The sequence below is a fragment of the Chiloscyllium punctatum genome, chromosome 2, assembly GCF_047496795.1.
Source record: "Chiloscyllium punctatum isolate Juve2018m chromosome 2, sChiPun1.3, whole genome shotgun sequence".
Taxonomy (NCBI): Eukaryota; Metazoa; Chordata; class Chondrichthyes; order Orectolobiformes; family Hemiscylliidae; genus Chiloscyllium; species Chiloscyllium punctatum.
Window position 1 is genome coordinate 156,085,800 of NC_092740.1, and position 104,896 is coordinate 156,190,695.

General features: G+C 43.2%; 1 protein-coding gene across 8 annotated transcripts; it reads left to right on the plus strand.

Annotated features, from left to right (window-relative positions):
- Positions 1-27,114: 27,114 nt before the first annotated feature.
- cbwd (COBW domain containing) lies at positions 27,115-89,046 on the plus strand. Of its 8 annotated transcripts, none has more exons than XM_072590952.1 (17): positions 27,115-27,262; positions 32,995-33,073; positions 35,648-35,801; positions 38,277-38,363; positions 39,207-39,303; positions 43,750-43,841; positions 53,297-53,356; positions 55,408-55,445; positions 64,769-64,815; positions 65,141-65,227; positions 68,080-68,124; positions 75,749-75,805; positions 79,869-79,920; positions 82,027-82,095; positions 83,123-83,188; positions 87,090-87,219; positions 88,744-89,046. In XM_072590952.1, exons 3-17 carry the CDS (start codon positions 35,684-35,686, stop codon positions 88,815-88,817), a joined length of 1,119 nt encoding a protein of 372 aa, XP_072447053.1. In that variant the 5' UTR covers positions 27,115-27,262; positions 32,995-33,073; positions 35,648-35,683; the 3' UTR covers positions 88,818-89,046. The 8 variants fall into 8 exon arrangements, with proteins under 8 accessions (XP_072447053.1, XP_072447064.1, XP_072447035.1 ...); XM_072590963.1 differs by having other exon boundaries at positions 32,998-33,073; XM_072590934.1 differs by lacking the exon at positions 27,115-27,262 and adding an exon at positions 27,301-27,452 and having other exon boundaries at positions 32,998-33,073.
- The last annotated feature ends 15,850 nt before the right edge of the window (positions 89,047-104,896 follow it).

The window sequence follows — 104,896 nt, forward strand, 5'->3', positions numbered from 1 at the left end:
TCAGAGGGTCTAGCAGCATCTGTGGAGAGAGAAGCAGAATTAACGTTTAGAGTCCAATATAACTTATTCAGAACCGAAACAGTTGTTCTGACGAGAGTTAAGAAAAAAAGTCTAACAAATGTGTGGGTGCAGAGTCCATGTGTATATTTAAGTCTGAGATGGATACATTCTCGATCAGAAGGGGAATCTAGGTTAATGGGGAGAGGGAAGGGATATTGTATTGTTAAAACGTGCCAATAAAGGGATATGTCTAAAAGGAGATGTGAGGTGATCCTATTGAATGGCAGAGCAAGCACGATGGCCGACACCTTTTCCTATTGCTAACAGTCTTGTGGCAAAATCATACCTTACAGCACCTGTCTTTGGATCCCCCATTCCCATTGCTTGACTCAATGTAAGAAATTATGGTAGAGTGGTTGGGAACCCCAGGAGGAGGTGGGCTGGGACACCTTAATATTGATTCGAGATACCATGAAGTTTCAGATTTGTTCTAATCAACCTCCTCAGAGATGTTATTACACACCACTGGATCAGGTGGGATGTGAACCCAGGGTTCCTGACTCAGAGGTGGGAGCAGTACCACTACAGCAGAGAATTGTTACACAGTCAGTGCAAAAATGAACCAGCTGATTACTATCTCTCAGACTCCCTCGGCAAATGAATCCATATATCTCCATTGTCACAATTAGTGATACAGGCCCCCAGATTTGCTTGGTTACAACATTGTGGTGCACTTTAGATCAGATTATCTACAGTCAACAAACAGGCCATTTGGCCCAATAAATCCACGCTGACCCTCCACAGAGTTACCCACCCAGACCCATTCCCCTGCCCTATATTTACCCCTGATTCATGCACCTAACACTATGGGCAATTTCGCATGGCCAATTCACCCAACCTGCGCATCTTTGGATTGTGGGAGGAAACCAGAACACCCAGAGGAAACCCAAGCAGACATGAGGAGAATGTGCAAACTCTACATGGTCACCCAAGGGTGGAATTGAACACAGGTCCCTGGTGCTGTGAGGCAGCATTGCTAACCACTGAGCCACCATGCCACCATTTTGTGTGAGTTATTAAGTTAAAGGTGCAAGATAAATTTGAAAAAACTATTGTTTTAGGAAGAAATACAAGAACAGGAAATGCATATAATATGCTTTGGTTAAAGACCTTCAAGATTCATCACCAGTTGTCACCACAAGACCATAAGGTATAGGAGCAGAATTAGGCCATTCGGCCCATCAAGTCTGCTCCCCATTCGATCATGTCTGATATCTTTCTTAACTCCATTCTCCTGCAGTCTCCCTGTATCCCTTGATTCTCTTCCTAATCAAGAACATATCTCGTTCCTTTATCCAGGTTGTTAATGCATCATATGAACATTTATGGTCCTAACATGGACCTGTGTGGAACTCCTCTAGTCACCAGCTGACATCCTGAAAAAGATGCCCCCACTTCCTGCCTTCTACCAGTCAGCCAATCCTCCATCCATGCCTAACATCATGTTTCCCCTAAGACCATTGGCTTGTATTTAGCAGCTTCCTGTGCGGCACCATATCAAAGGTCTTTTGGAAATCCAAATAGATCTTGTCCACTGACTCTCCTTTGTCTAACATGCTCGTTACCTCCTCAAAACATTCCAACAGATTTATCAGGCATAACCTCTCCTTTACCAAATTAACTCTGCCCTACTTTGTCATCTTTGGCAAAACTGGACATCTATGAGTTCAGATATATTTTCTAATCAACCTGTTTGGAGATGTTATTATACATCTCTGGAGAAGGTGAGACTTGAACCTAGTTTTCTTGAGTTAGAGGGCAGGATACTACTACTATGGCACAAGTAGCTCTTCTGATGAATATGGTTGTCAGACTGGGCTGTATAAGAGATAGTGTGTTAATCACATGAAGAAAAATCTAATGATCTTACCTTTGTCAATCTACTTGTCACAGATGCATCTATCCAAATCAATAATAATAAGACTGACCTAGAAGGGACTGCAACCTATCTTTACACTGAGGATACACTCTATCCAAGGACAGTGATAGTTGTGTCTGGGATATTCTCAGTCTCAAACAAGTTAGTTAAATAACAAATCCACACTTCCAAAACCTTTCCTTCCTATAGTTTCTGGGTTTAACCTTTAAACCCCCTTTTGAAGAAGGGTGTAATGTTTACAATTCTCCATTTGCCTGACACCACCTTTCTATCCAAGGATGATGGAATACTATTATCAGTACTTCTGCAATTTCAATTCTTAAATCCCTCAAAATCCTCAGTTTGATTTGGTTCATTGACTTAACAGCTTTCAATACTGACAAGCTTTCCAAAGCAGCACCCCCCCCCATCTGTTTTTCGCCCGTTCAGTGACTCAACTACTTCCTCTTTCACGATGACTTTGGCAGCGGCCCTTCTCTGGTAAAGACAGATGCAAAGCATTAACTGAGTATTTCAGTCATGCTTACTTCCTGACTCCCCAAAGCCTGTTCACCATGTACAAGAGACAAGTCAGGAATGCGATGGAAAACTCCCCATTTATCTGAGTGACTGCAGGTCTACCTACACTTAAGAAGTTTGACACCATGAGGGCAAAGCAACTGACTTGACTGGCACTCCAGTCACCATTTTCAGCATCTATTTCTTCACCACTAATGCAGATTGGCAGCAGAGTAGATGCACAGTAGCAATTCACTGCAGCTCATTGACAGCATGGTTCAAACCTGTGACCTCTACCAGAAGGACAATGAAAGCAGTTGCATGGGAGCAACATCATCTGCATGCTCCCCTCCAATCCACACATCATCCTCATATGGAATTGTATTACTGTTCCTTCAGTGTTGTTGGGTCAAAATCTGTAAAACCTTTCCTAATAGCTCTATGGGTGTGCCTGCACCCCTTAGGTTTCTGCAATTCAAGGCAACAATTCACCACCATCTTCTGAATGGCAATTATTGGCAGGTAATAAGTGTAGACTCATTTATAATGCTTGCATTCTGAGTGAATTAAAAAATCACCCTCCCCCCATACCTTTTTACTATCTATATGTTTGAAGAAAACTTTGACATTCAATTTTATGTTAGCTGCCAGTCTCTGCTTAAACTGTCTCTGCTTCTCTTACACTCCTGCTTTATTTTTTGTTCTGATCTTTCTATATTCAGCCTGGTTTTTGCTTGTATTAGTCACTTTATCTGCTTCAACTTATTCTTTATCTGTTTCACCATGCAAGGAGCACAGAGGCCTGTAATTTGTCATCAAGTCACCCTTTATTTACATGTACATAGGCTCTAACCAGCCAGCTCAGATCCAGCCTCTCGGAAGAAGAAACTGTCTGAATCTCCTGTTTGTATCTGTCAGCCAGGGCTCCCTGATTGGCTCAAGGTAATAATCCAAAACAGGTATTTCATAGTCAATGAGATCTGCCTGGTCCTTGTTCCAGTTACTATAAACTCTGTCTTATTTTGACCACCTTCCCCCAATGTGGGAATATTGCTCAATCCCACTTGAACTATCTCCCGTTTAATGGCAACCTATTACTTTGTTACAGGTTTTCCTGCCAGTGTTTGTTCACAATTAACCGGCCAAGATCCATTCCCCTCCCCTGATATTGACCCTCCCCCAGTGAATTACTTTTTTTATTCTGGATTGTTTTACCGATCATTACCACCAAGCCAGGGCATCAACATTGTTTCGATGAGGAATGTAGAGAGATAGATAACATTTATGGAAATGAGAGACAACAAAGGACTACACACTTGCTAAATTACAGATACAGTCTTTTATAGACTGAGTTAAGCAATCCCACAATCAGCAGATTCTAAATAAAAGTCATGGGACTTGAAACATAAAAACTGTTTCTTTTTCCAGATCTCTCCGGCATTTTCTGTTTTTATTTTGAGTTTTTAGTCAATTTAGTTTAAGCTCCCTGATGTGAAAAAATGTCTGAGTAGACTGGTGCAGGAAAGGCTGCAGGCCCTGAAAACATTCCGGTAGCAGTACTATCAAACTATTTGTGCTTAAGATAAATAACAAGAGCTTCTTTAAATGTAAACAAAAACAAAGACAGAGGCCAAAGTGAACATAAAGCACTTAGAGAATGAGCAATGGGAAATTATAATAGCCAGGCAGGAATTGGCAGAGGAGTTGAACAAATAATTTGTATCGGTCTTTTCAATAGAGGTATTAATACAATTCCAAAATTACTAAATAACCAAGGTACAAAATGGAGAGGAAGTAAATGCAATAACTGCCAGTAGAGAAAAAGTACTAAGAAAATTAAGGGGACTAAACACGGATACATTCCCTGGACCTGGGATGCATCCTAGGATATTAAAGGAAGTAGCTACAGATTTAGTGGATGCATTGGAAGCAATCTTCCAAGAATTTGATTCTGGAAGAGTCCCAGAGGATTAGAAAACAGAAAGCTGTCAATGTAACACCCTTATTTAAAAAGGAAAGGAAACAAAAAAAAACAGGTAACCACAGACATGTTCGGTTAACATCTGCTATTAGGAAAATGTTAAAGTTTGTTATAAACGAGATAATAGCAATGCATTTCAAAGCAGATAATATGATCAAGCAGAGTCCACATGGCTTTATAAAGGGGAAATCATGTCTGACAAGTTTATTAGAATTCTTTGAGGAGGTAACAAGCAGGACAGGTAAAAGGGAAGATGTGGATGTAATATATTTAGATTTCAGAAGGTGTTTAACAAGGAACCATACATTAAGCTATTTAATAAGATAAGAGCTCATGGTATTGAAGATAGGGTCATAGAGTCATAAAGATATACAGCATGGACGCAGACCCTTTGGTCCAACCTGTCCATGCCGACCAGCTATCCCAACTCAATCTAGTCCCACCTGCCAGCACCTGGCCCATATTCCTCCAAACCCTTCCTATACCCATATACCCATCCAAATGCCTCGTAAATGTTGCAATTGCACCAGCCTCCACCACATCTTCTGGCAGCTCATTCTATACATGTACCACCCTCTGCATGAAAAAGTTGCCCTGTAGGTCTCTTTTATATCTTTCCCCTCTCACCCTAAATCTAGGCTCTCTCGTTCTGGACTACCCCACCCCCAGGGAAAAGACTTTGCCTATTTACCCTATCCATGCCCCTCATAATTTTGTAAACCTCTATAAGGTCCAGGGAAAACAGCCCCAGACTGTTCAGCCTCTCCCAGTAGCTCAGATGCTCCAACCCTGGCAACATCCTTGTAAATCTTTTCTGAACCCTTTCAAGTTTCACAACATCTTTCAGATAGGAAGGAAACCAGAATTCCACACATTATTCCAACAGTGGCCTAACCAACGTCCTGTACAGCCACAACATGACCTGCCAACTCCTGTACTCAATACTCTGACCAATAAAGGAAAGCATACCAAACGCCTTCTTCACTATCCTATCTACCTGCGACTCCACTTTCAAGGAGCTATGAACCTGCACTTCAAGGTCTCTTAGTTCAGCAACACTCCCTAGGACCTTACCGTTAAGTGTATAAGTCCTGCTAAGATTTGCTTTCCCAAAATGCAGCACCTCACATTTATCTGAATTAAACTTCATCTGCCACTTCTCAGCCCGTTGGCCCATCTGGTCCAGATCCTGTTGTAATCTGAGGTAACCCACTTCGCTGTCCACTACACCTCCAATTTTGGTGTCATCTGTAAACTTACTAACTGTACCTCTTATGCTCACATCCAAATCATTTATGTAAATGACAAAAATTAGAGGGCTCAGCACCAATCCTTGTGGCACTCCACTGGTCACAGGCCTCCAGTCTGAAAAACAACCCCCCACCACCATCCTCTGTCTTCTACCTTTGATCCAGTTTCTGTATCCAAATGGCTAGTTCTCCCTGTATTCCATGAGATCTAACCTTGCTAATCAATTTCCCTTGGGGAACCTTGTCGAACGCCTTACTAAAGTCCATACAGATCACATTTACTGCTCTGCCATCATCAATCTTCTTTGTTACTTCTTCAAAAAACTCAATCAAGTTTGTGAGACATGATTTCCCATGCAATTTCCCCTCAGACGTGGTTGACGATGCTCTCTCCAACGCATCTCCTCCACATCCCGCTCCTTCACCCTTGAACCCCGCCCCTCCAATCGCCACCAGGACAGAACCCCACTCGACCTCACCTTCCACCCCACCAACTTCCAGCTACATCATATCATCCTTTGTCATTTCCGCCACCTCCAAACAGACCCCACCACCAAGGATATATTTCCCTCCCCTTCCCTATCAGCGTTCCGGAGAGACCACTCCCTCTGTGACTCCCTCGTCAGGTCCACACCCCCCACCAACCCAACCTCCACTCCCGGCACCTTCTCCTGCAACTGCAAGAAATGTAAAACTTGAGCCCACACCTCCCCCCTCACTTCCCTCCAAGGCCCCAAGGGATCCTTCCATATCCGTCACAAATTCACCTGCACCTCCACACACATCATTTACTGCATCCGCTGCATCCGATGTGGCCTCTTATACGTTGGGGAGTCAGGCCGCCTACTTGCAGAACGTTTCAGAGAACACTCTGGGACACCCACACCAACCAACCCAACCGCCCCGTGGCTGAACACTTCAACTCCCCCTCTCACTCCACCAAGGACATGCAGGTCCTTGGCCTCCTCCATCGCCAGACCATGGCAACACGATGCCTGGAGGAAGAGAGCCTCATCTTCCACCTAGGAACCCTCCAACCACACGGGATGAATGCAGATTTCTCCAGCTTCCTCATTTCCCCTCCTCCCACCTTATCTCAGTCCCAACCCTCAGACTCAGCACCGCCTTCTTGACCTGCAATCTTTTTCCCGACCTCTCCGCCCCACCCATCTCCAGTCTATCACCCTCACCTTAACCTCCTTCCCCCTATCGCATTCCCAACGCCCCTCCTCCCTACCTTTTATCTGAGCCGGCTTGGCACACCTTCCTCATTCCTGAAGAAGGGCTTATGCCCGAAACATTGATTCTCCTGCTTCTTGGATGATGCCTGACCTGCTGCGCTTTTCCAGCGACACATTTTTCAGCTATGAATTCCCACGCACAAAGCCATGTTGACCATCCACAATCAGTCCTTGCCTTTCCAAATACATGTACATCCTGTCCCTCAGGATTCCCTCCAACAACTTGCCCACAACCGAGGTCAGGCTCACCAGTCTATTGTTCCCTGGCTTGTCTTTACCATCCTTCTTAAACAGTGGCACCACGTTAGCCAACCTCCAGTCTTCTGGCACCTCACCTGTGACTATCGATGATACAAATATCTCAGCAAGAGGCCCAGCAATCACTTCTCTAGCTTCCCACAGAGTTCTCAGGTACACCTGATCAGGTCCTGGGGATTTATCCACTTTTAACCGTTTCAAGACATCCAGCACTTCCTCCTCTGTAATCTGGACATTTTGCAAGATGTCACCATCTATTTCCCTACATTCTATAGCTTCCATATCCTTTTCCACAGTAAATACTGATGCAAAATATTCATTTATTATCTCCCCCATTTTCTGTGGCTCCACACAAAGGCTGCCTTGCTGATCTTTGAGGGGCCCTATTCTCTCCCTAGTTACCCTTTTGTCCTTAATATATTTGTAAAAACCCTTTGGATTCTCTTTAATTCTATTTCCCAAAGCTATCTCATGTCCCCTTTTTGCCCTCCTGATTTCCCTCTTAAGTATACTCCTACTGCCTTTATACTCTTCTAAGGATTCACTCGATCTATCCTGTCTATACCTGACATATGCTTCCTTCTTTTTCTTAACCAAACCCTCAATTTCTTTAATCATCCAGCATTCCCTATAGTTACCAGCCTTCCCTTTCACCCTGACAGGAATATACTTTCTCTGGATTCTTGTTATCTCATTTCTGAAGGCTTCCCATTTTCCAGCCGTCCCTTTACTTGCGAACATCTGCCTCCAATCAGCTTTCAAAAGTTCTTGCCAAAACCGTCAAAATTGGCCTTTCTCCAATTTAGAACTTCAACTTTTAAATCTGGTCTATCCTTTTCCATCACTATTTTAAAATGAATAGAATTATGGTCGCTGGCCCCAAAGTGCTCCCCCACTGACACTTCAGTCACCTGCCCTGCCTTATTTCCCAAGAGTAGGTCAAGTTTTGCACCTTCTCTAGTAGGTATATCCACATACTGAATCAGAAAATTGTCTTGTACACACTTAAGAAATTCCTCTCCATCAAAACCTTTAACACTATGGCAGTCCCAGTCAATGTTTGGAAAGTTAAACTCCCTACCATAACTACCCTATTATTCTTACAGATAGCTGAGATCTCCTTACAAGTTTGTTTCTCAATTTCCCTCTGACTATTGGGGGGTCTATAATACAATCCCAATAAGGTGATCATCCCTTTCCTATTTCTCAGTTCCACCCAAATAACTTCCCTGGATGTATTTCTGGGAATATCCTCCCTCAGCACAGCTGTAATACTATCCCTTATCAAAAATGCTACTCCCCCTCCTCTCTTGCCTCCCTTTCTATCTTTCCTGTAGCATTTGTATCCTGGAACATTAAGCTGCCAGTCCTGCTCATCCCTGAGCCATGTTTCTGTAATTGCTATGATATCCCAGTTCCATGTTCCTAACCATGCCCTGAGTTCATCTGCCTTCCCTGTTCGGCCCCTTGCATTGAAATAAATGCAGTTTAATTTATTAGTCCAACCTTGTCCCTGCCTGCCCTGACTGTTTGACTCACTTCTGTTCTCAGCTGTACCCGTCTCAAATCGATCTCTTTCCTCACTATCTCCCTGGGTCCCAACTCCTCAGCCATGCATTCATCTGCTCTATCCTCCTATTCCTGCCCTCACTAGTTCGTAGCACTGGGAGTAATCCGGATATTACTACCCTTGAGGACCTCCTTTTTAAATTTCTGCCTAACTTTCTGTAACCTCCCTTCAGAATCTCAACCTTTTCTCTTCCTATATCGTTGGTTCCAATGTGGACAGTGACCTCTTGCTGGCCCCTCTCCCCTGTGAGAACATTCTGCCCCCTCTCTGAGACATCCTTGATCCTGGCACCAGGGAAACAACACACCATTCTTCTTTTTCTCTGCTGGCCACAGAAATGTCTGTACCTTGGACTACAGAATCCCCTAACACAATTGATCTCTTGGAAGCCGATGTACCCCTCATTGCATTAGAGCCAGTCTCAATACCAGAAACTTGGCTGTTTGTGCTACGTTCCCTTGAGAATCCATCACCCTCTACATTTTCCAAAACAGCCTACCAGTTTGAAATGGGTATATCCACAAAAGACTCCTGCCCTAGGTGCCGACCTCTCTCACCCTTCCTGGAGCTAACCCATCTATGTGACTGTAACTGAGACTTTCCCCCCTTCCTATAACTGTCATTCATCACATACTGTTGCTGTTGCAAATTCCTCAACGCTTCTATCTGTCTCTCCAACCGATCCACTCAATGTCATAAGATTCACATCCAACAGCATTTATGGCAGATATAATCCGCAGTAACCCTTAAACTCTCTTTAAACTCCCACATCTGACAAGAAGTACTTATCACTGCAAAGGCCATTTTTGCTCCTTCACAATCTACAGACCCAGAAAATAACACCGTCTTATTCCTCTACAAAACACTGCCCCAGGTTAAGTTAATTGCTGCGATAGGGTTAGGATCAGCATGGATAGAAACTTGGCTAAGTAGTAGAAGACAGAGAGTTGGGAGTAGAGGACATTTTCAGGATGGAAACTGATAACTAGTTGAGTGTCACAGATATCAGTGCTGGGGCCACAATTGTTTACAATATATATTAATGACTTGGATGAGGAAAGTAAATGTGCTAGCACCAAGTTTACAGACAACTCAAAAAGAAGTCCGAAGGCAAGTGGTGAGGGTGACGCAAAGAGTCTGTAAAAGGATATAGACTAGTCCCACCATCCCTTCCTGGCACCCTCCCTGCCACTGCAGGAATTGCAAAACTTGCACCCACATCTCCTCCCTCACCTCCATCCAAGGCCCCAAAGGAGCCTTCCACATCCATCAAAGTTTTACCTGCACATCCACCCATATCATTTATTGTATCCGTTGCTCCCGATGTGGTCTCCTCTACATTGGGGAGACTGGGCGCCTCCTAGCAGAGCGCTTTAGGGAACATCTCAGGGACACCTGCACTAATCAACCACACCGCCCTGTGGCCCAACATTTCAACTCCCCCTCCCACTCAGCCGAGGACATGGATGTCCTGGGCCTCCTTCACCGCCGCTCCCTCACCACTCGACGCCTGGAGGAAGAACGCCTCATCTTCCACCTCGGAACACTTCAACCCCAGGGCATCAATGTGGACTTCAACAGTTTCCTCATTTCCCCTTCCCCCACCTCACCCCAGCTCCAGCCTTCCAGCTCAGCACCACCCTCATGACCTGTCCTACCTGCCTATCTTCCTTTCCACCTATTCACTCCATCCTCCTCTCTGACCTATCACCTTCATCCCCACCCCCATTCACCTATTGTACTCTGTGCTACTTTCTCCCCACCCCCACCCCCCTCCATTTATCTCTCCACCCTGCAGGCTCCCTGCCTCCATTCCTGATGAAGGGCTTTTGCCCGAAATGTCGATTTTCCTGCTCCTCGGATGCTGCCTGACCTGCTGTGCTTTTCCAGCACCACTCTAATCTAGACTCTAGTTACGCTAGTGGGCATTAACATGACAGAGGAATATAATGTGGGAAAGTGTGAGGTTATACACATTGACAGGAAGAATTAAAAAACTGAATATTATTTAAATGGAGAAAGAGTGTGGAAATAAGTTGCATCGAGGGATATGAGGGTGCAGCTAGCACACACATTTATCAGGTAATGGGAAATGCAAATGGACTGGAATGGAATATACAATAAGGGGACATTTTTAAGGCTACACAAGAAACTGGTTGGACTACACCTGGAACAGTGTTCGTCTCTTTATCTAAAGCTAGATATAATGGCATTGGAGACAGATTAGATTACCTACAGTGAGGAAACAGACCATTCAGCCCAACAAGTCCACACCGACCCTCTGAAGAGTAACCCATCCAGCCCCATTCCCCTACCCTATATTTATCTCAGACTCGTGCACCTGATACCATGGCCACCTAAACTGCACCTCTTTGGATTGTGGGAGGAAACCCACGCAGGCATGGGGAGTATGTGCAAACCCACGCAGACAATGGGGAGTATGTGCAAATTCCACACAGACAGTCGCCCGAGGCAGGAACGGAACTTGAGTCCCTGGCGCTGTGAGGCAGCAGTTCTAACCACTGAGCCACTGTGCCATCACAGTCCAGAGATGGTTTGGTAGGTTGATCCTGGGTATGATGGAACTTTCTTATGAGGAGAGGTTGAGTAGGTTGAGCTTGTACTTATTGGAGTTTAGAAGAATGACAAGTAACCTTATTGAAATATACAAGATTCTTAAAGAACTTCAGAGGGTAGATGCAGAGAGGTTGTATCCCCTTAAGGGAGAGTCTGAGACCAAAAGGTATAATCTCAGAGTAGGGAGTGGTCTTTTTAAGACAGAGATGAGGAGGACAGTGGATCTGTGAAATTCTTTTACCACAGATCAACTATCAAGGCTGGGTCATTAAGTATATTCAAGGCTGAGATTTACAGATTTTCAATCAGTAAGTCTATCAAGAGCAATGGGGTGAAAGTAGGAAAGTGGAATTAAGACATCAGATCAGCCATGATCCTGTTGAATAGTGGAGCTGAATGGGCTGAATGGGCTGAATAGTTTACTTCTGTTTAGATGTCTTATGACCTGATGGTCTTCCCCTGTACTTTGGAAGCAATGGAAGCCATTTCCCCATTTCACAGAAAATCCTAGTGGATTTATTTTGCCTTCCTTTCCGTTGGCATAATGGTTACAACTTCAGTGATTATGAACACCAATGGTGCAGAGATTATCTGTGGCTTTATTTGAATGCCAGTAATGTTCCTTTGTATTTCCTCATTTACGAGGAGAAAGTGAGGACTGCAGATGCTGGAGATCAGAGCTGTAAATGTGTTGCTGGAAAAGCGCAGCAGGTCAGGCAGCATCCAAGGAACAGGAGAATCGACGTTTCGGGCATAAGCCCTGAAGAAGATTCCTGAAGAAGGGCGTATGCCCGAAACGTTGATTCTCCAGTTCCTTGGATGCTGCCTGACCTGCTGCGCTTTTCCAGCAACACATTTTCAGCTCGTTTCCTCATTTACCACAATTAAAATGGACAAGGGACAGTTCTGTAGTTCTTGTGAAAGGTTTTCCTGTTTTCTGATTCTACTTTTCTTTAGAATCTATTTCATCCTCTGGTCTCCCTCCTATCTTTGCCTCAATGATACAGACTATTTGATCCATGTCTACAAGGATGCTGCAGTCTGATAGTCCTCAGAATTGACGGCAGCTGTGCTGGCTGAGGTAACCCTTTACTGCCCAATGTGCATTTAATGTTATACAGGAGATATTTTTGAATTCCTATAACCATGTTAATTTCTTTATTCCCTAGTAGTACAGTATCGTTTTACTCATTCATCGGTCTAATGCAATCTCTTTCATTCTTTCGAATTGCAGATACTTTGCCGTGGATTTTTCACGTTAATGCCTAATTGCTGATGGTATGCATCTGGCACAAGTTCACAGGCGCTAAGCATTGCATCCTTAGTCTGTTTGTAAGCAGCAGTCACTGCAGGGTTGGGCATTTCCTGTGAACTGACCCAGGATCAGCAGTGTCCCACATCTCTTGGGCTAATTGAAGTTGAATCTGCATTTTTAAAGCAGAGAGGATGAATTCTACACTCCTCTCTTCGAATCTGAAAACAAATGTAGAGCTTTGGTGCCCATTTCAAGGTTATGAGCTGCTATCAGTGGAGCAAGATTTTCCCCATCAGTTTAAATTGCCTTCAGTCTCTGTACTTCTGTGCTTGCAGCTCCAATTCCTGTTTCTATGAATGGAATTTCCTTTTTATCTTCTTCTCTTAATTCTCTCTTTCTCTCTGTGCCTGAAATTCTAGCTCCTTTTCTCAAGCTTTAAACTCCAGTTCAGTTTCCAATTTTCGAGTTCTACTTGGAATAAAGTAACCCAGAGTGATACAGTTTCTGCTGTCAGTTATGACGATGAATTGAATATAAAATGTTTAGCCAGAATTCTCCAGAATTCCAGTCTCTTTGTTTTCGAGCAGATCCTATGAAATAACACCACAGAGGTCAGTATCTCGTCACCAAGTCCGTCTGTATTTACACGTGTAAAGTCCTTATCACTGATCCAGCTCCCTCAGAGCCAGCTCTCAAGAGTGAACACTCCTGTTCTTATCTGTCAGCCAGGGCTCCCTGATTGGACCAGGTTAACAGCCCCATCTAGGGAACTCATCTTCTATGAGATTGACCTGGCCAGCCTCATCACAGTCATTACATCTTAAGGCCACCTGATTAGAAATCATTTAAACATTCCATATTTGAGGATGTTAACTCCTGCTAATTTCAACCCTTCTGATCAATAAACTCTTGTGCAACAGAAGTTGCCATTTTAAGTCATTGTTAATATTTTTATCTCAAAGCTTGCTGCAATAACTTGTGATTTTGTTTCAGTTCGAACTGTCAGTTCCTTTCAACTTCCAAATTATTTGCAGTCCAAAATTTGGTTCTTTCCACAGTAGATACAGTTATGACTTTTAGTACAAGTTTGACTTTATTTTGCAATGGGTATGACCCCAGATGAGCCCTTAATTGTCACAATCAAAGGTATATTCCCTGAATAGTTTGTTGAAGTGTAAATTTTACAGCACATTTATAATTCCCTTATAATTACCAAGTGCTTGAATATACAAAAAAGCAATAAAGTTTAGTTTTAAACGAGACAAAGCTTAGTTTCTTGCAAAACTACAATGGTAGGTATTCAGGTACGTGGTAAGATTATTAGCTAAAAAGATTAAAAGTAGTTAAGGGTAAAAAAAACTTGCAAAGATGAAAGTAAGATCAAGCTGTAAGAATGTCGCAGGCCTGGCTCATTTGAAAGTATTTCCAAAGTGAAGGGGTTCAAAACTTGAGTATAATTCAGCTGCTGTGATGGATTCTGTACTGAGTATTGTTGTTTGTCTGGATTTAGCCAGTCAACAGGATTTGGGAGAGAGAGAGAGACAGACAGACAGACAGATATATATATATATATAGAGAGAGAGAGAGATGTTTTTATTCCTCCCTATATCTGCTGTTGTGACACTTGCTGATTGCCTGATGTCTTTTGGCAGAACAGCAATTGATTTCTGTACTGCCGTCTTCCTTATGTTTCCATTGGCTAGGAAGCCATTCTGTGATGGGGTCTCTCAGAGTTTCTCCTGGGAAGGTTCTGCACAAAATTGTTGCTCACAGCCTGTTTTATACTGATCAAAACTTTATGACGGCCACTATTTAAAAAAACAGACAAATGATGTTTTGATACTAAGCATTGGCTTTATCTTTATCTGAGAAATAGCTTTTTTTTGACATTGAGACAATTAACCTTTATAACTTCTTTTATTCATTGACAGGATGAGGACATTGCTGGCCAAGCCACTGTTTATTGCCTGTCCCTAATTGCCCAGAGGGCAGTTAAGAGTCGACTACATTGCTGTGAATCTGGAGTTGCATGGAGACCAGACCAGGTAAAGATGGTAGTTTCCTTCAATAAAGGACAGTAGTGAACCAGATGGGTTTTCCCCAATAATCGACAATGGATTCACAGTCATCATTAAACTCATACTCCCAGATTTTAACTGAGTTCAAACAACACCATCTGCTGTAATGGGATTCGAACTCTGGTCCCCAGGATATTACCTGGGTCTGTAGGTTAACTATCTAGTGATAAGGTAAAAACAATGACTGCAGATGCTGAAAATCAAATACTGGATTCGTGGTGCTGGAAGAGCACAGCAGTTCAGGCAGCATCCAACGAGCAGCGAAATCAACGTTTCGGGCAAAAGCCCTTCATCAGGAATAAAGGCAGTGAGCCTGAAGCATGGAGAGATAAGCTAGAGGAGGGTGGGGGTGGGGAGAGAGTAGCATAGAGTACAATGGGTGAGTGGGGGAGGAGATGAAGGTGATAGGTCAAGGAGGAGAGGGTGGAGTGGATAGGTGGAAAAGAAGATAGGCAGGTCGGACAAGTCAAGGAGACAGTAACTGAGCTGGAAGTTTGAAACTAGGATGAGGTGGGGGAAGGGGAAATGAGGAAGCTGTTGAAGTCCACATTGATGCCCTGGGGTTGAAGTGTTCCGAGGCGGAAGATGAGGCGTTCTTCCTCCAGGCGTCTGGTGGTGAGGGTGCGGTGGTGAAGGAGGCCCAGGGCCTCCATGTCCTTGGCAGAGTGGGAGGGGGAGTTGAAATGTTGGGCCACGGGGCGGTTTGGTTGATTGGTGCGGGTGTCTCGGAGATGTTCCCTAAAGCGCTCTGCTAGGAGGCGCCCAGTCTCCCCAATGTAGAGGAGGCCACATCAGGAGCAACGGATACAATAAATGATATTGGTGGATGTGCAGGTGAAACTTTGATGGATGTGGAAGGCTCCTTTAGGGCCTTGGATAGAGGTGAGGGAGGAGGTGTGGGCACAGGTTTTACAGTTCCTGTGGTGGCAGGGGAAAGTGCCAGAATGGGAGGGTGGGTCATAGGGGGGTGTGGACCTGACCAGGTAGTCACGGAGGGAACGGTCTTTGCGGAAGGCGGAAAGGGGTGGGGAGGGAAATATATCCCTGGTGGTGGGGTGTCTTTGCAGAAGGCGGAAAGGGGTGGGGAGGGAAATATATCCCTGGTGGTGGGGTGTCTTTGCGGAAGGCGGAAAGGGGTGGGTATTATCTAGTGATAATACCACTAGGCCATTGCCTCTCTGTCTCAACCTTTAGCTTGAGGGGCGCTCATTGTTGTGCTGTGGTGAGCTGGGAGAAGTTTTGTAAGATTCAATTTAAAAACAGATTACCTTTCTTGATAAAATACAGATTATAAGTACGTAACATCTTAGGGCTTTGCTGATTCTGTGAAATAAGAAGGAACTCTTAACAATTTACCACTGGGCACGCCACATGCACCATAGGAGACTGCAAGTCTATGAATGTTTGCATGAATGCATAAATGAATCCTGCACACTTTTCGCTGCATGATACTGGTTTTCTGAGGCAGATATAAGTGAATTGTATAGAGTTACCTCAATTAGATAATAATTTCCTTTTATGAGTAGCCCTGGTGCATTCTGAAATACAGCAGCTGAGGAAGGAAGTGAACTGGTCCTCTGAGATCAAGCTTCCTGTTTCTCCTTTGCTACCATCATGCATTTCTGCTTTGTATGCATTGTGGCTCACATGATGTTACTTCTCATTGGAGTAGGTACTGTACCCGAGTCTGTGATCAGCATCATGCAGTGTGCTGGGCAGTGTTGTTTCCCTATCTGTACCAGTGGTCATCTTAAATCTGGATGCAAGACATCCCAGTACACCACAATATACAGAGTATGAAGCATTTGTGCTTGAATAGTCTACACCAAAGAGAAAGATATGATACACTGTGATTATAAAGAAAACAGTAAAAATAATGTACCTTTCTCATGTTAACATCCATGGAGTTCAAGAAATTAATTTAAAATTTGACTTAAAATGTCCAAAATAATTTTGACACCAATTGGTAATCTAGTGAAAGGGTTCATGAATTGTATGAACCTAAAGTGAATTGTGAGTTTTTTATGTTGTTGTTTTCACAATGTTTGCAGTAACTGAATGGAGGTCTGATGTTGACTAGTTTCACATTGCTACTTCTGGCTTGATGGAGGTATTAAGTTCTGCCCTGTCTTTTTAATGTTTGATTGAAATGGGTGGGGGGTGTCATATCCTGCCCTGACAACAAGCCTGGCTTCGGCAAGAGAATGGAACACAGAAGCACGGGAACAGGAGTAGGCCATTCAGCCCCTCCCAGCCTGTTCCACCATTCAATGAGATTATGGCTGATTTGTGGCCAAATTCCAGATCCCTGCCTTTAGCCTTGCTTAACAAAAACTAATCTATCTCAGATTTAAAATTAACAACTGATCCAGCATCCACTGCTGTTTGTGGAAGAGAATTCCAAATTTCTCCCACCCTTTGTCTGTAGAAGGTGCTTCCTAACATCTCTCCTGAACAGTCTGGCCCTAATTCTCAGACTATACTCCCTAGGTGTAGAATCCCTAGCCAGTGGAAATAATTTATCTTTATCTACCCTGTTCTTTTTTGTTAATATCTTTGAGACTCCAATCAAATCATCCCTTACCTTCTAAATTCCAAAGAAAATAGCTCTAATTTCTACAATCTCTCCTGATAACTTCACCCCTGAAGTCCAGACATAATATGTGTAAATCTGTAGTGTACTCTCTCCAAAGCCAATCTATCCTTCCTAGGGAGTCATGTCTAGATCCACTCACAATACTCCAAGTGGCTGAGTAAAGTGTGAAGTTCTCACACCTGGAAACAAAAAGGGAACAGTCAGCAGTGTTACCAGTAAGTAGACTTGTAGGCTCTGAGCTGAAAAATGTGTTGCTGGAAAAGTGAAGTGCAGTAGGTCAGGCAGCATCCAAGGAGCAGGAGAATCGACATTTTGGGCATAAGCCCTTCTTCAGGAATGAGGAGGGTGTGCCAAGCAGGCTAAGATAAAAGGTAGGGAGGAGGGACTTGGGGGAGGGGCGTTGGGAATGCGATCGGTGGAAGGTGGTTAAGGTGAGGGTGATAGGCTGGAGAGGGGTTGGGGGCGGAGAGGTCGGGAAGAAGTTTGCAGGTTAGGAAGGTGGTGCTGAGTCCAAGGGTTGGGACTGAGATAAGGTGGGGGAAGGGGAAATGAGGAAGCTGGAGAAATCTGCATTCATCCCATGTGGTTGGAGGGTTCCTAGGTGGAAGATGAGGCGCTCTTCCTCCAGGCATCGTGTGGCCACGGTCTGGCGATAGAGGAGGCCAAGGACCTGCATGTCCTTGGCGAAGTGGGAGAGGGAGTTAAAATGTTCTGCCACAGGGTGGTTGGGTTGGTTGGTGCGGGTGTCCCAGAGGTGTTCTCTGAAACGTTCCGCAAGTAGGCGGCCTGTCTCCCCAAGAGCTTTCGTTGCAAAAGAAAAAAAGAGAGAGGAAAACAACTGTTGTTTTGTCAGCAGGAAATAACGATTGCAGATTGTTTACAAGTGACTGAAGGCATATGTTGGAGGGAGACAGTCTGTAGTCAATGAGTTGCTGTCCACAGCCATCTCAGCAACCTGGAGACTCATCCTTGTGTGGCCAAAGGAGAGGCAACATTATTCTACTGAGATGCTAGTGGAATTGAAAAACTCTCCAAAAACTGAAGGAAACTTGAAGATATTAGGAGGAAGGTATAAAGGAGACATTAGAGGTAGGTTCTTTACGCAGAGAGTTGTGAATGCATGGAATGCGTTGCCAGGTGGAAGCAAAGTCATTGGGGACATTTAAGTGACTGCTGGACGTGCACATGGTTAGCAATGAGTTGAGGGATGCGTAGGTTAAGTTAATATATTTTACATTAGGATTAAGTCTCGGCACAACATCGTGGGCCTAAGGGCCTGTTCTGTGCTGTACTTTTCTATGTTCTATGTTCTATGAAACACAGAGTTACTGCTCAGGGGCAATGGTAAAGTGTGGCGCCATCTAAAGTTGGGACAACAGTAGGTTGTTTGCCACCAGCACTGTTGTATCATGGAGACCATGATGTGGAGGTGCCGGTGTTGGACTGGGATGGACAATGTTAAAAATCACACAATCACAAGCTTGTACTTTCAAATAAATCTGTTGGACTATAACCTGGTGTTATGTGATTTTTAACAGTATTATGGAGAGTGTGATAAGTACAAAAGAGAAATGTTCCTTATTGTAGTTTTAAAATATAAGTTGCCTATCAAGTAGAATTCATTTATAACATTCTACAGTCATGAAGCACGGAAACAGACCCTTCGGTCCAACTTGTCCATGTCAACCAAGTCTCCCAAACTAAACAAGTTCCATTTGCCTGTATCTGGCCCATATCCCTCTAAAACTTTCCTATTCATGTACCTGTCCAAATGTCTTTTACAGGGGAACCTCGATTATCCGAACGTGATGGGTGAGCACTATTTCGTTCGGATAATCGATTATTCAGTTAATTGATCAAATGCCTTTCCTCTGGGGTTTGGAGTTTTTAAAGTCTGCTCCTCATTCAGGTGACTACAGCAGCACACAGCGCGCAAGGCCCCACCCCCCCAACTCCATTCAACACGAGCCCGTCCGCTGACAACCCCGCCCCCAACACCCCCTCGCCCCCATCTGCGTTCAACAGCGCCCCCAACCCCGTGCTACCCTGCCCCCACTCACAGCATTCCCCCTGCTCCCGATCCCATGCAACACTCCCCGCCCCCAACCCCATCCAACACCGCCCCCCACCCCCCACTACCCCAACCCCATAGATACCTGTCCCTTCTCCAGGACAGCTGGACTGGACACCAACAATCATACTGCTACTGCTGCTGCTGCTGCCTTTGAGGGGTAAGTCTCCAAATAGTGCGCGCGCGCGCACACACACTCACACACACACAACTTTTTACTGCAGCTTTTTGACAGGTTCCACCTTTACCCTGTACAGGACAATGTTGGAGAGAATATATGGGAAGGGGGGGTTAGGGTACACCCCAGTGCAGAACTCCAGGGAACGTGTGGGGAGGGAGAGAGGGCGGGAGGTTCGTCAGTTGAAGACGGCGCCTGTTTAATCACTGTAAACAAAAGATGCGATCACTGTTGGAAACACGTCTTTGATGTCATGTTTCCATCGGGACCTTGAGATCTCCTTCGGATAATCCAATTTTCAGACAATTGGTATTCGGATAATCGAGTTTTCTCTGTACTGTATGTTGTAACTGTACCTGCATCTACCACTTTCTCTGGCAGCTCATTCCACATACAAACCACCCTCTATGTGAAATAGTTGCCCCTCAGGTTAGATGAGATTACTTACAATGTGGAAACAGGCCCTTCGGCCCAACAAGTCCATGCTGAACCGCCGAAGCGCAACCCACCCAGACCCCTTCCCCTACATTTACCCCTTCACCTAACACTATGGGCAATTTAGCATGGCCAATTCACCTAACCTGCACATTTTTGGATTGTGGGAGGACACCATGCAGACACGGGGAGAATGTGCAAGCTCCACACAGAGATTCGCCTGAGGCGGGAATTGAACCCGGGCCTCTTGGCGCTGTGAGGCAGCAGTGCTAACCACTGTACCACCATGCCGTCCACCGGTACTTTTAATTCTTTCTCCTCTCACCTTAAAATTATGTTAGTTGTGCTTTTAGTAATTTGTTACAGTAAAAGTCTTAAAATGTGACATCTATTTTGCCTTCCTGTGCAGTTATTAACAGAAAATTCCATTTTTGAAAACCTTTATTGCTCTCTACAGGGATCATAGTATATGTGAATTGATGAATAGATACTGTTTCTATGTGGAGTCATTGTGATCAATGCATCCAGTGAGAAACTAATAAATCAGATTGGTAAACCCATTTTCCAGATAGTCTGATATTCCCTTCCATTGAAGTTCACGTCGGTTGTGCTTGGGGCAAGTTTCACATGACCAAGAGCACCAGGATTCTGAGTAAAAACTCAATGCTCCAGAGTCCTGCAATGTTTTTCCTTACCTCATCAGGCTTCTTACTTTGTGGTAGTTTTGTGCTGGAGGGACACTTTTGGGTTCGATAATCCTTGGCTCAACATTTCCCGTAATTAAAAAAACCTTTGGAAAATTGATCCAAAAGAAACTCGGGTTGGAATCTTCTGGAGGTCTGAGCAGTGGTAATGGAGAAAAGGGTGGCAGGATCAGGCTACCAGTGAAGTAGGAACCCACCTCGATGTAGAAATCATCTCACTCCATCTTCCACACGTTTCATAAGCAGTGTGGCAAGATTCTCACCAGGCAGCAGCAAGATGCCAATTGATGGGGATTAATGCTTGTTCAATAAAAATTGAAGGAACTGTGGAAGCTGGAAATCAGAAACAAAAACAGAAATTGCTGGAAAAGCTCAGTATCTGTGGAGAGAAATCAGTGTTAACGTTTTGGCTCCAGCGACCCTTCTTCAGTACACTTGTGAAATGCCTTGGTGATGGCACAACTCACCTCGTTAATAGTCACCTCTAATCTTACCAAATTTACCAAACAAGCTGGACAGCAGGAAAACATGACAAGGAAACCAGAGAGAACTCCTGCTGTGATTCAACTCGCTGCTTGCTCCAAATGACTTTCAAATTGGAAACTGGTAACCAACATCTGAGGACCTTTTCTACAGGCACTGCCACATGCACACACATCCATGGACATTGGTGTATGGCATGCGCCAGCCTCTAACAACCTCACGGCACATCTCCAATCCATTCACAGGATGTTGCCACACTTTAATGCAGCACCTGTGGCTGCACCAGCCACTTTAACGCTGCAGCAAGGACACACAGCCAACTCCCAAGGCTGCACCAGGCTGCATCTCTGAGCTCTCCTCTCGCTGTCATCACTAACTCTGAGCCTGCCTGAATACTCACGGCAACCCTGCCTGGTCTTTCCTTTTTTTTTGTATTTTGTCCCCTCAGCCGTAGATACCAGATTTATAGTATTGCTGTCTATGCTCAAAGCCAGGCAGCCTGTCACAGCTGTTGTCAGGGCTTAGTCAAGTCAAGGGGGATAGCCTTCTCTCAGGAGTGCGGACACAGTAATTCAAGGGCAGTCTCTAATACCAGTCCATGCTGTACTTGGGCTCTGTCAGTGTCAGGATCCTCTCCTCATTAGGGATAATAACCAAATGGCAGGCAGCACTCCTAAGGCTTTCGGCCCTATTGTTGGTTATGTTCCTCATTAAATGAGACAGAGGCAGGGATTAATGGATGTGAAAATGGCACTGCTACTGTTTGTGCAGGTCGGGAAGTGTTGCTAAGAGCCATCGAGTCATACAGCACGGAAACAGACCCTCCTGTCCAACCAGTCCATGTTGAACATAATCCCAAACTAAGTAAGAACTGGATATTAGTATGAAGAGAAGAGAATTTTATCGATTGTTCTCAAAATATTTGTTAAAATGTGTGAAAGGCATTCACATTTGGAGTCATACTCACTGAGTCGTACAGTATGAAACCAGTCCCCGCTGCCTGCTACTGGCCCATATCCCTCAAACTTTTCCTATTCATGTGTTTATCCAAATGTCTTTTAAAGTTTAAAATTGTACCCACATCCACCACTTCCTCAGGAAGTTCATTCCAAAAGCAAACTACCCTCTGTGTAAATAATTTGCCCCTCATGTCTTTTTAAAATCTCTCTCCTTTCACCTTAAAAGTACGCCTGCTAATTTTGGAATCATTAATCCTTGGGAAAAGTCAACTACCATTAACTCTATCTATACCTCTCATGATTTCATAAACTTTTATCAGGTCGCCTCCCAACCTCCTATACTCCAGTGAAAAAGATCCCAAAATATCCAGCCTTTCTTTATAACTCAAGTCTTCTATACTCAGCAACATACTGGTAAATCTCTTTGGAATCAGTGGGTGATTAAACAGTAAGAGGGTATTCAGGATTAGTGCTGTTGGGAGTTGGAGTGGGTGGCAGTGAACGAAGGAAGACATTGCAGACAGTAGTCAGGGTAATCGAGTGTAAGCCTTGGTGGGAGTTGGGTAGAGGAGCAGTGACAGAGAGAGTGCAATGTGTTGGAAAGAAGATGTTGGAACATACCGTGATGGAGCGGAGGAAAACATTGATCTTCTTGCTACAGTGTTGAATGTTCCTCCAGATGGCTGAGGCTGCTCTACCCTTGATGGTAACCTCAGAGCAGGCTGGCATGGTCTGGTGTCATGACCTCCACTGCTGGTCCTGGGAGACAAAGTCCTGCTTTGGCACCACTTTTCCCAGCAAGACTCCAGGACACTGCCTGCAAAGTAGGGCATCAGTTTCCCTATTTGTCATGTCCAGGGCAAATTTCAACCACTGTGTTCATCTGGCTACACAATGGGCTTTTAAAGATGGCTACGGCACAAGGGATGCTGAGGAGTTCCAGATTCTGCTATTATCCAACAAGTTATTAGTGTGTTATTCCAGGAACATGTGTAGTAAGATGTGGCAATAATCAGATGTGAGAAACTCTAGGGGGCATGGTAGATAACAAACAATATGAGGGTCACTATGCCTCAGCAGAATGGCAAGGTTAGGAAGGCAGGACTTTTGTGTTGATCACTGCTGGTACAGGAATTGAATCTGTGCTGTTGGAATCATTCTGCATTACAAACACACCATCCAGCTAACTGACCCCTTATAGGTTATACTGTGCAAAGCAATACTTTATATGATAGGGTTAGGATAAGCTTTCCACTATTTGTCCATTGAAAAATGCAGTAATAGTTAGGACACTGACTGGCAGAGTTTTCTGGAGGTGCTTGGGAAGAGCCTTAGCTGTCACAGTTTCTATTAGTGTACCCCATTGGCTGGTCAATCAACAATGTCTTGCAGTACAAAATTCCAACCTGGGTGTCTAGAGCGTGTGTCTCAGATTTATAAAATAACAGAAACTTCCGACTGAAGAGGTCATTCAACCTTTCCCCCCCTCAGCACTCCACTTCCCCACCCAAAGTATAGCAATAAATGCTGCCCCATTCACACTACACGTCAGCTCTGATGAAGAGTCAACTAGACTCGAAACATTAGCTTGCTCTCTCTCTCCATGGATGCTGCCTAACCTGCTGTGATCTCCAGCATTTGTTGTTTTTAGTTCAGATTCCTGCATCTGCAGTAATTTGCTCTTACACTCAGCCCTCTGCTGGATCTTTGAAAGAGTAACTGTTCTCAGACTCATATCTTACCTTTTGTTCCACAAGTTCATAATTCTTAAGTACAGCTGTCTTTTAAAATCATTATGGAAACACAATCCACTACCTCTTAGGGTAGAAATTCCCAGACCCTGATATGTTTCCTGGATTGTGTTGGCCCAGAACTATCTATAAATTACCAGCTGAAGCTTGGCAAGTCATATATAAAGTTCCATCATGATCTATTTGCTTTTACATTCTGTTCTTCAATGCATAACCAAAGTAAACTTGTGCATTATAATCATATATCACATTGGTCCTTTTTGATTGTGTCTCATTGACATTTTTCATAATCAGGTAGGTAAAAACAATGACTGCAGATGCTGGAAACCAGATTCTGGATTAGTGGTGCTGGAAGAGCACGTCGATTTCGAAGCTCCTTGGATGCTGCCTGAACTGCTGTGCTCTTCCAGTACCACTAATCCAGAATTTTTCATAATCATGCCATTTAGAGTATATTTTATCATTATTGTCCTTGCATTGTGCATCAATTCACACTTTTCTGCATTGAACCCTAGCTGTCTGTACATCTGTCCATTTTATCACTTTGCTTGTGTCATCTTAAAGTTGACTGGTACCTTCATTTACTACCTACTTCTTTGCCACTTTCATATCTTTGGACACTATTACAATGTTACTCCTATACCCATTCATTTGCAAATATTGAAAGAATCCTGATCCCAAAACTGATTGACCATACTACAAACTGGCAATTCTAGCGCAATCCACCTCTCAATCTGAAAAATATCCAACCACCAATAAAAAAAGTCAAACAACTGCAGATTTGGAAATCAGAAACAAAAACAGAAATTGCTGGAAAAACTCAGCAGATCTAGCAGCATCTGTGGAAAGAAAACAGAATTAACGTTGAAAGTCTAGTAACCCTTCTTCAGAACCACAAAAACAAGATTTCTGTCACTGAGCCAAGCTGCGACCATTGAATTATTTTTGGCAAGTTCATTATGGGCAACATTGTGGCTCAGCAGTTTGCACTGCTGCCAGGGACCCAGGTTTGATTACAGCCTTGGGCGATTGTGTGGAGTTTGCACATTCTCCCCGTCTCTGCGTGGGTTTCCTTCGCGTGCTCTGGTCTCCACCCACGATCCAAAAGATGTGCAGGTTAGGCAAATTGGCCGTGCTAAATTTTCAAGGTGTTCAGGGATGTGTAGGTTAGGTGTATTTGTCAGAGGTGATTATAGGGGAATGGGTTTGGGTGGGTGACTCTTTGGAGGGTCGGTGTGGACTTGTTTCCACACAGTAGGAATTCTAAATACACATTGACTATACTCACTTGATCAGCCATTTTTCTATTAGCTCAGTAAGGATATTAATAGGCAATGCTTCTGACAATCTGGTTTTTCCTGTATTAACCCCTGCCTTTGCAAATTAAAGTTTATCTTGTCCCTGATTGTTGCTTCCAATAAAATTCCCACAGGCCATGTTAGGATCACAGTCCAAATATCATCATCAACCCACTTCACAGTACTAAAACAAAAAAAAAGAGAAATCAGCGAGGGTTCTAACAAACAGAAGAACTTTTCAAAACCAGTATGACTTCAGCATAATCGACACTAGACACCAAGATCATCAGAAGGTGAACTGCACATTTAGGGTGAGACAGATTATTTCTAGTTTAGCCAGAGGAGGGTGCCTTGTGTGTATATCTGTAGTCTTATACAGTGATCAACAGATGGCGCACTAATATAGGCTGCAATTTTAATACTTTTTATGTCATTGTGCAGGTTTGGAGAGGAATTTTTCCCTGTAGCTTACAGTGTCTTACACAGTATTAACAGTATTGGGGTGGCACGGTGGCTCGGTGGTTAGCACCAAGGTCCCAGGTTCGATTCCAGCCTTGGAAAACTATCTGTGTGGAGTTTGCACATTCTTCCTGTGTCTGTGTGGGTTTCCTCCCACAGTCCAAAGATGTGCAGGTTAGGTGAATTGGCCATGCTAAATTGCCCATAGTGTTATGGGCGAATATAGGGTAGAGGGGTGGGTGGTGTGGACTTGTTGGGCCAAAGGGCCTGTTTCCATACTGTCGGGAATCTAGTCTAACAGTATATTACCTTATATGGATTTTTATTATTTGCCCCTTGCTGAATGTAAAAAAAACCAGAAACTAGCTGTGTGAAAACAACAAAAGAACACAAATGCTCTGCATTTAAACTATTTCTGAACAGGTATGATTACACCAAGTGCCCACATCTACCCTGATGTCAGTGTTTACTTAATTTTATTCATTCACAGGATGAGGGTGTCACCGGGGGAGGGGGGAATGGTAAGGATGGTGGTGGTGCAGGGTTTCAGCTCGGCAGGTGGGGGAGATCACAGTACCTGGTGGAGAGGTTGGGTAAGCATTCCTGCGGTGGGAGAGAGAGAGATTGTAGACAGGGTTTAAACCGCGGAGGGGAGGGGGGGGGGTTGGTATTCCCGTGAGGTTGCTGCCTCAGGTGATGCAGATTATTAGTCTCTGGGGAGTGGAGGTTGTTAATATTTTCTCCCCTGGAGGCTGGGGGCTATTAATATCTGCTCCCCTTGGAATAGGGGGTGTGGGTGTCTGCTCCCTTGGGGGTGGGCAATTGGAATTTTGCGCTGGGGGGGGGAGGGAGGGCGTTGGTATTTGCGCCCCTGGGAAGGCGGAGGTGGCCCCAGGAGAGTACGGAAAGTGACACAGACAGAGAGAGAGACACACACACACAGAGGGAGCCCGGGCTGGGTGGGGACTGCAGCTAAACACTGCTACAGAGACAGCCACCCCACCACCCCACCACCCCAGGGCAGGCTGTCCCCCTGAGAGGGAGTGAGTGTCTGTGAGTGAGAGAGTGTGTGTCATTGCGAATGTGTCTGAGTGTGAGTATCAGTGTGAGTGTGTGTCTGAGTGTGAGTATCTGTGTGTGTGTATCTGTGTGTGAGGGTCTGTGTGAGTGTATCAGTGTGTGTGTATGAGTATCTGTGTGTGTGTATCTGTGTGTGAGGGTCTGTGTGAGTGTATCAGTGTGTGTGTGAGTGTTAGTATCTGTATGTGTGCATGTCAGTGTCTGTGTGTGTGACCATCAGTGTGTGTGAATGTATCTGTGTGTGTGAGTATCTGTGTTTGTGTGAGTATCAGTGTGTGTGTGAGTATGTCTGTGAGTATCAGTGTGTGAGTGAGAGTCTCTGTGTGTGTATCAGTGTGAGTGAGTGAGTAACTGTGTGCATCTGTGAGTATCAGTGTGTGAGTCTCTGTGTGAGTGCATCAGTGTGTGTGAGTGAGTAACTGTGTGTGTATCTGTATCAGTGTGTGTGTGTATCTGGGAGTATCACTGTGTGTGTGTATGTGTGTAGCGGGCGGGGATTCCCCGCTGCCAGTGTAACAATTCCCGGAATGATACAGTAACAGCTGCAGCCCCGTGGGAACCCGCTCCGCTAAAGGGTGACTTACACGGCCCTTTTGCTGAAGTAAGTGTTTTACTACAGTCACTGTACTGGGCCGATCATTAAACAAAAACATGGCAGAGAAAGGAAAAGCATCAGCGAGGCGGTGCTAGTCTTTCTATCGCGACACTGAGTTCAGCGGAAACTCCTCTGGCGATTTTTCCAGGCTGGTCGGGAGCTTGCTGAATGTTGGCATTACCGTATTTATGTGATGGTGAGAGTTTAATCCTTCTCAGTTTAAGCTGAGTTGTGTAATTTACTCCTCGCAGCCTGCAATGTTACTCTAGTACTATCTCCTGCCGCTAAAATACCAAGATGCTTGTGAACAAAACATTTAAAAACCTGCAATTTGCAGAATGCAAAGATTAGTTTAAGATTGCAATATTATAGATTTAAACAAACTCGCCGGTAGAGCACAGCGTCAGATTCTCAAATCTCCTCCGGAAATACGGAGAGGGTTTAAGAGAATATTTGAGGATTTGGCCTCATGTGGTAGTGTCTTTACCCCTGAATGGAAGACCTGGATTCAAGTCCCACCTGCTCCAAAGCTGTAAATAACACATCTGAACAGGTTGGTGAGGAAAAATATGTTACTCCCCATGTTTTAATGCTCATGTTATATATAGGGCGATTGGAATATTATTAAATCCAGAAAGCTGCAACACAAAGGGACTTTGGGGAGGGGAGGGGGGAATTGTACATGAAAACAGAGAAAGCTAGCACACAGAGTAAGCAGGTAATTGAATTAACTTTATTGTCACGTGTATGGGGCACAGTGAAAAGCTTTGTCTTGCGAGCAATACAGGCAGATCAAGTAAATAATTGCTAAACAGCAGCAAAACAAAAACACAGCAGAGGAGCTTCAAACCTGTGAGTTTAGATAAAACATACTTATTAATAATTTTTAAAAGTATGCTTTAAGTTTAAAGAATGTAGAATGATTGTAGGAACTAGGAAACTTAGATCTGCACACAGGAGCTTGCAAGGAGTTGACCATATCTGGCATCATCTTGACAGGTTAATCAGAAGGCTAATGGAATGTTGGCCCATATTTGAAAGGGGTTGGAGTATAACAGTAGGGATGTCTTACTGCAACTGTACAAGAGACCACATCTAAATTAAATAGAATTAGTTTTATTGTCGCATGTACTTAAATACAGTGAAAGGTTTAGATAACTGCACCATCTTAGGTGCAAAGGTACCTAGATACAGATATTAAAGATCAAATTCTTAGGAAACAAAAAAATTTATAGAAGTAAAGAAATGAACAGTCCAGCATTATAGGTAACAGGAATGTATTAGAAAACTAGTGAAGTTAAAAAGCTCAGACTGAGTCTTTCTGACCCAGTCCACGCCAGTACTGAGGATCAAGGAAGACCTCCACCCCCTCGCTGCTGCCTGTGTCAGACCCCCCCCCCCCCCCCAGTGTAGGAGTCTCCCCACTCTCGGCACCATCTCATCACCGCTGGGCCCACTTTGCTGGTGCTGCTGAACCCACACTCTCCCCAGAGCCAGGAGTCCCTGTCTCCACGGCCCGGCCAGGCCAGGCCACTGGGCCACGAGGCCTGCTTTAGCTGCAGATATCGCCTTGCAGGTGTCAGCCGCCATTTTGAAGAGTCCGCTGCCAACTCCCCCAACCACCCCCCCTCCCCCTGGAGGACCTTTGCTGCTGCTGTCACCGGCTCCTGATCGCCGGGATAATGGCCTCTCTGTCACCGGTCCCTGATCTCCGGGAGAATGGTCTCTCTGTCACCGGCTCTTGATCGCCGGGAGAATGGCCTCTCTGTCACCGGCTCCTGATCGCCGGGAGAATGGCCTCTCTCTCACCGGTCCCTGATCTCCGGGAGAATGGCCTCTCTGTCACCGGCTCCTGATCGCCGGGAGAATGGTCTCTCTGTCACTGACCTCTGATCGCCGGGAGAATGGCCTCTCTGTCACCGGCCTCTGATCGCCGGGAGAATGGCCTCTCTGTCACCGGCCTCTGATCGCCGGGAGAATGGCCTCTCTGTCACCGGCTCCTGATCGCCGGGAGAATGGCCTCTCTGTCACCGGCCTCTGATCGCCGGGAGAATGGTCTCTCTATCACTGACCTCTGATCGCTGGGAGAATGGTCTCTCTCTCACCGGTCCCTGATCTCCGGGAGAATGGCCTCTCTGTCACCGGTCCCTGATCTCCGGGAGAATGGCCTCTCTGTCACCGGCTCCTGATCGCCGGGAGAATGGCCTCTCTGTCACCGGCTCCTGATCGCCGGGAGAATGGCCTCTCTGTCACCGGCCTCTGATCACCGGGAGAATGGTCTCTCTGTCACTGACCTCTGATCGCTGGGAGAATGGTCTCTCTCTCACCGGCCTCTGATCGCCGGTGAAGCTACATCCTTCACTCTGCATGCGGCCCAGTCTCACTGCCACACCCGGTGATGTCAACTAATTCAACACAGAAAAGGACAGAAAAGGCCAAGAGGAAATTAAGTGAAAGAAAAGAGCAGAAGCAAAAGTGAAACAAAGCAGGAAAGCCGATGGGAGTGGAGAGGTCCCGGGAAAGAGCCTACACACAACCCTGTTACTCTACCACCATCTTGCATTGGGATCTGGAACAGTATTGGTCCGTTATTTAAGGACAGATATCATTTCATTGGAGGCAGCTCAGAGAGGGTTCACTAGGACAATCTCTAGTATGCAGGGATTGTCATCTGAGTAAAGGTGAAATCGATTGGGATTCTACTCACTGGAGTTTCAAAGAACGAGAAGGGACCCCCTTGAGACATATCAGATTGTTAAGGGGGTTCACAGGGTCAATGCTGAGAGGATGTTTCTCCTCATGGGACAGTCTAGGACCAGAGGGTACAGTCCCAGAAGAAAGGGGTGCCAATTCAAGATTCCCTACCGTTTGGAAACAGGCCCTTCGGCCCAACAAGTCCACACTGACCTTCCTAGGAGTAACCCATCCAGACTCATTTCCTTACGTTTACCCCTGAGTAAGGCACCTAACACTATGGACAGTTTAGCATGGCCAATTCACCTAACCTGCACATCTTTTGGAATGTGGGAAGAAATCCATGCAGACACGGGGAGAATGGGCAAACTCCACACAGACAGTTGCCCAAGACAGAAATTGAACCGGGTCCCTGGCACTGTGAGGCAGCAGTGCTAACCACTGAGCCGCCCTAAGACTGAGATGTAGAGGAAGTTAGTTTCAGAGGGTTGTGAGTCTTTGGAACTCGTTGCCAGAGAGAGCTGTGGAGGGGCTACTTGTGTATATAATCCAGGCTGAGACAGACAGATTCTTGATCAGGAGGGGACTCAAGGGGTACAGGGAAAATGCTGAAATGTGAACGTGTGATATATTGGATCAGCTGTGTTATTATTGAAAGGCGGAGCAAGTTCAAGGGGCTGAATGGCCTCCTCCTATCCCTATTTCTTCTGGTTTAATGGATAGATTGCTGGAAATACTGTATGTAATATTGGGAACATTGATACATTTGATTCCTGCTTCAAGATGAACTCTAGTAGTTAGCAAAGTAAGTCGATGCTGCACAGTCTGAATTCTTGGTGACTATTATTCTTAGCATGTCCTGAATGGCAGTTTAGAAATAAATTAATCACAACACCTTCATATGTGTGTGTGTGTGTGTGTGTGTGCATCTCATTGGGCAGCATGAACCATTGGAAATTAGCTTCAGCGAGAATTCTATTCCAAATTAATTCAGGAGCTTCAGTCAACATGACTTTTTTTATCGGAAGGCTGTTGTGAAACTTGAAAGGGTTCAGAAAAGATTTACAAAGATGTTGCCAGGGTTGGAGGATTTGAGCTATTGGGAGAGGTTTAATAGGTTGGGGCTTTTTCCCTGGAGCGTTAGAGGCTGAGGGGTGACCTTAGAGAGGTTTATAAAATCATGAGGGGAATGGATAGGATAAACATACAAGGTTTTTTCCCTGGAGTGGGGGAGTCCAGAATTGGAAGGCAGAGGTTTAGGGTGAGAGGGGAAAGATATAAAAGAGACCTAAGGGGCAACTTTTTCACACAGGGGGTGGTACGTTTATGGAATGAACTGCCAGAGGAAGTGGCGGAGGCTGGTACAATTGCAACATTGAAAAGGCATCTGGATGGGTATATGAATAGGAAGGGTTTGGAGGGATATGGGCCGGGTGCTGGCTGGTGGGACGAGATTGGGTTGGGATATCTGGTCAGCATGGACGAGTTGGACCGAAGGGTCTGTTTCCGTGCTGTACGTCTCTATGGCTCTATGACATTTTTCTCTCATGGTATGTAATAACCACCTTGTAACACCACGATGCTGAATGTGTATTGCTATGCTAGTGCATGTGTCAAACCTTTCATTGATAATTGACAGTCTGTTGCTCCTCCACAGTGCATTATTATGGTATAAAACCATATTTCGGTCTTGCATTATCATTACCTGCAGTTTCTGCACAATCTAATCAGACAGTCTATTCCAAGTAACATATGGTGCAAATCAGTTGAAATATGATTAATATGGCACAAAGGGAGTTCAGCATGCCCTCAAGAACTCATACCAATTTTTATAGTTACACCATAGAAAGCATCCTATCCCGATGCATCACAACTTGTATGGCAACTGCCCTTCCCAAGACTGCAAGAAATTAGAGTCATGGCCACAGCTTGGTCCATCACACAAGCCAGGCCTTCCTTCCATTGACTCCATCTGTACTTCCTGTTACCTCGGGAAAGCAGCCACCATAATTAGAGACCCCTCCCACCCCAGTTATACTGTCTTCCTAATCAGAGACCCCTCCCACTCCGGTTATACTGTCTTCATAATCAGAGACCCCTCCCACCCCGGTTATACTGTCTTCCTAATTAGAGACCCCTCCCACCCCGGTTATACTGTCTTCCTAATTAGAGACCCCTCCCACCCCGGTTACACTCTCTTCATAATCAGAGACCCCTCCCACCCCGGTTATACTGCCTTCCACCCTCTTGCGTCTAGCAAAAGATACAAAAGTGTGAAAACATGAATGAACAGATTCAAGAGCAGCTTCTTTCCCTCTGTTATCAGACTCATAAATGGACCTCTCACGTGTTAGTTCTGATCTCTCTCTCTCTCTGGCTGGAACACTGTACTCTGCACTCTGTTCTGTTACCCTGATGCACTTTGTTTGGTATGATCTGCCTGTATAGTACGTAAGACAGCACTTTTGTTTTTTTAAATAAGCCCTACATTACTGCCTAACAGCGGTAGTGCTTATGTATTCCCCTTGTTGTTTGTGTGCAGGTGTAGGACACAGTGAAGAACGAGTGCGTAAATCTTTATTTATATTCCACCACCAGGAAGAAAGGAAACACCCGAGAGGCCAAAAGGGCAATGTTAGGTGACAGTACCTTTTCATGATATCTCAGTACATGTGACAATATATCAGTCAGTCAAACCTATTAGTTAGCATAGCCATCTAGTTTCCTCAGTTCAGGTGGGAAACTCTGCCATTCAATTAAATCTTCATTTAATAGTCTGCTAGGGGTGTTCTTCATCTCTTTCCCTTCCTGCCCTTTTCGTGAATAAATTTTACATTCAACATAAACGCAATATAGATTAAGATTGCAGGATGTGGCTTGTGGAATCTGTTCTTTAAGTAGACTGGCCTTATATTAGTGATTTTGTTTGTTTTGTCTGGTAAGCAAAACCAGACTTTTTTTGCAAAAAAAGTTCTGTGATACTGCATTGCAATGATAGTTTTGCTGCTTGATTTTAAGTTGTTTAGATTTCTCAACTTTCTTAGCAGATCGGTTGAATACTGAACATAACGCTGACAGTTCAGCTGTCTTTTGTACAGATCACGAAGGTTGTTTTGAGACAAGGTGAGAAGGCTGAATTCTGCTTCACAAATGCCATCGTTATTTTCTTTAATGCCCGTAAATGCAGTCAGGGTTTCAGTGATGAATCCTGCTCTGGAGAATATAGTGTTAAAATATTATATAAATATATTGTGCTTCCAACACCTGGATTTTAGAGATTTTAAGAATTCTATTGATTAAGTGGATTGGTAACTGTTAGGCCATTTACATATTATGTTCTCCTGCATCACATAGTTGCCTATGTATTTAATGCAATGTAATATCCCAACTCCTATACTCAATACTCTGACCAATAAAGGAAAGCATACTAAATGCCTACTTCACTGTCCTACTTACCTGCAACTCCACTATTAAGGAGCTATGAACCTGCACACCAAGGTCTCTTTGTTCAGCAACACTCCCCAGGGCCCCTTTATAAAATAATGCTATCAAATTTGATTAAAACTATGATAGAAATTAGTTAATATTTGTCATTATTTTAATCATTCGCTTCATTAAAAATATATTCTGCCTAGTTATCTCATGGCGATAGTTAAATTTTTGTTTTAATTCTGCAATTTATTAATCCTATCAGGATCAGTTCTAAACTTTGCACAAGTTAAACACCGATGCATTGCTTTGCTGTGTCACAACTCACTGGGATAGTGTGATGGAATTCCAGCTTCACTGTTCCCATAGTCATCGTAAAAGCTGAAGATTTTATAAAAGCATATGAAATTCACTACTTTACCTGTCTGTTAAGACTCAGGTGGACAGATAGTATGGGCTTGGCTTTTATACAGTACTGAACACAAGTTAGTATTTATTTAAAATAAAGGCAATCTAACTACAGGTCATCTGTTATAAATTGTCAACGTATTGCTGCGTTAGTTAAAACTCTAATTTTTGTTTCAAACTCCTCTCACATGTCTGCGTGGATTTCCTCCGGGTGCTCTGGTTTCCTCCCACCTGGAAAGACCGTTTAGGCTCTTGGATAGTGAGCGGGGAGGAGGGGAAGGGGCAGGTGTTGACATTCTGTGGTTACATGGGGAGGTGCCGTGGGTGGTTGTGGAATGGACTAAGATGTCCCATAGAGAATAATTCCTGCAAAATGAAAGAGGGTGGGGTGTGACAGGAAGATGTGTTTGGTGGTGGTGATCCACTGGAGTTGTTTGAAATGGTGGAGAATGATGATTTGAATGCGGAGGCTGGTGGGATGAAAATGAGAACAAGGGGGACCTGATCATGCTGTTGTCAGAGATGGGAAGGGGTCGAGGTGGAAGCATAGATGGTAGGTCAGATGCAGTTGAGGGTCCCCTGCCAGTCACAGTGGGTGGGAACCCATGGTTATTGTAGGAGGAAGCCGTGTCTGGAAGGTGGCATCATTCAAACAGATATAATGTAGGCGAAGGAGCTGGGAGAACGGGATGGAGTCCTTGCAGATGTGAGGTGTAATGAGCTCTAGTGATGGTAGCTGGGTTAGGGGGCCGGTGCCCTTGTAATGGATGGCAATGAACAGGTTATTCCCCGAAAGAAAAGTTTTGTCATTGGTCTTTGGAGGGATGACAAGTCGTAAATAAATGGCTTGTTTACGGTGTAAACTGCACTCACAGTAAATACTTACTTTTAAAAAGTCCAGCAATCCCTTCCACAGTTCTTGGTTTTAAAACAGTCTCTTTCCCATTTCAGTCTACAATCAAGAGGTAAGCTCTTTACAGCTATCGTTTGGAACCTGAAATAGTGCCCTAGAGTTTGACTTGCCCTCAATACTCTCCTTTCTCCCCCTGGCTGTCCCTAGTCATCCAGGATTCAAACTTGTCGGTATTCTCCCTGTGACCCACCACTTTGTTGCTCTGTTTGGTCTGACTTACTGTTGGGCTTTCAAGGTTCTCCCTGAGAGTTGCTTTGCTCTTTCTGAAATTTCCAGTTCACTCTTCCAGAACCCTCCAGTATTTTATTTGTGTTTTTGAATTTGCTGGCCTGAAGATTTGCAAATGTCAAAATACAGCAACATCAGCAGGATGGGGAATACAAACAGAAAATTCTGGGCATATTCAGTAGATCTCGCAGCATCTGTAGAGGGAAAAACAGAGTTATTGTTTAAGGTGGATACCTTTTCATTGGAACTGGAAAAAGATGCTGCAGGTTATAAACAAGTATAGAAGCAGGGAGAAGGAGGAGGGAAATGTAACAATAGGGCAGTTTTGTGGTCAGATGGAAGACCAGAGTCATTAAGTGATGCTGCAAGGAAAAACGTAATGGCAAGTAACCTTGGAATATTTTATTCCACCAACGGTCGCACAAAAAACAAGCTGTGAGGTCAGCATGGTTGAATATTTTCCAACCACTTATTGTCTGGCTTAACTCATGAAAAATGACTATTTGTACCATTTGCTGCAGGGTGTTGAGTACCTGTGATGCAGAACAATTAGTGTTATGAAAAGAGAGTGGAAAAAGCAAGATAACAAGTTGTATCTTCTTGAAGTTTTGCAAACACAAAGGCAAACTTAAATACATTTCAATTTTCTTACTTTGTCATGACTAAAATCTGATTTGTTTTATCTTGTTATATTTCACGATGGTGCTGAATTACCTCAGGTTTTATTGAGTGTTTATTGATTCACTGTGGAAAGCATGGCTGATGTACCTCTGGAAGAAGATGAAGAAGAATGCCCCAAACTGATCCCAATTGAAACAGATTCCAATTTGGGGAGTGCACGGATCCCAGTGACAATCATAACCGGATATTTAGGCAAGTATTGTTGAGGTAATTCAGGCGGTTGTATAAGCTGCATTCCTCCGTGATTATAGCTCCATCACAGAGCACGTGAGAGTCTAAGGAAATTGAAACAAAATTTGAAATTTCGGATAACTGTGGGTGGCACGGTGGCACAGTGGTTAGCACTGCTGCCTCACAGCGCCAGAGACCCGGGTTCAATTCCCGCCTCAGGCGACTGACTGTGTGGAGTTTGCACGTTCTCCCCGTGTCTGCGTGGGTTTCCTCTGGGTGCTCCGGTTTCCTCCCACAGTCCAAAGATGTGCAGGTCAGGTGAATTGGCCACGCTAAATTGCCCGTAGTGTTAGGTAAGGGGTAGATGTAGGGGTATGGGTGGGTTACGCTTCGGCGGGGCAGTGTGGACTTGTTGGGCCGAAGGGCCTGTTTCCACACTGTAAGTAATCTAATCTAATCTAATCTAAATAACATGAGGAATACAACAGTCAAGTAAAAGCAAAATACAGCGGTTGCTGGAGATTTGAAATAAACACAGAATTTGCTGGAGGAACTCAGCAGGTCTGACAACATCTGAGAGAGAAACAGAGTTAATTCTTCAACTGTGATATGACTCTTCACAGTCGAAAAGGATGTTGGAAAAGTTTTAAAAATACTTTTGGCTAAGGGGAAGTGAGGCAAGGGGACAGATGATGTCGAGGTCCAGTGTAAAAAGACATAAGGGTTGTTAATGGTGATGAGAAAGAAAACGAGGTGTAATATGGATGTAAGTGAAAGAGAGAGAATGAGTCCCCTTTACTAAAAGCAAAGTAAACATGACACTCATAAGATAATAATAATCAGGTAATGGATACTAGAAACTAAAACAGTAATTGCTGGAAAAGCCCGTGTGGAGAGAAATCAGAATTAATATTTTGAGTCCAGTGACCCTTCTTCAGAACTGATGTTAGCGAGGAAGGGGTTGGTATTGATGCAGAAGGTGGGGAGGGGGAAGAATAAACGACAGGTAGATATGGAATCCAAGGAGAGAGGAAAACAGTTGGACAGACAACGGAATGAGTCAAGGTCGGTCTGGGAGAATGAATAGCTGTCATGGGGCCTATTAGTAACTGACAATGGGCCGTGTGTGGTAGCGGTACATGTGATGACGAAGTTCTAGATTAGTGTGGTGCTGGAAAAGCACAGCAGGTCAGACAGCATCCGAGGAGCAGGAAAATCGACGTTTTAGGCAAAAGCCCTTCATCAGTTGAAAAGGATGTAATGACAAGGCCTGGTATTGTGGGGGTTGGGTATGGATGTGAGAGAAGGTGCTCCAGCTCTACAATAGTTGAATTCGATATTGAGTCCAGGTAGCTGCACAGTCCCTAAGTGGAAAATGAGGTGCTGTTCCTTCAGCATGTGCTGAGTTTCGCTGGAACATTGCAGCAAGCCTGAGACAGTGATGTCAGCCAGGGAACAGGGTAGGATGTTGATATACTAGATGGATGTGTATTCTTTTTCTGATAAGATTAGAGAGTACTCTGTATGATTGAAAGGAGAAAAAGAAGCAGTTTTAGCCAATGCTATTGCCATTGTTGGCAATGTATTTTTACAGTAAAGATAAAGTCTATATTCTTGTTTATGAGCTATTAACCAGTTTGAAACCCAGTATAAAAGACTTGGAGGTTTAAGTGAGCAGATTATACTCAGCTATTACTAAGATTTTCTACAGAAGAGAATTTCAGCCGGTTGTGCTGAACTGCCTGTCTTTCTGTTTGTCATCTATGATTTTATTCTTTTATACCATTTCCTCCTGCAGTAATCCATAACTTACAGAATGTTGATGTGGAGGTGCCAGTGTTGGACTGGGGTGGACAGGGCCAGAAGTCACACGACACCAGGTTATAGTCCAACAGGTTCATTTAAAATCACAAGCTTTTGGAGCACTGCTCCTTCATCAGGTGAAGTGGAGGGAAGCACACAGGGACAGAATATGTAAGCAGAGAGATAATGGCAAGATAATTCTAAGGCTGTCAACAGATGATGTGAGTGGAGTGTCGATAGGCTGAATAACAAGTGCAGGGATGACCTAACAACTGATTAATTAAGGCAGAGAGATAGTGTCTGTCGACACTCCATTCATACTATTGGGAGGGATGCTGTTCAGAGGGTTGGTGTGGACTCGATGGGCTGAATGGCCTGCTTTGACACTGTAGGGATTCTGTGATTCCAGAACATCCATTCTCTGTTGGTAAGAATTCAAGAACAGCTAATAATGGAAGTGTCGATTTTTTTCAATTGAGTATAAATGATAAACATGGAGGTTATCGGTGCGTAAAAGTCTTCTTCAAGTCTTCTGAACTCAGTGTCAGTGTAATGTAGAATAATTAATACATATGTTGCTAGCTGTGGGAGGTATGATCAAAAAAGGGATGCTGTAGAAAATGAGAATTTTCCTTCTGAAACATTGTTTTGTTCCTTTGAAAAAACCTGAATATAGAATTTATATTTTGACAGGTGCTGGGAAAACAACTCTTCTGAATTACATTCTAACGGAACAACACAATAAGAGAATTGCAGTCATTCTCAATGAGTTTGGTGAAGGTAAGTGATGTTCTGAATACGTGAACAAGGTGGCATTGGATAGACAGACTTAGGATCACAGGAACTGGAGGAGGCCATTCAGCCTTTGAGCTGTTCCACCAATCAATGAGATCATGGCTGGTCTGTGGCCTAACTCCATATACTTGGCTTTGGCCCATATCCCTTTAATATCTGTGCTTAACAAAAATTTACTTCAGACAGATCTAAGATTAACAGCTGATTCAGCATCCACTGCTGTTTATGGAAGAGAGTTCCAAACCTCTCCCACCCTTTGTGTGTCAAACTGCTTCCTAACATTTCCTCTGGAACGGCCTGACCCTGATTCTCAGACTCTGCCCCTAGTTCTGGAGTCCCCAAAAAATGAAGAACAGACAGAAAGGATTTTTTTTTGCCAGTTGGTATAATTTGTTTTGCTACATTACGCCTGTTTTTTGCAAAGTATATTGGTAGTTCAGGTGGATATGATGAACAGTGCTCATTTTAACACAATCTTAAGAGGACTCTTGATGAGCAGTGGTGGTGTCCCTACCCCTGAACCAAGAGGCTTGGGTTCCAGTCCCACCTGTGTGTAACAACATCTTTGAGCAGGTTGATTAGAAAAAAAGGTTGACACAATCTGAACCAGGAAGTGGATGATTGGAGTGAAAGGAAAGTGTTTTGAAAGGTGGAGATAAATAGTGGTCTTTGAAAATCCCTGGGTTCCAAAGTCCTTCAGATCCTGGGCAGAAAAGTGGTGAATAGTAAAAGTTATGTTTTATCATTCATTGTTTTAAGAACTTGCATTGCCTTAATCATAGTGCAGTTTGTTTTACTAATAAGATCATTCCAAATGATCTGTTGTAGGGAGCGCACTAGAGAAATCACTGGCTATAAGCCATGCAGGAGAACTTTATGAGGAATGGTTGGAGTTACGGAATGGATGTCTTTGTTGTTCAGTGAAGTAAGTTTTTTTTTAACTTGGTTAAACCTTTAGGATACACCTGTTAATCTTTACAGAAAAAAGCCGACCTCTTCAATTCTATATTTAAAAGAAAACTTCATTGGGAGTGAGTATTACTGGTAGGGCCAGGACATTACCCATTTCCAATTCCCTTGACTAGGTGGGGGTGAGCGGCCTTCTTGAATCACTGCTTTCATGGGCTGTCAGTGCTGTCCCAGTACTGTTAGGAAGAGAGTTTATGTATAATTCACTTATGGGATGTGGGGCAGCACTGGCCAGGCCAGCATTTATTACCCATCTCTAATTGCCCAGAGAGCAGTTAAGAGTTAACCACATTGCTGTGGGTCTGGAGTCACATGTAGGACAGACCAGGTAAAGATGGCAGTTTCCTTCCCCAAGGACATTAGTGAACCAGATGGGTTTTTCTGACAATTGCCAATGGATTCAAATTCCACCATCTGCTGTGGCAGGATTTGAGCCTGGGTGCCCAGAACATTATCTGGGACTCTGGATTAATAGCCCAGCGATAATGCCATTAAGCCATCACCTAACCTAAAAAAAAGGATAAAAACAGAAGTGCTGGAGATATTGAGCAGGTTTAGTGGTATCTGTAGAGAGACAAAAATGAATTAAAACACTAAAGTTGCATGTGATGCTTCAGAACTCTTAGAAAGGACCATCTCCAACAAGACGAAGTTGAATGATCTACCCTTGATATTCAAAGACACTTCCATCATGGAATCCTTTAGCATCATTGTTCAGGGCATTATCATTGGCAAACTGGATGAATCACATTTGGATATTTTTAATCAATAAGATTAATTAATTAATTAGCATTAATAAGGCACAAGAGGTCCATGTGAGCCACATTAATGCTCTGGTTACAAGAGCACGGTGAGGACTGGATGTTCTATGTTTTTCGATGATCTAATGAAAGGTCACTGGACTCAAAATGTTAAACTCTGTTTCTCTACAAAGATGCTGCTGGACCTGCTGAGTTTCTCCAGCAATTCCTGTGCTTTTTTTGATTGTTTCAGCATCAGCACCACTTAGTTTTTTTATTATCTGAGTAATTTGAGACTCCCAAAAGTTTTTCCAGCATCAGATGTGGAACAGAATGCTTGCTGGATGAGTGCTGCTCCAATAAGACTAAAGAAACTCAACATCATTCAAGAAAAAGCAAACTGCTTGATTTCCATTTGGAAACCCTCACTGCTGTACCTTTATCATGTTGTAACAACAGTTGGTCCCACCTACCAAATGCAGTCAGTAATTTGCCAGGCCTATTTTGACAACACCTTTCAAATCATAAACCATAAGATATGGGAAAGGAATTAGGCAATTCAGCCCATCAGCCATTTGATCATGGCTGATATATTTCTCAACCCCATTCTCCTCCCTTCTCCTGTAACCTTTGATTTCCTTACCAGTCAAGAACCTATTTCTGTCTTCAATATGCTCAATGACTTGGCCTCCACAGCCCTATGTGTCAATGAGTTCCACAGAGTCAGTATCTTCTGGTTGAAGAAATTCTCCTCATCTCCGTTTTAAAGGGTTGTTCCTTCACTCTGAGGCTGTGCCTTTGAATCCATGTCTCTACTTGTGGAAACATCTTCACCACATCCAATCTTTCCAGGCCTCTCTGGATTCTCTAAAGTTTCATCCCCCCCACCTGGTCTTTTCTCCAAGGCCCTAAAGGAGCCTTCCACATCCATCAAAGTTTTACCTGCACATCCACTAATATCATTTATTGTATCCGTTGCTCCCGATGTGGTGTCCTCTACATTGGGGAGACTGGGCGCCTCCTAGCAGAGCGCTTTAGGGAACATCTCCGGGACACCCGCACCAATTAACCACACCGCCCCGTGGCCCAATATTTCAACTCCCCCTCCCACTCTGCCGAGGACATGGAGGTCCTGGGCCTCCTTCACCGCCGCTCCCTCACCACCAGACGCCTGGAGGAAGAATGCCTCATCTTCCGCCTCGGAACACTTCAACCCCAGGGCATCAATGTGGACTTCAACAGTTTCCTCATTTCCCCTTCCCCCACCTCATCCTAGTTCTAAACTTCCAGCTCAGTAACTGTCCCCATGACTTGTCCGGACATGTCCTACCTGCCTAGCTCCTTTTCCACCTATCCACTCCACCCTCTCCTCCCTGACCTATCACCTTCATCCCCTCCCCCACTCACCCATTGTACTCTATGCTACTCTCTCCCCACCCCCACCCTCCTCTAGCTTATCTCTCCACGCTTCAGGCTCACTGCCTTTATTCCTGATGAAGGGCTTTTGCCCGATTTCACTGCTCCTTGCATGCTGCCTGAACTGCTTTTCTCCTTTGCTGTCCCTCAATTCCCCCACACAGATTCTACAACTTCTGACTCTATATCACTTATTGATATCGATTTAATTTCATTTCTTTCTAACAAGGCAACCCTTTCGACATGATGTGTATCCTTGGATATTTAGTGCCCAGTCTTGATGCCCTTGCAGCCATGTCTCTGCGATACCCACAACATTGTACTGGCCAATTTCAATCTGCACTGCAAGCTCATCTACCTTGTTTCCCAAACTGTGTATCTAAGTACAACACCCTCAGTCCTGCATTAACTGCTCCCCCTTGTCATAGTTGTCCCGGTGTGCCTGAAGTTATATTCCAGACCCTTTCCAAACTCTCTGTCGTATAACTTCTCTGGAAAGTTGAATAACCTGCAATGCTTCTCACCTTTTCTATAATATCAATGCAACTGAACTTACGACTTTTTCGTTTAAAATCAAGTTAACAGGCCTAGTTATGGGATTCGTCAGGACGCTGGTCCCAGTGTGATTCAGGTGGAGCCCATCCCATTGGAACAGCTCCTTCCTTCCCCAGTACTGGGGCTAAAGTCCCATGAACTAAAACCCGTTTCTCCCACACCAATCTTTGAGCCACACGTTTACCTCTTTAATCTTGTTGATCCTGTGCCAATTAGCTTGTGGCTCAGATAGCAATCCAGTGATTAGTACCTTTGTGCTTCAGCCTTTTAGTTTAACCCCTAACTGCTCATATTCCTTCAGTACAATCTCTTCCATCTTTCTGCCTATGTCATTGGTACCTATGTGGACCATGACAATTGGATCTGACCCCTCCCACTCCAGATTCTTCTGCAGCCCAGGTGAGACTGTACTATCCCCAATTACAACTACATTTCTCTTTTCAGCCCCTTCTTGAATGGCTCCCTGTACCATGGTGGTATGATCAGTGTGCTCATCCTCCCTACAGCCCCCACTCTCATCCACAGGGATCAAGAATCTCAAACCTGTTGGACAGGCTCAAGGGCTGAGACTCCTTCAGCTGTTCTTCCGGGATCCCTCTCCCTCCCTCGCTTGTAGTCACACCCTCCTGTCCCCTGACTACTGACTGAATTTGAGGTAGTTAATCTAAGGGGTGTGACTGTCTCCTGAACCACAGCATCCAGGTAACTCTGCCCCTCCCTGATGTGTCACTGTGTTTGACCCTCAGATTCCAGTTCATCAACTCTGAGCTGGGAGTTCCTCAAGGATTGACAGATGTGGTCATTGTGAACCACAATGGGGTCCACCAGCTCCCACATCATGCAGATACATTAATGAGCTTCAGATGTTAGTTCAGAGGATTTTGATTAAGCAAAGTGATACTGTTGTTGGTTTAGTAACCAAAGGAGTCAAATTCAAGGTGTTTAGCAAAGGAACCATCGATGATATGGATGGTCTTTTTGTCCATTGCAGTGTTGTGGTCCATCTGAAGGGATGGTGGATGTAGATTTGATAATGACTTTCAAAAGGGAATTAATGAGTTACAGAACAGAGAGAGAAATATACAGGGTTTTATGAAAAGCGTGTGAAAGTGGAACTAAGTGGGCAGCTGTATTAAGAAATGAACAGAAATATAGTGGCCTGCACAGTCTGCATTTGTGTTGTATGCTTCTAAGATATTAACTGGGAGCTTGGAGTGATGTGGGAGATTGTACAATGAATTAAGGAACATGGGCACGTTATGAACATAGAGGCTGGTAAGATCTTTTTGTCACATTGGATTACCTCCCTCCCAGAAGTATTTGACTTGATCTGCATATTTAAAACAGGACCCCGTTTCCTTCCTGAATACATTCTGCTTGCTTACTGAAAAGAGCAAGTTAAAATGGGGACATGTTTAAAGCAAGTTGAGTCTGTCAAAGGACTGACAGCCATTTTAACAGCCCACTCATCCAGTTTACATGGGGGGGTACCATTTAGAAGTTGGGACGAATATTTTAGATCAAATGAGTTTGGGAAACAAAACAGCATTCACTTGCAGTTATTTAACATTACTTGTGTTTATGTTTAGATTTATTTATAAATATTATTGACAAACAATTCTAATATGTGCAAGTGTTTGAAGAATTGTGATCAGTAGTGAATGTTTTTCAACATCTATTATTCTACTCAGGGACAATGGTTTGAAAGCAATTGAAAACCTCATGCAGAAAAAGGGCAAGTTTGACTATATACTCCTGGAAACGACAGGATTGGCTGATCCAGGTAATGGTGCAATAAAACAAAAATATAAAAGCTATCAGCTGATTCAGTTCACACATCTTTGTTTGGAATCATGACCACTAATTTATTCCCACATTCACATGGTTGGACAAATTAAATGCTTTGTCATGTGACTGCAGTATTTTTTATGTGGATTTAGCATCTACATTTCATTTACCTAATTGTCAAATGTTATCTGAGTTTTGCTCACATCCGTTCAAAAGAACTTCTAGCAGAAAAAAAAAGATGGTAGTGTTGTCATAAATGCAGGCTGCATGGAATGCATTTGTCACCAAATTGATGAACGCAAAATATTTTACACCAAGTCCCCATTTTAAATTGTCGAGTGTGTGATACTGGAAAAGCACAGCAAGTCAGGCAGCATCCGAGGAGCCCATTCCACCCTGCAGTTGCTGACATTGCAGCCACTTCTGCCCCTCAAGATGTCAGTCTCCTGCTCCTTGGATGCTGCCTGACTTGCTGTGCTTTTCCAGCACCACACTCTTGACTTTGCTCTCCAGCATCTGCAATCCTCACTTTCTCCTCATTTTAAATTACCTTGTTTTACTTGGTTTCACTTTAACACTGGTTATATGTATTCTTGCTTATTGTCTTGAGTTTTGTTTTCTGTTGGGTCTGGTGAGGGGCCGTGAGAGCCAATCAACCTTGCTCACTCCCAGACCCTTCAACTCATTGTCTTCACTTTATCCAAGATGGCGGCAGAGTAGCAATATGACATGTGGGCTCTTCAGACCAGGAGCCTGTCTACACTGTCCACTTTACTTTCTATTTTCTTTCTATGTTTGTTTTAATGTTTCCATTTATAATGGTACCATACCTTCTTTTAATGACTTTGGCTGAAAGCATCTTCTCCCAGCCCAGGTCCACTGATGAGGCGGCTTCCATTGGCCTGGAACAATGGTAAAGGGCTGGTGCCTGGTAGGACGGTCTCCCGGTCTGGAGGTCTGGTCCAGTGTGGAGGTCTCATTCCAGTTTTCCAGCGTACCCCAAAGCCAAGGAGCTATTAATTGAACTGTGATAAACTTTGACTTTTATCTTTCCTCTTATTTATGACTTCTGTCATTGATTTAGGCGCTATGGTGTGGTGACTTTTAAAACTTTTCACTGTATTTTTCTTGTAAAAATACACGTGACAATAAACTTCTGTTGTGTTTTATTCTCACTGACCACCCTGTAGTTCACACTTTGCCTCCTGCATGACCTTGCTGCTGTTCTCCTGCTTTTATCTGCTCACCCCCACTGCCCCCTCACACACCGAGGGTCAGTAGAGATTTGAGTGAGAGGTTCAGTGAGGAAGATTCAGGAGGAGGGAGGATGAGGGAACAGCAAAGGTCAGAAGGTCGGCACTGAGAGAGATGCCCATGGAGTGGCCGATGCCATGAACCTGGATGGTTGGCAGTGACAGCGAGAGTTGAGAGGTGGCAGAGATTATGGATGGTAACATCAGGAAAGAGGGAGCAGAATATCTGGTAAATGGGAGGTTTGGAATTAGGGATTGTTGATGAGTAGGAGACAAATAAAAAGTCACTACATTTCACTTTTAAAATTTGCTAATCAATACAAAACACTTCACCATACAATATCTTAATGCCTTTCTGATCAGAAAGTTTTGACAGAACCTAACTATTACCTTTATGTTGGTTTTAATCAAAATATCTGATTCACTTAAAGTTGCTTCATTTAAAACTTAAACTTTTCAGGAGCATGATTATAACTGACTTTAATGTATTGGAAGACATGGCTGGATGTTGTGTGTTGTGAGGCGACTGCAGTGCTGAACAATACTGAGAAAAATCCCAAGTTCCAGCTGAATTAATTTTATTTTAATTACTTTAACAGCGCCAATCTTGTGTCAGTCTTCACGTCATATTTGCTTAACTGTAGTTGTGAAAGTTATGAAAATATCCTGATTTGCGCTGTTTTTGCAACCAGTGTAACTATGGGCAAAGGAAATCATCCCAGTAACATTCCCTAATGCTCTCAGGCAAGTAACAATCAGGATCAGTTGAACCACACAGAAGTCATGTATTTTCACATGTTTTCTTCTTTAAACAACGAATTTCATTTAGCTGCAAAGCTTTTCTTCCTTTCCAGAATAATAATTTGGAATTCGTACTTTCCGCTATCTTCCAAATCTCACTCATGTCGAGTTTAGACAGGAACTAATTTTCCCCATGGCTGGCTGCCCCATCATTGTAATGGAGAGGTTTCTGTGGTGGTCATCTTCCACCCCCCCTGCCCCCACCCTATCATGAGGTCAGAAGTGGAGATGTTTGCTGACAGTACAATGTTCAACATCATCCATAACATCAGAGCTTTGGCTGATAAGTGGCAACATTGGCTAGTATCAATCAATATCTGCAACAAATAGACTTTAACCATTGCCCCCTGACATTTAATGACATTACCATTGATGAATTCTGCCACTATCAAGATCCTGAAGGTTACCATTGAACAGAGTCTGAACTGCAATGCAAATCACCTCCTGACTCCCCTGTCTACCATCTACAAGGCACAAGTCGAGAGTGTGAAGCAATACACCCCATTTACCTGGATGAAGGCAACCCCTACTGCACTCAAGAAATGTAAAGTCAACCTGGGCCAAGCAACCTGTTCAATTTGCAGCTCAGCCACTACCTTTTACACTTACTCCCTCCACCCCGACACACTGTGACTGTACCATGTACCATTTACAAGATGTGCTCAATCACCTTCAACAGCATCTCCCAAACCTGTTACCCTCGCTCACTGCATACAGGACGGCAAACACAGATCGTTCAGCTATAAAGTGGGTTATATTAATGCGAATTCGCTGTAATGCAATTGACAAATTGGGGTCACTGTTTCTAAATTGCGACCTTTTAAAATGTTTGTTGGCTGTAATGTGATTACATCGCCAACACTTAAGTTCTGTTTCTAAAGCATGGTTTTTGTATAACACGGGTTTGTATAAAAACGCAATCACTGATTTTCAAGGTAGAAAATCTACCTGTAGCTGGGAACACCACCTTGTGCATGTTCCGTATAAAACAACCAAATGATATTTGTCTTGGAGCTGCATAGTTGTTCCTGCACTGTCACTGGGTCATCATTGTGGTCCTCACTGACAGCGTTTTGAAGTTCCTGCAAACCATGAACCACAGCCGCACAAGAAATCAACTCCCCTTCATCTTCCTGGGGCAGTTAGGAAGGGGCTTGAAATGCAGGCCTAGCAAGTGATGCCCACGTCCTGTGAAAGAACCAAAAACAAAGTGTGGTCAGGAGAAGCAGGCAGTGTGGCACATCCACCTGTTTGACCTGAAGCGTTAACTCTGATTTCTCTCCACAGATGCTGTCAGACCTGCTGAGCTTTTCCAGCAACTTCTGTTTTTGTTTCCAATTTACAGCTGGAGATCAGAGTCAAAAAGTGTGGTGCTGGAAAAGCACAGCAGGTCAGTCAGCATCCAAGGAGCAGGAAAGTTGACGTTTCTGGCATAAGCCCTTCATCAGGAATGTCTTATTCAGAGTCAGAGAGTTCCGAGGGATAACTGGATTCTCATGTGCAAGGGCTGCCCATAACTTTGGTTGGCAATGGTTAAACAGAATTAAAAGTCTGATCCAGCATTTAAGTGAGATCGTGAGTTGATCCAATGGTACTCTTGAGCAGGTGCTATTCCAAGGTAAAAGGGAGTTCTGCAGAAACAGTAGTTGCAAGAAGTCTATTAGAGACAGTTTGATAAGAAATGTCCAAGGATAGACAGCTTGAAAACTTGTAACAAGCATTGAAGGGAAAAGCAAGCTCCCACAATATCAAACACAGATGAATTCAAGGGATTGTGGTTTGTAAACGTTTAAGAGATCAAACAAGTTCTTCAAACTGTGAATGTATTTGAGTTTCAGTGTTATCAGTGAAAATGAGGTTATTCCATTCGGTGGAAAGAGTTAGTCCGGGCAGTAATTCTGTTCCCAAAAGACAGGATGTGATCAGTATGGCTCAGGATGCAGCTGCAAAAACAACAAATAAAGACATGTCACAGTAATTAGTTCTAGTTAAAGACTCTTCAGATAATCATAGATTATTGTACCTCTAGATATACATATATGCAGAATCACTAAAAGCATTAGTGGAAAAGATTCAAGTAAAACTATGAAAGCTAACCCATCTCCAAGAGTGAAGCAGCTCCCTTATCATTAAAGTGAAGAAATGAACCAAACGCACAGAAGGCGAGTAGACATGATGTGGCCTGAGACACATGAGGATAAAGATGGGGTGCCTGGTCCACTCAGTAAGAAACAAATTGCTCACAATTCATTAGTTAAAGAATGCTAACAGTAGGGGTAGATATGAGAGTTTAACTGACTTTATAGTAGAACTAAAACTCTGAATCTCATAACAGTTAGTAAGAACCAACTTCCTTTTGTATATCTTATAATGAGGACAGCGCTAAATGTAGAATGGGTAACAGAATTTGATAGAAATATCAATGAATACACTGGGTAATAGAATGTAGTCGGCCTGTCGAGATAAGCAAATCTGGAAGGAGTATAGCCAGGAACTTTGGATGCAAATTAATAGGATGCATTGAAAGATGCCAAGGCCTGGTGATTACAATTTGTGTTAAACATCATGAGATCATGTGGAGCTTCGGGCTGTCTTTAGGAGTGTCTATCATTGATTAGGTGTTTCACAATATTGTATGTATAAAAGAAGGGGGAAGACACAGTGACCACATGTGTGATTATTATAACATGAAATGTATAAAAATACTGTGTACTACTGGGAAAATTGGAGCATCATTGACCTCTCTTCTGATCTGAGCAAAAGATTAAGGGGATAATTGAATCCTCATGTCAAGGCCAGATTTGGGGATTTGTCTTTGGCCTTCTCTCTGCCTGATCCGGTGACTGCTTGAATAGAAATCTATCACATGCCTGACTTCTGCCTGCCACCTGGTCGGGGCTTTCGCTTCTACATCTTGGGTGGCATGTGGGTCACTGAAGATTCCAACCATGCAGCTGCTGATGTGAGAGGGAAAGGCTGCCATTTCCAAGACATACAGCCTATCTTTGCAGGCCACCCTGACGCTTGAGGCATCCGTGTGCAGCTTCTATTGTATTTCTTTGCAGCACCTGAGCTTAACTTCTGCCTCCCCTACCCCTTTACTCAATGACACTACAATAATCCACCTTCATCTTATTGAACTTTGCCAGGAAACATCCCCCAAGTGAACTGAGTGACTGCTTCCTTAGCTGACATCTGACCAAATCCCAAAGTAAAACCAAACGAGAAAGGTACTGGTAATTTCTAAACAAAAGATTTCTCTAGTTAGGAGGCAAGACATTCCTGTTGTCAGCAGTGTGCTTTCTGTTCAGTCCCAACTCTGCCAGTCATCCCCTTATCCTAGCCCTGCAAATAGTGCTTCCTGACAGCTTGTAGTGAGAGGGATCTGGTAGGGTGCAAGAGTTGAGGATCATGGTGATTGGGCAGATTAACAAGAGAGGAGAGGTGGTCATTGAAATTGCACCCTCCATTTGGAAAAATGTGAGGTTTTAATGCTGCCTTGTAGCTATCCACTTGGTTGGAGCTGTGTGGCAGACCTTGTGTTGGGCTGGAATGCTGCTTGTTTAAGGCCTGCCTTGTTTCCTGATGAATGCTCCTCTGAGATGGTGACATCTCTGGCTGATGCTCCTAGGGCAGATGGGCACTGCCCAACATCACACATTGATATACTGCACTGAGAGTGATTGTTGGCTGCTGCAGTCTGACAGTGATATTGGGCACAACAAGGCCAAGAGTCACAGATTCTCTGCATCTTGGATCTGCAACTCTATTGAGTAATAACAGCTTAATAACAACTATCAGATTGGACAATGAATGCCTTCAAGAAGGCATCCTTTTGGTCATGAGAATTGTCCCAGAAATGGAAAGCTTAACACATGAGGAAAGTTTGCAGACTCTGAGTCCATACGATGGAATTTAGAAGGTTGAGAGGTAAATCTCATTGAAACATACAGAATATTGAATGGCTTGGACAGAGATGATGTTAGGAAGATGTTTTCATTGTTAGGAGGGCACAGTCTTCAGAGTAAAGAGAAGACCTTTTAGAATGGAGATAAGGAGAAACTTCTACAGCCAGAGAATGGTGAATCTATGGGTTCTTGAGTATCAATGGGATCCAAAGGTTACAGGGAGAAAGCAGAAGAATGGGGTTGAGAAACTTATCAGCCATGATTGGATGGCACAGCAAACTTGATGGGCTGAATGGCCTAATTTCTGCTCCTATGTCTTATGGTCTTAAGTTCTAACCAAGACGGTGTTTTAATTCCAACTGGAAACAACTGTAATGAGGAGATATATCAAATTTTCCAAAGCTTAAACTGTGCAGCTTTTTGTTGTATCCTGTCCCAACACTGATGCTACCCTCTGTAATAGCCTGTCATTGCTTCAAACCTGAAACTAGAACTTTTTACTTTTGGAGAACAGAGAGAACATTTTAAAAATTTTGGTCTATAACTCGTGAAATCATAAGTGGAGGATGGAAATTCATTCTGGTAAAGGAAACACCTAGTTTGTTTTTAAATCATAAGTGTACTTTGAGATTTTTATTGCTACCTTGGTTATTCCTCATGGAAAACTTGGCAAGAAAAGAATTCTGAGAGTAATTGCTGTGCTGTGGGACATTCTGTTAAAGTAAAGCACATTGATTTGAATCCTGTAGCTTACCAATTCCATTTCACAAAGTAGGAAAACTATTAAGCTTGGGGAAATAAATCAATACAGATCAGGAAGTCATTAGAGTTTTGGGTTATGTTCTATCTCGGATGAGCAAGCATTGTAAAAAACTGGCAGATCTTCCATTGCCAACAGGGAATGATATTGCAGGTCAGTATCTTGTCAGTTCAGGTAGAAAGGTTTGGACATTGACAAAATGAGTTCAGTTATCAGTGTTTTATTTCCCTCAAGTATTTGATTTTGTCAGCCAGGCATGTCATTATTCTTCAAAAAACAAAAATACTTTTTTTTATCATTTGCGGTTTACCAACAGCTGTCACCTCAGGACATGTCAGAAAATTGTGATTTTTAATGGCATTTTTTTTTGAAAGCTTGTATAATTCTTTTGGTCTTCATGTAGCCCATTTAATTTTATAATCCAAAAGTCTTCACTTCTTATTTCCTGACACTGAGTTTTAGAGCTTTTTTAATATATTGCCATCATTTGCTCATTTCAGTTTGGGGAGGGGGTGTGTGTGTGGAAACTTGTCGCAATGTCTTTTGCAAGTGATGTTGACCTTGAATCCTTCGGTTGTTTTCTGCTGTTTGAACAAAGCAACAGAGGTCCAAGTTTGATCACTTAGTTTGAGATACCTCTCTACTGGTTTGAATACTGAGATGGAAATTTGAAATTTCAAACTGAAGTGTGCTTGCCAGTATGAAGCACATCATTGAGTTTAAAAGAAATTATTAAAATGAATGCTTAAGAAGTGGTTACTGCTGTGTACTGGCTCTAAAGGTGACTGATAGTTCTGAAGTCGGCTAACTAAAATACTGATCACTTTAATCCACTCTCTTTTTTTTGAATTGATGTGTGGACATTTATCTTTGATGGAGCAGGTTAATGTTGAGTATCAAAGGGACTCTGTCAACTGAAGCATCAAGCAGATGTTTCAATGAAATTTATAAGAACTGGATATTCGAATGAAGGGAAGAGCATTTTATTGATTGTTCTCAAAACGTTTGTTAAACTGTATGAAAGGCATTTACGATTGGAGTCATTGTCATTGAGTCATACAGTATGGAAATGGACACTTTGGTCCAACTAGCCCACACTGACTACAATCCCAACTAAGTCGGTTCCCACCTGCCTGAGCTTGGCCCATATCCCTCCAAACCTTTCCTATTCATCAACTTATCCAAATACCTTTTAAATATCGTAACTGTACCTGCATCCACCACTTCCTCTGGAAGTTAATTTCACACATGAGCCAATCTCCATGTTAAAAAGTTGCCCTTGTATCCTTTGTAAATCTTTCTCCTCTCACCTTAACTGTATGCCCACCCTCCCCCCGGTGTTGAAATTCCCCACCATACGTAAGAGACACCTGCAATTCACCTTCTGTATATCCCTCATAATTTTGTAAACCTCTATAAGGTCACTCCAGTGAAAAAGTCTCAGCCTATCCAGCCTCTCCCTATAACTCAAATCTTCCATTCCTGGTAAACCTTTTCTGAATCCTCTCCAGCTTAATAAGAACCTTCCTATAACAGTGTGACCAGAACTGGACGCAGTACTCCAGGAGTGGCCTCACCAACATCTGTGCAACCTCAACATGACTTCTGAACTCCTATTCCCAAAAGGTTTGAACAATGAAGGCAAGCATGCTAAATACCTTAACCACCCTGTCTACATGCGATGCAAGCTTCAAAGAATTATGTACATCACCCCTCCACCTCAGGTCTCTATTTTCCACCACTACTGAAGGCTCTACCATTAATTGTATAAGTCCTGCCCTGTTTGTTTTACCAAGCCTACTCTGCCACTTAATAGGATCATGGCTGATCTGACGTTCCTCGTGTCAACTTTCCTTCATTTTCTCCATGACCCTTGATTGTCCGACTGTTGAAACATTTATCTATCCCCAGTCCTAAATGTACACACAGACTATGTCCCCACAGCTCTCTGTGGCAAAGAGTTCCAACAAGAGAAGAAATTCCTCCACAACTCAGTCTTAAATCAATGTACCTTTATTCCGACTGCGCCCTCTGTTCCTAGACTCTCCCATGAAACACTCTCAGTGTTTACCCTGTCAATCCCTTTAAGACTCCTCTATATTTCAATGAGATCATCTCTCATTCTTCTAAACTCCAGTCAGTAGAGTCCCAAACTGTTTAGCCTTTGCTCGTCGAAGACAATCCCTCCATAATGAATGTGGTTCTTCAATTTTCTGTATTCCTCCCAAAAGTAATTACGTGTTTGTATATAATCGGGATAATTTTACAGGGCTCTGTTGCTGCTGGTGCAGAGGATTGAAAATTTAGAAGGTGAACAGTTGACTGTAAAACAATTTGTAAAATGATTGACGTGGTGTCTCACTAACACTAAGCAGGGATGGGATCCTCTTGCTTTTCTATTTGGCTCACTTTCCAAACTCTGCTTCGAGTTGGGTCCTTCTTGCAGAGAGCAGAGTTTTGTTCAGTGATCCCTGTTCTGGAAAGGGATGAGGTATTTAATGTCTTGGAGAGAAAGAAAAATGAACGAACAGTGAGAGTTGTGTGCCTGTGAAATTCATTGGTTGAGTTACATGAGCAGAAATAGAATAACTTTCAAAATGAGAAATGAGGTGAAAAAGAATAAAGTAATCATTGATCTAATCTGGAACCATCTCGTTACAATGTGGCTGCATTTTTATAATTAAAGGAGTAGCATTTTGTCGTCATTGAGTCCCTTTTTTCCCCACAGGTGCTGTTTCCACCATGTTTTGGGTTGATGCAGAATTAGGGAGTGACGTTTATCTTGATGGTAGGATTTTAAATGATTTTTATATTCATTTCTTGTAATAAAACTGAAATATTCTGAAGTTTTCAACACAAGTAGGGAAGGCTGTAAAAGGCTTCAATAAATAAATAGTTAAATCTATTTATAAGGGAGAGTGAGTCCATTCCATGCACATTCTTTTGATTGCCATTCTGTAATACATCGTTCACCTACGGAGGCATTGGAATAGATTTCTAAAGCTCTAAGCATTATCATTGATTTGCCTATCTTAAACAATATTCATAATGCTAATTGTTTCTTAATGTTGCAGAGTTCTGCTGGTGATATTATTTGAGCAAAAAGTAATTCTAACATATATGGCCCAGTGCTATTATTGCTAGACTATTAATCCAGAAATTCAGCTAATATTCTGGGGATCTGGGTTCAAATCCTGTTCTGGCAGATGGTGAAATTTGAATTCAGTAACGAGTCTGGAATGAAGGCTCGAGTGATGACCATGAATCCATTGTTGATTGTTGGAAAAATCCATCTGGTTCACTAATGTCCTTTAGGAAAGGAAACCACCATCTTTACCTGGTCTGGCCTACATATGACTCCAGACCCACAACAATGTGGTTGACTCTTAACTGCCCTCTGGGCATTTAGGGATAGGCAATAAATGCTGCCTGGCCGGAGATGCCCGGATGTTGTGGGTGAATTTTTAAAAAAGCTACCGTTGACTGACTGGAGAGACCGCTGATGGGATTAACATCAGCTATTTATTAAACTTCAGCCTGCTTCTCAGAGAGGGGATGTAGATGGTAGCCAGGGAATAAAAGTTCCATGGGGTGGAGCAAAGAAAAGGACTTATGTCTTCCCAGTTTTATTTGGATGAAATTCCTACTCATCCAGGCATTGGACAAGCATTCTGAAGATTTAGAGAAAGTAAAGGAAACGGAAGAGGTGGTGGCAAGGTGCAAGTCAAGAGTCCAGTGGAATGTTCTTTACTGACCTGGATGGGTACAACTGTGATAGTGCTGAAAAGTAAAGAGCATAGAGAAATCACCCTGATTTCAAACTGTCCTTTGTCTTAAACACTTCCATCCCAATAGGCAGGTCTGTTGTGTGCACTCTCCACAGAATGTGTTACGAATATGCACTCAAATATTATTTGACAGTATCTCAAACCCATAACCTCCAACACAGGGAAGGCCAGAGGCAGCAGGGGTGTGAGAACATGATCACTTCCACGTCACTAACTATTGCAGGTCAAATGCAGCAACTGATTGTCATACAAACAACAATGAGGTGGACGAGCGATAGTTTATTTTAAGATACCAAGATTTTTTTAAAAACTCCTGATTTCCTGGTTTAGCACTCTGGGATCTTTTATATCCACTTTGGAGGATTTTGCTTTGTTGTTTCATCTGGAACATGGCACTTATGACAAAATGACACTCCTTGGATACTGCAGTATAGTGTCAGCAGAATATTTGTGCTCACCTTTCTGATGTAGGGTTGAAAGTGCCAGTGCAGTGATCTGGGCTATGATTTGAGATGCAATGATATAACTTTGCTTTATAGTCAGAATACTTTGAAAAATGCATTGTAACAGGAAGCATTGTTCCTGATATCTGGGGACTGGAAAATAGGTGTTATTCTGAAGAGGTTTGGAAGTTATACTGATAGAAATATAGAAGATCGGCCCTTTGAGTCTGCACCATCATTCAATGTGATCGTGGCTGATCATGCAATCTCAGTAACCAGCTCCCTCTTGAATATATCTAATGAACTGGCCCCAACAGCTTCCTGCGGGGGAGGGAATTCCACAGGTTCACAACCCTCTGAGTGAAGAAATTCTTCCTCCATTTGAGTCCTGAATGGCTTACCCGTTATTCTTAGACTGTGACCCCTAGTTCTGGACTTCCCCAACATCGGGAACATTCTCCCTGCATCTAGCCAGTCCAGTCCCATCAGGATTTTATAGGTTTGATGAAATGTTCCTCTTACACAATGCAACAAATTTCCAATTAAATAAATGGATCATCAAATACTCGCATGAAAATAATTTAAATATTTCTTCTCTACCGTTGTAGGTATTATTTCTGTTGTTGATGCAAAATATGGAATGCAGGTAATAAAGCTTTTTTTAAAATAATGTGAACTTTATGGGCTCTGGGAAATTAAAAGCCATGTACATATTTTGCTCCAAACCATTGTTTTCTTTCTGTTCAAAGATTGCAGACACGTCAGTGTCTCACTCAATGTTTCCAAAATATTGTTTCTCTGCTGATAGGAAAGTCCGGTGTATAGCTCCTGATGAAAAGTCCTCTTTTAATTAACTCAACTTAAGGTCCAATATTTGATGACTGGTCTGTGCTGAGTTAGCTGATGTAAACCAGAGTATGGTTTGTGAAACCCAGAAAAATAAAAATTGAGCAGGAATAGGTCATCCAGCCGTTTGAGCCTGTTCCACCATTCAGTATAATCATTACTAATCCTCAATCTCAACACCATGTCACTGCTTTCTCTCTATATGCTCTGATGCCTTTAATATCTAAAAATATACCAATATCTTTCTTGAATATATTCTGTGACTTGGTTTCCATAGCCTTTTGTGAGTTCCACAGATTCCACCCTCTGAACAAAGAAATGTTTCCTCATCTCAGTCTTAAATGGCTTAGTCAGTATTCTGAGATTGTGACCCAACAATAAAAAATATTCTCTCTCCTTCTAGTTACTCTAACCCTGTTAGAATTGCTTAGGTTTCATTCAGATCCCCTGTCATCCTTCTAAGCTCTCATGAATACTGGCTCAGTTGAATCAATCTCTCTTCGTATAGCAGTCTTCCCATTAAACATTGGAACAGGTTTAAGCCATTCAGCCTCTGCAGTCTGTTCATCATTCAATAGGATATGTTGCCTAACTCCATATGCTTGCCTTTGACCCATATCCTGTAATCCTGTGCTTAACAAAAAGATTATCTTTGGTAGATTTAAAATTACCAACTGATCTAGCATCCACTGCCATGTGTGGAAGAGAGTTCCAAACCTCTCCCACCCTTTGTGTGTAGAAGTGTTTCCTAACATCTCTCCTGAACAGTTTGGCCCTCATTCGCAGACTATGCCCCTATTTCTAGAATCCCCAGACAGTGGAAATAGTTTATCTTTATCTACTCCGTATTTTCTTGTTAATATCTTGAAGATGTTAATGAGATCATCCCTTAACATCTCTAAACTCTAGAGAAACCTGTAATTTTTTTTAAGATAATTAATTGAAATGTGGATTTGAACCGTATTTTTAAGAAGGGATGGATGAATTGAATGCCTCAATTAAAGCATTAAATTGAATGCTTCTATTAATCTTCATCTCCACATGCAGTGAAAATACCAACTTAAGCTCCAGGAATTTGAGGAGCTGTTTGTTGTCAAATGTACAAACTCCAACACAGAAGGACAGAGGCAGCAGGGATATGAAAATACTATCACATCCAAATCACTAACTGGTGCATGTCAACAATTGCACATCATGGGGAGGCAATGGCCTAGTGGTATTACCTGTTCCCTGCTAGATTTCAGATTATATTGTTATAAGGGACTGTACCAAATACAGTTGAAACTCTGAGCATGTTCATTCCTTACACTGTGTTGTCATTCCCTTTCAAGGGTCTCCTGGAAACATTGTCTCTCTCTCTCTCTCTCTCTCCCCCGTGCACCTCTCTGGTGAATACCCTTTACATTGGGTCTCTGAATCTTCAAAACTTGGGCTGCTGTCCCATTTTCTTGTTAAATTGTCCTCCTTGCAACACTCAAGTTTCTGGTCAGTTCCTTTTAGGAGTAATTGTTGCCTTTAAAAGACGGAGAGTAGCTCAATCATATGTTAGCCTCACATGTTCACATATGTTCAGTTGTCCAGCAGCATTTCTTGATGAATGTGAAATAATGTCATTGATACTTTCCTAGTAACTGCTCCATTGCTGCACCTATCAATCATTTTGTGTCCGAGTAGTGAGAAAGGTTCCAAACCTGATGCCTTTGCCTGGTCAATAACCCTGTCCCTGACTGGTATCAACAGAGTTTATGCTGCAGTCCACAGTGGCAGCTCTGTATTACTGAAGGGGATATAAAACTTTGTCTTGGAAACTTAGATTCACTTTAAAATGTAATAACATGCAAGCCATTGTGCATCATTATGCCACACAGCTACATAGGTTAATAGAAGGTAAATAACATGGATTTTGTTCTATTGTCATCTATTAAAGTTTCTTTATTTTTCTTTGGACATACACATTATTTTACAGATGTGTCCTGTGGGTGAATGGTATATAAGAAGGGTTTTAGCTGCATTTTCATAGCTTTGTAAAACTGTTTTGTCCAGTCATTATTCTTGCTGTGATAATCCTTCTCTCTGCTGAGTTACTTCGACAGGGTCAGCAGTCACACTGCTGAAGATTTATTTTTTTCCCCCTCCTGTTCTCAAGTTTCCTCCAACTTCCTTTCTACCTTCAATTTTCTTCCCCATCTTGCTTGATCCATCCACCTCGTCTCTCTCTCTCTCTTTCTTCATCACCGCCCTCCACCCCTTCCCCCTATTTGTTGGCTGTTGTTACTAAGCTCCGTAACCTATAAGCTGATCATAAGATCGACAAGCAAGTTACACAGGAAACTAACAAGTGGCAGGTGTGGGCAGTGAAAATGAGCCATGGTTTCCATTTTTGATTCCTGAAAGTATGGCAACAAGTGATGGAAGATGAAGCAAGTCCAGTTGGATGAAGTGGGGATGTTTATACTGTGGAATACTACTTTTGAGAGTGAATACATTGAACAAAATAAGAGTTGGGAATGGAGGGGTAGGAAGAAAGAAATTGGAATATTTGACAGTGTTGCTATTTGTGTTCCAGTTACCACCCCATAAGAACTTGTCTTTTTGAACCCTTGGGTAAATACTGCATTGTGAACCTGGCTCTTTGACATCAGTTAAATCTACTGAAATGGTGTGGAGATTTGTTTTGATTGGTGACTGTACTGTCACGTCTTTTTATAGAATAAATATTTCAAAGACACATTGACAGTCCCTTTATTGATTTGAAAAGCAATTGTTAAATACACATGTAGACTAGATGAAGTTATTTCTTAAAATGCAGAATCCAGGTTGAAAAAGTGACAAGTTGACAGATTTACAGAAAGCTGTTGCATTTCAATTATGGCTTGAAATATCTGAGCTTTTGTTCTCTTCTCCGTTAGGAATGAAAATTTGGCAACTTGTCCACCTCTCTAACTCCTGATGCTTGACCTCTGCCAGTTACTTAGCGTTTAAATAGTTTTGATGTCATTACAAGTGATGACACCTCAGTAAATAGGTAGCAATTGGAATGTGTCATGCCTCACGGACAGGGTCCATCACAGCTGAATCGGGGAGAGCTGTTGTGTGCTCAGCCTGTTAAATTGAAACTGAACTGATAATTGAAATCAGGGCCTATCACGGAAATGGGATTGTCACCTAGTCATCTAAAATATTAATTTCCTAATCATGATCAAATGATTGGACAAGTGCAAATGACAGCTTTTTGACTCCAAGGACCCGGCATTTAGGCCAGAGTAACAATTCTTTTGTAATTTGGCTTAAATGTCTTGACAACATCCAATTGAAAGGAATTAATGAACAGGGAATTATATGAAGAAGGTCAGGGAAAGGTGTTTTTTTATTTTCTGAATTGATATTGTACAAGTTGATTTTGATTATTTACGGTGGAAATGGTCTTGATTTGAATTACCAGTAGAACTGCTATATAATAGAAAGTCAGTGAGGTTATATTCAAGGGTCAAATGACAGTGAAAACTTTCTACCTTTGTAGTTTGCTAATCTTGCACTTACTAAAATATGTTGGCCTAATGTGAACAATTTCTAATTTTCTCCTGTGTTGGTTAGATAATTTACCTTATTCCACAAGTTTGCTATTTTTGTGGGTATCCTCCATTATAAATTCTCCTTTTTGTTTAATTATCAAACTAAATATATTCACCCTGAAATAATACTGCTGTTGGACAGCACCATTGACATAAGTGCTGCACCAGAAGTTTTGTTAATCTTCCTGTTTTCCTTTTTGCAAATTTAATACTTTGAATTTGCAGTGGCTTTTTCATACCTTAATTCAGTCATTAACAAATGTCTTTTCCATTGGCTGCCAGTCAGAGAGACTTTTGTCACTGTCAAGGAATAGAGCTGTTTGATCATTTTGCTTCTGACTCACTCTGTATTAGTGGGAGCTGTATTCCCAGCAGGAACTTGTTGGGCTGAATGGTCTGTGTCTATGTGAATAGTTTTGCAATACAAAATCAGGGTCTTGCTTGATTGATTTAGATTTTGTGGCTTCAGTTATAATGTTATATCTGCACGTAGAAGGTAAATTAACAAAATATTTGAGAAATGCATTTGTGAAGTAGTTGTGACTGAGTTATGGTTGCCTTTTGCAAAGATTCTACAGTTTTGTGCTGCAGGCCACCATTTCATTTTAAATGCGAAGGAAATAGTTATTTTTTACAAGTTTTTGCTTTGCCACCACTTTGGAACTTCTAATTTCAAACACCACCTTTGGTCAAAAATTCAAAAGACATTCCAAAACATTTTTAAAACTTTTTTTGTTATTCATTCTTAGCACGTGAGCATCTCATAGAGTCATAGAGGTGTACAGCATGGAAACAGACCCTTCGGTCCAACCCATCCATGCCGGCCAGATATCCCAACCCAATCCAGTCCTACCTGCCAGCACCTGGCCCACATCCCTCCAAACCCCTCTCACCCATATACCCATCCAGATGCCCCCCCAAATGTTGCAACTGCACCAGCCTCCACCACCTCCCCTGGCAGCTCACTCCACACATGCACCACCCTCCGTGTGAAAGCGTTGCCCCCCCAGGTCTCCCCCTTATCCTTCCCCTCCCACACCAAACACATGCTCTCCAGTTCCAGACCCCCACCCCAGGGAAAAGACCCCATCCACTCATCCCATCCATGCCCCTCACGACTTTACAAACCTCTGTAAGGTCACCCCTCAGCCCTCAGCCTCCGACGCTCCAGGGAAAACAGCCCCAGCCCATTCAAACCCCCCCCCCCCCAAGTAGCTCAAATTCTCCAACCCTGGCAAATTCCCCGCAAATCTCCCCTGAATACCCCAAGCCCCACAACATCCTCCCAACAGGAAGGAGACCAGAACCGCACACAACACTCCAACAGTGGCTCAACCAATGTCCTGCACAGCCACAACATGACCTCATGCACGTAACACTCTGACCGATAAAGGAAAGCATACTAAATGTCCTCTCCACTATCCCATCCATCTGCAACTCCACCCCCAAGGAACCACAAACCCGCACTCCAACGGTAAAATCAGCATGTATTGGTAATCCCTAATTGTCCTCAAAATTGGCAAATACCTGCAAAGAGGCTGGTGTGCCAAGCGGGCTGAGCCTGCTTCTCTGCCCACTTGGCACACCAGCCTCATTCCTGAAGAACGGCTTATGCCCGAAACGTCGATTCTCCTGCTCCTCGAATGCTGCCTGGCCTGCTGTGTTTTTCCAGCACCACATTTTTCAACTCTGTACTCCAGCATCTGCAGTCCTCACTTTCTCCAAATACCTGCAAAGAGATGGGAACACACTTTTTTCAGTTGTTTTCCTTTTTTTGTGTGTTAAATAAATGTTGTCCTGTGCTTGGCACATCACTACAGTGGCACTGCTGAGGTAGTTCGCTTAAGATGCAGGAAGTTATAGATCTTTCTCTGCATTGGAGCTTGTTCTTGTTGGGGATAAATCTTTGTGTTCATTCTTTTTTATTAATTTAATTTTATTTTATTTAATTGGGAATCGTGCAAAGAATTAATGACAGGTTTCTTTTCCATATTATCATGAAAGTGGATTAGCTCTTTTCTGGAAAGGTTTTCAAGTGGGAATTGAATTTTGTTTAAATAACCGTATTTATTTTGCCTGTTCCCTCCTTTCACAACGAATCGTGTTACTGATGTAGTCAGGACAAAAGTGGTTGATAAGAATTGTTCCAGGTGTGAGCTTGCTGAATAATTTGTAGTTAGGAATTCTTGAACCATCCTGTGGAGCTTCACCTCATTATTTTTCCTACTTCTTTGGGAGAACACACAGGATCGTCTTGTGCCTCCTTGTAGCTGGATAACTGAAAGTCAAAATGCAGCAATGCAGATAAATAAACAAAAGACAAGATGAATCCTGTGTGGAGGAAGTAACATTAACCAAGGTCTATTTATAGCATTTAATCAGCTTTTGAAAGAGAAAGATGTGTTAATCTTTTTGAATGTGACCCTTTCTCAGACTGCTCTGGTTAGAGGTTCTTCCTGTACTTTCTGAAGAAGGGCTCATGCCCGAAACATCAATTCTCCTGCTCCTTGGATGCTGCCTGACCTGCTGCACTTTTCCAGCAACACATTTTCAGCTTAGAGGTTCTTCCCTTGATCATAGAACATAGAATAATACAGCACAGAACAGGCCCTTTGGCCCATGATGTTGTACCGAACATTTGTCCTAGCTTAAGCACCTATCCATGTACCTATCCAATTGCCGCTTAAAGGTCACCAATGATTCTAATTCTGCCACTCCCACAGGCAGCGCATTCCATGCCCCCACCACTCTCTGGGTAAAGAACCTACCCCTGACATCCCCCCTATACCTTCCACCCTTCACTTTAAATTTATGTCCCCTTGTAACACTCTGTTGTACCCAGGGAAAAAGTTTCTGACTGTCTACTCTATCTATTCCCCTGATCATCTTGTAAACCTCTATCAAGTCACCCCTCATCCTTCGCCGTTCCAATGAGAAAAGGCCTAGCACTCTCAACCTATTCTTGTACGACCTATTCTCCATTCATACTTGTTATGATAAAGGATCTCATCGAAAGCAATGCTTTTCAGAGTGACCCACTTCAGAAGCTCAGAATAGAAACAATTGAGAGTTTGAACCACTGTTCTTTCATTCCATAGTGTGTTAAAGTCCTCACTCTTGCATTGTGTGGAATTATGTCACAGCTCATTGAATGAAAGGGACAGTAGTAGTCTGAATACAGATGTTGTCTAAATAACCTGTTCAGAGTCAGCAGGGCTTATGCAGATAATGGTCAGGCCCTGGGGAGTGTTGCCGAACAAAGAGACCCAGGGGTGCAGGTGCACAGCTCCTTGGAAGTGGAGTCACAGGTAGATAGGGTGGTGAAGAAGGTGTTTAGCACACTTGCCTTCATTGGTCAAAATGTTGAGTATGGGAATTGGGATGTCCTGTTCAGGCTGTACAGGACACTGTTAGGCCACTTTTGGAATGCTGCATTCTGTTCTGGTTGCCCTACTTTAGGAAAGATGTTGTGTAACTTGAAAGGGTTCAGAAAAGATTTACGAGGTTGTTGCTGGGGTTGGAGGGTTTGAACTATAGGGAGAGGCTGAATAGGCTGGAATGTTTTTTTCCCTGGAGCATTGGAGGCTGAGGGGTGACCTCATCGTGTTTTATAAAATCATGAGGGGCATGGATAGAGTGAATAGACAAAGTCTTTTCCCCAAGGTTGGGGAGTCCACAACTAGAGAGCATAGGTTTAAGGTGAGAGGGGAAAGATATAAAAAGGCGAAAAGGGAAATTTTTTCACGCAGAGGGTGACGTGTGTATGGAATGAGCTGTCAGAGGAAGGTGGAGGTTGGTACATTTGCAGCATTTAAAAGGCTTCTGGATGGATATCTGAATAGGGATGGTTTGGAGGGATATGGGGCGAAGTGCTGGCAATTGGGACTAGATTAGCTTAGGAGAACTGGTCGACATGGACGAGTTGGGCTGAAGGGTCTGTCTCCATGCTGTATAACTCTATGACATTATGTTATTACAAATCTTTGGAGTAGGTGGGACTTGAACTCAGGCATCCTCACCCAGAGATAGTGACACTATCACTGTGTCACAAGAGCCTTTTCACCAAAGTGACTGCAACATTGGCTGAGAAACAGTGAGTAATGACAGGTTTTCACACTGGAGGAAGGTTAGTGATGGAGTTTCCTAAGAGTTGGCAATAGGATCTTCGCTTTTTCTGATGCCTGTATATCTCTAGATCTTTATATGTACAGGACATTTTCAAAGTGTGTGGATGATACAATACCTGAGAGCATTGCAAACTGGGAGGAGGAGGACAGTGTAGTATTTCAAGAAGAATTGACTAATTAGTGGATTGGGAGGATCAGTGCTAATTGAATTTTCATGTAGATAAGTGTGAAGTGATATATCTCAGTGGAAAGATAGCATACAATTCTTAAGGGGGTGCAGGAGTGGAGGGACCTGGATGTATATGTGCAAAGGGCATTTAAGGTGACAGGACAGGTAGAGAGAGCAGTTAATAATGTATACTGTATTCTGGGCTTCATTATAATGCTAGGAGAAAGTGAGGACCTCAGATGCATAAGCCCGAAACGTCGATTCTCCTGCTCCTTTGATGCTGCCTAACCTGCTGCACTTTTCCAGCAACACATTTTTAAGCTTCATTATAATGCTATTGAGTACAAGAGCAAAGTTATACTGAACTAATATAGGACATTAGTTAAGCCTCACATGGAATATTGGTGAAATATCTGGCTGCCACACTATGGGGCAGATGAGATGGAGAAAATGTCCAAGAGGTTATTAAGAATGGTTTCAGGAATGAGAAACGTCATTTCCGAGGATACACTGGAGGGGTTGGACTGTTCTCCCAGGAGAGGAGAGAGCCAAATGAAGATTTAATAGAAGTTTTCAAAATCATGAGCAGTCTGGACAGAATGATTTGGGGAAACTTTCTCATTCAAATGAGGATTTGAGAACAGAAATTTGAAGTGTTTTGCCGAAGAGGGAAATGGGAGATGATTAATTTTTTTTTCACACAGTGAGTGGTTAGGATATGGAATACATCCTCGAGAGAGGTTCAATGAGGTATTCAAGAGGTCATTGTCTTTATTTGAATAATCATCTAATGTGCAAGTGAATGGAGAAAAAGCAGGGGATTGGCATTAGGCCAAAATGGTTAGAGAGCCAGTGCAGATAAGATGGACCAAATAGCCTGTTCTGCACCATAATGAGTGTGATTCTGTGATTTCCCAGCTCAGTTGCCCAGCTGAAACTGTAGTTAGGTAGCCCACACCCAGCCTTCAGTTAACATCACCAAGAGGAAAGTAAGTGGCTCATTCTACTGGTTTATAGATATTTTCTAGACAAACTATTTAGAGACTTTCTTGCACACCTTTGGAGCAGGTGGGACTTGAACCCAGGCCTCCTGGTTCAGAGGTAAGAGCACTATCACTGCACCACAAGAGCCAGGTTTATAGGAAGGCTTTCTGAAGATAGAGGCTCTGGCTGATAATTGTCTCCTATAATGAAGAAAAGCAAGTCAATGCCATCCGTACATGAGATTAATTAAGTTACTTTGTTTTTCCTGCAGCATCTGTCAGAAGAGAAACCTAAAGGTTTGGTTAATGAAGCAGCCAGGTATTTTATTTCCTTTCTCAAATAACAGCACTTTAGAGACTAACACCAAAATTATTTTAGTAAAAGATTTGGGACGTTATGAAGCTATTTTAAGGAATCATTGTATGCTGGCAGTGTATTTAATTTTAAAATATTGCCAGTGGAAACATTTTATACAGTATCATGCATAAAATATTTCAACAATTTATTGATGGCAACTTACTTTTCATCTACTTCTCAGACCAGATATAAAACCTAACAGTGGAATATTCTGGATTTCATTAACAATATTAGTGCCTTGATTCTTTTTGGAGTTGATTGATCAGTATCATATCATTGTATTTAGGCAGATTGCGCTTGGTGATCTTATTATCATTAACAAAACAGACCTGGTTCAACAAGAGGAACTGGAAGATTTGAAAACTGCTGTAAGGTAGTGAAGAATGTTCTGATCATATTCTGTGGCAAGTACTGCAAGGTTGAATATGCTTTTGGCCAATAAGATACGAGACTCTAATGAAGAGTCACCAGATGTGAAACGTTAACTCTGCTTTCTCCCCACAAGTACTATCAAACCTGCTGAGTTTCAAAAGCAATTTCTGTTTTTATTTTAGATCTTCAGTATCCACTCTCCTAAAATCTGAATTGAAGCATGATATCAACAAGATGCTTTTTTGCCACCAAATGTGTTGAAATATATGAAAGTAATGTAAGATGGCATTTGGCATGCACTATTTCCCTGCTTCTAGGCAATTTCACCTTTATCTGGTTGATAGAATGCTTCGCTTTTCTAGCTAATGAGAATGAACTACTGCCGTTTCTGGTTCATTCTTGCCGAAGTTGTACTTGTCACAGGTTTGTTTTTATTTTAGACCACCATCCACCCAAGTCTTTCATTATCCCATCACCACCGTTTGCTAATTATGCTGGAAGACGAGTAGTTATGGATTGGAAACCATGATGTGGAGGTGCTGGTGTTGGACTGGGATGAACAAAGTCAGATATCACGTGTCACCAGGTTGTAGTCCAACAGGTTTATTTGAAATCACAAGCTTTCTGAGCAATGGTGATTTCAAATAAACCTGCTGGACTATTACCTGGTGTCGTGTGACTTCTGACCATGCGTTGGAAACCATTAAGGACCCTGTCCAAGTTTCCCTCTCCTTATATCTCAAGTTTTTAAAAAATGTTATTTCTTTGCACTTCACAGTTAGATATCCACCTTCCAGAATTTAGTAACATTCTGTAATGCAATGCTGTTTTGCAATCTATGAAGGAAAATGCTGCCTTTCGTGTAGTACTTTTCATGACCTCAGGCCCAACTACATTATCGCAGCACAGTGCTTCCATTAGATCATTGTGTACTTGAGGAAAGGTGAGCAAGTCCATAGAGAAGTAATGCAAATTTATTAAAAACTAATTTACCCACAAATTTACAGGAACCTGAATCACAAATGTCATCTTTTCTTGGTGAAGAAACCAATTAGCAATTTAGTTTCTTATTCAGGGAACAAAATTGAAGTCAAAAATCAGGCATAGCAATAAATGTAAAATGGAAGCTAAGTCCAGGTACCTAGCAGACATTTTTCAAAGGATTAGCCATGTACTAATTTAATTGCATTTGGAAGTTAGATTTCATTCTGAGGAGGGTAAAGTTGTTGAAGGGTAAAACCTGTACTTCTCTGTCCATGGAAGCGACAATGTTTAATATTTTCCATGTGGAGAATTATGTTTTTTTTCCAATCAGGTACAATATGGATTTGGTGTAAAGTTGCTGTTATGTAATGATGTAACTGCAGTTACTTACTCCCAACAGACAGAAGTTAGGAATACCATTCCCTCTTTTTCCCCATGCTGCAAACCTTGGCCTGGATGGGTTGGACCACAGGGTCTGTTTCCATGCTGTGCATCTCTATGACATGCACACAAGCCAGCATTTGTTACGAGCTTAAGAACATGTCTCAAGGTCTCCAATTTACTATATGCACCTTGTTTCTTCTTACCTCCATCAATTATGTGTTTGGCTTCTTTCGATCAAATATGTACATTTTGCCATCACTGGTGGAGGGGTGGGTACTAGGGGAAAGTTGACAGTTCCAAGTGATATAGACCCAGTGTTTGGATACAAGAGGAGAATACAGAGCACCAATGCGATTGCATCCAAAAAGAAGACATTTTCAAGGAGTTGTCACATATTATTTTGTAGTTTTAGAAACGTCCAGCGTGAGTGAGTTCCAAATCCTTTTAAAAGCATCAGATTACAAGGTTGAAATGGCTTTAAGTTCTAACTCCCTGCCTAATTGTACATTTCCTAATCCAAACCTGATTATGCTGTCTCCTTCAGGAAAGTAATACCCGTCTGAGCCAACAGGAGGGGCTGTACACAAAAATCTGTGTCGCTTCTTGAAATTATGAACACTCCACCACGCAACAATTCCAAGTACAACCTGCCCAGCTCACAGTCTGTAATCATGATATGAAGGAAAAAAAGACTTTCATTTATTCAAAGTACAGGATGTAAGGGCATCGTACTCTAGGACAGAGGCTGAAAGCCAAACTCTGTGAAATAAAGCCAGTTGAATCACTGTCCAGCCTCAAACACTTGAATTGCCTATTCCTTTAGAGTGAAGTTTGTGGTTACAAGGTTTTGCACAGTAATTGTGTCATTTGTATAAAAACTCATTCACTGAAAAGATTGTGGGATAGAGCTCAATAGTTTGCCTTTTTCTCAGTAACATACCTTTAATAGTTTTTGGTGATGTCAGCCAGTCTTGGGATTGCAGCAGCCAAGTCAAATACCTGAGCTAAGAAGGAGGGTAAATGACATGCAATTTTGTTCAGATGGAAATCGTACCAGGAAAAGAAATGGGAGAATTATTTACTATTGGAAAAAATTTAACTTGTACCATTACCAAGCCCCTCAATTGTCCTCGTTAATGTGCCAATTTAGCATTTACAACAACAGTCTTGGTTTGGACCTGAAAGTAAGATCGGGGTGTGGTCTTTAATTATCAAACTGGCTTCAGGTCATTCAATCGACAAAATATGTCACTAAGTGCTGAAAAGAGGAATATTGCCTCCTGCTAATCGACTCTGCTGGCTGAATTGGTCTCTGCTATTTCCTGACAGGAGGGTTGATGCTGCTCAAACCAATATCAGTTCAGATCCCGTATCCCCAATGTGTTTGACAGAACAAAAACATCCAGAAGTTTTGATTTGTTTTTTTCTGTTTAATATCGTCAGTAATAGTTGCAGAGTATCATAATCTGAGTATTCATGTTTCAGGTCAATCAATGGACTTGCCAAGTTAATTGAAACACAAAGATCAAGGTGAGAAAATTCTTTTTTCCATGCATATGGAACTCAATTATTTGCAATTTGCCCTCAGTACTTGTCAAAGTAAAATTTAATTTCACATCGATTTTATTGTAACTTCAATCAAAATATATAAAATCAGCATTCATGATCAGCATAATAATGTTGGTCTGACTTATACTAACATGAGAAAAAAGAATTTTAGATAGTTTTCAAGTTTTTGGATTATAAAACATGAGAGGTTGGCCAAGAGTGTGTTGAAATAATGAAGTCTAGAGATCCTGGATGTAGGTTTTCTCGCTGAGCTGGAAGGTTCATTTTCAGACGTTTCGTCATCATGCTAGGTAACATCTTCAGTGAGCCTCCGGATGAAGCCAACATCTGAAAATGAATCTTCCAGCTCAGCGAGCAAACCTACATCCAGAATCTCAACCTGAGCTACAAATCTTCTCAAAATCGCGAAGTCGAGAGATGATAGAGACATGGATGAGGCTTTTGGAAGGTGATGTGTTGAGGCCGTGGTGAAGTTGGGTGAAATTACTGGCCATTGTGTTGTGTATGTTGCCAGAATCTCATCTCTGGGCCAAATATGATCCATAGTTGTGAGCAGCTTGGTTAATCTTGGCTGGTTATCAGTAAGAGAAATAGACAAGGGACCAGAGTTTGTGTCCAGATGGAACTGAGTCCAAAAGTTACAGATCGCATGTTTCATTATTTTCAACAATGTGAGGAAGTATACTGAACCAAGATGAGATTTCCCAGAAATATTACTGTGGAGTTAAATATGTAAAATAAACTTGTGTATTGATTAGCATTGGAAAATTGGAGGTGTAGTGGACAGCGAAGAGGGTTACCTCAGATTACAACAGGATCTGGACCAGATGGGCCAATGGGTTGAGAAGTGGCAGATGGAGTTTAATTCAGATAAATGTGAGTTGCTGCATTTTGGGAAAGCAAATCTTAGCAGGACTTATACACTTAATGGTAAGGTCTTAGGGAGTGTTGCTGAACAAAGAGACCTTGGAGTGCAGGTTCATAGCTCCTTGAAAGTGGTGTCGCAGGTAGATAGGATAGTGAAGAAGGCGTTTGGTATGCTTTCCTTTATTGGTCAGAGTATTGAGTACAGGAGTTGGGAGGTCATGTTGCAGCTGTACAGGACATTGGTTAGGCCACTGTTGGAATATTGCGTGCAATTCTGATCTCCTTCCTGTCTGAAAGATGTTGTGAAACTTGAAAGGTTTCAGAAAAGATTTACAAGGATGTTGCCAGCATTGGAGGATCTGAGCTACAGGGAGAGGCTGAACAGGCTGGGGCTGTTTTCCCTGGAGCATCGGAGGCTGAGGGGTGACCTTATAGAGGTTTACAAAATTATGAAGGGCATGGATAGGATAAATAGGCAAAGTCTTTTCCCTGTGGTTGGGGAGTCCAGAACTAGAGGGCATAGATTTAGGGTGAGAGGGGAAAGATATAAAAGAGACCTAAGGGGCAACTTTTTCACGCAGAGGGTGGTACGTGTATGGAATGAACTGCTAGAGGATATGGTGGAGGCTGATACAATTGCAACATTTAAGAGGCATTTGGATGTGTATATGAATAGGAAGGGTTTGGAGGAATATGGGACAGGTGCTGGCAGGTGGGAATAGATTGGGTTGGGATATCTGGTCGGCATGGACGGGTTGGACCGAAGGGTCTGTTTCCATGCTGTATATCTCTATGACTCTAATTGTAGTGTAGTTCCAAGCATGGAGTTCTGCAGGCAAGGAATAAACCTATGCAAATGCAAAGAGAAGGCAAAACAGGATAGGGTATATGGCCAGGATATATATTTCAGAACTTAAATGTAAAACTATTAACACAAAAGTAGATATTCTAATGGAACGATAATTGGAGTTGCAGTCCATGTGAAAATCTCAACTTTGCAGGAATTCTCAGAAGTCAAAGTTTCCTTGGGGCAATTGCCCAAAGTCTGGAACTTTCTGAAGGAGCTCCATCAGACTCCGAGATATGAGAATAGTCTGACTCACTTAAGTTAACAATTACCTCAGGAACATTAGAAAATTATAAACCAACTGTAACTCTTGGTTAACATTAAACTGAGCCACCCCCTATAACCCGCCACCACTTTCTTCAACCCACTCCCCTATTCCTCCAGACCTGAAACCATCTTCCCCACTCAGCCAAACTTTCCCGTGCGCTCATCCCCACCATAACCACGAGCCATGTGTTAATCCCCACCATAACCATGAGCTGTGCGCTAATCCCCACCATAACCACGAGCCATGTGCTAATCCCCACCATAACCACGAGCCGTGCAGTAATCCCCACCATAACCACGAGCCATGTGCTAATCCCCACCATAACCATGAGCCGTGTGCTCGTCCCCACCATAACCACGAGCCGTGCAGTAATCCCCACCATCACCACGAGCCTTGCACTAATCCCCACCATAACTATGAGCCGTGTGCTAATCCCCACCATAACCACGAGCCATGCGCTAATCCCCACCATAACCACGAGCCGTGCGCTAATCCCCACCATAACCACGAGTCGTGCAGTAATCCCCACCATAACCACGAGCCGTGTGCCCATCCTCACCATAACCACGAGCCGTGCAGTAATCCCCACCATAACCACGAGCCATGCGCTAATCCCCACCATAACTATGAGCCGTGTGCTAATCCCCACCATAACCACGAGCCGTGTGCCCATCCTCACCATAACCACGAGCCTGCAGTAATCCCCACCATAACCACGAGCCATGCGCTAATCCCCACCATAACCACGAGCCATGCGCTAATCCCCACCATAACCATGAGTCGTGTGCTCATCCCCACCATAACCACGAGTCGTGCAGTAATCCCCAGCATCACCACGAGCCTTGCGCTAATCCCCACCATAACCACGAGCCGTGCAGTAATCCCCACCATAACCACGAGCCTTGCGCTAATCCCCACCATAACCATGAGTCGTGTGCTCATCCCCACCATAACCACGAGTCGTGCAGTAATCCCCAGCATCACCATGAGCCTTGCACTAATCCCCACCATAACTACGAGCCATGCGCTAATCCCCACCGTAACCACGAGCTGTGCGCTAATCCCCACCATAACCACGAGCCGTGCGCTAATCCCCACCGTAACCACGAGCTGTGCGCTAATCCCCACCATAACCACGAGCCATGCGCTAATCCCCACCATAACCATGAGTCGTGTGCTCATCCCCACCATAACCACGAGTCGTGCAGTAATCCCCACCATAACCACGAGCCGTGTGCCCATCCTCACCATAACCATGAGCCGTGCAGTAATCCCCACCATAACCACGAGCTGTGCGCTAATCCCCACCATAACCACGAGCCTTGCGCTAATCCCCACCATAACCATGAGTCGTGTGCTCATCCCCACCATAACCACGAGTCGTGCAGTAATCCCCAGCATCACCACGAGCCTTGCGCTAATCCCCACCATAACTACGAGCCGTGCGCTAATCCCTACCATGACCACGAGCCGTGCGCTAATCCCCACCATAACCACGAGTCGTGCAGTAATCCCCAGCATCACCATGAGCCTTGCACTAATCCCCACCATAACTACGAGCCTTGCACTAATCCCCACCATAACTACGAGCCGTGCGCTAATCCCCACCATAACCACGAGCCGTGCGCGAATCCCCACCGTAACCACGAGCTGTGCGCTAATCCCCACCATAACCACGAGCCGTGCACTAATCCCCACCATAACCATGAGCCGTGCGCTAATCCCCACCGTAACCGTGAGCCGTGCTACCCCAACACTCTCGTACCTTTTCACTGTACCTGTCACAGTGGCTTCAGGACTTTTAATCTACAGAATCTGGCACTAACTGTTTGAAAAAGGGGAATGTGGCTTCATGCTCATCAGTTCTGCTGGGCAGATTGGTCTCTGCTGTTCCCTCACAGGAGGCTCCCATCCTGGAAATTCGAGTGCTCTACACCTTTGTCTGTTTAGGGTGGGAAATGGGGTTTCCAATGACCTAGGAAATTCAGCACCATGGAACTTTGTCCTAAGCATGGTATGGCTGTCTCTAGGATAAAATGCTTTTATTACTATCCAGGCAAGAGCAGCGATGTCTGAAGATACAAGCAATATTTATCCCTGAAAACCTCACTGAATTGGTGAATTGATCTCACACCTGATGCCATGTGTCCTTCATGTGCACAACCTGGCTCCTCGTTTGTTTCCAAAATTACAGAAACTGTATTTCAAAACAAATCCATTCTGTTTGAAACACTTTAAAGTGTTTCCATTAAACCTGAAAGACGCAAAAATAATTGGAAGATCACCCACCCTTGATGAAATGGGCAACTCTATGTTTTGTAGTGTTGGAGAACTCTACCTTTCACAACCTTGAGACTAACAACATGACAATATGTATAACAGACTTCTTTCAGCCAATGCTGACACAAGGTACACAGAGAGTTGCTAATCCTCCAGGGTTATCTTCAAGTCTTTAGAAATTAAAGAGTGAACTAAAACTGAAGTAACCCAGAAATAAAACACAGCTGATTTTCATGTTTGTGTTCTTTGAATACTTTGTTATATTTTGCAGTAATACTGGCAATGGGAAAAGTGTGTTTCATTGGCTTTCATGTGATGACCCATCTCCAAGACTCCCTTCACTGGAATTCACAACCCTTGGTGCACTTTGTACTGTGAGATGCAGGATTTGATCAGCTTTATGTCCTGCATGTGGGGGCTGCTCCATCTAGAGGCACTCTATGGAAATTGTAAAAATGTTCACAGAAATTTCAGACATAAACTAAAATTGTGGCCATGGTTTTATTTTTGCTGTTTATTACTGATTATATTATTATTAGAGTGAGGAAGACGAGGCTAACAGTTGATTATATTTTCATGGACCAGTGCAGAACACTAAAATGCAGTTTTGTATACAGTGGTAGAAATCCAGGATTTTCTCTCTTTGATACAATTGTCCACATTCTCACGTATCCCCAGATTGAGATCAGTATGTTTAGTAATATACCAGTATTGGTACAGAAGTGCATTGTCTCTGCCATCTTTCTGTCATGTAGAGTTTACTACAATCTTCATGTGCAAGAGTTTTTCTTCCGTGGAAGCTTTTTATAAATCAACAATATGTAAGTGAGTGTGTGTGTGTGAATGTGTCTGTGTGTGTGTGCGCGCGAGTGTGCCTGTATGTGTGCGCATGTGTGTGTGTGTACGTGTGAGTGTGCCTGTGTGTGTGTGGAAGAGTGTGTGTGTGTGAATGTGCCTGTGTGTGTGTGCGCCTGTGTGTGTGAGTGTGAGTGTGCCTGTGTGTGTGTGGAAGAGTGTGTGCCTGTGTGTGTGTGTGCGCGTGTGCATGTGTGTGTGTCTGTGTAGGTTGCATTTCTGCTTACAGTTGATATTACTGACTTGTATGAACAGAGCATGAACTGTAACAAAATTTGCTCTCAGTACAAAGGTGGATAAGAAAGCAAAAACAAGAACGGAAATTGCTGGAAATGCTCAGTAGGTCTGGCAGCAACTATGGAGAGAAATCAGAGTTAACATTTTGGGTCACGTGATCTTCTTCAGAAGTCCAGAAACCCGGAACGTTAACTCCGATTTCTCTCCACAGATGCTGCCAGACCTGCTGAGTTGTTCTAGCAATTTCTGTTTTTGTTTCTGATTTACAGCATCTTCAGTTCTTTTGGACTTTAGATAGGACGGCAAGTTGTGGGGAGGACCCAGAATTTGTGAAAAGCTGTTAGGTGAGTGGACAAAAAGAAATGGTATAGTGTGGGAAAATGTGAAGTTAAGATTGGATAATTAGAATATTATTTAAATGGGAGAAGCTAAAGAATTCTGCTGTATAGGTGGGTCTGGGTGACTTTGTATATGAAACGGTTAATGTGCAGGTTCAACAATGAAATAGGGAAATGGTATGTTAGCCTTTATTGTGTGGGAATTGGGAATATAAAAGTAGGGAAGACCTGCTAAAATTCTGCAGGGTATTGGTGAGACCATGCCTGGAGTGCTGGTACAATTTTGATCTTATTCAAGGAGACAGATACCTGCGTTGGAGGCTGTTCACTGAATGTCCATGAGGTTACTTCCTCTTTGTTATCTCAAGGGAAAAGGTCAGCAAGCTGAGCCTACACTCAGGCGAATGAGAGTGATTTTATTGAAACAGGGATTCACAGGGACCTTGACAGGGTGGATATTGGCAGGATATTTTCCCACATGGAGGAATCTGGAACAAGGGAACACAATTTCAACACAAGGAGCCTCCCATTTTGAAACAAATTTCTTCACTTAAGCGTGTTTTAGCCTTTGGAATTCTCTACCTGAGAGAGCAGTGGAGACTAGGTTAGACAGGTTTTTGATCTAAACGTCAAGAGAATGTGTGAAGGTAAGAAAGTGGAATATTTATTATTTACTCGCTCAATAAAGAGGTCTTCTGTTTCAAAGGAATCTTGAGGAAAGGAATAGAATGATTGTGGTCTGTCAGTCTTGTTTTCATTGACTCCGGCATGCGATGTGTGTGCTGCTTGTGGGGTCAGTATTTATTGTCCATCCCTAACTGTGAGGCTTGCTAGTCCATTTCAAAGGCAGGTCATGGTTAACCACATTGCTGTGGATGTGGAGTCACATCTACCAGACCCAGGTAAAGATGACCCAATTCCTTCACTAAAGGATAATCAGAGGATTTCATGATAGTCATTGATCTTTACATAATCACAATTGCTGAGGTTAGTTTTTAGTTCCATATTATATTAAATTCGAATAGGTGGAATGCTCTGGTAGGATTTGAACATGGATCCCCAGAGTATTGCTGGGGTCAGTTTGCTCAGTTGGTTGATCAGCTGTTTTGTGATTCAGAGTGATGGTGGGTTTACTTCATCTTTTGGGTGAGGCCACCATGAAGATGCCACCTTCTTGGTGTTAAACCACCACCTGTCAGCTCTCTAATGAGTTCTTTCAGACTAGTAGTTTGGAATTACTAGTCTAATGACATTATTACATAACCATCAAGTTAATTGAATCTGTTATCTTTAACTAGTTCACTGGGTTAGGGAAATATAATGCCTTTTTTTAAAAGCAAAAATCAATTTCTGTCAAGTAACTATCTATACAGCAATAACAACAAAAACAGAAATTGCTGGAAAAGCTCAGCAGGTCTGTGACCCTTCCTCAGAACTGAGTTTGAGTTCTGAGGAAGGATTGCTGGACCCCAAATGTTAAATTTGATTTCTATCCACAGATGTTGCCAGACCTGCTGAACTTTTCCAGCAATTTCTGTTTTTGTTTCTGATTTCTAACTTTCGCAGTTCTTTTGGTTTTTAACCCAGTATAAAATATGATTTATGTGGTTCTGCAGCAAATTAAGACTCTCTGCTACATTTCTGTGAGTGATACAATAACATCGCCAATCTGATTAAATGATTTGTTGATTGTATGAGCCCAGACCTGATGTTGGCTGAATAAGAAATTGGTCCATGAGCAAACTACCAACATGTATGATAGGACACTGAAGTGTGACTTGCCTTTGTATTGTTCATCTCGTCCAAACTTCTGATTGTTTTATAAGATGTCACAGCTTGTGTGTTATCATGTATTTAGTCTCAAAGCTGCTGATTGTGTTTATTGTCTTTCAGGGTTGAACTTAGCGAAGTTCTTGATTTGCATGCTTTCGATAGCCAAGCCAGTGAAAGGTATATTTCAAATCTATGATATACTGTTGTCTTTATTTGTCATCTTCTCTTGAAAGCCAATTTATGCATTGAAACATTTCTTTAAAAAGGAAAATACAGATTGGTGAGAAATAATATCACTAATGTTAGAAATTTGTCATTGCGCTAACAGTTGCATAGATTTTCTGCTCATTGACATTGAGCAGTTGCAAAAACATAGCTGCTGTTTTCTTGTGGTATTGTTCATTTCAGGTTGATGACACTATTTTCCTTGAGCTGATCCTCAAACAGGGTACCTCTTCTCTTCCAAGTGTTGGTGTTTGATGAGCCATTTTGTAGAAGGCCTATGAAATCAAGGTTGAATCAGTTACCTGAATGTGAAAAATGATTGAGTATTGTTGACAAATGTGTAAAGGGCAGGGGATAACTGTTCTAAGACAACAAAACTAGCTGTGATATCATGGTCTTTTCTAGTTTTATACATTCCTACATCCAAGCCAACATTCTTTTCGAAACTAGCCTCATCAATTGACAGAATGGCTAGCATTAATAAATCGGGGTGGACAAAATTAGCTTTCTCATTGGCAGAAATAATTCTTGTGTCCATTCTGCCTGTTGGAAACATCCACTAAGAACTTTGTGAGCTTACATTTGTTTGTTTACAACATCCACCTCGACCCCGACAGTGATTTTGTTGATAGGTGGTTGGGTCAGTATTTATTGCCCATCTGTAATTGTCCTGGCAAAAGGTGTTGGTGTCATCTTGAACCACTGCAGTTCTTCAGGTGTAGGGAAACCCACAGTGCTGTTAGTGTAGAAGTTCCAGGATTTTGACCCAGCCTCATTGAAGAAAGGTGATAAATTTCCAAGTTAGAATGGGATGTTCCTTGGAAGGAAACTTGGAGGAGGTGGCATTTCCACATATCTTCTCCTCAGATGCTGCCTGACCGGCTGTGCTTTTCCAGCACCACACTCTTTGACTCTGATCTCTAGCATCTGCAGTCCTCAACTTTCTCCATGAATCTGCTGCCCTTGTCCTTCCAGATGGAAGTGGTGACTAGTTTGGAAGGTCTCATCAAAGCTGAGATACTGCAGAGAAATCTTGTGGGTGGTACACATTGTTGCTACTGTGCATTGTTATTGAAGGGAATGAGTATTGAAGGTGATGAATAAGGTGCTATTCAAGCAGGCTGCTTTGTCCTGGATGATGTTGAACTTCTTGTGTGATGTTGGAGCTGCACGTATCCAGGCAAGTGGGGAGTATTCCATCACATTCCTAACTTGTGTGGAGTTGCTGGTGGACAGACTTTGCGAAGTTCAATGGTGTGTTATTTGCTGCTGAATTCCCAGCCTCTGAGCTGCTCATGTAGCCACTGCCCCCCACCCCTTTCACCACTTGCTGCTGACTGATTGGAGCTTGGTCGGGTTGTCACTGGCTGGATTGGATTATCCTGTTTTTTTGTGTAAAGGATATAAGGAGGTATTTTTCCAGATAATTGACTCAAAGCTAGTATTGTAGATGTACTGGAACAGCTTGGCTAGGGGTGTCAGTAGAGTATAATTACTAGAATATTTTCAGGACTCACAGCTTTTGCAGTATCCACTGTCCTCAGTAGTGTCATGATTTCATATGAAGTGAATTGAACTGGCTGAAAGTTGATATCTGTGATGTTGGGGACCTCTGGCAGAGACTGAGATGGATCATTCACTCTCGTCTTCTGGTTGATGATGGGATGTAAATATTTCCGCCCTTTTTCTTTTGCATTCACGTGTTGCATTTTGCCTGTTGTTGAGGATGTGATCTTTGTGGACTCTGCACTTCCTGTTTGTATTTTATCCAGCCACCACCATTCCTGCCCTGGATATGCCAAGATTGCAGAGCACCATTGGCTGTGAGATGACTTTGCCAGTCTATTAAAAATCACGCAATGCCAGGTTATAGTCCAGCAGGTTTATTTGGAAGTACAGGTAGACAACTCTTTATCTGAAATCCGAAAAGCTCTGAAATCTGAAGGTTTCTTCATGAAGTTTTTTCTCAAGGTTGTTTAGCATGCAAACAGTTAACCCAAGTCCACACCCACTCGATGCGTGTCACTCAGATGCGATGTGGGTGGGCGTGGCCCAGTATTGGTAGGCCTCCATTTTGTCTCAGGGCCTGTAGTACTCACTGTGAGTCTGCTGTTTGGTAAGATTTATTTAAATTTCACCATCAAACTATCACTTATTCTGAAATTTGAAAAGTTCCGAATTTTGAAAACCAGCTGGTCCCGAGCATTTCAGATAAAGGATTATGTACCTGTATATCCTGCTAGTGGAGCAGCGCTCTGAAAGCTAGTGGTTCCAAATAATCATATTTACCTAGTCTGGACTACATGTGACTCCAAACCCACAGCAATGTGGTTGACGTTTAACTGCCTTCTGGGTAATTAGGGATGGGCAATAATTGTTAGCCCAGCTAATGTCACCCTCATCCCATGAATGAATTAAAAACATGGTCAGTCTGCAGCATACTGATTGAGTGCAGTGGTTCAAGAAGGCAGCTCACCATCACCCCTCAAGGGGCAACTAGGGACGACAATAAATACTGGGCCGGTCAGCAACACTCACATTTCACAAATGAACAAAAGAAATGTATTATTGCTGGCTATAGAAATGTCTGAAGACTTTGCTAACTCCCTTGTAAAGTTTTTATAAAGTTTTAGGTACATTTGTATGTTTTCAGATGTTGGATGTTAACCTTCAAGGAAAGAAGATTGCTGGCTTTATTCAGTTTCTGTCATGCTCTGTCTATAAATAGGCTGACGACTTGATTTTGAGGGACAATTCGAGTGACTCAGTATTGAAGTGAATTTTTTGCTCAACATTTCCAAATGATTTTGATGTTAAAATTATAACTTAAAGAAAACAATCTAATAACAACAATTTAACACAGTCCAATGATAAATATACTAATTTGATCATCGGTTAGCTACCATTGGTGACTTTGCAGCTCATTTTAATGAATCATATCTGCAACTGAATGCCTTTTAAAAACATATTTCAGAAGTGACCTTCCTTGAAAGTGGAGTCGCAGTAAGACAGGATAATGAAGAAGGCATTTGGTATGCTTGCTTTATTGGTCAGTACTTTGAGTATAGGAATTGGGAGGTCATGTTGTAGCTGTACAGGCCACTTCTGGAATACTGCGTTCAATTCTGTCTCCCTGCTCTAGGAAAAATGTTGTTAAACTTGAAAGGGTTCACAAAAGATTGACAAGGATGTTGCCAGAGTTGGAGGGTTTGAGCTACAGGGAGAGGCTGAATAGGCTGGGGCTGTTTTCCCTGGAGAGTCGGAGGCTGAAGGGTGACCTTATAGAGGTTTATAAAATTATGAGGGGCATGGATTGGGTAAATAAGCAAGGTCTTTTCCCTGGGGTCGGGGAGTCCAGAACTAGAGGGCATAGATTTAGGATGAGAGAGGAAAGATATAAAAGAGACCGAAGGGGCAACTTTTTCATGAAGAAGGTGGTGCGTGTATGGAATGAGCTGTCGGAGGATGTGGTGGAGGCTGGTACAATTGCAACATTTAAAAGACATTTGGATGGGTATACGAATAGGAAGGGTTTATAGAGATATGGGCCAAATGCTGGCAAGTGAGACTAGATAATTTAGGGTATCTGGTTGGCATGGACAAATTGGACCGAAGAGTCTGTTTCTGTGCTGTACATCTCTATTACTCCTGAAGTGTGATTGGGGCCATATGTTGTAATGTACTTCTCTATTCTTTCAATCAGTGTGGAGTGTGATCATTGTTATTTAATATGGCAAACAGTTGTTAAATCCTAAGGACTTTGGATGTGAAATCATTGTCCATTTCTTGGCTTTGGATAACTGTCTTAATAATACTGGGCCATTTTATGGAGCAATTGAATAAGAGTCGTGATCTTGTACCTTGTCACTTTCCATCTTCCTACCTTTACAGTAACGTATCCCCGCTTACTACTTTTACCCTCAAGGGATTCTTATGCATCTGTGCAGTTACTGTAGTTGAACGTATCTTTGAAAGAAAATATTACATTTATGCTACCAGTAGCTGTTTTGTTCAGTTTGCAGGAAAAATTATGCCTTGTGCAGTCAGGCCAGCCTCACCTTGATAAGGTAACTAGATTTCATAAAATTCACATTGTGTTTTCAGCATTTTACTATGAAATATATTTTATTGATTTGAATGTTTTGATTTAAAATCCATAGTTACAATGTTAGGGATTTGACTGTGTAGTTTTATCTGCTTCAATTATATATGTATATGTATACTGCAGCAGGAAAATATTAGTAGAAACAATAGATTTTATAACTAATTTTTCAGCCTAATTATATTGTGCATCACAATCCGTGGAGTATGTCAGCAAAAAGCAACTGCAGTAAATCTCTCCCTGCCCAACTTTGCAATAAGGTCCAGTGTTTTTTTTGTTCATCTATTAACTGTATTTGGTATCATATACAGTGGTAACATTGTTCCCTCCACATTGCTGAGCAAGGTGTACCATTTAGTGACCTTGGCTTCAACAATAGAGAGCTTCAAAAAAAGTCTTAAATTTTTGCTGAAACAGTCAACTTTGGAATGCTGCTGTTATAATTGTGACAATTTCCTGCAAGCTGCAACTACTGCTTTTCTGCAAATACATATCTTCAGCAGGCATGCTTCATATGAACAACATGTGCTACTGGGGGTAGTGATCTCCCAACACTATCCATGGATAATCTCACAGTTCATACATGACGTGAAGTATAAAGCTCTGGATTGTTTAGATATGTTACATTTTAATTTTGTAGCATTGTGGGATGGAGTACTGTCTGCTGTTCTCGTTACCACACAATAGGAAGAATGTGATTACAGTGGAGAGGATACCGAGGAGATTGACCGGGACGTTGCCTGGGATGGAGCATTTCAGACATGAGGCGAGGCTGGATGAGATTGGGTTGTTTTCTTTGGAGCCAGGATATTGAGGGACCTGATGGAAGTGTGTACGATTATGAAGGGTATGGACAAGGTGGTTAGGAAGCAGCTCTTTCCCCTTAGTCAAATGCCAACAAGAAGGGTGTGCTTTTAAGCTGAAAGGCAGATGGTTTAGAGGGGATTTGAGGAAAAACAGTTTCACCCAGAGGATGATGGGGTTCTAGAATGCATTGGCATGGAGGGTAGTTGAGATGAGATATCTCACAACTCTTTAAAATAACTTGAATGAAAACTTAAAAGTGTCATAATATTCAAGGCCATGGGTCGAGTCAGACAAAGTGGTGGTAGTATATATTTGGTGGTACAGACATGATGAACTGAACAGCCTCTTCTGAACTGTATGATTCTTTGAATAATTTACATTTTATTGCAGTTTTCCTGATCAGTTTGAATGTTCTTGTCTCCATTTATAAAGTGCCATAGAAGGGTTCTGCAGACGCAGTTTTTGAACTGAATGATATCTGCAGTGACAATTTAGAGCTGACTTGAGACAATTGAGACTCATACTTACCACGATAAGCATTTTTGTCAAAGATTGTGGGTGCTCTACTAATGTAGAGGTATGAGCTGCAAGTTACACTGTAGCATGTGCAAAGATAAATCAAGACAGGACTTTAAAATGGCTTAATTAATGTTATTATATTTTGGGTCAGGATAGTGCTGTAGGAACTAGGATGTATTTTGGAGCTTGCCTGCTGAAAGTATTGTTGTGGCATTGTCCAAAGTCACCTGATGAGGGTCTAACCAAAGTAACAAGTAATCAAAACTGTACAAGCTAATTACTTGTGATTATTTCTCTGCCTTAATGAGTCTGTACAGTTTTGGATTACTTGTTACATTGGTTAGACCTTTGCCATGCGACTCTGATACCTTCTCATGTTATTCCAGCCACTTGGTTTGTCTCTCATACCATCCTATTTTTTATTAATTGTACTTATCTCTCTGCCTTAATTAATTCGTTCATAGGTCGTCCCTTCATTTGTTATTCAGCTGTTCACACTTTATTCACACTATTTGCACTTACCTTAAATAGCTGGAATTATCTTGCCATTATCTCTCTGCCTATATATTCTGTGCCTGTGCACCTCCCTCCACTTCACTTGACGGAGGAGCAGCAAATCAAAAGCTTGTGATTTTAAATAAACCTGTTGGCCTGTAACCTGATGCTGTGTGATGTATGACTTTATTAATCATAGTGTGAAGCTTCTGCAAGTTCAGTGTGTGTGTGTTTTTTTTATTTATTACAGAGGATCCTTACAGTTACATTTGAAATCCCTGGCACCATTCTTGAAGAAGATTTAAACATATACCTTCAGGTGTGCTTTCTTTTGAATAATTTTTTTTGAACAGGTATTAACTTGCTTGTAGAAAAATATTTGGGCCTAACTATAAATTACATACATGTTTAAGAGAATACTTTTAATATTTAGCTTTTGAATCCCATTCTAGATTTTGTTCACTGTGGGCTACAGTATGCAGAGCAGTGCATAATTTAAAAGCAAATGCTAAAATCAAATGAATAACAGCCTCAAAAATAATTTAACCAATGAATGAATGTCATTCTAGTGGAATGGTGCGCCAGCGACCTAGGCTCGATTCCAGCATTGAGCGACTGTCTTGGTGAATTTTGCACATTCTCCCCGTGTCTGCGTGGGTTTCCTCCCACAGTCCAAAGATGTGCAGGTTGGGTGGGTTGGTCATAGTGTCCAGGGATATGTAGGCTAGTTGGGTTAGCCATGGGAAATGCAGGGTTATAGGGTAAGGGGGTGAGAGTGAGTGGGATGCTGTTTGGAGGGTTGGTGTGAACCTGATGGGCTTCTGCACCGTCAGGATTCTATAAAAGTGTTATTTTGTATTTCTTCTGTATCTAAGATACTCTGTGACAGTTGATTGATGATTAGAGCGATAGGTGCTGTTAATTTACTGGTCACATTTTCATCTGAATTAACATATTGTGGATTCAAACCTTCTTTCAGCGACACAGCTCATACTTAAAGCTGAAGGCATCAAACAATCCATTCTGAGATTCTAATCTTTCAGATGAGAACTAAACCAAAGCCTTCTTTACCTACTCTAATTGTGTGACTTAGTATGAGAGATCCTGTGACACTAAAGAAAAGAACAGGGACTTTCCAATTTCATGACTAATGTTTGTCCTCAACATTAGATAGATGATCTGGTTATTTGTCCTTCTGGTGCACCTTGCGTCTGGATGTGTGGGAATTGGGTATGTTCACCCTCATAACAGCAGTAACCGCACCTCAAAAATAAAACAGTTTAATTTCAATAATTTGGAATGTGATGAAACATAACATAAATACAAGATTTTCTTCTTTCTTTTAGAATCTTTTATGGGAAAAATGTTTGAAAAATAAGTCTGGCAATCCAATGGATATTATACGTTTAAAGGTAATTAATAATACCTTTTTTTGACCTTTCATGGGATGTGGGTGTCACTAACAATGCCAGCATTTGTTGTCCACCCCTGGATGCCACTGAGAGTCAACAACAAAAGCACAAATTGCCGGAAGAGGGGTCAATGGACCCGAAACGTTAACTCTGCTTTCTCTCCACAGATGCTGCCAGATCTGCTGAGTTTTTCCAGCAATTTCTGTTTTAGTTTCTGGTTTCCAGCATCTGCAATTCTTTGTTTTTTTTTTGTTAAGAGCCAACAACTTTGCTTTGAGCCTAGATGCACCCATAGGCCAGACCAGGTCAAGATGGTAGAGTTCCTTCCCTAAACATTATTAGTGAACCAGATGGGTTTGATGACAATCGGCAGTGGTTACATGGTCACCACTTGACTAGCTTTTTATTCCAGATTTATTTCCTGAATTTAGGTTTTACTGGCTGCCATTTGGTTTTTGGGCAATATGTGAGGAAGGGCTATACTGAACCATATTATATGTTGATGTAATTTCATGATTTTGCTTTCAATCATGGTATTCATAAAAGAATTGAGCACAAGGTTCAGAAGAAGGGCCACTGGACTCAAAATGTTAACTCTGTTCTCTCTCTTCACAGATCTGCTGAAATTTCTCCAGTAGTTTCTTTTTTCTTCCTTGAAATCATCAGCATCTGCAATTCTTTGCTCTATTTCAGTGCATCACAGTTTTAAAAACTAAAACTGAATTCGCTTTTTTAGAAAAGAATTAATGGAAAAACAAAAATGAAGTGAAATTAATGGTGAAAGGAATTTATTAATATTTGAAGTTATTTTATTGTGATGTCAGTCCTTGTGAGACACCTTCTGAGTGGCTTTGTGAGTGATTGCACCATCAGATTTGGTACAGAGCCATGTGAATCAATATGCTTCTTGATTTTATTTCTGCTCTGGACTTACTTAGTTCAGTGCAGTTAGCATTGGGACATGTTGGCTAGAATGCTAATTAAACAGTCCATATTCCTGATACCTGCTCTTGCTATCAAGTCATATCTGTTGAGAAATGATATATTTGGAAATGGTTCAGACTCCGCTTTAATTTGTGATGTCCCATTGGTTGTGTGGGCTACCTGATGAACTCTCTAAACTTACATACATGAAATGCCCATGGGCCTGTGGGACAAGAGGATCCTAATGATAAGTACCATTGGGTCAAATTCGATATAGACCTGCTCCTAATTGTCCTCCACAAAAGTGCACCCAAATATGCACTTAAAGAAATGCAGGCAAATCGTGTTAGTCATGTCGTGTTAATTTTGTTTTAATTAAATCACACAGAATTTCAAAGCATTCAACAGTTCCCAAACAAACAGTTTTAATATCTTATTTTCTTGCATGCAAGGAAAAATTGCTTGCATTTTCTAATAAACACTTTTCTTCATTCGTTTATGGTCGTACGCTCCAACAGGATGGTAATACTAAACAAGTCAGATTACAAAGTGTAGTTGATTTATCCTGGTAGTTAGTCAGTGAATATATTCAAAAAAAGCTGCCAATATACTTTTTAAACATGAGACTATCAAAAGTTTATTAGATGCGAAGGAAAGCAAAAACAAACTATTTTACCTAAAATAAATCTTCAGTCTTATACCTTCAACAGCCACTTTACAAATATTGAAATCTTAATGAATGTACACCCTGTTTCCATTTTAAAGTTTCTTGTTCAGTGGCATGGCTGCACTCTGTTTCTTTCCAGAGAACAGCACCATTCACTCGCTGCTATTGTCTTTAATTATTGTTTGTTCATGAGACCCAGGTGAGCTGAGGTGGTCATGAAGGCAAACATGAAGGTCATGAAGGCAATCGCTTCATGGTGGCATCATGGTAGGATGGAGATAGGAGGAGGTGTCCTGGAGCCGGTGCTCAGCCTCTGCAATGTAGAGGTGATCCTTATCAAAAAGGCTTGATGACAAAGTCAGGGTTAGATCTGTGAGCACCGAGAGCACTAAGTTCAGAGGGAGGTGAGTGAGAATGGGCAAGGGGAGCAGAGAAATGGGTGACCAATGTCATATTGTTTGTCTGCTTATTGTTGGGAGCAAGCTACAATGTTGTAAGAAAATTGATCTTCCTGATTCAATTGGCAGTTCTTCAAGCTGTTTGTGTCCTGGTTACTTCCTCCATTCTTTAACCTATTCCTCACCTGCCACTCACCCAGACAGTGGTTGTCATCCCAATTTCTCTCTACATCAGGATTGCTGGGTACTGAGAAGGTGGGAGCTACAGTAAGCTTGGTGGGGGATCTTGATCTTGCCAGACTTCTGTCCATTTGACATTGTGGGGCAGATAGAACACCTGTGCACTGGATGGGAGTTTCTTTGCCCTCTTCCCTGGTCAGAAAACGAGGACTGAATTAACTCTGAAATCAGCTCAGTGTCAGTTTTGGGGGGGCTTCATGTTTCCCTTCATACGTCCCAGTGAATTTTCGCTCGCAGTTCTGTACTGCTCACCTTGTTCAGTGTGCACCCCATCACCGCACTACTGCTCTCCCACTATTCTACACAAAGCAGCATCGAAATGCCCGCTGCTGCCAGTTCCTTTTGGAATTCACAGCTGGTCAACATCTATGTAACTCAACTGCACAATGTGTCAAACACCAGCCAGGTTTGAAGTAACCATCCAGGTATATGTGGTCCCAAAGGCCTGAGATACACACAGCAATACTGCGAGAGTGTTGACGACCTTCTGTGCTCCTCAAGGTTAATTACCCCTCTCCCAGCAACCTCATGCTCACTGTAACTCTGTATTGCATCCATCATGGTCTACATCCTCATTGTATTCTGCAGCATTTTCCCTCACTAGATCTTATCCACCTACTGCACAACCCCAGCCCTCCACCCAAAACCCTAATAAAAATAAATGCAACTAGCCTTTCTTGCACTCTGCACTTTCTCCTCACTGAAAGCAGAGACTCTGGTTTGGGATACCTCACCACCTTTCCTGACTGGAGAAGGACCAGCCCCCTGACTCCTTATTGCTGCCAAACATGACAAGCTGCCTGACTCCCTGTCTGCACTAAAAGGCAAGGCAGAGATGCTGTGCTCACCCAGGCAGGTGTAAAGCGAGCAAGCCCAAAGATAGCAAGCTCAGACACATTTGGGGAGATGGGTGACTGTCCCTGTTCACAAAGCAGTCAGTAGCAGCATTGCAGTGGTCGGTTCTTGGTGAGCTCCAAGGTGCGGTATTGAATTGATGAATAATCAGTCCATGATGTGTTGTGACAGCGTGTGAGGTGAGAGCTTTCTGCAGGTAGTAGGTACCTGCTCAGATTTTCATATCAGAAATTGTCACTATCCCATTTCTCTTGAGAAAATAGCAAACTGCATATAAATGATTCGAGATTCGGTTGTAATGAAATGTTAATACATGACCATCCCTTGCTGATCACTTGTGAGATTCTCATCTAGCCATTAAAACATTGGAGAAAAAAAAAAGACTTTTTCTTAATATCACGAATCTCATTTTTCTGTACCCATCCTATTTCCCAATGACTCAACATTGTGCACATTAGTCAAGTCCTGGAAAACTTCACCAAATAGGTTTTTTTTCCTTCCAAACTCTCTGTCATTCTTTTCCTACAATTTGCCCTCTGTCCCCAGAAAATTTGTTCAAATTATTTTAAAGAATTTCTATAATAGTTTATGTTTTGAAACAGAGTTTAATTTCGTTGTAAAACATCCAGATCTGATGTTGTATAACCAATAATGCCTCTTTGTTTTCTGATTTTGTGCATGTTTCCATTTTGGACTGATTGTAGATTTATTGATAAACATTCATTGATGCGTAGATTATATTTCTTTAAGGTCTGAGATGTTTAACTTCCAGCTTGAAACAAACAGGTTTATTGTTGTCAAATGTATTGTTTATCAGGCCATTGTGTCAATACATGGAAAACCACAGCAAGTGATTGTTCAAGGAGTCTACGAACTATATGAGCTGGAAGAAACCTCAGTCAACTGGAACACTGACTCTGAAAGAATCAACAGATTTGTATTTATAGGTAACCAACAAAAGTGACATCTTAATTATTCTATTTTCCTTTTGTTGCTTTGGATACTTTAAAATTTTGTTCAATGCAACTATTTACTTTGAGTGACGACAATTGCCTAGATTGTTCAGTTCAGAAAAAAAACAATTTTCCAATTTGTTTTAAAATACAAAAGTTTACAAAGTTACCAAAATAAATCTAGCCATCTCCCAAGCTGAGCAATGTGTTTTGATTTTAAGTTTCTCTCCCTTTATCCTATCCCATACTAAGTCACACTTGGCCATCACCATTGTGCTTACTGTCTGTGTTATTGGTATTTCATCTCAAATTTAAAATTCTCCCTTTTGTGTTTAACTCCTCATGGCCTTAAAGTTTGAACCTCTCGCCCCCATTACTACTACAAATTAGTCTGCTCCTTTTTACACAGTTACTCATTTAGACTGTAAGCAATAGGAACAGGAATAGGCCATTCATCCCCTCGAGCCTGTACTGCCATTCAATAGGATCATGGCTGATCCAGTACCATTCACATTCCTTCCACTTTCCCATTGTCCTGGTCAAGAAGCCATCTCAGCCTTTAGGCTCCATCATTGGCAGACGTACCAATAGCTGCATCGATCCCCTGATCTGGAACTTCTGTTGCAAACCCCTGTGAAATCCACTTCTCTTTCTTTCTCAGAATCGCGTTCTTTGATCAATATTTTGGCCCTAATTTGGCCACCTTTGTGTTGCCATTCAATTATGTCTGATGCCTGCATGCAGCTATTAATATATTGACAATGATCCAAGTTGTTATTGGTCAGTTACCTGCCGAGCCCATTGTCCAATTTAGTATCTGAAAAGCTGATATTTGCCATGTGTATGACGTAAACATTAATGGATATTGAAAGATCATTTGATGCATCAACAACTTGTATGTATGCGGGAACTTTAAATATCATAAAACATCCCAAGGTGCTTTGCCAGAGCCTCATAGAACAAAATTTGATGCTGAATTAAACAAAGCAATATTAAGAAAGGTAAAATAAATCAGCTTTAATAACTGCCTTGAAAAATGAGGGAGAATTAGACAACCAGAAATGCTTGGAGAGAGAATTCCAGGATGTAAGCACATGGGCAGGGAAAAGTCTGGGTTGCAGGTGGAGGTGTAATGAAAATCAGGCATGCCAAAGGTCAGAGCATATTTCCTGAACACTTTTAATATCATTGAATAAGTCAGTTGCTCACTTCCGTCTAGCGGGGTCAGATTTGACATCCCACAGAAGCATCACAGTGCAGAAGGAGGCCAATTGGCTTAGCATACTGCAACCTCCTCCCAAATCCTGTATTATTTGTGTGTATTTCTCTTTGATTTATTTGCAAATTCTGTGTTTTGCATTACGTAAGCAACATTAAAGCATTAATTACCTGTGACATTGATCTTGCCAAAAATATATGTACTCTGTGTTGCCTCCTGTTAGTTAGTTTTGGTTTTGACTAACATGTAAAAATTAATATATTAGGATTTATATTATACATTTTGTTCCCCCACCCCAGGAAGAAACTTGGATAAAGAAATTCTAGAAGAACTGTTTTCCTCAACTGTAATGAAGAGAGGAGAGTCCAGCTGAAATTTTAATGGAAATATTACAGACAGAAATCTATTCTGGAGGAAATTATCTTTTTCCTATTGACTCTGTCCGTTTGTTGAGTTTTAACTATCTGGTATGCATTTATCACCAGCACCACAGTTAGCCACACCAAAGCAGATTTCATCGTCTTTATTGCACGTCAAATGATGACGTTACCTGAGAAACAAACAAACCCCCAGTAATAAAGTCTTTTGACTCTCAACCGTGACCTGATTGAGTTGCAAATATCTAATAATTCGGTGAATTATATTTGTAGAATATTTTAAGCGACTTTATTTGTGAACTTTGATCTCACTGATGTCACAATGTTTGTAGTAAAGAATGGGGCATTATTTTTGTTCTGAGTGTTCATTGTCAACATTAAGTTGTCCCATGTCGGGCATGCCCTTCTGTTTTAGCAAGAATTCAGCCAATTTTCCAATCCTAAGTCAAGCCACAGAGTTCAATTGTCACATTGCAACAAAGAGCTACACTCTAGCCTCACATTCAAGAATCCCAGCAATGAGCATCAGTCCAAATCTCAAGTACCCCCAAATCACGCTGCTGTGACATTTTTCCGTTTCCAGTATCAGCCATCCCATGGTCTTTGATTGAAATTGCAAATTAGTGATAGGATCTGGTTAGTTTTATTTTGCTGTTGAGCTGTTATGGCCATGAGGAACTGCAATGGAACTCTGAATTACTTTTGTGTAAGACTATTTTATATTCAGCAAACACAAAAGCTTCTCAAGTAATCATTCCAGGAGGACCTATGTTTTCTTCTTACCTACGTTTTACACCCTTCAGTTCTCTGAATGATGTTCACCAACTTATTGAAATATAGTTCCATGGATATTAATTACTTTTTCTACCTCCCTTTGGGGGGGGGGGGGGGGTCACCTTTCATAGGCAAGCCCTGCTGCTGCATACGCAGACTGTTTTACCCCAGAACACATAACAGTGGAGCTTTACCCTTTCCTCATCCAAAATCCATAACTCATTCAACTCTGTCAGCTGTCACTTCTGAACCCAGGGACTATGAGGCTCATCGTAGCACCCTCAACTGGGAGTCATAAAGATCTACAGCACAGAGAACGGCTCTTTGTTCTGTCAGGTCCATGGTCAAAAAGAACCACCTAACGATTCTGCAGCTGTTTCCTGCACTTGACCCATAGTCTTGTACACCTTGGCATCACAAGTGCACAGTGAAATGCGATGTAATTGTTCTGAAGGTTTCTTCCTCTACCACCTTACAGACAGTGACTTCGAGATTCCCACTGTCCTCTGGGTGAAAACATTTTCCTCACATCTCTTCTAAACCTTTTACCCTTTAATTCAAATTGGTGCCCCCTGGTCATTGATCCCTTCTTCAAGGGGCATGTCTCTTCCTGTCTCCCCTATCTATGTCCCTCATTATTTTATATGTCTCTATCAAGTCGCTCTCAATCTCCTCAGCTCCAAGGAAAACAGCCCCAGTCTGTCTGATCTCTCTCCATGACTGAGACATTCTAGCCCGGGCAACATCCTGGTAAATCTTCTCTGCACCCGCTCCAGTGAAATCGCATCCCTCCTACAAAGTGATTTCTCGAACTCCACAGAATACTGGAGCTTTGGAGTTGAATTTAAACTCCAGTTTTGCAGTTGCTGTGTACTAATAGAAACGCATACTGATTGTTTTATCAGTAACCTTAACTAAATCCAATAATTTTGTACTACCTCTACACACAATATCAATATAATTAAAAATGAAAGTGCCAGAAAAGCCCAGGTTTTGGCAATAGACTGGATTGAAAAAGACAGCATTTTAGATGTTGGAAAGTGTGTTGCTGGAAAAGCGCAGCAGGCCAGGCAGCATCCGAGGAGCAGGAGAATTTCCAGCACCACACTTTTCAACTCTGGTCTGCAGTCCTCACTTTCTCCTCGCATTTTAGATGTGACTTCTTAAGAACAGATTTATGTTTGAAAACATGCATGGGGGGTGCAAAGCCTTAGAAATGTAGCTTATTACTGTAAACTCCTGGTCCATCTCTTAACTCCTGTAAAAAGCTGAAATCTGCATACATCTTATACATTTTGCCGTACTTCATGTGTGCATTTACCGATTTACTGTTGTTGAGCAAAGCAGCTGTTGAGAGTGATTCTGCAGGGGCTGGTGGCATTAGAGTAATGATCAAGAACCTCCATCACACACAGCCCTCTACACACGTGCACACACGCACACATGCACACACCCACCTCCACATTCACGCACACACCCACCTCCACACACATGCACACACACACACACACACACACACCCTCCACACTCAGACGTGCACATTCCCCACACACAGATTCCCTACACACGCAAACATGCACAAACCCTCGACACACACATCCCCCGTACACAGACATACACATACACAACCCTCCACACACATGTACACTGCCCCACACACAGACACATACACATACGTGCACATTCCCTACACATGCGTGCGTGCACACACCCCCTCCATACACAGACACACACACATACACATTCCCCACACACACATTCCCTACACATGCGCGCGTGCACACCCCCCCACATACAGAAATACATTCCCCACACAGAGACTCCCTACACATGCGCGTGCACACACACGCTCACATTCCCCACACACAGTTTCCCTACACATGCTCGCATGCAATCACAGATACACACATGTGCACATTCCCCACACACCGATTCCCTACACATGTGCATGTGCACACACCCCTTCCACACACAGACACACAAACATTCACATTCCCTACACACAGATTCCCTACACATGTGCATGTGCACACACCCCCTCCACACACAGACACACACACGTTCACATTCCCTACACACAGATTCCCTACACATGCGCACACACACACACGCTCTGCGCACACACAGACACACACACGTGCACATTCCCCACACAGATTCCCTATACATGCACGTGTGTGCACACACGCACACCTCCCACAAACACACTTTCCACACAAATGCAGACGCATGTGCACATTCCCCACACACAGATTCCCTACACACACACGCGCACAACCCTCCACACACAGACATGCATACAAGTGCACAGATTCCTTACACATGCACACAGACACATGTGCACAGCCCCCACACACCATCCAACACACAGATATGTATAGAATACAGAATACACAGAATACAGCTGTATTCCTGATGAAGGGCTTTTGCCCGAAACGTTGCTTTTACTGTTCTTCGGATGCTGCTTGAACTGCTATGCTCTTCCAGCACCACTAATCCAGAATCTGGTTTCCAGCATCTGCAGTCATTGTTTTTACACAGACGTACATGCACATCCTTCACAAATGTGCACAACACCCCTCCACACACAGACACACTTGTACCCCCCCGCCCTCACACACAAGCACACCTCCCCCTCCACCAAATACATCTCAAATATGGAGACTAAAACTGCCTGGGTGGGGTCTCACCAAAGCCCTTGGTAACACACTTATTTCTGATTGTAGTCCAATCCCTTTTGCAATGAAAGTCAACGTACTAAATACCTTATTAACCACTTGCTGTATCTGCCTTTTAACTTTGCATCATTGTGTAAATCAACCTGCATACCTGTGTACATTGTGTTTACACATTTCATGCCTTTGTAAAGGTCTATTCAGCTTTTCTATTCTTGAAACAGTTTACATTTTATACATTGCATGCTGCCGGGCACCTTGTTCCCTGTTTATTGAACCTGTTTAAATTTCTTTACAGCTTCTTTGTGTCTTCCTCATTACTTGCATACACTCACCTGGATTCGTACTGCCATCAAATTTAGATATATTATCCTCTATCTCTCAGTATAGTAATTAATAAAAATTGTAAATTCCTGAACCCCAAGTACTGATTCTTAAGGTACTCTCCTATTCACAGACTGCCAATTTGAAAATGCCCCTTTCATTTCTACTTTTTGCTCTCTGTCCTTAATCCTGTTTCTGTGCTCATGTATTATCCCCAACCCTATGAACCCTCATCTTGGATATTAGCTTTTTGTGTGGTACCTTATCAAATGTATTTTGTTAGTCTTGTTGGGCTATAACCTAACAGGATTCCAGGTAAAAGTCCAACAGGTTTGTTTGAAATCACAAGCTTTCTGAGCGTAGCCCCTTCATTGGCAGAAGAGAGAAGCATATAGGCAGAGAGATCAAGGGCAGGGGATCAAAACAGCATACAACTGGTGTGAGTGGAGTGTTGAATAATAGGTCTCTTCAGGTGATCAAAGTGTCATATGGTGTGAGTAAAGTATCAACAGCTGAACAAGGAGCAAAGGGGTGCCCTACAATCCAACTAAATGAGGCAGAGAGAGAATCACCAAAAAATTAAAAACAAGGTGGTACTGGAGAGAAACCAGGCGGCTGGAATGACATGATAGGAATAAGAGTCACTTGCCGAGGGTCTAACCAAAGTAATAATGTATTTTGACAAGACAAATGCTGCAGCTGTTCCCCTTTTATCCACCCTATTTGGTCCAATCTCAAAAATACTCCAATTATTTTTAATGCTGTTTTCCTTTTGCTGAACTGTTGTTCACTTTTCCAATAGTTTCTCCCTGACATGTCTGTGCAGGTGATGTGTTCTGAAAAATTCATATTCAACTTGAAACATTAGTTCTGTTCCTGCCTCCACAAATGCAACCCGACCTGCTGTTTCCAGCACTTTCTGTTTGCATTAAAGGTCGTGTGTTTACAGACTTCCAATCGGTTCTTGAAGAAGAAACACACACAACGGTTTAAAACATTGAAGCCAATGGGATTAAAAGGATCATGGTAGCATACTTATAAAAACAGCGAAATGAACAGAAAACAGAGTTGTGGTGAAGAGCTGCTTCTCAGACCGGAAAGAAAACATCAGAACTAGGAACAGCAAGAGGCCATTCAGCCCCTCGAGCCTGCTCCGCCATTTGATACGATCATGACCGATCTCATCTTGGCCTCAACACCACCTTCCTGCCTGCTTTCCAGAACTCTTCAAACCATTATTCATTAAAAATTCGGTCTTTTCTCCTTCCTAAAGTTATTCAGTGTCCCAGCATCCACTGCATTTTGAGGGAGTGAATTCCACAGATTCATGACACTTTTTAAAAAAAAGTAATTTCTCCATACCTGTTTTAGCTCTGGCGTCAGTTCTCCAAAAACGATGATCTTTTATTGTAGTTCCCTCATGAGGAAACATTCTTCCTATGTTACTTCCTGTTTTCCAATGTTGAGAAGTGGAAGTACTGCTATTTTGATTACTTAAATGAGAGAGTACAAGGGGCAATGTGACAATTTGCAAAATGAACTAATATTTGGCAGATAACATCTAGTGCAGGAAAGTCTAAGATTATTCATTGTAGCTAGAAGAATCAGTTGGTACTAAATGATCTAACTTTATTTTATGAAGAAACCTAAAGGTGATTGTGCATATCCAGGTATGTATAAAAATGTCAGTAAAGTGTTTGGAATCCTAGGCATAGAGTACAACAAACAAAAGTTAAGCCTTTTCAAAACATCACCTTGACCCAGTGGAAGTATAATGTCCAATTTTGAGTTTTATACTTCAGGAAGGCTTTACAATTTGGAAAAGAGAAAAGGTTTGGTCCAATCAATTTAGTATTATTGTGTATGAATAGACCAGATATTTTATCTGAAAATGTGTTGCTGGAAAAGCGCAGCAGGTCAGGCAGCATCCAAGGAACAGGAGAATCGACATTTCCGGAATGAGCCCTTCTTCAGGAATGATTCCTAAAGAAGGGCTCATTCCTGAAATGTCGATTCTCCTGCTCCTTGGATGCTGCCTGACCTGCTGCGCTTTTCCAGCAACACATTTTCAGCTCTGATCTCCAGTATCTGCAGTCCTCACTTTCTCCCTGATATTTTATCTCCTTGTATTAGGGAAGGCTTAGAAAGGATCTGATAGAGCTGCTCTAAATTATTCATTTAGATAAAGCAAAACAGTTTCCAATTGTTGATATCAAAATGGTGCCGCTCTAAGTGCATGGAGCAGAGTTTATTTTAAAACATACAGAATAGTCAAAATTTGGAATGTTTGATCTGGTGATGAGATATTAGTCAATAGTAGTTTTCAAAAGGGATTGAATTTTACTGACAAGCAAGCAACTGTAAACGTATGGGGAGAGTTGAGAGAGTGGCGCTGGAAAAGCACAGCAGGTCAGGCAGCATCTGAGGAGCAGGAGAATCGACGTTTCAGGAATGAGCCCTTCTTTAGGAATCATTCCTGACGTTTCGGTCAGGAATGAGCATGGGGAGAGCACAAGGGACCAAAGAATTGGTGCAGACTTAAACAGGATACTGGCCTCCTCCTGTATTGTAGCGTTTGTGATGTGTAGGTTATTTCACCTCGTTATACAAATTAAACTGATGTCAGCTGCTAACATAAGGCCTTTAGATTACTGGAGTAGATACTGATAGAAAAGTCTTTTAAATGCAATGTTGTTAAAGTATACATGTATCACCTTTCTTCATAGAGATTTTGAAAAGAATTCTCTCCTGGGATATGGGTGTCACTGGCTGGGCCAGTATTTAATGCCCACTCCGAAATACTTTAGAGAAGGTGGTGTGAGCTGTCTTCCTGAACCAATTTAACAGCGGTATAGTAGTTAGGAACCTTGTAGAGCAAAGAACAAACACCTAACTTGTGAAAACAAAAGAAAGATCATGAGGTTATAATGCTCCATTGAAACAATGCCAAAGGTTTATCGAGCCCTCACTGTCTTATTATCGGACCGAGTTTGAAAGCAGTTGGTTAAATTAACTTAAAGGAGTAGGACGTTTTCAAAACCTTATCCCGGCGACCCTAATCATTAATGTGCTCACTAATATCTTCTTCAACTTAACAAAGCTATGACAGATAAGACAATGGAGAAAGTGAGGACTGCAGGTGCTGGAGAGTCAGAGTCGAGAGTGTGGTGCTGGAAAAACACAGCCGGTCAGGCAGCATCCGAGGAGCAGGAGAACCGACTTTTCGGGCAGGAGCCCTTCATCAGGAATGCCCTTTATTCAAGACTATGGGTCTCATGCGGGAGACTGAAGGCTACTGTAGGTAGTGGTATATTTTTGATGGTACAGATGGGCCGAAGGGTCTTTTCTGTGCTGTATGATTCTAGATGTTGGACCTCTGTCAGTGCTCTGCAGCAGGAATAGGTCCAGTGAACCTGACCGTACTGTGAATAATGACAGTGATGATGTGGACGCGCGCTGGCTCTCCGAAAACTTGTGATTTCAAATAAATCACTTCTATAACCTGAAGTGCAGTTCTATAGCCTGGAGTCCTGTTCTATAATCTTGAGTCCTGTTCTATAACCTGGAATCCTGTTCTATAGCCTGGAGTCCTGTTCTATAACCTGGAGTTCAGTTCTATAGCCTGGAGTCCTGTTCTATAACCTGGAGCCCTGTTCTATAACCTGGAGTCCTGTTCTGTAGCCTGGAGTCCTGTTCTGTAGCCTGGAGTCCTGTCCTGTAGCCTGTAGTTCTGTTCTATAACCTGGAGCCCTGTTCTATATCCTGGAGTCCTGTTCTATAGCTTGGAGTCCTGTCCTGTAGCCTGTAGTTCTGTTCTATAACCTGGACTCCTGTTCTGTAACCTGGAGTCCTGTTCTATAGCCTGGAGTCCTGTTCTATAGCCTGGAGTCCTGTTCTATAACCTGGAGTCCTGTTCTATAACCTGGAGTCCTGTCCTGTAACCTGGAGTCCTGTTCTATAGCCTGTAGTTCTGTTCTATAACCTGGACTCCTGTTCTGTAACCTGGAGTCCTGTTCTATAGCCTGGAGTCCTGTTCTATAGCCTGGAGTCATGTTCTATAACCTGGAGTCCTGTCCTGTAACCTGGAGTCCTGTTCTATAGCCTGGAGTCCTGTTCTATAACTTGGAGTCCTGTTCTGTAGCGTGGAGTCCTGTGATTATTGGCGATGATAATAATGTTCGATGGTTGGGGTTAACTGGCGTTGAATACAGGCGAAACTGGAATTAACTGAAGACTGACTTTAGACAAATGGCGATGTTTTCCGCGTCCAACTCTTTCACAAATACATAGCTGAGAGCGTAACTGTGTGACACTCTCACTTCGTCCGATTCCACTTCCTAAAAACCTCTTTATTTAGAATCGCGTGGAAAGGAAAATCTGAATTTAACCCGATAGGAATCTGCCCGAATGCATCGGTGTGCAAGTTTGAGTAGTTGTTGAACCTTACTCTGAGCTGGGGTCTGTTTATTTGTAACAATAATTTCAGCAAGTCGTGTTGACCTGCTCTTTTAAAATAATATTTTCGTTCGTTTGAAGAAGGAAAAGCCGCAGGTTATTTCTAGTCAGCATTGTTTACATGTGAACACACCACCGTTTGTTTTAAAGGATACGGAACAGTAAACCCGTTCAATGTAACTTTATTGTTCACGAATATGATTATGTTCAACAGATCATGGACCGTTCCTAACGAACTCCGAAATCTCTTCGGTCTTTTCCATCGAATGTACGTTTAGAAATCCCTCACTGCTACATTAGAATCAAAATCAAGCAAAATGTATTTTTTGTTATAACGTTATCCTCACATCCATTAATGCCGTCATTATACTTTACAAACCTTTCCGACACAAGTCAATAAGATACTTGTTTAACATTTAAAACGCGCTCTCAGTTTTTTTGGGGCTCATTTACGCAAACCATTTCCACAAGAACGTATTCTGAGGAAGGGTAACTCGAACCGAAAGGGTTAACTCTGACTTGTCTCCATAGATGCTGAGCTTTTCCAGCAATTTCTGGTTTTGTCTCTGATTTCCAGCATCGGCGGTTCTTTCGGTTTGTTTCCCTCCAGGATTATTGTAAAATTCCCTGTGGTTTCCCACCATCCCGGTTGAGGTTGGCTGATGGCCAAGGGTTGACCAGGACCATGGGGGAACGGCTCGGGACCGTCAGAGAACCGTCTCCCTCACGCTGAGGCCGCAAACATGGACTTCGGGTGGGAATGGGGAATTCGCTCATAGAGGAACAGACTCCGGCAGCTGTGTGGTTTCCCCCTGCTCCCATTTGTAATGTTCTCCTGTTAGTTGTGAAGGGGACTAGGAGCCTTGAATGAAACCCCACAGAGGGTGGACTGTATATTCCTTTATCAAAAGGCGGATCAACAAGGAATAGAGAAGAAACCAAAACGGAAATGACTGGAGGAATTCAGCATCTGTGAGGAGTGAAGGTTATATCTGTTTTTGTTAAAAGAGGAGGGTGGGGGTGGGGAGGGGAGGTATTCGGAGTATGGGATATGGAGAAAGACCACAGATCAGCTCCGATCACACTGAACAGTAGACCAGCTAGGAGGGGCTGAATGGCCTGTGCCTGTTCTTGTGTTCCTTACGTTTCCAGTCCAGTGAGCCTTGTTCAGGATGGAACATTTTGGATGACGAGAACAGAGTGCTGATGTTTGATGTTATCTACGCGCCTGCTACCACAGGTAAACTCAACTGGAAATACAACATTTAATCGGAGTTTTGATTTCAAGGCTGGGTTAGCGATTAAAAACAAACCCAAGCAATTTCAGAAAGCTACCAAACACCGATCAAGATACTAACGCGACACTGCAATAGTTTTTATTCACCTACTGCACCAGAACAAATGGTTTCTACAGGCTATAGGCCAGCAGGTTTATTTGGAAGCACTAGCTTTCGGAGCGCTGCGGAACACTCACTATTAAAGTTCACTTGAGACTGTAACTTAAAGGAAGTTCTGGGATTTATATATGAAAGGACAGAAACCAACATGGTCATTCGAAGAAGATGAGAGACTTAACAAACAATCCAGGTCTTTTTCAATATATAATTTCAGTTACATCACACTGTAAACTTTTGCTATAAATTCTGTGTCTTACAATCTTATTCTCCATAACCACCTGGTGAAGGAGCGGCGCTCCGAAAGCTAGTGCTTCCAAATAAACCTGTTGGACTATAACCTGGTGTTGTGTGATTTTTAATTTTGTACACCCCAGTCCAACCCTGGCTCCTCTACATCGTTTCTGCAGGAGACCGATACCATACGCCAATGACAGACATTAAGATTCTGTTTAAAGAAAAAAACTTCACCATACAGTAAATTCGCACTCGTTTACCGCTTACACACACCCGAGTACACACACCGATGACCTGCCCCAAATATTCCCTTTGAATTGTAACCCGTAAACTCAAATAGAGAGTCTCCTTTAGCCTCCATCTGGATTGGTTATGTCGATGACTTGATCTTGTAGATGCACAAGTTTGGGTTCAGCTCCCCTCGACCCAGCAACCAACTGGGAGATGAGAAAAGGAAGCACAGGGCTGTGTCTCAATCTCTGGGCTAGGAGAGCAGGGTTCAAGTTCCATTTGTGTGCAATAACCGATCGCTGAAGTGGTTGATCGGAAGAAATCTGAAATGAAAAGTATTTTTCTTTCGTGCGGAAGAACAGAAACAGTGAACATTTAGGGTGGTCTTCCCTTCGAAACACTCTCTCTTCACCGATGTCACCTCTCCCACTGAGTGGGCCCAACATACTCCTGTTTTCATTCCACGAGACTTGGATAAGTTTCGGAATCGTGTCGAACCGAAGGAGCTGGCCGGTGTACACTGTAGATCTCAGCCTCAGAGAGAGAGCAACAACACAGGAAATGGGACAAGTCTACAATTCGCTGTGCAGTGATGTTCCCAGGGGGTTTGGTGCAGGGTTCCGGGCTCGGGGTGGATTTAATCAATGTCCCGGAGGAGACGGGCGGCAATCTAAGGTTTTGTTTAGGGTGGGGAGCGGAGAGAGAGCCTGGTGGAGGGGGTTCCCATCAGACGGTTGTTCCTGGGGTTGTACACGCGTCTTGGGGACATGTTCAGGACGGTGGAGAGCAGCCAGGGGCTGGACTGCAAAGGGTGACAGTACGGAGGGCTAGCCCAGGCTGGGAGGCTCACGGGGGGAGAGGGACCAGCTCCGATCAGGCTCTCGATGCTGAATGAGGTGCTCTGCAGGAGGCGAGAGGGCTCGGCCTCTGAGCTGCCAGCAGCCCCCTGGAGTATCGGCCAGAGGCTCTGCGCAGGATAACAGAGGAAGGACGTGTCAGAGAGGGCCAGGGAGCTGGAGGGAGAAGGGGGGAGGAGGGAGGGGGGAGGGGGGAGGAGGGAGGGGGCTGGTGGGAGGACGGAGGAGGGAGATGGGGGAAGGAGGGAGCGAAGAGGTGGGAAGCAGGAGGGAGCTGGAGGGAGGGAGGAGGTTGGTGTGAGGAGGGAGGGAGGAGGACCGAGGCAGGAGGGAGTTGGGAAGAGGGAGGGGGCTGGGGGAAGGGAGGAGGGGGCTGGGGGAAGGAGGGAGGGAGCTGGGGGAATGAGGGAAGGAGATGAGGGGAAGAGGGAGGGAGCTGGGGGAAGGAGGGAGGGAGCCGGGGGGAGGGAGGAGGAGGCTGGGGGAAGGAGGGAGGGAGATGAGGGGAAGAGGCAGGGAGCTGGGGGGACTAGGGTGGGAGCTGGGTGGAGGAGGGAGGGAGCCGGGGGGAGGAGGGCGGGGGCTGGGGGGAGGAGGGACGGAGCCGGGGGGAGGGAGGAGGAGGCTGGGGGGAGGGAGGCTGAGCTCTCCCTCTGGCTCTGCCTCTTGAAGCGCCGTCTGCGGCGCAGGAAGCTACCGTTCTCGAACATTCCCTCGGAGGCTGGGTCCAGGCTCCAGTAGCTGCCTTTTCCCGGGTTCCCCGGCTCCCGGGACATCTTGATGAAGCAGTCATTGAGGGAGAGGTTGTGGCGGATGGAGTTCTGCCAGGCTGGGAATTTCTCTCGGTAATAAGGGAAGCGGCTGCTAATGAACTGACAGATCTCACTCAGGGTCACCTTCTTGTGTGAGCTCTGCAGGATAGCCATGGTGATCAGGGCGATGTAGGAGTAGGGAGGTTTCAGCAGCTTCCCCGTACAGCGCTGCTCACTGCTCTCCGGGTACACAGCCCCCTCCTCCTCATCCCCGGGGCCAGTCAGCGGCTCCAGCTCTCGGCTCGGCCCGGACCCCTCCTCTCCCACTCCGGCAGTGACCAGCTCCACTTCCCCGGGACCCCCACCCCCGCCCGGCTCCCCAACCAGGCTCATCCCTGACGGAGCCACCAAGGGCAAATCCACTTCTCTCTGTCCTGATTAGTGTTTTGCTGGAAAAGCACAGCAGGTCAGGCAGCATCCGAGGAGCAGGAGAATCAACCTTTAGGGCAAAAGCCCTTCATCAGGAATGGAGCCTGATGAAGCCTCTCTGTCCTGTCCTGTCCACACCCCACCGTCCCCAACTAACCCCCCCAGCTTCACCTGCTCCCTGACCGGGAGCTCTAGTTAAACACTAGAGCTGGGAGTGACTGAGTTGTGAGTGACTGAGCTGGGAGTCACTGAGCTGGGAGTCACTGAGCTGCGAGTCACTGAGCTGGGAGTCACTGAGCTGGGAGTCACTGAGCTGGGGGATACTGAGCTGAGAGTGATTGATCTGGAAGTCACTGAGCTGGGAGTCACTGAGCTGGGAGTGACTGAGCTGGGAGTCACTGAGCTGGGAGTGACTGAGCTGGGAGTGACTGAGCTGGGAGTGACTGAGCTGGGAGTGACTGAGCTGGGAGTGACTGAGCTGGGAGTCACTGAGCTGGGAGTCACTGAGCTGGGAGTGACTGAGCTGGGGGATACTGAGCTGAGAGTGATTGATCTGGAAGTCACTGAGCTGGGAGTGACTGAGCTGGGAGTGACTACGCTGGGAGTGACTGAGCTGGGAGTGACTGAGCTGGGAGTGACTGAGCTGGGAGTGATTGAGGTGGGGGTGACTGAGCTGGGGGTGATTGAGGTGGGGGTGATTGAGGTGGGGGTGACTGAGCTGTGAGTGACTGAACTGGGAGTGACTGAGCTGGGAGTGACTGAGCTGGGAGTGATTGAGGTGGGATTGACCAAACTGGGAGTGACTGAGCTGAGAATAGCAGAGCTGGGGGATACTAAGCTGGGAGTGACTGAACTGGGAGTCACTGAGCTGGGGGGGACTGAGCTGGGGGGGACTGAGCTGTGAGTCACGGAGCTGGGAGTCACTGAGCTGGGAGTCACTGAGCTGGGAGTCACTGAGCTGGGGGGGACTGAGCTGAAACTGTTTCCTCTGCTTTTACCTGAGAAGAATCTGCAAAGAACAGTTTGGAAAGCATTTATAGGATGGTTTAACGCATGCGCTATGCAGACGGCATGTCTCTGCTGAATCACATCTCTCTAATGATCCTCCCATTTCTCCTTTCAGCCACCTCTTACCTATCTCTATGGCACTCTCTATTTCGCTATTGTCTCGGATATCATTTTCTACCCTCTCCGTCTTGCCTGTCCCATGTATTTCCGTCATTATCTTCTCCCTATCTCTCTCCCTCTCTCCCCCTGAGAGTGGGAACTGATTGTGGGGGAATCCGGAGATCATTGAGAAGCCCCGGGAGAATGGTGAAGGAACTGGGACCATTGGGGTTTGTTTTTTTTTATTGAAGAAAGGGGAGATCCTGTGGGACGGAGTGAATAAATTCAGACCAAAAATATTCACCGACATCAGAAGTTGCTCAATAATTGGGGTGTTTTGGAAAGAGTTTGTGTCGATGTCAAGGAACAAGCGAGGGGCCGGCCGGTCACTGTTGCACAGAGAGAGCCGCAGACCGATGCTGTGTGTGTGTGGGTGTGTGTGTGGGTGTTTGGGAGGGTGTGTGTGTGGGTGTGTGGGTGTGTATGTGGGTGTGTGTGGGTGTGGGTGTGTGTGTGTGGGTGTGTGGGTGGGTGTGTGTGGGTGTGGGTGGGTGTGTGTGTATGTGGGTGTGTGTGGGTGTGTGTGTGTGGGTGTGTGGGTGGGTGTGTGTGGGTGTGGGTGGGTGTGTGGGTGTGTGGGTGGGTGTGTGTGTATGTGGGTGTGTCTGGGTGTGTGGATGTGTGTGTGGGTGTGTGTGTGGGTGTGTGGGTGGGTGTGTGTGTATGTGGGTGTGTGTGGGTGTGTGGATGTGTGTGTGGGTGTGTGTGTGGGTGTGTGTGGGTGTGTGTGTGGGTGTTTGGGAGGGTGTGTGTGTGGGTGTGTGGGTGGGTGTGGGTGTATGTGGGTGTGTGTGGGTGTGTGGGTGTGTGTGTGGGTGTGTGTGGGTGTGTGTATGTGGGTGTTTGGGTATGTGTGTGGGTGTGGGTGGGTGGCTGTGTGTGTGGGTGTGTGTGTGGGTGTGTGTGGGTGGGTGTGTGTGTATGTGGGTGTGTGTGGGTGTGGGTGGGTGTGTGTGTGGGTGTTTGGGAGGGTGTGTGTGGGTGTGTGGGTGTGGGTGTTTGGGTGTGTGTGTGTGTGGGTGTGTGGGTGTGTGTGGGTGTGGGTGTGTATATGTGTATGGGTTTGTGTGTGTGTGTGTGGGGGGGGGGGTTGTTACTTACAGAGTCCGGACTCTCCCTCCATTCCGTTTACCCTCCCCCCAGAAAGCCTGGCAGTGTTTAGTAGCTGAATCTGGGCAAGAGGACACCCCGTGCATCCCAACAACAAGTATCTGGGAAAATAAATTCCCATACCTTCGAGGTAGCATTCCCACAGAGCAAACTGTGCGCACACTCTGTAGGAGGACATTACTGCAGAGGCTGGGGTTAGGCAGTACCCACGGTGGGACAGAGGGAGAGCAAGCTCACGTTTCAAGCCTCCGGAGGGTTCAGTGGGTAAAGAAATGAACGCCAAAAACGGACAGGCCTTCGGGGGAAAGCTGTTCAAGATATTGAAGTAATAAATGGTCATATTGTGTGAAGCTTGTACAACCAGGATGCATTACTGTATAAACAATCTCTTTCAATACAATCACCAACAACGTGAGAGATTAGAGAACTGAAATCGGAATTTGTCTAATTATATTCTTGGAAATTTAGTACAAGTTGATGTTGAGTTCTGAGGAAGGGTCACTCGACCTGAAACGTTAACTCTGATTTCTCTCCACAGATGCTGCCAGACCTGCTGAGCTTTTCCAACAAATTCTGTTTTTGATGTAGATTTCTGTTTGGTTTTCAGACATGCTGATGTAGCTATGTTGTCATGTACGGCGCTAAAACTATAGCTCAGTGTGGGCACCTTTCCCGAGAGGGGGTACCCGCTGAAATGTTTGTGCACGGTTTGGGGGGGGGGAAGCTTCGTGCAGTCGATGTAAAAATGTAAAGTTCAAAGCTGTTTTCCTCACATCCATCCCCCCCGCCCCCCTCCCTTCAACACGGAACTGAATCCTGGTAATACCCGACCACAAAGTATGAAAACTAATCCTAATCCCACCGAGCCGCGTGGGAAAGGCACAGAGTCAAATCACACAGGAGCCAGCACCAGTTCCCATCATCGGGGGAGGGATGGGGGGTGTGGGGGTGAGGGGGGGGGGGGGGGGGGGGGATAAATCAATTCCTCAAAACAAAAAACCCATTTTATTTAAACACCGTTTTATTTCGATATCCAGGTGAACGAGGTGGGAGATAGGGCTTGCATATATTATGATAGATTTACCATTCCCTACATTTATCAGCTCACGGTTATCAGAAGCATGTTATGAAGGGGAGGCGGGATCTCTCAGAGTCTGGATTAGTGGTGCTGGAAGAACACAGCAGTTCAGGCGGCATCCGAGGAGCAGTAAAATCGACGTTTCGGGCAAAAGCCCTCCATCAGGGCTCCCTCAGAGTGCCGCCTCACAACATCACGGAGCCGGGCTCGGATCCAGTCTCGGCCAACTGGAGTTGACAGATTCTGCTCCGGTTTCCACTGATGCCCTGGTTAGGTTTAAGATGGATTGCCCATAGTGTTCAGGGATGTGCTGACCAGCCGGGCTAGCTATGGGAAATTCAGGATTACAGGGATGTGGTGGGATGCTATTCAGAAAGTCGGCGTGGACTCGATTGAGCCAAACAGCCTGTCCACACTGTAGGGATTCCATAATCCAAACACATCGAAAGACGAGATCCCCTACATTTCATGTTAACTGTGAGCTGAGAACTCTGAAGTGGAAGGGCACTAAATCTTCCATTGTTTTTAGATTCTATCCCTTTATTCCAGTAAGCGCTCTCTCGAAATCTCTACTATCTGGTTGCGTTCCCTC

Bases quoted from the DNA above. Each gene is read 5' to 3' on its own strand.
- cbwd (XM_072590952.1), top strand. From the start codon at position 35,684: ATGGCTGATGTACCTCTGGAAGAAGATGAAGAAGAATGCCCCAAACTG. The intron at 39,304-43,749 runs GTAAGTTTTTTT...TATTCTACTCAG, and splicing joins TGTCTTTGTTGTTCAGTGAA to GGACAATGGTTTGAAAGCAA. The intron at 87,220-88,743 runs GTAACCAACAAA...CCCCCACCCCAG, and splicing joins CAACAGATTTGTATTTATAG to GAAGAAACTTGGATAAAGAA.